The sequence below is a fragment of the Haemaphysalis longicornis genome, unplaced genomic scaffold, assembly GCF_048455015.1.
Source record: "Haemaphysalis longicornis isolate Haplotype H1 unplaced genomic scaffold, Haemaphysalis longicornis Haplotype H1 scaffold_1, whole genome shotgun sequence".
Lineage (NCBI taxonomy): Eukaryota > Metazoa > Arthropoda > Arachnida > Ixodida > Ixodidae > Haemaphysalis > Haemaphysalis longicornis.
Window position 1 is genome coordinate 347,967,570 of NW_027526203.1, and position 144,179 is coordinate 348,111,748.

General features: G+C 45.6%; 1 protein-coding gene across 1 annotated transcript; it reads right to left on the bottom strand.

Annotated features, from left to right (window-relative positions):
* Positions 1–5,381: 5,381 nt before the first annotated feature.
* On the bottom strand, positions 5,382–114,720 carry Bchs (WD repeat and FYVE domain containing 3 bchs). The gene is made up of 69 exons (XM_077685557.1): positions 114,429–114,720; positions 111,029–111,257; positions 108,989–109,112; positions 107,197–107,471; positions 103,009–103,201; positions 102,448–102,634; positions 100,870–101,036; positions 97,979–98,034; positions 96,914–97,060; positions 96,722–96,819; positions 96,206–96,381; positions 92,199–92,291; positions 90,257–90,450; positions 86,552–86,690; positions 85,696–85,796; positions 85,458–85,600; positions 79,063–79,152; positions 78,440–78,674; positions 76,245–76,468; positions 72,207–72,574; positions 71,729–71,950; positions 71,460–71,632; positions 70,505–70,733; positions 69,368–69,504; positions 69,183–69,294; positions 67,658–67,848; positions 67,311–67,463; positions 66,230–66,303; positions 62,691–62,852; positions 62,476–62,570; positions 62,229–62,337; positions 61,560–61,777; positions 60,999–61,189; positions 60,234–60,362; positions 56,992–57,186; positions 56,278–56,433; positions 55,567–55,768; positions 53,559–53,630; positions 52,781–52,867; positions 52,555–52,693; positions 52,176–52,344; positions 49,799–49,993; positions 48,660–48,758; positions 48,019–48,096; positions 47,318–47,450; positions 44,935–45,026; positions 42,773–42,938; positions 41,516–41,691; positions 41,165–41,313; positions 40,983–41,039; positions 39,619–39,679; positions 39,337–39,506; positions 37,733–37,787; positions 35,609–35,728; positions 35,393–35,510; positions 35,163–35,269; positions 33,717–33,870; positions 33,512–33,603; positions 31,533–31,745; positions 31,139–31,289; positions 25,686–25,933; positions 24,983–25,210; positions 24,624–24,815; positions 21,212–21,497; positions 16,143–16,324; positions 12,963–13,173; positions 11,083–11,194; positions 10,334–10,531; positions 5,382–6,455 (listed from the first exon to the last, which is right to left on the bottom strand). Exons 2-69 carry the CDS (start codon positions 111,230–111,232, stop codon positions 6,353–6,355), a joined length of 10,575 nt encoding a protein of 3,524 aa, XP_077541683.1. The 5' UTR covers positions 111,233–111,257; positions 114,429–114,720; the 3' UTR covers positions 5,382–6,352.
* Between the last annotated feature and the right edge of the window lie 29,459 nt (positions 114,721–144,179).

Below are 144,179 nucleotides of genomic sequence, written 5' to 3' on the forward strand. Positions count from 1 at the left end.
ATTAAGGTCCAGTAAAACTTGTCAACCCACTGTGTTTTGTATTTTGTCAAGTGTAGAGTGACCAGACGTCCCATTTTGGCCGGGACAGTCCCATTTTTGAGGTTCGCTTCTGCCGTCCCGTCTTTTGGTCCCAATAAACAATCATGTGCAGTTTTTGCAGTACTGCATAGTTTCAAAATTGGCGCCAAGCAAGTTGATCAAACTAAAAGTGTGCCGACTCGCTGAAGTATATTTTACAAATTTGATCTCAAGCACTTTAAAATATTTATCAAGAGAGAAAAATTTAGATCTATTCTTATCGAGGAACGATTTGAAGTTTCTTACCAAAGACGACTTTGAAGAGGCAATATTTCACCAGTGGACCATTGTTAAGCAAAGCTTTGAAAAGAAACTAGAAGATTGAGGTACATATTTCGGCCTCTGAGAGATGGGTGCAAGTCTTGGGTGCAAAGATGGCAACCAGGGATGTACGCTGCGCTGAGATTCCTCCTGTTGCGGAACTGACCCTGTGCTTTTCTGGAACCACGGCTCTAGTGGAGAATGTTTTCTTCCATTGTGGACTCGACATGGACATCAACCTGTTGCCAACATTGCGTGCAGTGTTACTTGTGCGACTGAACTTTCTGTACAAGTGCGAAGAATTTTACAACTTAGTTTTGCGGGATAAAGTCCTGCTTAAAAAAGATAAAATCGTCGGCAAAATACACCAACTAAGGACCTGGAGCAGGACCTTCGAAATGAATGCACGTAATTGAACTGTGAGTGGGATTGTTCCCTCGGCCTGAGTGAGGGCTTAGTGCAAAATGTAACGTTTTGAGTAAGGGCAGTTGCTGCCTCATTTCCCCCCAGGCTCACACGGGTGTGGGGGGAAGTGAGGCAGCACATAGGGCCGCTCGAGAGCTCACCGCCCGAGCAGGCCCTAGCCTCGAACCCTTTCACGGAGCCCCATCAGCTCGGGACAGTCTCTTAACCTTCCAAGAAATTACGGCACATTTCTGCCTCTCACGCCGCCAGCTCCCTCCCGCACACCCGGATTTATCCAACAGGGAAGAACGGCTATGGCGACTGGTGCAAACCCATACCCTCCCCTGTCGCTACCACCTGCACCGTATTTATCCTTCCGTCTACCCCTCCCCCAACTGCCCGGCCTGCGGAGACCATCTCCTTTGGAATTGTCCCCACAACCCCTTTCCCCCCTTACCAGACGGTGGGCACTGGGCTGAGGCGCTGGGCAGCTCCGACCTGTCTACCCAACAGGTGGTCACGGCGAGGGCTGCTGCGGTCACGGGTACGCCGGTCGCCACGCCCCTCTAAGGGGCCTTTAAAGGCTCAATAAAATGTTTGTCCTCGTCCACCTCTAGCATTAAGATGTTTTCTCCGAACCTCAACGTTTTGTCTTTTGTTCGCTCCCTCCCCCCTTCCCCTGCTGGTGTGTCCCATTTTCTACTTCCAGGAACATGGTCACCCTAGCCAAGTGACCTAGCACGGTCACTGTTTGTTTATGACCTTAAAAAGGTCCCACCCATGGCAACAAGTTATGATATGATCTGTCTGTGTATTTCTACAACGCGGCAATGACATTGGCAACCATGAAGGAAGAAACTCCTCCGAAGGTGTTTGTGTGCACAGCGACTATGGCAGTTGGCCTTTTCCCAAGAAAGACGTCGAATGCATGCAATGTGCAGTGGACGCCCAGCTTCAGTGGAGCTGGTTCGAGGGCCTTTTTACCATGGCCTTTGTGCTCAGGGACAGTGCGAAGATAAGACCGGTTATCAAGGAATGGGGTGCATGGCCTTGAGTTCAACAAAGAAGCAAGGGAAGGGAAAAGAAATCCACGGTTTAAATCCAAGGCTTACTTTCAAGGGATCGTCAGCACCCCGAGGGAACCATAAGCCACTGAGGTTCAAGATGTAGAAGCAAGTTCACAAAGAAGAATTTCTTGCGTGGCCAGGTCCAGGCAGCTTGTGCTGCCAAGCACGAGGTCACGGGTTCCATCTTGGTCGCAGCAGCCATTTTTCTAGTGTAGAAAAAAAAGGGTGTGTGTCGATATATATAGGCACACATTAAAGATCCCAAGGTGGTCCGAATTCATCCGTAGCACCCACTATGGAGTGCCTCGCAGCCCAGGTGCAGTGCAGGTGCAGTAGTGTGATGATTTATTCTTTTGTGTCGCCACCAGTTAAAGGGGGCTGAAAAAATTTGGATCCAGCAGCGGAGAGAAGCGGCTAACAAGGCAGCGAGATAGTCAAACATGCTGCAGATATCGCAAGAAATACGTCCAGGAAGACAGGTGGTGATTACCTTCCCCCACATTATCAGGGGTGGCTTGAGAGTCCTTGAGCGCACAGGAGGATTGAAAAATACGGTACAAAATTTTTCAACAACGAACAAAAATTAAGGTGGACAACAAGGCTTACATCAGTCAAGCCTATGACCTGACCCCTTTGGCTAGCTGATGAACTGACTTAATGGCAATCAAAGTGGCCAGAGATGGTCATGAGATTCGAGCCTAGAATATTTTTTCCCTTTCATGTTCTTCACAATAATGTTTTCATGCAGTACCTAGCACTAAAAAAAGGAATGGTGCTAACATGCTAACAGACTGCTTACTGTTTTTAGTACCACACCAATATCACTACTGTCAACATAATACTATTGTGGAAAATTTGAATGTTTGTCAATATTTGTGATTTTTTTCTAGCAAAAACAACATCCCTCTGCACCAAAATAAAGTTGAGTGAGTTATCAAAAGCTTACTCTTTCAAGTAATACAAGAACCTATGTTGTTTGAATGGTCCTTTTAATGACGGTCATAAGCTTGAATCAGCCTTTTGTATCGTAAGTGACACCTACATTCTGTGGGGGCCTCCTAGGCAGCCATGCCTCGTTTGCACACGTGGTTGAACTTTACCGGTTGTGGGCCAGGCCATCTTGGCCTACGGCATGGTCACGTGCATGCTGGCCGTCCATGGCATGCCTTACCCGTGATGCCACGTGACTTGCGAATGAGGATGCCGCTGAAGGATGGACCTTCCATGATCTCCCACCAGCACCCTTTCCCATGCATGAACCCCCTTTCTCACCGAGCCATGTTGGGACATGCACACCGTGTTCACTCGGAGATAGTCTGAGTTAGTCGTCGGGGTTCCATTCCCACCGCGCCACGATGACAGATATCGGAGTCTGGGTCCCTTGCGGCTTTAGCAAGCGAACAGAGCCTCTGTCTTTGCTGTGAGTGACAGTCGTGTTGACTGGTATGTCACCGGTGTTTACAAAGCAATAAAGCCTCAACTCTTTAGCCAAAGCCTTAGTCAGGGGTGCAACCGCTACAAGTAAATTTGGAGCAAGCAAATCTTGGTTTTGGAGCAGGAAAATCCAAATTTGGAGCAGGCTACGGCCCAAGTATAACTTTATTTTGGAGCACCAAATTCCGAATTGAGAGCAGTTTAATATAAACGATGTACAAACAATTTAAAATCGCTTCAGACATGCTGTAGCTTTAGCGGAAAAGGTCCTGCAAATGTGAACAACGAATTCTCCAGAAAGTCGCAAGGCGTGGTATATTTGTGCCAATCTGCAGATCAGGTTTATGAAAATCAAGCGGCGAAAGAACACAAAACAAGAGAGAATGGTATAAAAGCTACCAACGATACTTTCATTTGTACTCTAAAGTGCGTGCCCTTGTAAATGACCAGCTCTAATTAATTGCATAACAAATAGCTCTTCCACCAACAGCACCTGGCAACACAAGTAAGAAAAAACTGCTTTTCTTTTCAGTACATCACCAGTGATATAGGTATTGAAAAGAAAAAAAAAAAAACAGTAGACACTTGACTAGTGCCAACGTCATTGGCATGACGTCAATGCTTTCCTTTGGATATTTTCTAGTACACAAAGCTATTGAAGAGTCTGCTAAATCGCTTGCCGACTTTGTGCAGCGAGTCGTCTACATATCACCGCCGAGGTGCTTGCTGTATGAACCGTACCAGTGCGTTTGCCGCGTGAGAATTATATTCGCAGCTGCTCCGCTCGCGACCATGTGCACAGATACGTGCGGCGAATTGCTTTCGTTACTGCAAGTGACACGCACTCCATGCCTCTGGTGCACTTGACAGTCATGCCCAAGGAGGCGGCAGTGAACTCAACGTTTCGGTTGTCGCCTATTATCCGCCTGCAGTACATTTACAGCAGCACCAACAGTGCTATGCCACACGCGCTTCCGAGCAGATAGCTGAAGATGCTTATCAAAATTAGGAATTCGGCGATAAGCTGCATTGCTGCATTCGTTGGTACCCACTATCGCGCCTCTGCCCTTTTCCCGTGCATAACACTACAAGGGTACCTATGCCGAAACTAAAGTCGCCCCACTCTTTAGAGCGAGTTTAGTTTCGCAATTGGTACAGTGTACTAGAAGAGGCATAGCCGGCATATGCTATGAACTGTGCATGAAGGCATAAGCTGTCTGGCTGTCTGAGCAACTGGATTCGACTGGATGACGTACAAACCTAAGGCTGCCAATGCATTCTTTATTCTTCGCTAAAGTTAGCGAAACTGGGAAATTTTGCACCTAGTCGGGCGTTTTGGCGCAGTGTGGTGCAATTTAAACGAATTTCATGGGTTTGGCGCAGCATGGTTCGAAAATATGAAATTGTATCAAAATGGCGCAATTGGCGCAGCTGTTGCACCCCTGCTTAGTCTGTCTACTGCCCGTGAATACTCGAACCCATACGCGAGTCTCCAGATTCTGCTACGTGGCTAGTGGTACGGCTTGGTAATGCTTACTTTGGTGGCGCTAGTCGGAGTCCCGTGTTATTCCGTATGCTAGCCCACAATCCCCGTAGCCCAAATTGCTGTCTTCAAGGGCAGATGTAGAAGGAAAGAAACAGATACATTTGCAGTGTAGCTGCTTCCACGGGAGTGGTCCACATGTATCTCTGTGCTTGCTATTGCATCTGCATGTTTACAGTATCACCATAAATCTAGCTGCACACAATATATTTTGTGTGCTACCATGAACACTGCTTAGGTACCACATTTGGTTGTTCCCACGAGGTGGTGGCCACATTGGTGTCATGTTTTCTTCCAAAGAATTGAAAGTGAAAGGCGACGAGTGCAGGTGCCATGTGGTCTCGTGAAAAAAGGTGGACTGACACGTACGTATTGACCACACCTATTTGGCTGCCCTAACATTATGATCTCACTGCTCTTACGTCGTACAGGAAGTGCTGTCACGGTAAATAAGTGATAATAGTAATAACAGAAAAAGCCAACAGTGGATTGCTGTTCACAGGGCATAGAGCCCTGTGTACCTTAGACCATAGTCTACTGCTGGCCTGAAATGACAACACTGAGAAATGTAAAGCTTTGAATAAAACAGTCCATAATGTTTTAAAACATAGCTGCATTTTATTAACAATCAACTTGCCCATCCATGGCCTACAGGCACGTACATAAGAACTCAATCACAGGGTCAACCTGTTACACCATGCACTCTTTCCTTCCATTTAGAGAACAGGGTTAATAAAAACAACTCTCGTGTGCTAAGGGCTGTATTATGACTAACACCTGACAATCAGTCAGAAAAAACAAAACAACAAAAAAAGATGCATCCTAGAGGCCGGCATGCTGGTGATTAACGCCTGTCCCACACACCACCTGCCAAGCAAGGTACGAATGGCATGCGCACAGGGTTACAAGATATACTAACACAATGCTTGCCCTCCATATCGCAGTTCTCACATGTGTACGTCCATATACAAGACTGCCTGTTTCCTGCAAGCAAGCTTCAACAAACGCAGAGTTGCTGGCCCCTCGTTTCGTGACCTCTTTTTCGCAGTCGAAGGGCGCCTTGCTCCGCAAAGGTTCAGCAATGGAAGGAAACATTGCACGTGGAACTTGAGAAGTGCAAGCACAGAGAGTAGGCACTATTTCAGGGCCTAGCACGAAGACAACCACACACAGTAGCCTGCTAACTAATAAAATACAACCTGGGCATCTAAAGGTCAAGAAATAGCCGTTAAATGTATTGCTCAGCTCATAGAGTACTCTGGGATTTCATATATATATATATATATATATATATATAATATATACTTTGGTGGTACACAACCTGCTATAACACATGGTAGTGACAAGAAGCCTAGTAACATAGTCGTCGTGCTCTTCCCCTGGGGGGAACCGCTGTGCTACACACGGTGGGCCACCACTAGCACTGGCACTCAACACGGGACAATATTTACAAGCACACTATGTACAGCACACCAGTGGAGGCGGCGGAGAAGAAGGGCTCTTCCTTGCAGCGGCTGCGGAATGTCCAGGGATATGTGTGACTAGAGGAGGCTGCCACCCAGCCCTAGGTCTCCCCAGGGGGCTTCAGCGAGTTGAAGCACGTTTGGCAGACGCGCACGGGCTTCAGTATCCTCAGGCGGCTGATCTCGGACTCGAAGCGACTGCACCTGCGTTCCGCACGGGACGGGGGAGGGGGGGCATTGCGTCAAACAAATCTGCTCCTTGGTGAGAAGACTGACACCAGTGTGTTTTTGGGTACACAAACGTATATCCGAGTGGATTGTGCAATAAGATTTAGGAAGCTGAAGCTTGCGACCAACCACGACAGCTTTGAAACGATCGTGTTTAAAACAAACAAAGCCCGGCCAAAATGTCATTTGAAGATCACATTAATTTGCAACGAACATGATATTTTACTTTACATTATCTTCAGCTAGTATGGCCTTACGATAATGTTTATTATAACACTGCACAAGATGATTAGAAAAATTCAGATTCTCGTTTAATATTTCAAAAGAGATGTAATACATGCAGTTTATTACTTACGATTTTCTTCAACCTGTGCAACATAACGAACATCACACATGAACTCTGTACCCACTAATTGCTGACAGCATTTGTAGTTACGATGCTGATTAAGCGTAGTATTGTTGTTAACAGTGTACCATGAAAGAAAAAAGATCAAGAAGAAGAAACTTGGTTTCTACATGAACCATTTGATGGCTATGCCAAGTTAACTAACAAAGCATGAACTTCAATCAGAATGCCAGACATGTTGAAACATGTAGCCAGAGAAAGAGAATGGAGACCCGTTGGCACATATTTATAAGGTGAAAAGCACAATAGGTATACACAGCAGCCCAGTCACACTCAAGTTCATATAGCACACGCAACAGATCTTGTTGACTTCATTTCTTTTCTTTCGTCCAGGTAACACAGAACTATCTCTAACACTGATATTCGTTCAGCACCGAAACACACACACAAAAAAATACTGGCACAAAATGTAGCTGCTTCACAACTAGACCTTAATGAAGTTACTTTCAGTCTCAACCACAAACCTATCTAGTGGGAACCATGGTACATTTTTATACTGCACACATCACACTTGTATGCACCACATTGGTGTGCAAGGCCGGTGCGTCCAATTTTACCAGCACCTATGGTAAACAAGTCTTGTGCGCTTTGTGCCCTGTTACCCTTGATCATTTTTTTGTTGCCCATTACATACAGTTTGAATGGCCTAGCCACCAATCTAGCAACAAAGCTGAACCTAATTTAAACACTTTCACAAGTTCCTCTTTTAACCGTTCCCCACCGTGTACTATCCTGGAAGTAGGTAAGCTGCCACTTGGCTAAGTTTTGACGCCAACACAAGTAGGTTGTTTCCTGGCCACGCTCTGTGTTTGCCATTGCCAACTCAGGGCTCCTGAATCCACTATGTGGGTACATCTATTTCAGTTGCAAACCCTGCAGTAAACATTTTAACTCTTTTGGGACCGCCGGAAAAAGTGATGAAAAAGGGAGGTCTCGGTACAGATTTTTTTTTTTTACATAAAGCAAAGGCACCATCATGCCTTAGCATATACCAAAATGCAGCTAATTATATGTTCTTTGACATACAATACCAGGTTTTACTTCAACACTGACGATAGAACCATGAAAAAATCTGAAACTAAGAACTTCGTAAAAAAACTACAGAAAAAGATCGAAAAAAGCGTAAATATAGAAATATTAAAAAAGAATAAAATTATTTCAGGATATACAAAATCTAACACAATGCTTTGTTTCTTCATTGAAAAAGTTTGATGCAGCTAGGTGTAACTGGTTTTTTGTTGTGTGTGTGATCTCTTTGGCACTAGGGCCATGGCTACGTCGTCGCCCAGGTACACGCCGGGCTCTTGTCTCGGCGAAAACTTGATCCGTTTCTGCGCTGGTGGCAGGAGATCACCACCATAGGTAGTTAACACCCTAGCGAATAAATATAAACCAGCCAGAACATAGTTCGAGCGCACATACCTACTCCAGAGCCAATTGAAACCGAAACCAACACCCACCTTTGAGCGCGATTTGATGTTCCAGGCTTATCGACACCCGAATCCTCACTCGAGCTGAAATCCGATCTCTAAAGCCACATTTCGACTCTTCACTGCCACTCTCATCATGAAAATCCACAGTTGAAGGCGAAGATATGCGAGCCGAGACGAGGCGGATTTCTTATCGCACTCGCACGAGTATAACGCCATGTTTGTTTACATTCGAAACCACTGCCTGTCAGAATCAAATATCTGACGCGTTGCCGCCTGGCGATAAAAAAAGAAACTTCACAAAAGAGAAAACTCCAGTTTTCAAACTCTCCTAGATGTCGCTAGGTGTTCCATCGAGCGAAAATTTGTATTCTGCAGGCTCGCGAAACCATCGATCATATGTGATCGATGGCCTATGGAGCGGTCCCGAAAGAGTTAAGCAAGCATGTTTTCCATTTTGCCGTCCTTGCTTTGTAATTTATGACCTGGCCCCGAGAGGTATTCAGTTCGCCTTCACTGTGCTACTGAATATAAAGAACTGTTTTGAACATATTTATGCACAGCACAGGTGCTTGCCATAGGCCCTGCAGTAATATGTTTGCCACTCAGTAATGCGAACACTGTAATACTATGTGCTCGCCATGAACTCTACTTGCCATGAACTCTTGCCAAGAAAGCTGAAAAAAATTAAACAAAATTGTTTTCGATGTTCTTTCCTGTTAAGTTTATTAATGAGTTATGAAGAACTCAACTTCTCATTAGCTTAGCTCTTTTTACTATACAAATAGCTGTGTATACAGGGTGTTATGACCAAGGACTAAAATTAGAGGTGTTGAACTTTTCATCTGCAAAACAGATAATAATCCTTCAGGGTAGCGTAGACCATCTCACCTTATTTCTGCATTTTGGTTAGTCAAAAAATTTGTTAACATAAACTTTTGATGAGAGAGCCCAGCCAGAAATTTTTAATTTCAAAGTTGAAGAGCACCAAAAACAACACTAAATGCAGTAGCTTCTGCGGAAATTTAGTTAGTGTATAGGTGATATTCATTGAAAAGTTTAGCTGTCAATTTCTTCGCTTGCCAACACTGAAATGGCCACGGACATGGCGCGGCTTATGCCACTGTGGCCGCACGCCAAAGGAAAAAAATAACACCGGCGTGCGTCGTCTGCTCCGTTTCAACCCGATTCTCAACGGTGGTGTCAACAGAGTTGTCGTTAATCGCACTCACAATGGAGTTCAGGCATTACTTTGCATTCGGCGGGCTAGAGCTTGGAATGTCCAACCCATATCACGCACTTAGCACGGACAAATATTATTTACCGCCGTCCCGCGGAGCCCGACGTAACCAGTGACGGCGCGTTCACATGGTTGCCTGCATGCGTGCCTCGCTATTGAGTACAGGCTATAGGATTTTTCAACTCTTTAAAGATAATGCCTGAAATCCAAATAATCCACTGGTGGAGCACATCTTCCAAGTCTCGCACTGAATATTGTCATGTGACCTCATGCACACACAGCTGCCATTGTTACCAGTGGGGAACATGCATGTGAAATTTTACGCTGCAGCCGGATTTTTTGATATTTCATTTCAGAGGCATAAATTCTCTCAGAAATTCTTGCAGAAATTTTGGTATGTAAATTTGTAAATTTATTTTTGAATTCCTTGCTACTTCGTAACTGAAAATATTCAGTTTTAATTCACTCATTTAAAAGTTAATTTTATTTTGAACTTTTCGAGGGAGATAGTAATATATGTATGCCACCTTGAATGATTGTCAATTACTTTGGTGCTGGAAAATTTAACACGAAATTTTATTCTTCCGCACGAGTTATGTGAAACACCCTGAATATTCCACATGGGTCACACCAACATTCACTACCCTAATGCTGTTTTCACTATTTGAACTAATTTTCTTTTTAAAAGTTTAGAATAAAAACCAACAAAAAAGAAACTTGTTTGACCCAATATTTTGAACGTGACATGTTGAGCCGAGCCCAGCAGCAATGTGCCCACCTGGAGCAGAAGAGCTGGCCGCAGTTGCGGCAGTGGTGCCGGCGTTCTGCAAAGGAGAAGCGGACGCCACAGGAGAGGCAGCTGTCGCCGCCTTCATCACGCACCCAGTGGTCCGCCATGGCCCGCCCGGGGTGCTCCGTGACGCTCCACGTGAACACTCGCCCCCTTGCATCACCCACGTACACGGTCTTGTGATCCCTGCCAGGGGAGCGGTCAAGTACGTGAGGGCCCCCCTTCGTGGAAAGCAGAGTCCTCATGGCCGAACAAACAGGGCACTCGTGGCAGGGCTCCACCGACTGGTCGTGCTTTAGTTTAGGATAGCTGAGCCGTACGGCGAAAGTTCCCAAGATGAGGACACAGCACACCAGCACTGCACCCATCCACACTCAATAGCTGTGACGCATTTGGGGATGAAAAAACGAACTGCTGTCTGCCTCTGGCACACATTAGCAGACCTGAGTACTAGGAATCCTTTTTTCACAAAGCCTCGATTAGTTGGAATTCCAAGAATACTGCGCTGTTGGTAGGCAAGCATAAGTGCAGCAAAAATTCGAAAAAACACATCATCATTATCACACACACACACACAAGCTTAAAGAACTTTAAACTTTTTACGAAAAAAATTGCTCCTCTGATGCTTCCACCCCCTCCCCAAACAAAATGAGAGAACGAGAACAACGAGACGCACTTGCAATCCATTCAGTTCTGTACAGTTCACCGGTGCACTGGTTAGCAGAACAGCTGCTTACTTGGATACGGCCAGAGCAGTGACGGCTGCAGGCTCATTGTTGTCTTTTCTGTCAAATGCAGTGTGCATAGTCAGCTTGCTTCGGAACACCAGCTGGCATGACCACTTGAATCCTGAAGCATGCAGAAAAAGGAAAACATGCCCAATTTACCTAGCAAAAGAACACCACAATGCTGCGTTGGTAATAATTTGGGGCATTATGTAGTTCCCAGAAAATATGTAGTTACGAGAAAATTTGCGAGCAAAGAATGGACTCGGGCACTGCAAGACAGAAGCAGCTGGAAGTCAGTGGGGGAGGCCTTTATCCTGTAATGGGCATAAATAGGCTGACAATGAAAACAACGATGTAGTTTCCCATTCTGTGAATAGGTGTGAATTTGTTTTTGTGCAAAACAGGTATATTAGGATTTACTGAAATTTTTAGATTCAATTTTATTACAGCCCTTATAAAATAATGCCTGCAGGTATGCAGTTGAACATGGTATCAGTGAACTGCAGACAAGTCAAAGATCGAGATGAGACTATCATCATAATCCTGTTTATATATAGAGCAGAAGTCATGACCATTTGAATTTAAGGCTTGAAAAGTGGAAACAAGGAAAGTCACCTTTGTCTTTCAGTGGCACTTGCACAGGCTGTTTTATTTTTAAACGGCACAGAAATGTCATGTCAAAAGTTCGTAGAGTGATGTTATGAAAGAGTGTGATTATAGATGCAAAGCAGTTGTTCTCCTCCTACAATTGGGTAAGGAATAATGAAACCTATTTTAAGAGCAATCATGTTATTTCTTAAACAGCAGCTGTCTTTCTTTCCCTTTAAAGGGCTACTGAAGTGCTTTTAAAACAGGGAAAAAACCTACTTTTTACAATTATTACATTAGTTAATTTATGCCTAGGGAGTGAAGCGAAAATTTCTAGGGAGCGAAGCGAATAAAGCTATGCTTGTACCAGAGCCATGCAGCACACGTTGTGGACGGTTCTGCCTACTGAGGAGGAACAATGGCTAGGGGCAGTGAGCCATGATATGGGTGAAGCTTGTGGGGACCAGGTGGGTCCCCATGCCGGCCGTGCAGCTCAAGGCTAAGTGCCCGGTGCCGCTGACAATGCGCACCGCTGCGCAGCCTCTAGGGCTAGCTGCTTGGTGCTACTTACACGGGAAGCCATGCGAGCGTGTGTGCCCTCGCGCATGCGCAGCGCGCGCTTCCCCTCGGCAATTTCAGCGCACGGAGTGCTGGCCTCCTAGTGGCCGGCTTCCCCACCGGCACTCTCCTCCCCTCTGGAGACCCGTCTCTCCCAACCGAGATTACGTCGTAAAGCGGGATTGCTCTGCTTAGGGCTTTTCTGCTACAGTCTGGAACTACAGGGGTCGGACAAAGGAGCTGATGTTCCTCGACCGCGAGATGAGGCGAGTCTTCCCTCATGAGACGGACCGAGTCGGCGGCCACGGACGGCTTAGCAAGCTCGTGGGAGAACAAGAGCAAGCTCGTCCTCCGTCCAAGCTTGGGACAGCTTGTCCAGTGCATGTTCCATATTATGACCAAGTTTATTGGTCGTAGCATGTTCCAACCGCATTTCCATTGGCCACCAGTGAGAGCATGAAATGCTGATGAATTTCAGGATACTGACTGTGAAAACCACATTTTCAACACCTAGCAAAGAAACCTGCATAACCGGCCCTCTATGCACTCAATTTTTTTTAAAGCTTGGAAATGCAGTTTAGGCCATATCATTATGGTACATGCAGCACCAGAACTTCATGATAGCACAAGCCATTTGATTGGTATTAGCAATTACCAAAATACAAAAACCTGCAGCTTTACGCCAGTGGGCAGAAGGCTGGAGAGCTAATTTAAGAGGCTACTGTCTAATAAGACTCACTCACCTTCCCTCAGTATGTTCCTTCTCCGTCTCAGCTTGCGAACATCAATGCCCTTATCAGCATCAAGCATGTCTGCTTCATTTATCATAACGAAGCTGTCAATCAGCGAGTTCTCTGACTTGCTGATGCGAAGAGCAGCACCCTTGGCATCTTCAACTGCACTGGCACCAGCACTCCTGGTGTCTTCAGGAATGGTCAGTGTGGATTTGGTCACCTGCACAATTCGCCATAGCATCGGGTCAGCCTTATTTCACTCCTGTCACTTAACAATAATATCTGACTACACTCAAAAAAGAGCAACTGGCTAGGATGCTATGCGTTGTGCACTTTGTTTGGCCATTTTAGCAGACCGTGCTTCATCTTGGGGAGGGGGGATATGGGGACCACGTGTGCCCATGCCACTTGCACTTGATAGTGCAAGCGCTGTGCACAGCATACATCTCCCTCGTGAGCTGGTGCGGTGTATCCAACAGCGCTCGCACTCCCTGTTGGCCTGTTCCCATCAGCCTACCCCTTGGCGAGACCCTTCTCCCAACTGAGGTTATGCGTGCCATTTAAAGGGACACTGAAGTGATATGTAAACATTGCGGGATTACTAGCGCAAATTGTAGTCCGGAGTCCCCAGGCCATGTTTCGACCACTCTAGGCACGTTTACGCGATTTTATTTAGTAGAAAAACTAATTCGAAAACGCTGTCCTCCTCTCTTTACGCTCGCCCATTTTCTGTGGCGTTTTCGTGTGACGTCAGGAGGGGATGAGCTGGCAATTGGCTGCGCCACGGCTGCGCTACTGCACGGCTCCCCGGCCGACAGAGCCAGTCGGCCCAGCGTTTCGTCCGCTGGCCGCCGGCGGGTCGTCGCAATCAAGGAGGTTAAAAAAAATTGCTTGGTCGCAATTCGTTCGCTTAGTTGAAACGAAGCCAGGACACGTTTGTGAATGGAAGAATGTGCCTTTCTTTACTTGGTTTGTTTGTACACTGTATCTAGCTCCAAGTCAAGGTCGCTTCACACAAGCGCTGCACATGCGACGCTTCGCTGTCTGGTACGCCAGTAGGAAAATATAAGGCCTCTTGAAGGCGGGACAAGAGTCAGCGAAGTCAATATAGGTACTAAGCAAATAAAATCAACTGATATTTTTACCGTACAGCGTAAAACTAGGGCGCGGGAAGCACGTTTTTGCGCTGGGCGAACAAGCACAGCGGTCAGCAGCACGACTACGCATCTGCGAACGCTTTTCCGTCTACGAAATGCAATTGCTAGACGTGAGCTACTGTGGAAACTCGGGCGACGCTTACTGCACGATTGCAGTACAACAAATAGTCACCTAAGCGGCTTGAAATGCCAAAACTAAATAAAAGTGTAAACCGGTTGTACAATATATACCCTATATTAGCAAGGCATTTGCGTCCCGCTTCGTGGCCTAGCGGTCTGAGGCGCTAGGAATACGAGGCGAATGTTTTGCGAGTGACGATTTCGAATCCCCGCGGGTACGTGCTTTTTTTTTTTTTTTTTTTAAGTTAACTTTTTTGTTTTCCGCCGATGTTTTCTATATTGAGTTCACCTTGTTTGGGGCCGCAACGTTCATGGCTACATGAACTAGTTCACAAAACGCGCGCAGGCTGGCACCGGCGCGCTAGCGAGTTCTCGTTGGCGTGCTGTTGCCATAAGCACCGACTGCTTGCAGGCAGTGGGCACAGGCCAGAATGAACAGACCCTTGGCCTGGTGCGAACACGCTTTTTACGATACAGGCATGAGGGAGGCAAGCTCCAAATATGGGGGGAAAAGCGCATGACATTTCGGCGTCTGCGGGTACGCGGAGGGCGTTCATGCACTGCGTAGGTCTCGGCTAGTGAATGCTACGACTACAAGCCGTCCTGGGAGGCTTATCTTGTGCATTTTACAGCCGACAACATGGCAGAAGCGCGGTACGATGATTACTGAGATATTGAGAATGCCCATCCAACAAAGCCATTGGTTATGTTTTACAGAACCGAAACCGAAACCGAAACTTGTGTGATTGCTAACCTTGGGCATCATCCAATCACGGCGCCCCTCCTCTCAACGTCACAGCCTTAGTTGGTGCGGCCGCCGCAAACCGCGCATGGTAGTTTTTCTTCTTTCGCGCTTTGTAAAATAATTACCGATTTGTCAACCGGATAAACGATGAAAAGTGTGCTAATTTGAGCCAGTCTACGCAGTGCAAGCAAAAACGGGAGCTTGACAAATTCACTTCAGTGTCCCTTTAAGGGGCCTTTAGTAGGGAACTGTAGGTTGGATAACCCATGCCGTGCCAATCGTTGGAGAATAAACCGCCCCGAGATCAGCCATTAAGGCGAGACCCTTTTGTCTGTCCTTATTTTGGGACCTGTCTTTGCCCTGTAGGTGTCCACGTGACACCATTGAGCTCTTGGTGGATATTGGGAGCATTTGCTTATTGTAGCTAGCTAGGTGGGATCTCTCTCTCTCTCTCTCTCTCTCTCTCTCTCTCTCTCTCTCTCTCTCTCTCTCTCTCTCTCTCTCTCTCTCTCTCTCTCTCTCTCTCTCTCTCTCTCTCTCTCTCTCTCTCTCTCTCCGTGTGTGTGTGTGTGTGTGTGTGTGTGTGTGTGTGTGTGTGTGTGTGTGTGTGCGCGCGCGTGCGTGCGTGCGGCTGTCTGTGTGTGCGTGCACATGTGTGTGTGCGTGTGCGCCCCTGTCCCTGTCCCTCAAGGCTGAGTATCATACAAAGTTGCAGTAGGGCAGTGCCACCGCTTGCTAGCTTCAGTCGTGACAGCAGCCAACCGAAAGGTCCACAGGCGTGCGAGCCTTCACGTGAGTGCTCATTATCAGAGATCAATAACAAGCTCTGCAAGTCCACTTTCAAGATGTGTCACAAATCACATACCACAAGAATGAACTGCAGTGGTGCCACCTGCCTTCCCATTCATTCTCTACCTTACAAAGGTGCCACTGAGTTTAATGAAGTATTGGCAAACTAGGTACATTACTGAAATGGGGCACGCAAACTTATTTTCTGAACTTGGTGTCCCTTTAGCTCATACGACTGAGGCGAATTTTCACTTTCTGCAATCATTGTGCGAAGAACGTTGCTTCAGCAAGAGCATACACACTCTGCCTCCCCTCGTCGGCTCCCAGCAGCACACAAACAGAGAGGCTGTGCAGTGCGCCCGACAGTGGGTGGCTCACCTGCGACTCGGCCACAGCGGCTGCCTTGGGCTGCGGTTGGGTGCTGAGCAGCCCCACTACCGTCTTGGAATGCTGCAACAGGGAGGGCCTGCGATCCTGGGAGGCTCGCCTCCAGCCACTCTCGCCATTGCTACCTCCGGAGAGTGGGGAGGTGGCCCCCCGGCCGTAGCTCTTGACAGAGTCTGCACAAGCACAGCACATGACCCTTAGAGGAAGGAACTCGGCTAACAACCCGATCGCTGCTTGTCAGTCAACATTTAATCGTCTACGTGGCGGCAGTGCAGGTAATCCTCATGTAAGCAGAGCTTACATGAGGATTACCACTATGTAAGCACGTAGCAGCGCAAGGCAAGATTTATGGTTACAAAGTTGAAGTGAATACAAACTGTGCATTTTACTATTTTACTATTTTACTGATTTTACTGTTTACTATTTTACTTAGTGCTTTCACTAGTTGGCACCATCCGTCCTGCTGAGACCCGTGCTGATAAAACAGGAGCATTATATGCACATAACAACCTACTTGCGCTCGCATTATGCAACCAGTATACCTTGTGACAAGCAAGGTCCACACATAAATGTGGCAGTGCACGATACGAATAAAAACAAAAGATTTCACCCAAAATCACTTTTGCCACTAATGCCCAGGACACATGAAGACAGTAGCTGAGAGCAGTAGGAATTTGCAACACCAACCCCAGGTCAGCTGAAAACATGCACTACTGTTTACCTGCTTGTACATGTTTCAGAGTTACAGATTAAGGGGGCACACTGGTCTTAAACCAAAAATGTTTATTTTTGCAGTTACGATAAAATTCGAGGACATATGTAGCTTTTCATTCTAATTGTAGATATAGAATCTGTTTTTGTGTATAAAACGACTACATTCAAATTTATTTAGATTTTTAAGTTTGGTTTTTTGACAACTTTTGCAAAAAAAAAAAAAAAAAAAAAAAAAAAAAACCAGCTGGAGTGATGCAGCTGAACAAGACACCAGTGAACTGCACACAAATCAAGGAGTGCAATAGGACTAACAGTATCATTATATTTGGTCTGTAGCAGAAGTTACGCCAGTTTGAAGTTTGGGCTTGAGAGGTAGGAAACAGAAAAACCGGTTTTGCCTTCCAAGCCCAAATTTCAAACGGTCGTAACTTATGCTACAGACCAGATAGAATGATACTGTTAGTCTTATTGCACTCCTTGATTTGTGCGCAGTTCACTGGTACCTTGTTCAGCTGCATCACTCCAGCTGTTTTCTTGCAAAAGCTGTCTAAAAATCAAATATAAAAATCCCAATAAATTTGCATGTACAGTGTAGACCGCTTATAACGTATGTCGCGGGAGCCGCAAAAATCCGCACTATAAGCAGTACCGCACTATAACCAAAACGTGCGCGAATTCAACCAAATCTCAAGTCTACGGTGGATCTCAAATCTACCTCTCAAGTCATCCTAAATTTTTTATCACCCAAACGCACAGCGCCTAAAAACGAAGGAAGGGTCTTTATTTCGTATTATTTTTAACATCAGCCGCTGCTGCCGGGTCTCACACATTGCAAAAGCGCGGTCTTACAAACGGCGAGTGCGGCTTTAACTTCCGTTGTGTTTGTGTTTTGAAAGACCATGGCTGCGTTTTTTGCGTCTATGAAGATGCCGCAGGACATGATAAGAAAGGCCAGCGGGATTTTTTTTTTTTTACCCCACCTTGCGTTCACGATGCCGAAGGCGGCTGCTTATCAGCGCAACGTACTGGTGGTGGAAATCTTCGCGCGGCTCGCTTGTTCAGGAAGAGCGGTGGCTTATCTGCACAACGTTCTAAAGCGTGAACCGCATGGAGCGATTTCTCGCGAAAACGTGCAGCGCACGCCGCAAGCGCGGCGACGCCGGCGCGTAAACTGACGTAATGTGTGCGGCGCGGTAAGAGGCGGCAACATGGCGTCGGCACTGGCCGTGAAGCGGTGCAGGCAGCTCCAGCGAGCACTTCTAACCGCTCGCTGAAATGCCGCACGAGGCGCAAGCGAAGATACTCATGCAAGAAAAGAGCTGCTAATGTGACCGCAAAGTGGAATATAGACTGCCATCCATGCTGCTTGTGAAAGCGCCCATCAAAAAATACCGCGGCGGTAAGCCTAAACTAAAGTCCCTTCATCTGATCGAGGGACTTTAGCCTTTAGCCTAAACACCTTTGGCGCGGCTAGCCGGCTCGGAGCGCTTCAAATCTCCCGCCATTAGGTGCGCGTCTTTCCATTGGTGCAAGTCGTCAGGCTCCTCCCACTGCCACGCGAAGAAGCCACCGCGAGCGCGGAATCGTAGACGCGAGCATGAAAAAAACGCACGCGCAACGCCGATGTGCGAAAACGGGCCATGCGGTTCACGATTAATAGAAATAACTTGCCACGCGCGGACGGGGAGCCGGTAGCTATCTTCCGAGGTGCATCAAGCAAGGACAGCTGTGGTTATCACGTACGCGCGAACTAAAGGGTGCCTATTTTTTGCTTCTGTGTCGAAGTTAGAGAGCAAGGGGTGCGCGCTGCGTCAGATGGCCGATTTCATCATTTCTTTTTTTCTTTTGCTACCCCAAAACGATGCCCCCTGCGCCGATCGATGAGCAGACCCGCCGAAAAACCGCACTATAAACGGTATGGTGCTTCGGCCAACCGCATCTCAAGCGGTATGCTTATGCATTGAGTTCTATGGGAGCCAAACCGGTGGTCACGAAAACCCGCGTTATATCCGGTCCCGCACTATAAGCGGTTACGTTATAAATGGTCTACACTGTAGATGCTTTACACAAAAACAAATTTTATATCTACAATCAGAATGAAATTCTACATATGTCCTCCAATTAGTATCATCATAACTGCAAAAATAAAGTTTTTGATCAAAGACCCATGTGCCCGATATTAATGTCCAAAAGGCTGATGATAAAAGTAACGCTATTTGTAAGAATCACTAAGACTACAATAAAGCTTCTTGAGATCAACCTACAAGGACAGCTTATACAGGAATCCCCTATTCCTCATTGTGATAAGAGGAACAACATGGAACTTTGTCAGGAGGAGTGGAACGGATGCTTCTGACATTTTGCGGCATGGTAACAAGCTAGAAAGAAGATTCATTCAGTGTACATTTGAAACACATTACCTACTACACGGCATCATGCATGTGTGCAGCACATCATTTGTCACTAATATGTTTAAAGAGGTCATGAAGAGATTTTGAAAAAGAATAGTGTTGTGTGGGCATTTAGAACTGTGAAACGTTGATAAACAAATGATGCATAGCCATTTCATTGCACAATATCGGCAAATACGTAAAAAAAAATGCAGGTATGATTTCACCGAGGCTTTCCTTCTCAAGTCGTGAAGTGACCTCATATTAAGAAGCCAATCATAGCTCCCCCTTGTCTGCACAACATGTCGGCGTAGAGCGGGCTCGCAAAGGGTCAGATACAGCATCAACGTATTGATGAAATTTACGTGCAAGTGAACGGGTGACGTCTGATCCCTGACATGACTGATCAACATGGCCGAACTCCCAGTAAACAATGCGGGCTAGTGGTGCAGACAGAAGTAACTGTGTTTAAAGTGACCTGGGTATTTGTAAACTGTTTACACTGTTTCGCACTGGTCTAAATTGTTGTTCTGCTAGCTGGTAATACCAGTATTCTGACTCAAACTTGCCAACGTGTGTCTGACATCGCCTGTAATGTGAGTTACGTGAATGGGAACTTCCTGACCTGACGAGATAAATGACCGAAAGCTTAAAATGGGAATTTACTACCTGAACCCATTTATCAAGCAAGAAGCAGTGATAAGCCCATCGCCGAGTCCCACCATCACACAGTTCAATTGCTTTCCTGCAATAAACAATGCTGTTAACGTTGTTTCGTCAATTGGATATGCTTCCCTATGGCTTACTGCAGAAGCGCTCAACAGTAAGTTGGCTGTTGAAGCTCTGGGTAGATTAGAATTTATGAAAACACACCGGAAAGCCGGAAAACAAAGAGGGAGAAACTTTCATGTCGCAGTTTTAAGCCACGCGCGCTCTTTGCATCTGTGGTCGAATGGTTAAAATGTCCGACATCAATGCAGACTGGTCTGGCGGCTGCAAGTTCAAATCACATGGCGGGCAACTTTTTCTTTTCTTTTTCTTTTTTTGCTTGAGTGGCTTTGTGAAGTTTGATATAAAAAAGAAAAGATTCCAAAGAGAATTCAGCGAAATAACGTGAAAATTCAACAGGGAAACTGAGTATAAATAGCCGTGGGTCTGAGCTTTGCTACAATGGTTGCCAGACAACTGAAGGCATTGAAGCGGTTGCACCGCCGGTCACGTGGATACAAAACTGTTTATGGCAACTAATAAAAGATGTATTATTTTTTAAAATATCAGGTTTACAGCTTTACAAAACAATATAAACAAAGAGCATTTGCGTTTAACTCTTGAATGTTCTTAACATGACGTCACTGCTGGTTGCGCTGCCGACTGATGATATTGCATGGGCGCTTGTGATGAGCCTCAAAATGAGCATTTCAAAGGCGTCCCCTAAATTGCAGAAGCAATGAATTGTGCAATTATTTCGGATTTATATACTTGAAAGGTTGTTCAAGCAGATAAAATTAAGCAAAGGCAAATGCATTTTTTCTTCCCGACCCCTTTAGAGTTTCAGGTCCGCCAGTTTACTTTTTTTCTTTGAATATTGAACTGAATATTTCAATTCTCAGAGCACTACTGCCCACAATTTATACATATCACCAATAAAAAGCAGCCACTGACATGCCTAATTTCTGCCTGGTATATTTCCCTACAACTCCCTTTTGAGCTGAAACCACCAAAAGGTGGCTCTACTGTGCTATACATTTCAGTACAGGTGAATGCTGCACACTATGACTAACCTAGTGGGCGAAATGTGCTGGCATCTTGGCACAAGTAAAAAAATCTGGCAGGTGTGTCTGTACAAGCATGCTAGCTTATTTTTATCGAGAACACCACCAAAAGGCAATCGCATTTTGAACATTTCACAAACTCAATTTTGCTCAGACATGGTGGCGATGGCCTGAAAGAGCTCACCGTCATCCTCCGAGAGTGAGCTGTCGGAGCCACATTTGATGAGCACGGAGGCAGAAGTGTGCTGGGTCCGAAAGCTGTCCACGTCGTCCGTGTCCACTGCACTGAGCTTGCGGACTATCCTCTCGGCCATGGTTTCCTGCTGCAGTGCTGTCTGTGGTGGTGGCGGTGGGGAGGGGCTGGTGGCGGCTGTGCTAGGCTCAGCAGCAATCACCGGGGTGGCAGCTGGGCTGCTCGGGTTCGGCTTTTTTCCCTCCACAGGGATTTGCACGTAGTCGGCTGACCACATCTGCGAGACGACACAAAACTCTGCAGTGAGGCCTTCTACATTTTCAGGTACTTTCTTTACTGTTTCCCTTTACTGCTGTATGCTTGGAGCAATCGACTGCTTGTGTACACACTATCCTGGCAGCAATGACATCCTCTTTATGTTGCCAACTGTGCAGTATCACAGTCGAGCATTTTGCTGCTCAAGTGCTTAATTTACCAACTGCAATAAACAAGTGATGCCGAAGAAAACATGCTGAAATTCCAAGACAAGTTTTGTGAAGGGATGATTACAGGGCCGATCTCTGGCAGGCAGCCCAAATGAAGCATGGAGCCATGTGCCTCGTTGTGTAGTAAAGGAGCACTGAGAGAGACCGTCCGCAGGGTAGCACATGCTTAATTGCACAAATATTTTTCCTGTTTAAAACAAAATTCACTCGATTAAACTTTCAGAATCAAGAGGCAACAGATTGACAACCGAACTTGCCGTCTATTGCAATTTACCTTTGACCATATCACAATGGAATTAACATGCCAAAATTAAATGTTTCGCTAATTTCACATTTTTTTTCTTTTGCAAACAAGATAGTTCTCCAGTATTGAAAGAATGAAAAATGATTACTTTAAAAAAATGGTAAAGTTTTTGTTATTTGTATAATTTCCTCCAACACTAGGAAAATATTTAAAATATTGTAATAGGCACAAAATTCTATTATAATTGGCATAGCAAAAGCCTTATCTTCTGTACGAAGACATGCATGAAGCATTGTGTAGCCAATTTGATTTTATAAAAATTCCTAAACAGCCCTATGTTTCATCCGTTTTCCTTTTCCAAAGTGAAATGCATGTGCATACCTCTAAACATTTTTTTGGTAAAAAATATTTTAACTCTTTTGTTACCACAGGAAATTGACAGATTTTTTAGGGGTCTAAGAGAACATTTTTTTTTCTGCTAAACATATTGGTTAAGCACTAACTGCAGCAACATGAAATGCAGATGATTTGATGACCTTTCCAACAACACCAGTTTTTAAAATGTTTTCATACACCATATTGGCGAGAAAAAAAAATCGAAATTTTTGTCAAGTTGTCGTAGAAAATGATAAAAAAGGAGTTGTGTATAACAAACCACCGATAGCAGAAAAAATTTTCCAAAATACATTGCGCAGAGAAACATTTCGAAAACAGGTGCTAGAAAAAATGTTGACTTGCGTGGAACAATTTATCATATATATAAAAAAGTGTTAGCCCGCATGGTGCCCACGCCATGCAGTGAAGCCCAACCTCCATTTCAAAATCTGCAATTTTGGGTGGTTTCCTGGAAGAAATTTGGCGGTTTGACATTATCAGAGGCACCAATTTGTCCCCACGTGACACAAAAAAAAATCTTGTCAATGACTAATTTTTCATTTATGGCCGGCTGAGTATTCGGGACAAGCAGGCGATGTGGAAAAATCTGCATGGAGTTGAAAATGAAACTCAGTGGTTGATGCTTGTTGACATTCGCTGTCAGTTATCTCTCAAAACAAACTTGCGGTTGGTTATCATCTCCTGACTCGCTATTTTAGCCCTGCTTGCAGGAATAAGGTGCGATGCTCTAGCACATGGTTTCTCAAAGTGGGTTACGCAGGACCTAGGGGTTCCGCAGGCTCCTCCTCAGGGTTCCGCGAGCCACTGATAAATTTTCCCTCGTTCCGCACTCGCCAAGTAACTTAGATGGCGAACCCGAGGTGCGATCGATCTAAGGAACCTCCATTACTCATGCCCGAGTGTCAGTAAGCACATCTCAGTGGATAACACAAAGACACGAGCTGCGCAATCAATCCTGCCACCAGCTTGTAGCCAGCCCCACTCCGAAAACGGGCCGCGTGGTTAAACTATTGCACTTGAATGTCGGCCTTATATTACCCCCATGCGCATTTCCCGTTTGGAGATTGGTGACGCTAGCGCACATGCTTGCATAAAGTCGACATCAATCCAATAAATTCAAAAGCTTCTTTTTGAATTTATTGCATGTGAATGTAGCGTGAATGGAATGAAAAATGGCGAGGGGGAGTTTCTTGGCACTTATTGGAGCTTAGCAGGGTTCCCTGGGACCAACATGCCTGAGAACCCCTACTCTAGCATCATGCCTTGCAAGCTTTCACCGAGTAGCTGTTGCGCGATGAAAGAGTTCAGCACTACGAGCCTCCTGCATTGCAGCGTCACCTAACAGTTTTGAAATGAAACAGTACAAAACTTATTGGAGACTCCGTCCGAATAGACAGTTCAACTAAGCAGCAACGCTAGACCCCCAGAGATACCCTCGTATGGAAACGAAACTGGCAGGCGAACAGCTGGCAGTGTGTAAGGCCGGTTTGGAGCGCTCTCCTCATCGGAACTGACATCTGGCGACTGGGTGTTATCTTTTTACTTGCATTGGAAGTCCTAATCGTAGAAATTAGGCAAACTGTTGTAAACTGCTTGCAAATGGTCCTGTGGTAAGTAGAACTACAACATGACCTGGAACAATGTCTGCAAAGCCAATAAAGCTGCCTAAAATCATAAAATAACTGCAAACAAGTACTGCTTGATATTTTCAGTCGATTTCAGGGATTACTACTGTCAGAGTGCAAACCTGATGATTGAAAATCATCTCCTGATTCACCATTCGTGCCCTGATAACAAAAACCAAATGCTGATGCAGAGCAATTACGAACGGCATGCTCTTTTCTGTGGCAGCAGTGACGTGCAATGACCGCACCCCTTTTCCACACCCAGGTGATGCAAAAGCGAGTAAAAAATCACACCTTTGGGGCAAAAATAAAAATAAAACTGATTTTGAAAGGGCATTTTCTGAGCTAACCCCAAATAGCTTTACTTGTTCTAAAAATGTCCCAAAAGCTATGAAAAGGGGCTCCCAAAGTATCGTTCAAATTGAACGATTTTGAATAGGCACAGTAATGAAAGAGTTAATTAAGGAAAGATGGCACACATTGCTATAAGGAGACATTTTTTTGCTTATGTCAGATGTTGTCAAGTGCAATGTCGTCTGCGACATGTGGCATGGAATGGTCCAAGAATGAAAAGTGCCTCAGCTTGTACCTGGAACTTAACTGAAAAAGCAAGAACCTTCTAAAGAGGAAAAAAGAGGCAGACACGAACGCACTCTGACAACCCCATCACTGGAGCCCGTCATGATGACATTCTGGTTGTCCCACTCGTTGAGCTGCGAAAAGCACACGCAGAGGATCTGCTGCAGGCGGTCACTCCGACCGGTGGCCGTGTTCACACTGGCCACCTCTTGCCCGTTGATGGTCCACAGGCTGATGTGAGTGCCAGCGCACGTCGCCAGGTCTCCCTGCAGGCATCAAAGTGCGTGCTGTGGGTTAGCGTCAACTTAATCGGCAAATGTGTAAAATTGTGCCATTGCATTACGCAGCTACTTGCTAAATATTTAAGTACGAATTTTACAATGGTAGTTTCATCTCGGGCCCCGCTCATTAGCGCACTACTGCCCAGTCTTACTGTGAGGTCATTGATGGCCACAGCAGCGATCGGGGCCGTGTGTCCCCGCAGTTGGCGCACGAAGACGAGGCGGCTGAGATCCCAGAGGATGCAGCTGTAGTCACGGGAGCCGCTCACAATCAGGTTGTACGGGCGCGACGCTGCCAGGCATGTCACCGCCTCAGTGTGGCCGTACAGGTTCTGTTTCAAGGTCATCCTCTTTTTCTCAAACTGCCACACAGTCACCACCTGAAAGAGGCAGACGGCAATACAATGGCACATGATCTGTGCAGTAGTCTTACAAAAGCTGACACGCTGTGCTAGAGGAAAAGAGCACAGACAGCAGCTTCAATGGGGCCAAGCCTTATAGCAACATCATGAAGACGTTAAAAAAGGTGCAGTCGAATGGAAGTCCAGGGCGTCCACAGCTCATAGAAAGAAAGAAAGCCCGCAGGGGCATTAGCGACCAACTGAAAACCAAGCTTTTATGAAACTCCGTACCGGAGAATCATGTTCCTGGTCTGACGCTGAAAATGAAAACCTTAATATTCCTGCGTGGCTGTTTCACTAATTAACTACAAAGCTAACAGACACTAGCACAAGACTCGTTTAAAAGGCAATTCAATGTAACAAAACGATGTGGAAGGAATGGGCAGCCAGAGCCATACAGCTCTGCCAGCACAGAAGGGAGTGCGCCTGAGCTCGACAAAGTGGGGCTGCTTACCGAGCTCGTGCCTGCAGTGATGATAATTTTGCTGTCTGGGCAGGCACAGCAGAGAATCTCGCCAGACGGGACGTCCTCCCAGACGAAGTTGCACCGTTCGCTCTCGTAGGGGCCCATCCGAATGCTGTAGTCGGCAAACCCCCAGGCCACGTAGCGGTTGTACAGAGGCCCGATAAGCACCTTGTTCTGCTCGACAGCAAGCACTGCCTTCTCGTGCTGTATTATTTGACCTACAGCACCTTTTAGTTCTGAAGAAGAAAAAAAAAAAAATCAAGAAAAACTCATGGGTATTGCACACTGTGACACCCTTTGTCTCTTGTTCCTTTTTGCATTCAAGAGAAATCAAGATAAGGCATAGTCTAACCTCAGTTAATAAAGCACAATGTCCTCCACTACCATCAAAATTTTATGTGAATTTCTTCGTACATATCACAAGATTAAAGTAGTTTCCCTATGAACCAATACCTGTGGTAATGCTACTAATAACCACAATGGTCAACACAAAAGAAATTGCAATGCACACCTGCAGATGGCTGACTAAAACATGGGTGTGAATATAACAACACAGACAATTTATCCTGAAAAATCTAAACCTGCTTCACTTCCAGTCACCACTAACACTTACAGCAATCAAATCCCAGCTATTGTTACTGATGCCATAAAATTCAAAAATAAGAATAAAAACACCTTTAGGATGTGACAAAAGTAAAATGACACTTAAAAAGGCCATGCAGACAAAACACAAGTTTGGTTCATTCAAAAGATTGCCTCGTCAGAATCATGCTGGATTTTTAACGTAAACTTTGCTCAAATAAGCTATATAATTAGGAAAAAAGGGAATGGCCATGCGACTCACTAGCTTATTTTCCACACCAGAACCTATGACGTGATATGCACAGCTTTGTGATTGGCTGAGGCCGGCTAAAGCGAACGCAAGTTAGGCAGGGCTTATAAAGCTTGCAGAATGGGCTATTTTCACTTAAATTTAATGCATATTCATCTTATAACAGTAAGAATGGTGGTGTAAACAGTGGAAGTTACGAACACACATGTAAACATAGAAGTACCAGTGCATACTGCTGTTGGTACTGCGCGCACTATGCTTGTTATAGCCGCACAGCAGTCCAGCGTTTTGGGGTTGTCTCACACGACACTGGCCGATTGGCATGAGCTTACGTGACCCTGTTTGCCGTGAATACCCCATGTTTCACGAAACGATTATTTCCAACCGTAACAAAATCAAGCCAGGTGCAAATACGGTCAGAAACAAAGCAAAGGCAGACAGGGGTCCTGAGCAGTGTGGTGGCGCCACCCAAGAGGGCTGACAGTAAACAAGGCGTTCCACAGTCTGCAGCAGACTAAGCAGCGCACCAACGTTCGCTTGAAGACCCGTCCTGGTTAAGTAATCGCAGACGTCACGAAACACACGATTTGGCAGGAGAATGAAAATTTTAACTTAAATTGGTTAATTTCTCAGTGACTAAAGCACCGTTTGCTGCCGGACAAGCACTGGGGCATTATAAAACACCAAATCTTTCGAATAAAACAAAACTTGTATTTTGTTTGCATGGCCCCTTTAAATTAAGGCAACAAAAAGAATGCTGTTAATACCATGTGCAATGGCCTGTTACAGCGCTGCCATGGAATGGCAATTACAGCCGAGCTCGTTTATAGTGATTATATTGAGCAGATGAAGAAGTGAAGTCATTGTGATACACTTTTAACTAGGTATTTATATCTGCTTATCGAGTTTTTGTCATTTCATCTCGTGTAGCTGATCAATACGATGCATGTAGTGCTGTAGCTGGTAAAACAAAATGGCTTCACAAAATAAAGCCTTTACAGACAACGCTTGAATCCATCTCTGAATGAGGTCTCAAACAACTGCATTTATTCCTGTGAGAGCCTCAGTTAAGGGGGCAGACGGGTCTTTGGGGCCAAAAAACAGTCAAAAAATCGTTTTCTGGAAAATGGCTTTGCGGTATCCATCCACGGCCATTTTTCTATCAGTCTGCAAATTTCCTCATCATAAGGCACCATATTTTATAGCAAACAGCATTTTAAAGTGCACTCTCTAGCTCAGTTTGCGCAGAATTTGATTGTGTAACGGCACTTTTCTAGCAATGCTAAGCTAGCATTTCGCCCTCGGATATCTCGGCACCCAGAGCAGGTACAACTGTAATTTTTTTTGCTGTTGATATCTAAATGTGTGGAGAATACAATGTTCAAAACAAATTTTTTGAATGGAGGCTCTGGAAAATTATTATTGTGTTCAACTGGCACCACTGAGCCATTTCTGGCAGAGTGCGGGAGGAGTGAAGTTCAGTGTGTTGTAAAATGACCAAAAATAGCTAAATCAAAAATTTTTGCAACGTTGTATTTTTTAGTCATTTGTCTGCCTGGCCACAGGGGAGTCACCATTCTGTATGAAGTGGTTATTTTGTAATTGTGACCCAAAATAATGACAATTATTCATTAACTAGCTCAAAAAATAATCAAATTGCAAAATCTAACTGCAGATTTGAAATCAGCACAAAAACTCCATAATGCTGTGCAGTTTCATTAAAATTGGTTAGTAAACAAAAAAAAAATAGCTCTATGACCAGTCTGCCCCCTTAAACCGAGTAGGAGAGAACAAATGCGGCATTTAGCATAACACGCAGGGTACACCTAAACCGATAAAAATGGGTAATGTGAAGTCTTGATTGTGACTGTTTCTGAATTGTTAGAAATAAAATGATTTTATAACAGCTTTGTGTATAAATCCCGGTTGTTTACTAAGTTATCAATATGTTACAACTAGTTGCACTTATATTAGAACGAACGCGTACTTCAAATTATTCAAAGGTTATAAATTGTCATGTGAGACTCAATCCAAAAACTCGAGGCATGAATTAAAATGCACAAAATAGAACAATCAATCTGATTTTGCTTCGAAAGGAAGACATAAGCAAGTAGAACTATACATAAATCTGGTAAAACTATATAGTACAAGACACCTGCCCACTAGTGTCTCCAGACGGCCCCTCATGATGTCGTGCCAAGTTAATCACTCTTGACAAGTACCCAGACCCCGAAAATTCAAATGGTAGTTCGTCCCTTTCCATGCTGACAGCGGTCTGATGAGTGCCTCAAAACAATGATTGCCACAACCATTGTTTTGCTTTGTGCAAGCTGATAGTTTCACCTCTGTTTCAGAGAATGCAAAATGACAGGAACAGGGTGGTGAGTGAACACAGTACTGCACTGCGCCTTCGCTCTGTAATTTTTTCATATTCTGAAATGGAGTACAGAAACACTGCAGTGCTGTGTCGTGTCCTTGCTTTGTTCCTGTTTTGCACTGCAGGCTCTGAAGACATGGATCATGAACTAGAATAAGCTTCCGTACTTGGCCGCATCTCAGCTCTGACTGAATAACTGCCAAGAGTCTCCATCAGGCCTTCAACACTATGCAGGCAATGCACCAGCTAGTGTCACTGTCAGCTGATTTTTTTCACACACATGGTACCCTCTCTTTGATAAGAGAGAATGAGCCCAGTTGGATGAGCCCAGCATAATAGAGAGGCTCCAACACTTCGGCAACAATGGTGTTTAATTGCCAAAGAGATGCACATAATTCAGTGGAACCTTGATTTAGCGAAATTACCCCACCTCACAAATGACCTATTTTATTGAATCGGAACATTGTAAAATTGAGGAAGCATTAACTCTTTCGGGACCGCCGGAAAAGGTGACGAAAAAGGGATGTCGCGGTACAAATTTTTTATTACATAAAGCAAACGCACCATCCTGCCTTAGCATATACCAAAATGCAGCTAATTATATGTTCTTTGACATACAATACCAAGTTTTACTTCAACACTGACCATAGAACAATAAAAAAATCTGAAAGTAAGAACTTCGTAAAAAAACTACAGAAAAAGATGGAAAAAAGTGTAAATATAAAAATATTAAAAAATATTAAAATAATTTCAGGATATACAAAATCTAACACAATGCTTTGTTGCTTCATCGCAAAAGTTTGATGCGGCTAGGTGTAACTGGTTTTTTGTTTTGTGTGTGATCTCTTTGGCACTAAGGCCATGGCTACGTCGTCGCCCAGGTACACGCCGGGCTCTCGTTTCGGCGAAAACTTCATCCGTTTCTGCACTGGTGGCAGGAGATCAACACCATAGGTAGTTAACACCCTAGCGAACAAATATAAACCAGCCAGAACATATTTTGAGCGCACATATTTACTCCAGAGCCAATTGAAACCGAAACCAACACCCACCTTTGAGCGCGATTTGATTGTTCCAGGCTGATCGACACCCGAATCCTCACTCGAGCTGAAATCCGATCTCTAAAGCCACATTCCGACTCTTCACTGCCTCTCTCATCGTTAAAATCTACATTAGAAGGCGAAGATATGCGAGACGAGACGAGGCGGATTTCTTATCGCGCTCGCGCGAGTATGACGCAATGTTTGTTTACATTTCAAACCACTGCCCGTCAGAATAAAAAATCTGATACGTTGCCGCCTGGCGATAAAAAAAAGAAACTTCACAAAAAAGAAAACTCCAGTTTTCAAACTATCTCCCAGATGTCGCTAGGTGTTCCATCGAGCGAAAATTTGTATTCTGCAGGCTCGTGAAACCATCGATCATATGGGATCGATGGCCTATGGAGCGGTCCCGAAAGAGTTAAGCCTACGGGCAGCTGTGGGGGAATCCTAATTTGTTCGTTATTTATGGAAATTCATAAAATCGAGTTTCGTAAAACTGGTTTAACTGTATATGTACAAACGTATGAAAGTTTCTCTCAGTAGAAACGGAATGCTCCTTGAGACTGTAAGTCATGCACAAATCATGCACACACTCGGTAATTTTACTACCGTGGCTGTAGGGTGGTCTCTATTGCCCCTGTGACCAACAGGTATTTCTGCACATTCCTGCACTCCACTCGATGTGCACATATGAACTTCACTCGATGAAAATTCCGCCATGAAAGGGGGGACCAATGAGGGGCTGCCTTGTGGCATCCACGCATCACGCAGAAATTAGGTGTGCCATATGTGGGCCCCATGAGACCTAGCAACCACCTGTGATAGTGCTACTGGCTGAAATGGCATCCCCTACCAACTGCACGACCACCACATGTGCAAAATAGGTCCCCACAAATGTTGCAGCAGGCAAAATTTGGGAAAAACAGCTGGCACTGACAAAAAAAAGTCCAACTGTGTTCCCTTTGATGAACTCACATCTCCAAGCTGAAGGTTTCATATTAAAATACTGCTGATGCAGCAAGACGTACTGCCCACTTAATGACAATACACAAAACGTAGGTACCGTTTAATTTCTGATGACGAGTGAAACCTGCAATGAAGTATGAAAGTTCTAACGCAACGGGCATTGCTCCATAACATGCAGCAAGCCTGGATCACGACAAGCTCAGAAACAGCTTAGCATGCTTACCTTTGAGTGGGTGCAGTGATGGCTTGAGGTTGTCCAAATTGTGAAAGAACAACTTGTCCTGGCAGTAGCTCAGACCTGGCATTATTGGTCCTGGATCCACCACACTTGTCCTGTTGGTGAGCTTCTTGCAAGGATGTGGCTTCTTGAAGAGCTGTGTAGCACAACGACCAAAAACATGCATGTACAGCAGAGACAGAGTACAGTCAGTTTTTCCAAAAATATTCCCTGCATTAGGTACACCAAAGGCAATGAAGTTGTTTCGATTCATGCTAATGTTTCTCCACCCTAAGCAACAATGTTAAGCGACGTATGCACATAGCATTTACTGCTCCCTCATCAGTGCTCCTTTTCCCTTCTTTCCCTAGGAATGAGCCCCTTCTTTACTGCAGCTCACCTGCTTGGGGATCTGGCCAAAGTTGTTGATGAAGCCAATGGTGGCGTTCTTCTTGAGCGGGTCATCGATGCTGTAGATGTCAACATTGCCCTCGTAGAAAAGGTGATGGAAGACGTTGACGGCCTCCACGGCTGGCTGGCCCTGCTGCTTGTGGCCAAAGATGAGGTCGATCCACTCGTGCAGGTGACCGCTCACGTAGTCGCTTTCCAGCGCCTGCACCGGCCAGGCAGAGTTGTTACCCGTTGTAATTCGATCACAACCAAGTGCTTTGGTACTGCATGAATTCAAATACAGGCCGAGTTTTTCCCTATAAAAAAGCGCGCAAAGTCACTCCACATCTTTTATTAGTGGTCATCAGTAGAGTGTCAATGTTAGCCCAGCAGCCATGAGGGTGCAAGCTCCCACTACTGCTAATGCTCGCACCTGCACAGCAGGGCTATCTTCTGCACATTGATTCCCGTGTTCTTTTTCATTCATTCTAAACATTAGCTTGTGAATTCACTTCTTGTTTTGTGTTTTGTACTGGGATGAGTACTGGAATCTGGACAAGTTCACTGCTGCGACCAAGATGTAAGTGATAAAAGTCCACCAAAGCGAAGAATTGTGGACCAGTGCCACTTTAGCATGTTCGAGAAAAGTAGTTGATACTGGTGGAACTAGAAGTCAAAGTTGTCACTGTGTCACCCTTGGAAGAAATCATTTCATGAACATCACGAGGTGCACCCCTAGTTAGAAAATAGAATGGTGGACTTCATTCTAGAGTCTCACGCGAGATCCCAACTGGTCACAGTGGAGGCCAGCCGCTGCAAATGCCCTACTTTATGCACCACATACGAGCTATAGGTATCATGAATTTTGTTACATGTGGGAAAATTTACGTCAGTCAATTGGGGTGATACTTCGACAACAAGGCCACAGAGCACAACCTGTCCATAAAATAACAAGCCAGGAAGGTGTTGATTGACCACTGCCACACTAGCAACTGCAAATCATCCCTGGGCAAGAAACTGGTATACAAAATTGTGGATGCAAATTTTATACTAAAAAGAAAGGTTCGAAAATCTGCATCGTGTGTCTTTAACTGTGTTGCAAGATCTTCTGTGGCTTCGGCAGGCCCACAAATGTACCTTGTATATTGCAATAAACATATGTTATTATTATTATTATTATTATTGTAAATAAAACTACAGTAGAATCTCAACAATACTTGTAGCTGACGCAAATTTTGGGACGATATTACTGCGAGAAATTCTCAGTCAATGTGCACTGGGTGAAATTTCAGGTGTTATGAATGCATTCTTGCATAACAATAGATAATAAGAATCAGTGAGGACTTCTACAGGGATAATATGGTAGTAGAATAATAGGCAGTAACCCCCCATTTTTTTTGCTTAGCTGCGCCATTATGTGAGAAGGCCACCCCTACCTCCCTCTCAAAAAACATGCGTCATGCTGTGAAGTTCATAATATATCGCCACTTGTGGCAAAGCCAATTTTTATTCTGTAAATCTGTAACCTTCAAATATTCAAAAAAGAAGAGAATAGACTTCGGCACACACTAAAGATCCCCAGGTAACCAAAATTAATTCGGAGCCCTCCACTACGGCGCGCCCCATTGCCTGTGTAGTGTCGGCGTGCTAAACCCAACAATCAATCAATCAATCAATCAATCAAATCAACCAAAAAAGAGCAGTATACCAGGAATGGTAAAAGAGTGTGGCAATCAAATGCAATTGAAAATGCTATATGGGAACTATATAAGTTCTGAATATCCTCACACATCTAGTTTTAAACTGTCCATTAAGTAAATGGAATAGCATTTTGGAACGAAACCCTGCATCCATCCACTTCATAAGCATTACGGCTGTGACTGTAGATTGAATGTAGATTAATCTACCGAGATGACTATACGGCATTTGGGGGAGAATAGGCTTGTGTAAGCAGCTCCGCTGAACGGCAAACGCGTGTCCTGCACATACCATTCGGTGCACTCGTATGAACTCTCGAGGGTCTCCCTTAGCCCACGGTGGAAGCACAACATTGTCAAGCTGCACACCGTTCTGCTTGCAGCCTATGGAACATCAAGAAAACAAAGAACAGCACACAGGTGATGTCAGTACAGTGTGCAACAGCGTGAAAGATTTAAGTGAAGGAAAGATAGAGAAAAAGAAGCTGCTACTGCACCTAGGTCAAAACGATTGCTGTTCAGAAGGAACTCGGGCAAATAGAAGAACTCAGGAATGAGCTCCTTGACATCAGCCATGTTGTGCTTAGAAGCAGAAAGCCAGGCATCCTTCACGCTGTGAAACATGCGGTCTGCCAAGTCAAAGTGACCTCCCTGGAAAACACACAAAAAGGAAGAAGCTTGAGCCACACATAATGGGACACACTAAAAACATGTACACTTGCAGAATATGAAAATTTGGATATTGCTTACTGAATTACGGTATGGTTTAACAAAAGCAATTCAAACAAAACCTAATGCTCCAGAAGAAGTTTCAGGCGTAATGTCTGTAGGATAATGTCTGGAGCATAATGTCTGTAATGTCTTAATACCCAACACTTACAAGAAATCTCTACTATAATGTTCAATGCTAGATAGCACCTAATTAAAATCTACTATCAGAACGGGCAGGTCTATTAGTGCTTTATAAAAAAAAGGTTTAAGCATAGGGGGGAGAAAAAACTGGATTCTGCAGTTTGAAAGTGCATGGCACCTTTAAACGATCAAATACAATAAAACTTTGAGTTGCTGTGGCTTTCAACCCACGAAATTTCCATTTCAGAGCTACTTAATGGGCACGTTTATTTGTCCTTCATTTTGGCTAGCTGTTATAATGCTTTGAGATGCAAAGTAGAGAATGCTGCAGCCCAACAAAGAACATTCTCCACAAAAGCTGCACAAAACTTACTGAGTGAAGAATGAAGACATTTACAGGCAAGGAGAACAACAACAAAACTTTTCCAGACATATTTTAATATATAGTAGTTTATGATTAGATAGGGCACGCGGATAGGTGCAAGGTAAGGTGAATCAGGAAAATTCATTTTACAGAAACAGTAAGCAATGAACACTCAATAGGCAGGTTTAAATTTGGGATTTAGTCTTTTCATTATGGTGCCTATTATATCGATCACAGGTAATGAATGGCTTCAAGCACTTATTTCAGCACACTGAACATTTCAAATTCAGTAACAACTGTTTTTATTGAAATTATGCACTCAGCAAGGGCCACTTAATTTGAAGACAATAAACAACATGCCAAACAACAACTCATATAAACGACAAAGATTTAAATGGAACCAAAGCCAACAGAGATTGCAGTGCCAAAGTTTTGTTGTGAAAAAAAAAAATAATAAAGCATCACAAAAAATGCTAACGTGTAGTTTTTGTGCCACACAGCCATAGTGCCCGTCTCGTCCTTTTCACCGTCTGTGTCTTTCGTTGCGCTAAATATTATTTCAGCCATAAAACATTTGATCCCCATATGGTTCAATTGAAGTGACACCGAATTACCTATTAAACCCCATTCTTCATCAGTAGCACACTGCTGAACTGCACTGCACGGCGGGCATTCTCCTTGTTCAGAAATTCAGAAACAAGTTCCAACAGTAGAGAACATTTCTCACCTGTAGTCTTAGAAAGTGTTGAGTGAAGGGTTCCATCCGAACCAGGTAGGAGGCCACAATCATAGCAGATGAATAGAAAGTACCGTAATGGTACGGAGGTGTCTCTCCTAGGGAAAAGGAAGAAAAACACGATGGATCCAGGAAGACAAAAATTAGTCTCCTACGCAAAAATGTTGCCAGAAAGAAGGGTATATGGGAGACACCCCAGCAAATAATAAACACAGCCTGACCATGAGGGTCATCCCATTCTCGGTAACGTTTCTTGAACTGATCCAGACGATCACATGTCTGAGCGCCCATTGGCTTGCTAAAGTCGCGGAAAGTTGCTCCATCATTCAGATCTAGCTCCTGGAAAACATGCACAACAATGAAAGAACTTTGTTAGTGCGAGCTTCTTGTGAGACAAGCATGCAGTGAGGTGCTGGGGAAGAGCCTCTTCTTCTTGCCTCTGAGTCGTAGTCAGCAAGAACCCATGGGAAGACTGGGTATTGCATCAGGTCGTTGTACGACCTGCCTGCCAATGTGTTCAAATGCATCAGGTACTGGAAGTTGCTGATCTCGCCTCTCTGTAAAATAGCATTGGAAAGTCCTTAGAGCACTGGACTCAAAAAACAGGGAACATTCTGTCAAAGATAAGCAACAGTAATAGAGTACAATTCATTAATTTGAGCTTCAGATTTACTCAAACTGCCCATATGGTTCCTGGAAACTCTTCGCATTAATTGTTCATTTACTAATTTGAACTCCATTCAATTTGCACAATTTTTCCCCTTTGAGCCGGCATTAACAAGGTTGTAGTGTATAACCAGAAAGATGTGCCATTTTGGGTTTTGCCAACGCTCTTGCTTTCTTTCTTTTTGTAAATTGCAGGCTCTGAAATCGTATGTCTGCAAAATCAGAGTGAATGGTTATCAGTTATGCAAAATGAGCGTACAATTTGAATGTATGCAAAATCACGTGAATGGTTACAGTGTACGGATATACCTGGTTATGGTAGAATTATGTCGGCGCAAAACAAGATTTTGGAATAAGTTACAATAAGGTACAAACGAAACAGATGTAGGGAATCAGAGGTGGTTTTAATGCAACGATTTTTGCTTTAAAAGCGAATATTAGGCAAATAATGGTTTTGATTGAACAGATTTGAATTGAAGAAAATATTTAGTGATCACTCATAGAAACTAAAACTTAAAATTTCATAGGAAAAGTCAGTAACTGGTACAAAAAATAAAATAAAATAAAACAACAAAAATAGAAGAAAGCATCTAAAAGCCAGAGCAAAAAAATTTCCTATGGCATAAAACAAATAAAGAAACCAAACTGCTAGTACGGTCAAGCTCACTTATAATGAACCTGAGTATCACGCTGAATGGATTTCTTATATCTGCAAACTGTAATAACTTCTGCATGAATTTTCTTGGTTGAGAAAATGCAGTGCACACAGAAGGCACACTAATGCAGCCATAAACACTATTTCCACAGCGTGGCCAGTGGCGACATTGCGCCGACTGAAGTCGTGAAGCAACATAGGTAGCTCTGGGTGTAGCCCCATTGCTGCTGGTCAGAATGGAAATCCTGGCGAAAAATCGGTACTTGGTAAAGTGGGTAAAAATTGTGCTATGAATCTTCATTTGCACCGCTAGTGCAAGCAGCCACCCAATAAAGAGGATGTGATGGCAAGCCTAAACCTGTCTGTGAGAAGCCTTGGGAGAAAAAAGCCTGGCTGCTCCGAACACATTGAAACCCTTGCCATTGGCATGCCCTCCCTACTGGCACAAGCAGTCAGGCCAGGCGGCGTACACTGATTGAGCCGCTCACAATGCACACGAGTCATGCTTACTTCTCTATCAAAGACGGAAGCTGCTGCCAGGATGAAGTCGTCATAGTTAAAGCAGCAAAAGAGCTTTTATGCTTCACTCAGTCAACAAGAGGAATGGTTAACTTCCTCTGACAACTTGAAAAATGGTGCAGTGATGTCCGAACGGTACGATTAACAACACCGTGTCATAGATGTGTGGAATCTGACACGGCTTCAAGCCGCTTGTTTCCGATTGCTTTTGGAGTTTTTCACTATCCTAACCTCTCCTTTGCCAGATAAACTGAAGAAGAGACATGCGAGTGGACATGAATGAAAAATGCCAGTACCACACTTCTGCCGCAACCCATCCACCCATGGCCAAGCTAGAGGGCATAAAAGTACCAAACTCTAGAGGGGACAGATGCATGCTTTGCAAATGCATGCACTCTTTATCTGTCTCTTTCTCGCACGCGCCTGTAATCTATCGAAACTCGTTCCCTGTGTCTCGTGGCGGAAGATGTCAGGGGGGGGGGGGGAGAGAGGGACCTCGAACCCATGATGTGATGAGTTTTTTTTTATCTACATTCTCTTCTACACCCCTTAAAATTCGAAGGATAAAGCCTTTCTGAAACAAAACCTCCGTTTTACCTCAATCAGAAATACAGCTGTTGCAACATGAAACAGAGCGGGTCTTGGTCACTATGCAATGCTGGAGGGGATGTTGGTAACGGCAAAGCAGCACATTGTATAGTATTTATGAGATTTCACTCACCAGCCATCGTTGCGTTACCGATGTCTCTCCAATAAGGTTGCTTAGCAAGCTTGCCCTAAGGACGCAGGAGAGCAGTATTATTGAACTATAGCACAACTACATAGTTGTTATTTATAAAAGTTGCAAAAAAAAAAAACAACAACAAGGATCCATGTGAAGTGCATACCTGCCAAGCATTAAAGGTCAAAACATAAAAGGAGGGGGAGGGGAGAGAGAGAGAGAGATGAGGGAGAGAGAGAGAGATGAGTGAGGGAGGGAGGGAGGGAGGGAGGGAGAGATGAGGGAGGGAGGGAGGGGGTTGTTAAGGTGGTTGAACAGTTTGGTAAACAATTTTCTGCCATGATAGAACCACTGTCAGACACAGGAAAGCGCAATTCTCCACCATGAACCACACGTCAACCTGCCAGTAAATCAGTCATTCTACTCACCAATTTTGTGCTTATCATTACAGAGTAATATGCATGCTACACACAAGGTTTTTATGGCGGCACATTAGATTGCAGGCCAAGATATGAGGCTAGCCTTTCTAAAAGCTGCCTTTTAAAGTTGCATAAGTAACAAATAAAAATTTTTCCTAGTACTTAAAGGGACCGTGCAACATACGCTGAGCAGTGCAACTAAACCTGCACAAGGTTTAGATTACACTGCCAGGAATAACTGAGCCAAATATCACATGTGCACGTGAAGTGGTAAGCACGCAAATCGCTGTGAAAGACGCGGAAAAAACCAATTGCGCTCTCTTCAATTCTCTCATTATGCACCACTGGCACTGCTGTAATTACACCATTTCAGCGGTTGCTGTCCTATTGGCTGTTGTTGGTCAACTTTTGCCATCGTCGGCACTGTGCACCAACCTCTTCTATGCCTGAACCTGTATGAACGGTTTTGGCGTTTCTTTTGTGTTTTGAGTGCGCGTCGAGTTTCAGTGACGAACTCAATACTTCCCCTTCAACCAGACCACTCGACAACAAACATTTATTGCTTCAAAAACGCCCTACCAGCCTAAGCACACGCTTGCGAGCAGGCAGCCGTGCCTGCTCGTTGCGGAAAAAAAGAGAAAACTCCCCGGCCTATCGTATGTCAAAGGCTGCCAAAGAAAACGCCACGAGCCCGGAGAGAGCGTGCAGCTTTCGTCGCGTAGTCCACGGTCGAGTTGAGATTGAGAGGGAACGATTATGCACGATTGCTCATCGCGCGCAGCTTCGGTGATAGTAAATGGATTTCCATAATTCTTGCAGGAAGAGATTACTGGGACAAAGACTTTTAATACATTACGAGTACGTGCTGCAGGGCCTATTTTTAAAGAATTTTGTGTCTTCAACATGGTTGAACCCAGATATATCAAACTCAGAAGGAGTAATAAAACAGTTTGATGCAATCTATAATTTAAAATACGAAATGCACAATTTACATGAAAAGTTCCCCTGGGAATGTTCCCACTTTTAAATATAAGTAAAAGTATTATGAAATATCTCAAGTTGTCGATACTGTACACTGCTCTAGGCACTTGCACCCAACCCATGCTGCCCTGTGCATTGCTCCATGGCCTGAGAATGTGGTGAAGAAAAAAGCAGGCACCCCCCTCGCAGTTAAAGAACACCCACCCCGACTCCACGTTGGCACCTCTGCGCTGTCCTGCCAGAGACTCCTGGGCACTATCAGTTATTGCAGTGGCTGCTGACAAGAACCGAGTGTAGACCTTGTTGCGGACTTTGCGTGGAAAGACCAGCAGGTAGTTTCGCCCATCAGCTGAGAATACTTCCAGGGCAATGGGCTAAAAGAAAAAAAGGAACGAGCCAATTATGATTTGTGAAAAGCACAGCGGTGGCACACTGAGAAATGCGCATGTTTTCACTACTACATAGTATAAATGCGTATGGCTTTACCTGCAGCAGATAGCGTCGCTTGTGGACTTCACGTATGTCATCATAAGAAAATTTGCTGCACCTGGAATGAAATGATTGAGAGCAGCATGTTATTTCTTTGTGATAAAATGTGATGGCTTTCCTGAGTGGCATGCATGACAACAGCTGCAGTGGACTACTCTATAGTTGTCCACCATGCAGGTTATTTGGTGCTTTCATTATTACTGCTTTGTTTTGGTCATTTTGCCAATATATATCAACGTAAGATTGGGACACACAAACTGGAACACAGGTCTTGTATGCCTCCCTTAAAGGGGCCATGAAGACAAAAGACAAGTTTGGTTCATTCGAAAGATCGCCTCATTAGAATCATACTTGTGGTGTTTAGCGGAGCTCAAGTTTCCCATGGTCGCAACCTTGCCTCCGCTAAACACCACAATACTGACACCACTTTTAACAAACACTTCGCTCAAATAAGCTGCCATGCGACCCACTAGCTCACTTCCCGCCACAGAACCAATGATGTCATACCAGCCAGCTCTGCGATTGGCAGAGGCTGGCAAAAGCAAACGCAAATTAGGTAGAGCTTATAAGCTTGCCGAACGAGCTATTTGCGCTTAAATTTAGGATGCATTCTTTTTACAGCAGTAAGAATGGTGGGGTAAACAGTGGAAGTTACGAAATGTACCGATACCGATAGATGTACCGATGTACCGATGCATACTATTGTTGGTACTGCACGCACTATGCTTGTTTTAGCCGCACAGCGGTCTGCCGCTTTCGAGTTGTCTTACACGCACTGGCCGATTGGCGTAAGCGACGTTGTCTTAAGTGACCCTGTTTGTCGAGGATATTCCATGTCTCACGGAACAATTACTTTCTGCAGTAACAAAAACAAGCCAGGTGCAAATACACTCAAAAAACAAAGCAACGGCCGACAACGGTCCATGCATGAGTATGGTAGCGCCATCTGGCAAGACTGACGGCAAGCAGTGCTGCAGCCGAATCACGCAGTGCAAGTTCGTTTGTATACGTGCGCTTATGACTTCTTTGCTGATGTCCTGAAAACACACGATTTGGCGGGAGAATCAAAATTTTAACCTAAACTGATTAATTTCTCAGTGAATACGGCATCGTTCGCTGCCAGACAAGCGCTAGGAGCTCTATAAAAACCGAAATCTTTCAAATAAAACAAACTTGTATTTTGTCCTCGTGGCCCCTTTGAGGCACAAATTAGCAAGACTTGCATAGGCATGAATTAAAGGAGGTAGACACAGTTCCATTCATAAATGACAGGCAGCGTTTCTGCAAGCAGTCCTTTTCCTGCATGTGAAAACTTGCTACACAACACCCGAAACACACATTTCCCGCAGGTTTATACTCACATTCTCTTCTGGTGCTTGCTTCTTGGGGAAGAGTTTGGAATAATGGGGTCGTGCATGCTAATGAAAGAAGAGAAGACAGATCAGAACATTGACTCCAGTTTAAAACCGATCTGGGAGAGCAGTCACGGACGGCACACCCGCAGCACAAGAAACATTTGTTTGGGATTGACACAGGCCCTTACTTGGCTGGCAGTGAGTCAATGTCTCGAATTTCCCTCGTCTTCAGCAGTGTGAAACCATCAACAACATAAAAGTGCTCTTTCCCAAAGAGCAGTAGGCCTTCACATGTGTCAAGGCCTTGCACCCGTGCACACCGAAACATGTGAGTGATCTGGAACAGAGGGAGACGACGGCCCCAGTCAGAGGCTAGCCATTCAACAGCCAATGCCACTCAGGACAGTGCAGCAGCAGCTTTTTCTTTCCCCTTCCCCTGTGGCTGTCAGCCCAAAGCCAAAGTTTGCAATCTATTCCCACATTACTCCGCCCACTAATGTTAGAGCCCGGATCTGCGGAAGTGCTCCGTCCCTGCCCACCTTCTCGCCTTCTTCCAAAAGTCGAAGCACACTCTGGTTGTCCGGTGACTCGTCCTTCCGAGCAGCGCCTTCTGGCTCCGAGGCGTCCAATGAAGGGTCCAGGCTTTCGCTGTCCTCGTCCTGGTCGCCACTCACGCTGCGATTGGCTTGCAGCCTCGTGCGCAGACCTTGAAAGCCTGGGCACGCGAGGGGAACAGTACACTTTCTCGCTTGCTCCTCAACATAATCAAAACAGTTTTGGACAATTAGCGTTTCTTCGCCACCTTTTAGAGGCATCATTTTTTATTTTGGTCCAGTTCTTGGGATGCCGAAGATGCCCAAGTTCTGTTGCCACACTAACATTCAACGGGAAAGCACCTTCAAGCGTGCCAAGGCACTGCACCGAGTGGGCTTTGTTTCGCTGGGTTGTGTTTGCTGTTCTGTATTTGTGAACTGGCCACGATGAAAGAGGTGAGCAAAAACAGAAAAATGGAGGCTTGGGTGTCAGTATTTTTACGTGATCACAAATTGTTTCCCTACCATCTTGACGAACGTAATTCCCTAAAAGTGTTTAGAAAGGAATAACACGTAGCTACAATTGTGCTTTTACAGGACACCCATTATAGCAAACGTGTGAGGTCCATGTTCACCTGAACAGCAGTTTTACTTTATGTGGATGACCTGCAATTCATATGCAAAAAGATTTCTTTTTATGTAGGTTACATCTGCCCCTGACAAATAGAGTTGGCGTAAATAAAATTCTAGTGCAGCTGGTTCTCACCGCTTCCACTCTCACCACTTAAAGTTCAGACATGATTGCAACATGACAATGGTCACGGTAAAGAACGAGTGGAGCACTGGACCAACTTTACAGACAGAGGACACAATACTCTTGGAGCAGAGAACCAGGTCTTTTTGTTATCTAGCAGCTCTATGTAAAACATACAACAGCGGTTGAAGTGAGCTTGCATATTTTGAGCAGCTCAGGGAGCTGTGCTCTGCTAAGTTTGGTGGCACATTTTGCAGTGGGGCTTTGGGGCAGTTCTGGCAGAATAATGCATTTTGGAGCAGGATTGTGGAGGAAAGGCAGAGGGCACAGGATGGTGCAAGGGGCACAGTGCTCATGCCCACGTATGATAGTATAGCACAGCACCACGTTTTCAGCTAGTTTTTACCCAAAGTTCTTGCGAGAAGTGTTAATCATGTAGGTGGCAAGACTACATTCATTAGGAGAGTGTTTGTTATGGGAGCATGAGACAACCAGAAGAGGGTACGCACCAATTTCTCGTTCCTCAGCACTGTCCCCTTCCTGAGGCCATTCTTCAGCGGTGATCGAAATGACGTCAGGGGAGAAGGTGTCATGCTCCACAAGGCTGTCTGGCCGGCAGTGCTTATAGTACTCCTTGCTGTCAAAGCTCGTGGCAACCTTGTACTTCAGGGCACGCTGCATGCACGAGGGGAGGAGAGAGCACATTCAGCAGAGTGAAAGCCAGAGAAAGATCATTGCAGGTGACCACATTGTACGTGCGACAAAATATTTCACGCAAGCACTATCCACCCACATTGTGCAAGCTGCAGCGAGCGAGAGCAAAGCAACGATAAAGCAGCGCTTGTGTGCCTTGTCTTCCCTTTGTCCTTGTTCGTTGCGCTGTGAATTCAAGGATGTGGAAAACCAACTTGCCCAAACATCAATGTTGAAGAGCACTACCACCAATAGCTCCACTAAGTTAATGTTTTTTTTATTTTATGTCCCCCCACTTTTTTTGTAAAGGGTATATGAAAAACAATAAATTTGGCTAGCTTTGTACTCCTAGACACTGAGATGAAGCTCTCTTGGCAAGAAGTGTTTTGACATTGTGACACTATCAGCCATGCACGTTTATGATCACGCACTTGCACCAATTCTGGTCTCAACTCTAGTATTTATACGTTTCTATTAGGCATGAAAAGCTCTTTGCATGGACAGACATTCATGGCACAACCATTTTAACACTTGTGGTTGAGGTCACCACATTAGATGAAAGTTGCCCCATATAAAATATACAATCAATAAAGCAAAAAGTAGCAGGATATCTTCTTTCTTTCTTCCGTTTTATGCCATTGAGAAATTTGCAAACCCTTTTTTCGACAGGCCACTGAAGCATGCTTGGGAAATTTTAAATTTCAATTTTCTTATAGGAAATTGCTAAATATTTGCTTCGATTCAAAAATATTCACTTTGATTCGAAACTATTTAAGCACCATTACAATTTACTCTGTATTTACTTCAAAATCAACAATCATTATTCGCACAGCCCCAATAGGCAGTTGAGAGCAAAACACACACGCGTGCACAATAATAAACTTACACGGGTGGGAAAACCACCTTTTCCAGTGGGCAGTGTCAACTACGTTTTGCTAAGAAAGCTTAATTGTGGTTTCTAGGAGCAAGAAGCTCAACAAAACAACCCACTTCCAATGTCCTATACAAAAAAAGGAACACTACGGGCAAAAAAAGAGAAAAGATTAAACTTGGCCCATCACTGGCCCAATACCCAGCTGGGCTTTCTTCTCTAGAGAGGCTCCAGGGGTCTAGAGGTCTACCAGGGGAGATTAAGGGGACAACATTACAGGATGCGAAAAGAGAAGCACGAGGGTGGAGTTGGCCCAATGCCCAGGAGATAAGAGGAGCTCCCCCAAAGCACCTCCCTTGTGCCAGATTGCCGGTGCACTGCGGAAAAGCCCGTCGCTGCTAGCGGAGGAAGCCGGTGCACGTTTGCAGCGGTCAATTGTAAGCGCTCAAATCCAATACATCCAGTGCCCAACCAGTTCTCAGTGGCCCAAACAATATATCTGCCATGCTTTTTTAGGGGGCATTTCTTGTTTTTAACAAGGCGTAATTTCATGTGTCCGAGTTTATCGAAACAACTGCCCATTTGCATTTTCGAACTCTGTAAAAATTTGAAAATGCTCAAATTTTTTAAATAGTGCTTCAATATTAAGACGTTTTGAATAGTTGCCCACACCTGGTATTTAGATAGATAAGAGACTGGTTTGCTGCATCAAAGCTTGAATTTACAGTACCAAGCGCTGCACTAACATAATTTTTTCATTATGTGAAGCTTATGCACCAGCTGTTTGTAAAGTAAAAAGCACAAGCACAAAGTACCCACTCTCAAAATAAAAACCATATTTAAACTCAAGAAAGCTGTAAAGCATCTTATTCTAATAGGCTGCTAATTTTTGCCATAACACATATTAACTGCAGATAAGCTGAAACGAGTAAGTTGACACAGTTCACAAAAATTTAAGATTTTAACCTAACTAGATATCAATTTAGTAAGCTTTATCAACTTATGATACTTGTTGAGTAGGTGCAGTCTCATGGGGCAAAAGAATCACGAATGCCGCTTCTTGAACGGTTGTCTTGCCAACCATTCAAGTATGAGAATAGGACTTACATTCTCCCCTCCTTCGACGTCTGGCCGATATGGGTAGTGCAGGTAGAAGAGCTCGTTCTTCACCATCTTTTTGCGCATACGGCAGGGGCCCGCTAGAAGATAACAAAGCGTTCCCCCCAGGGGCTGTGAGATATGCCTCTCAGGAGACCCAAGTGAATCAAACTTCGATGAGCCCTCCAAATAATGAGCTCCTGCAATGCCCCCATCCCCCTATGATTGATACGAAGTGAGAACTGAAAGTTTCGCAAGCTGGAGAAAGTATATTTTTAAAAACAGCCCTAAACAAGACAACAAACGAAGAAATGTTGACAGGGACCTTGTTTTTTTGTTAAGTTTTTTCGCGTGTGCGTGCGTGCGTGCATGCGTGCGCGCGGGTGTGTGTGTCCTCTCAATGCCAAAACATTACAGAGAGGAGCAGGTATACATCGGGTGGCAAACAAGAAATGCACCAGACAAAAAAATATATGCATAAAATGGCAGTCTGAAAACCATAAAAAAAAAGACTTTGTCAAAAGAAACAGAGACAGGGCAGTTCAACAACAATATTCAACAAGGTTGCGCCCTTGAATAACATGCACACACAAAATAAACAAACAACGGAAAACACAGCGTAATTAAAATGGCAAATTTATGCAAAATGGTTACAAACAGTGTTTTTAAACAATGTGACGTCCCTGATAGCAACGACAGAGGCTGGAAGGTGGTTCCATTGATTTGCGGTTTTCGGAACGAATGATTCGAAGTACAAATTGGTGCAGGCACTGGGAACGCTCACTTTAAACTGATGTTTGTTGTGAGATGATACGTATAATGGGCGCTGCAAGAGAATGTTGCTAAGGGAGGGCATACAATGAAAAATCCTATGGATCAGACAAAAGTTAGAAATTTTACGGCGCAGTGAAAGAGTGGGTAATTAAAGATCAGCTTTCATCGAGGTAACGCTGGCCACACGAAATAAGTGACAAAATGAAACAGGCCGAGTGATTCTGTACCGCCTCGATGCTGTCAACAAGGCAGCTAGTATCAGGATCCCAGACTGATGACGCGTACTCAAGTTTAGGTCTGACTAATGCTTGATAAAGGAAAAGTTTAAGGTTAGTTGGAGCCAAAGAAAAGTTTCCGCATAAGTAACCTAAAGTACGATTTGCGTTATTTGTGGTGTAGTCGACATGTGTGTTCCAAGAGAGATTGTTAGAAATGTATACGCCAAGGCACTTGTAGGATGAAATATGACAGATAGCTTTGGTTAAGTGTGTAGTCACATGGTCCATTATGAGTACCGCACCATGTATTTTCACCCTCAGTGGAACGAAGTCCCATTTGCCGAAATTTAAATGTAACGAAGTTTCATGGACATCGAGGCACGAAATTTTGGTTGTAGAAGTAGATTCTGGGAGATGCAAGCACTGAAACGAGGCCTTGATAAAATGCCAACAGCGTCACGGGCTGCCCAATGCGCGGATGCAGCGAGCCACGGAGTACGTGAGCGAGCTCCTTGCCTACAAGCTCCTTGCATTCAAACTGCGTATGGCACCGCTGCTGCCGCATGACGCCGCTTTGTCTTTCATTCGAGTTCGCTCATGCTTGTTCCATTCGAGTTCGCTCAGGTTTCCATCACTCCAGCAAGTGCGCAGCAAAGCATTTGTGGGCCTTTATGAGCCTTGCACATGCGTTTTTTTTCACGGCCATGTCCCCGATTGCACGCAGGCGGTGGCTTGTGCCTCGGCCAAAAAGCGACTCGCTCCGCGTGCGGCAGTAGGAGGAGCCTGACGACCTTCGCTAATGAGGATGTGTGCACCCTATGCCGGGTGCTTCGAAGCACGCCGGGATGCCGCCTGGCCCCACCAGAGACGATTAGGCTTATCACCGTGGAGGATAATTGATGGGCGCTTTCCTAAGCGGCGCGGATGACGTTTTACAGTGTAAATTTCGCCCACATCATCAGCTTCTTGCCCGCATGATATTTCAGTGAGTGGTTAGAAGCGGTCACTGGAGCTACCCGAAACGCGCAGGAGGTCTCCTCTGCGGCTGCGTGAGCATGCCTGTGTCTTGCGAGGCACGTTTTTGTGTGCAGAAAACGCTCCATGCGATTCATGCTTATGCCCACGTAGACGGGTAAGCTCCAACAGAAACAGAAACAGTGCGCCAGCCATGTATGCGCGCTACGTTTTTGCTTGCAGGAACTGCTTCACACAGTTAACACTTCATTTTAACCGCAAATCTCCATGTAGCGAAATTTCAATGTAACAAAGTAAATTGCGAATTTTACCGACTTCGTTACATCGAGGTTTGACTGTATAACTGAAAATCAAATGCAACCTACAAAACAATGAAATCGAGTGTCAGAATACCAAAAGCAATGTCACACTTAGTGCAGCCATACCTTCTGTCATATCAAGCATCCACTTGTCTAAAATAGACCCCTCAAGTGGGCCCCAGAGACCTCGTTCTTGGGTTAGTTCGGACTCTGTCTGCAGCCAGTCTTCAAAGACATCTTTTTGCAGATGCTGTTGACTCTGCAGAGTAATATAGAACATGGAACACATTCACTTTTTGAGGCTGACTCAAATGCTCACTGCAGCAGTTCCACAACATCCAAGTTTTGGCCAACCCAGTATGCTGTATCTTAGTATAAGGTGGCTCCACCAATAAGGTAAGGTGGTCCCCACACACTCCTAGCACACAGTCAGTTAAGCAAAACAAGCGCTACAGCTAGGTGCGATCGAACCTCTTGTTGAGCTGGACCTGTTAAAACAGCTACGAACTCTGCCAACACCCTCATCAAATAGAATGAGAAACAGAACACACACACAAAAAAAAGCATCTGACCATGAACTAGAAGAAAGGAACTTAGCGTGCTCTACCCATGTGCTCCAATAACATCTCTTGGATGTGATAAGCTGCCTGGCTTTGTTTTCCGCTCCAGAGATACGTAGTATTAAAAAAGACTGGGTAGCTCAGAAATCCAACTGCACTGCACAGTGAAGAAAAACATACAGCATACCGGCACAGTTGCCTGTTTTCAACAAAGTTTACACAAACTTGCTTGCCAGCTTCCTGAACGAGAAGGGGCGTCATGCTTACCTGCTGGTGACGCTTCAGTTGCATGTCAACGAGCTCTTGAACGATGGAAACATGCACCTGTGTCCACATTTCCACCTCCTAAAAAACAGTGACAAGGTCATGAAGTCAGGCAGCACAAAACAAAAATTACTTAATGGTGCAATTCACAAGTTTTTGTCCCATCAACTATTCTGCAAAATGCAGTGACCCCGTAAAGAATAAAAAACAAAGGCAAGTGTTTCCAAACTGTTGGCCTACCGCAAAGTTCCGAGCGAATGCCCACCCCCAAAACATCGCCCACCCCCCTTTAGGGGTGAAATGTTCAATTTACTGAAACACCCCGAAGATCGCCCATACCCTAAAACCGATGGGTTTAGCGCTAATGAGTGAACAAAATAAACGCGAATCACCTATTCATGTGTTGATGCGGTCACTTATTCGTCCTTTCCGCACTTGAACCGAAAGTTCGCACATCGAGTATTTTTTCTTGATATCTCTGAAGTTTTGGTTGGTGGTGTGACCACTTTTTGTAGTTTTTCGCACCTGACCTGAAAGATCGCCCATCCCGTATTTTTCACTTGATAGCTCTGTACTTTGGGTGAGCATCCTTTTGGAACTTTACGGTAAACCCGTGCTCTGGGTAAAAAAAAATCAAAACTTACGTGGCTTGTCATGGTGCTTAGAGGCACTTTAGGTGCTGGCTCCCTTTTGATCTTGCGGCTTGCGAGCCTCGACAGGCCACCAGTTACTTTTTGAAGTTTCTGGATGCAGAAGATAATGAGGGAAAAAAAAAAAGTGTAACTGGATTTAGATGGCCTAAGTGATGAACAGTACTGATGTCTTCCCATTAGTTGATCAGTAAAGTAAGCTAGCGGCGCGGGGCACTATGGGTCTGTTCGGTTCAGCTTGAACTTGGTGAGTTAGCAGCAGTTCAGTGCAGTGCTGACACCATAAGATAAACCAACTCGGCATTTTTTCTTCTGTACCTACACCTTCGCTGTTGGGAGTGCAGGCAAATCTGTGAACCCCTGTGTTCCTACTGCCAGTGAATGGGATGACAAAATCCAGGCATCGCAAGCTGTGCTACCCACATGAATGGCGGAATAAAGGCTGCTACAGACGCAGCAATATGAACCGGAGATTTATTCCAACTGACTGACGGTTGTCCCATTTTACAAAAGATAGTCGATAACACAGTGGTAAACTTACGCATCCCACTAGAGTAGTATTTGAAAACTTTATCTTCATGACTAACTCAAACAAGGTGATGCTCCTTTATACTCTATAGGCAGTGTTGAACGATTTGCCTCTGCACTGCTGGATGCATTCAATACAGTTCTGGGGTGAAAAAGAATGACGCACTTTGGTGCAACAGACAGGGGTGTTTCATCCCACCGCTTGGCAACATGGAGAGAGGGGCAATGTGCGGGGTAACGATCTTGCTGATCCCTAATATGAGAAGTGGCATATGAAGTTGAATCGTCACTGGCATGAAGGGTGAAATTCGAACATTAGAAATCGGAAGTATGACACATGAATCACAATCTATTGGGGCTTGACCTGTCAAAACTACATCATAGTTCAGACCCCTGGCATTCTTTAACACGCACCAAAATCTCACACGCAAGTGTGCATCCCCGAGATCTGCAGCTCCCACAGTCAGAAATCAAACCTTGAAAAACCTTGGGTGCCGCAGCAGAGCGTATCGGCCACTACACCACTGGCAGCGAAGGGGAGGGAGAACTAAGCAAGCAGTGGGCGCACCAGGTAGACAGGCAACAGCCAAGCCAGCCATTCCCACCTGGCTGACGGTCTGCATCTGAGTCTGCATGACCTCGCGGGTGTAGCCGCTCTTGCGCTCCAAGTCCAGGAAGCTGGTCCAGGCGCGGCAGGACGGCTCGTGCAGCACCTCCCACAGGCTCTGCAGGTCTGGGATCTGGCCCCCCGAGCTGCCCTCGGCCACGGGCAGGGACACCTTGCACAGCTCCTCCAGGGCCTGGGGAGGGGGAAACAGCCAAGTCATATCGTAGACTGTGGAAGGGTAATAATGGCAATTACATTTGCTGCCCAGCGTGCCCCACTCCCTGGGAACAGCATTAGCAGTGTGCAACATCAGTGCACCACTTACACTCGTCACGTGCCCAGATTACACCTTTGCTGTGCTGTACTGACATGGTGGCTAAAATAAGGTCGCATAAGCTTCCCTGCTTGCTGCAGCCACACAGGTATCTTCATGTGCTGCTTGTGTTCATTAGAGAGCATTAAAAGTGCCAAGTGCGACTGTTCTGAGTGCTCTTTGTTCATGTTCATGCCCTTCTGGTGACGTGCACGAATATCGTCTCTACACAAGCAGAAAACGATTTTTAAAGCCAACCCCCTCCCTCAAAAGAAAGCTTTCATTCAAATTTTGGGGTTCTTACACACCGAAGCTGCCCCTGGGCTATGGGGTGCGCCGCATTGGAAAACTACAAATTAATTCCAACTACCTGGGGAACATGCACATAGGCATTTTTGTTTTCACCTCAATAAATAAAAAAAAAAATGGCCACTGCATACGGGATTAAACCCACATCTTTGGGCTCATCAGCACAACACCTTAGCCACTGAGCCTCACAGCAGCTTTTCCTCCTTATTTACAAACATGCTATTCATCTATAAGGACTTTAGAAGACTGTGGTAAAACAAAGTAGCTCGTTGCCAAATCACGTGACACATACCAGGTAATTATCCTAAAAGAGTGTGAAAGGACACTTGCACAATGGATGCTACCCCAAATATCAATCGTAAAGAGCGCTCGTTATGCCAATAAGCGAAGCAGCCACATCACTACCAATACTAAGACCCAAAAGTTTAGTTTCAAAAGGACACTAAAGGCCATACATAACTTTTTGTTTCAACTGAAAGATCGCACCTTGCATCACTTTTTCAACTGTTGTTCGGCAGGAAATAGCATTTGTTCATACACAAATAAAGCTGGAATTTCTCCTTCCTGTTTCCTTTCAATTGTTTTCACAAAGTAAAGGAGCCCCCGAAATAGTGTGCCATTTTTCCTCCAGAAAGCCGCTACCTGAAGAACGTGTAGAAAAAAACTGGGCAGCGGAAAAGTTAATAGCCAGTTTGGTCCAATAGCTGACCGCACAAAATCTTTTGACTTTTGAACACACACACACACACACACACACACACACACGCACACGCACACGCACACGCGCACGCACGCACGCACGCACACGCGCACACACACACACACACACACACACACACACACACACACACACACACACACACACACACACACACACGCGCGCGCACGCACACAGTATAGCCCACTTATAGTGAACCTGGTTTTAACGAAATCCCGGCTACAAAGAACATATCTTCGTTTCCCACTACCATTCGTATACATATATTTTATGTTCAGATATAGTGAAAAACGAATATAACAAACTGATTTCTGTTTCCCAATGTGTTCATTATAAGCGGGCTGGACTGTATACAATATATGGGCACTAAGAAGGGACTACACCTCTTGTATTCACCCACATTAATCGTATGACCATGCTTGTGCACTAAGGCAAAACATGGTTGAAATAGAAATGAAGCACTGTTTACCATTTGTGGTATGTAGTAAGGCACCCCGTTTGGTTATGTTTACTAGGTGCAATTCAGTACTGTAATAATGTGCGTTCATCGGAGGTTGCCAGATATGCTCATTTCACATTCACATGTCCCCTACCTCACTGTTACTTTTGTAGAAATGTCTAAACGAACTCTGCCAACCCTCTTTCACCATTCACGATTTGTGACGTTACAAATCATAAAGTGGAAAAGTGCGTATGGGGCAACAATATCCATTTTCATGCTTTTGACACTTCCTGCCTACTAAAAAGCAGTTGCCGCTGTGAATGGTCTATCTGTATTTATGCCACTGTATTCTCCTGATACAGACCAACTTGTTTTTAGACTTTAGCGTCCTTTTAAACAACCAGAAGTACGTAGCATGAAATCACAGGCACATTGACACGTGGGTGTCGTGGCTCAACTTTTATACGGGCCAGAATACGTGTACCATACTGTAGCAGCGATGTTCTACTCACTTCCAACCGTATTCTTCTCCATCTTTATTTACTTTCACCCCCCCCCTTGAGACTCAGTGCATGTTCAGACTGCTCTCTCACCTGTCTCTTGGAGAGATAGACGATCTCCCAAACTTTGCAGGCTGCTGATGCAACCAACAGATGTCCCTCTTCGGAAGAGCTCAAGTTCTTGTTGTCAGCACTGTTCCGAGTGCGGTCCGAGAAAGAAGCGGGGTTGATGTGCCAAGTGGTCCGGCGCACTGTCTCCATGCTAGAAACAAGATGCCAGAAAAATTAACCCACAAGACAGTGTTGGGGTGGTGTTAAAACAGGCCTAGCCACCAAGACGACTAAAGCAGGGCACAGCTACGTTGAAGCTTAATAAAGGACTGTGCAAGCCCACTCACTCCCTACCAAGCAGGCTTATCCATCAGGCGCTCATTTATTCTGCTGCTTGGATTCGGCTACTCCCCATGCTTACCTAATTTGGGCATCAGCCGTCAGTTGTAGAAGACAGTAACACAAACAAGGAATGAATTCCGCCTCTGAGTTGGCCGCAACCAGCATGAGTGTCCTGTGTATTATCATCTTCTGGAGGCACTCCAGTTTGGTCATCTGGTCTGGATAATGCAAAGCAGCAGCAAAGGCATTTCAGTCGTGAGGCAATAGTTGGGGAGTGGCAATGAGTTCCCACCGGCGATACTAACCTGCAACACATTCGGTAGGCCTTGAAAGAATGAACAACAATGTTCGGTTCAGGCTCCTATAGACATTGTCTGTCTGCACGTGCATTCCTGCAAGAAAGAGTAAAGAAAAAAACAGTCAGACAGGAACTTGGTTCTTTATATCCCAGCATTAACAACAAGCATAAAGCAACAACATTAACAACACAAAGAAAAATGACCTTTTCCCAGTTACATTTACAGATTACCTGTAGCAGCACTTCAAAGTTTGCAACAATGTGAGGCCAGTATGATATCATCAACACATTTTATTAAATTCCTGACATAAAGCTTTACCCTACAGAAAATAACCTACACATATGACCAATTAGGTAGTTCCTGTACACCATGTACCCAAGAACTTTAATTTTTTCAGTAAAGCAGGACCGAAGCAAGTGTTTCAAATAAAAGCAGGATACCAAAATAATTATATTTGCAGTCTTATTCAGCCTGTATTACAATGACAGCAGTGACTGCCAACAGACACTTCTAGGTAGGTTTAAGAGAGGCTTCTTTTTTAAACCAATGCACAAGTTTTACAAGTGTGGTCACTGCTATTACAACACGACCAACACAATGTATGTATATATGTTCGTATGTACGTATGTATGCATATGTATGTTCGGCGCATGCGCTAATTTGTCTTATATTTGGGTATGTAAGCCCTTGAATAAATAAGTTGTTAGTTGCACTCGTCCTGCTGTCTACTCTATTTGTGTCGTCCTTCCGTGCAATCCTCATGGCTTTTCAACCAACACAATACCTTTCCGTTTCACTTGGCCAAGAAGCTTAATGATGAAATCCAGAATTTCATGGGGATCTCTGGAGTAAACACCTGAAATGCAACCGCACACACAATCATCACACATTGTTGGGCCAGTAAAAATATGGCAGTTTCAAGGTTGAGTTCAGCTGATAATAAGGAAGCACAGTTCCCTAAATATGTGTTCTACAGAAATGCACAAGAGAAGAATAACCCACAAGAAAGTGTTGCTAGCACCATACAGTACTCGTTCACTCTAACCCTAACCACTTAATTAATTGACCAAACTACAAAAATACAGTAGAACCTCGTTACAAGGTATACTGTCACAAGAGACACTTGGTTATAAGAGACATTTTAATGAAAACGGTTCAGTTGGTTCCTCTATGTTCGCCATGTTAGCAACATCGCATACAAGAGACCTTGGTTACAAGAGACGTTTCCCAGGCCCCTTGAGTGTCTCTTGTAATGAGGTTTTGCGGTAGTGTGAGGCAGTACACACCACAGTAAATTATTACTCATTTGTCAGTTGGTGGAAAATTTAATATACGGAGAAAGATATTAGTTATTAATAAATACATTATTATTATTCAATATTAATTTTGATCTTTTGTCTAAGTTACATCAATATTAATTTTAATCTTTCGTCTAAGTTATATAAAAAAAACAAATATTTTTTGCCAAGAAGCAAGCCAAGTGCGATGTGCGGAACGTTAGGCATTTTTTAATGATGGCCTGAACTCTGTTGCGGCTGAACAATTCACTTATTGCTGTTTTAGTTCAAGGTTAGGTCATAACTTCTTCTTGCCGTGTTTTTTTAAACGCGGAGCGTTTCTTAGTCGCACGATGTTCCTCGAACGTCGGCGGCGGCGTCCACACGCTCACTGCGCATGCGCGTCGCGGCGAGGCGCAGGTGCGCGTCTCTCCCCCGTACCCTCCTCGCTCTCAACAACAGGTGCAGCGTTGTTGTCCGTCCGCACCCCTCCCCCTACACTAAAAAAAAAAAAAAAAAAAGTAGTCGGCGCCTGGTTTCGATTCCACGACCCTGTGGGCGGAACGCGAGGTACATGGTGCTCTTCCCACTGCGCCACAAAACCGACACAGAATCAAAGGCTACGAACGCGCCTTATATCCTTGACTCATTCAAACTACGTCAAGAAGCTGCTGATACACGGCAGCAGTTGCATCGATCTCGTCTTCACCAGTTGCTGCAACAGTACACTTTAGCGACCACAAAGCCGTCGTTCTCAGCGTCCAATACAACGACAACCGCAAAATAAATAAATAACGACTTACAACAACCTACTCCTTGCCTTCACTTCTTGCGTCACAAAAAAAAAAAGAAAAATTGGGCCCATCTCTCCACGAGGGGGGACTCGAGTCGCAAAATCACGAAAGTAATAATTAATATATGAAAGAAATAATAATAATTAATAGTAATAAGCAATAATAGTTAACACATTCACTACCACCCCACCACCACCCTCCGAACACTAACGTTAACGCAATACACCCACCCCCTACGCGACGCATTTACTCGAGTCCCCCCTCGTGGGGAGATGGGCCCAATTTTTTTTCCTTACAAGCATCCAAAGCATTTCTCACAGTAAATAATCTGTTCCTATTCTCACTGAAAATTCCACCTACCTACTTCACCTACTGATCTTTGGGAATGAATGCAAAACTATTGCTGAAATATTTTAATTCGCTATTACATACATTCTTTCTGTAAAAGGGGAGCGTCAACTGATATGCAAGTATTACACAACTGATTCCCAAAAGACTGCTGTCAAGTAAATCGATAATACTAACAGAGTAGACTAGAAACAACACTGGAGTACACGATGCAACACTGAAAGAACTCGAATTACACCCCATTGCTATTTCAGCTGCAGACAGCGTTAGGCTTTGTTAGGTTACATAGCACTTACGCATTCTTTCAACTGCTCTTGCATGACAAAAAACGGGGATACTAATATTGAAACGATGCGTTCATGTGTTCACTCACCTTGCCACAGCTTATCAACAAAGCAGGACGTCAGGTAAAAAATGTTTGGCGGAATATTTGAGTATTTTCCTCCAGCTGTGATGGGCAAAGCAGCCTGTTCACCAAACAGAACATCAGCTGCCAAGAGGTGCTCTCTGAGTGAAGACAAGATTTCTGTCACAAATTCCTTCTGTTGGCCAAGAGTTGCATGGTTCGGGAAGGCCTGGAACAGAAAATGACAGCTGCAAACAACCTCAACCAAATACTGAGGCTGCAGCTGTACATGTAGCAAGTCTCTCCAGGATTTTATATGACCATTGGTAAAAACAAGAACACATTCTCTCGCCTATTTTGTACCATTGTCCATGCTCAATCTACCCTTGTTGGGACGCACCCACTTTTTCTTCCACAGTGAGAGGTGCTATTTCAAATGAGCTGCTGGGTCCCAAAGGAGGCTTAATAAGACATATACTGGCCACTGGGAATGGAGTTGATGGAATGTTAAGCCTTGGATGTCGATACAACCAATTGCCCCACCTTGCAGAATGCTGGAACAGATTTAACCCTCTCAGAGTCTAGTTCTTCAGGAGGTGGTGCATGCTTAGTGACGTGCCCACGATAAACCACAAGGGTGCGTCAGTGGCATGGCCGTGAGAACGGAGCGGTACAGTGGCACTGACAGAGTCAAGGGAGACCCGAATCACACATTAAAGATTCTCACGAGGCACTCACTTCCAAAACAAGGTCAATGACAGGTGCTTGCTTGGTTGGAAAAGCCAGAGAAAGGCTGTCCACTACAATGACTCTCAGGAAGTCCATCACATATTTGCGTGCCGTGTGCTTTGACAGGCCTGCGCTAGACTCCTGGCATTTGGGGTTGGAGATTATCTGAAATAAAGCAGAGACCATTAGATGAGGAAGCAAATGAAGCAGCTGAAGCTATAGGTCACCACAGCTACAATGAATCAGCGATATCACAAACACAGCAGAGCCCCACAAATGCGTCTCTCACTGACGTTTTCCTGGCAGCACTGTGGTGAAAGCTTAGTCCTGTTTATGTATGCTCAATATACAGGGTGTTCCGTGTAACTTGGGCCGATTAAAATCAGGAATATGGATTTCTCATGCAGCAAGTAAATAATTATTCGAGGCGATGAATTAAATATTAGGTAAGATAAAATAAATAACGTTTTAATGAGTGGATTCAGCCAAAAATTTGAACTCCCAGTTTTGATTTTCCACCCCCCCCCAAAACTGAAAGCTTTCCCCCCAACTGTATGGTTTTCAAACATGTATGTCAACAGGATTTTACTATGCCAATAAGAAATAAACAAAAAATTAAAGCAAAAGTGAACTTTAATGCTTCAGTCTTAAATCAGTCACTCAAAAAGCAATGGCTCTTCAGCCGCCAGGAATGTACAAATAAGAAGTGAAAAATTGTTTCACCTGAAAATCTTCTGCCGGAGATGCGACCTCACTCAGATCATTTGCGAATGGAAACAGTGTACTTGACAGGGCACAAAGAATGTCTGAGCTCATGCACATGTTCATGAAGTCTTGTCGGTTGTTGTAGAGGTACATGAGGAACTGGATGAGAGTCACAGGATGCTCCTCCACACCAGCCATACTTTCTGCTCGTGGCTGCAAAGTGAGACAAAAAGAAATAATTATAAAAACTACTATAAATTGATTAACAATTGTGCCACTACTACAGTAACTGCCTGCGATGTGCAGCAGACCAAGGAATCCGGACATATAATGTAAAATGCCCACTCTTTACTAGCAAACAAAAGTGCACTTTGCTCACGCTCTAAATGTGTATGCCTGCTGTATTTCTGCGACAACACACAAACAAAGCAGGACCATGCATCACACCTCAACAATACATGCTGATCTCGACTGCATGGCTAATAATGATGAATTGATGACAGAGCAGTTTGTGGCACCTCCTGTAGCAGGAAAAATGTTTTCATAGCAGTCGCTCCCCCAAGAGACTGTTGCAAGTTGGGTGGGTTTGTGCAGGGCCCATGAGATGGCTAAGTCATGCCGCTAAGCCGTAAGAGTGCCACTAACAGCCACACCAGCATCCAGGGATGGGAGGAGCAGAGCCCGGCCGCTGCTCACTACAGCTGTGCACAGGCCTTATGGGATGGTTTTCACAGGACCAACAACGTACAATTACTTTAGGGACACGGCTGAAAACAAGAGCACCAAGGGCATGCCCACTTCTGTTGTCTATGAGGCATGCACAAATGTATTGTACAGCTGCGCACTCGCTAAGCAAATGTGAAGAAGCAGTTGTTTGCTGTAACAATCCAGGTCTGCAACCGTTAATTTTTACTGGGAACCACTACACGCTTGTAAACTACCTATAATAAAGATTAGCACCCCTATCAATGTGAGCGGCCAGTCCGATCTCGAAAAATTGCAGACGAAAGAGCATGCATTTGTTCTATAAAAGCAAGCTTTGAGAATTGAGCTAATATGGTGCTCTCCCAGGAAGATAATTTACTACTCCAATTTTGTCAGTATCCCCACCCTTATGTATTTTGACAAGCTGGTAAATTTAAAAGATTGTTTGTTAAAGCCTTTGCAGTTCCCTGTGGGGCCATAAATATATTCACTGGTCATGGTTGACCATGTGTAATAATCCTATGCACCATTCCGGATATTTTCATGTGTGAACAAGTACAAAAGGGAGTACACGAATTACTGTATTCACCCATTTATAATTCAACCCTTTTTTTCAAGATCAGGAAATACAAGGTGGATAGCTAACCTGCACGCGGGTCAAGTTAAGGCTAAGTATATTTTCATCTTTCATCTCAACGCAAAGTGCAGAGCTGGGCTAGTTGCAACATACTCATAACTGTGGCGCAAAACACAATGGACCCCAGGCATGGGAATGGACAACACAAGCGTTATTTCAAACATTCTCTTTAAAAAAAAATGTTGCCTTTACAGGTATCCAAAAATGCGTAATCATGAGCAACCACTGGCAACAATGATGAGGCCTCCACTTGGGACGACAAATAAACCCCTTGTCTTGAAATTTCATTTCTCTGTTTGCATTTCAGCGACAAGTCAAACTACACGATTCGAACAGGGTTAAGGGAAATGCAGCTTTTTTAACTATAGTCGTGGCAGATCTGCTCATTGTCTCACTGCTGGCCAACCATTTAACATTGGTGCTACCGAACGACGCACACCCCAAAAAATGTGTAGAACGTAAGATGTTTGTTTCTTGCCACATTTTGTGCACCTGGTCTAGATGAGGTGGTCAGTGATGTAAACTTTTTGTACACTGTAGACCGCTTATAATGCATCTCGAGGGAGCTGTGAAAATCCGCACTATAAGCGGTACCACACTATAAACAAAACATGCGTGAATCTGACCATATTGCAAGCTACCATTCAATCATTCTTTGTTTATCATCACTCAAATGAATGCCACTTAATTAAAAACAGAGGTTCGGTCTTTATTTCGTCTTTTTTTTCCCATCAGATGCTGCTGCACGAGCGCAGCTTTAACCTATACTTTGTGTTTATGCTTTGAGGGATCTGCATTTCTTAGCGTCTAGAAGAAGTGATGCTGCAGAGGGAAGCAGCCCTGCTTATGCCGGCGAGACAGTGTGATAAGAACGCAAGTCAGATTTTTTTTTTTTTTTCCATCAGCGTCTTGCGTTTGGGATGCCAAAGGCGGTTGCTTATCAGCATAATGTAGAGGTAGTGGAAACCTCAGGTGTCGTGGCTCAGCTAGCTATCCCCATATGTTCGAAAGGGAAAAGGGTGGTTGCTTATCTGCATAAGGTTCTAATCGCATCAACTTATCATCCCCTTAGGAAACAGAGGGGCTTGCTATCTTCAGAGGAGTGCCGAGAACAAGGGCAGGTGTGGTTATCACTCGAGTGTAAACGGAACACGTTAACTAAAGGGTGCCTATTTGTACATTTTCTGTGTCTAAGTTGTAGGGGAGAAGGAAGCACGGGCTGCGTCAGATGGCTGAACCATGTTTTTTCTATGGTTTTTGCAACGCTAAAATGGTGCTCCAGCTACACCAGTCAGTCAGCAGACCCGCCAAAAAACTACACTATAAATGGTATTGTGCTTCGGGCAACCGCTTTATAAGCAGTACGCTTAAGCATTGAGTTCTATCGGAGGCCTACCATTGGCCAGGAAAACCCACATTATATCCGGTCCCGCACTACAAGCGGTTTTAGGTTACAAATGGTCGACACTGTAGTAATGTTAAATTGAATTTTCTGGGGCATGCAGTTCAAAGAAACACCTCAGAAAACAATTTGTAAGCGTGCAGGGAACGAATAACATTTGTTTTAAATTGGGTACTCATAGCAGGGAGTTCTCCATGTGAAATGCTGCTTGTACAATCAGATTCTGAGCATGAAAATGCCATGCTGAGTGCCAGCTCGCTGAATGAAACCTGTTCCAAACTCAAGGTGCCTCGATAACGAGTTACATATGTGCCACTCACAGCTCCAGATACCACAGCAGCCTTGGCACTGATGGGAATATCTTGTCCAAATAGAACACCTGACCTGCCCTCAAATTACACAGTACCATATTAGTTAGTAGAGGCTCCTTTGGTGCAGGCATTCCTCAAAAAAGCGGCCCTTTGTTGCGGCCAAACACCCCCCGGCCGTGCGTGGCACAAACGTGGACCGACTCACCTGGCTCAGAATGCAGCGCACCATGGCCAGCAGCACCACAACAAGCTCAAAGTTGATGTCCCCTTGAGCCATGACTGACTGACCGGGGGGCACACCAAACAAGAAGCTCCATATATTGTCCAGGGAAAACTGCGAGGAGAAAGTCATCGCACATTTATTGCTCTTTTACAGGATTGCAGGGATGCAGCAGAAGCTCTAAAGTTCTAGGATACTGTGCCACCTGCTAGATTACTCCTCAGGCAAGAAAAGTGCTATGTAAGTTCAACAATGGTGCACTCAAAATAAGCTAGTTTTAATCGCGCATTACTTTATAATTTATGCAAAACAAAAAGGAAGACGTTATAAACTGCTACATAGTAAGTTAAGCTTGCCCAGCATCTAGCAGCTATGCCAGCCTGCAGGAAAGGCCTATTTTTGGGTATAACAAGAGTGAGACAGTAGGCAGTTTTAGCATATCGTTACCGTGTTTGCGTTACCGTTTCCCGTGTTACCGGAAGCGCTGGCGACGGTGAAGCCTGTGCCGGTAAGTTACCGTTCCCGGTAACTCTCGCGCTGCGCAGTCTACCCCCGCAAACACGTTAAACGGTAACGTAAACACGGTAACGATATGCTAAAACTGCCTAGTATCGCATGTGAACACGGTCTTTGGTGCTACCACTATAAGCACCCCAGAAAGCCACCCTGAAGGCTTCAGCAGCTGGCATGCAGCTGCTAGCCTCAAAGCCAAGGGGCCAAGAGGAGCCCAAATGGGGCCAGTTCCCGTACCTGCAGTCCGCACGGGATTCGGCTAACAGGGCGCCCCATCAGCATGGCCAGCAGGAGGAAATTGACGTCTGGAACTGTGACATGCTGGCACATGAGCCACTGCAGCTGCTGGAAGCCCGGAACCTGGTACGCCTCCATCCTGATGGACTGGCTGCCGGCACCCTTGTTGTTTGCAGTAGACACGTTGAAACCTGGGCAGAGGAACCAGTCAGCGTGCACCTGCACTCGCCCCATATGTACCACACCCGCAACCCCCACTTGCAGCTCCCTAAAACACCTTAAAGTAGCGCAGTAGCGCAACTTAGACATGGACACAAGAGCAGTGTAGACAGACCACAGCACTGTGGCCCGCCTACATCCCTCTTCTTGTGTCCGTGTCAAGCTTGTGCTACTTCAAGGTGTTCCAAGAACCACTAACAGCTCACCCAATCGTCGATCCTTCTACGGCACATTGCTTCACCAAGGCGAGGCCCTTGGACAGAGCTGACTAAGGGTACATACAGCCCCCTCTTCAAACCCACTTGTCTCCTAATAGGTGAACAGTCAGCCAAATCCGCTCACCAAGGAGGACAGTGGTCCTGTTTTGGAGCACCAGGTCCGTCTCGGTCAGCCAGCCACCGTTGTGGGAGGCCTCGCGAAAACGCTGTAGCAGGCTCGGGCAGCTGAGCAGCACTGTGAGACACTGCAAGGCTAACACCACTGTGGTTGGATGCAGGTGGCTCTGCATGAATAGCAGCAGCCAGTCAAGGCCCAGCACTCTGGCCACCTCCTCACAGAACCTGAAACCGAAAACAGGGCACATGCATCACGGGGTATCCCAGGCCACCTTGCTTACAATCCCCATGCTTAGGCTCAATACGCTCAAACACCGAATACAATCAGAAATTGTTTGTGTAATAATATGACGTGTTCAACCCAATTAAACAGCTAAGCTGGGGTCAAGTTTATGGTGTGTTCTTTTCATATTTTAACTAGCCCGAAACTTCTTGATGTGTTATGTCTAATGTGTCACTGAGTGCCTAGGACAGCAACTGGCTGGAGTTAACCCCCTAGGCTTTCCTTTCAACTCCAAGAGACAAAATGGCAAATTTCTCTCATGTTACAGCTTTACACAAGCATACAAAATGCCATTAGCCAACACCCAGAAGGGATTGCAGATTTGCCTCCTTAGCCTTCCTGGAATTGTGGGAGTGCTCCAGTGAGAGCACAGCCAATGAAAACTTCACTCACGGGATGTTCACATTTTTTGAGCCCTGGTACGTCATCAGATGCAAGATATGCAGGCAGCGGTTTCGCAGGCACACATGATGTATCAGGAGTGCCGTCTCGTCCATTGACACTGCACAAGCAGACAAACAGATGGTGAAATAAACAGAGCCAAAAAAGCACTGCTTACACAACAGAAAAGTTAACAGTGTTGTCGTTCCACCGAAGGCGGGCCATTCAACTTCAGAAGCACAGATTGTCAACAACGTACCTGCACTTTCTGTTGCCTCAGAATCTCTCTTTAGGTTCAGTGGTCTCTCAGAAGTCATGGAGTTGGGAAGAGTTGATATCATGAACTGGCCAAACCTTTACGAAGTGGAATAAGCATGAAATCAACAAGCCATACTCAAACTGACGGCGCAGTTTAGGAACACGCATGTTCAAGTTCACAAACACACACTGATAATGCCCGGCTAGGGAGGGTACCTGAGGATGTCCCCGCTGCGGTTGGTGTTCTGAAGCAGTGTCTTGAGGAGGTTGCACAGCAGCCGAATTGTAGAAGGGCTGAGGTATGGGTCGCGGAGCATCATCAGCACCCTCGTCACCATCTCCAGGTCACGCAGAATGCGCAGGTTGGCCTTCTGCTCACTGGAAACAGAGCGCACGCCGCATTAACCCACTGGAAACGAAGCCACCCGTAGGGGCAGCACAACGCATTCATCCTCTTCAACGATGCCAAAACCTTCCTACAAAGCAACGAGACCAACATGCAATGAACTGCAGCACCAGAAGCACATTCCTGTTTTAAACACAGGGTTTTGAAACACCTTCATCTATATTGTGTCCACCATTACTGACTGGCCAAGCATCACCTACAGGCACTAATGGCTGTGCCTGTAGGGTCGTGCGAACTTCAGATGCATGAAAATATTGTCCTGCAAATTTTAAAGCATTACGATTTGGCATCTGGAAATTTTATTTGTACACCATAACCAAAATAATAATAAATGCCAAGAAGTCACATTGCAAAGCTAGCAATTTCAAATCAAAAACTGTGCACAGTGGCTGGCCTCCCCAAAACCCTAGAAGCACATGTCTGATGTTCCTGATACAGAGCTCTTTGCATATTATGCACATTTGTTTGAAGGGAATATTCCATAGGCCCCGGATTCACCCAGAACCTAATCACCCCAATTTTTTCCTTAGTGGGAACCATCACCCGGTAACGCCGATGCCATATTTTCATGTAATCGGGCATTTAGGGCTTTCACATTAACGAACTGTACTGTGGGCCACTTCTGCGTCTTGTGTGTCCCTGCCTGTTTTCTATCACAGCACCAGTCAGCATTGTGGCCCAAGCCTGAGAATCAGGCTAGGTTGCTGTGAGAACCTTACCTACAAACTTCATTGAGTCTACTAAGAGAGGAGAGGAGAGGAGAGAGAGAGATAGAGGGGGGAGAGGGAGAGAGAGAGAGAGAGAGAGAGAGAGAGAGAGAGAGAGAGAGAGAGAGAGAGAGAGAGAGAGAGAGAGAGAGAGAGAGAGAGAGAGAGAGAGAGAGAGAGAGAGAGAGAGAGAGGGGGGGGGGGGGGGGGGGGGGGGTTAAGGTACGCATATCCGCCGACAAATGCAAGCATTATACAAACCAGCTGTGCTACATTTTGCTGTATGAGCTTTGCGCATCGGGGTAGTGTGAAGACGAGGTAGCCACCACTAACTACGGTCTTCATTTACCTTCACAACCAGGGTAAAACAAAGTGCTGCTTGGTTGCACTTTAAGCATCGAAACCCTAGAAACAGTGCAGAAATGAAAGCTCTGATGCATACCATAATTTTAAAGCACGATGCCCAGCAGCTTTAATGGATCTGGGCCTGCTCGAAGGGCCGCTGACTAAAGTTAGCTGACAGGAAAATAAGTGCTCCTGGTTTTAAGTTCGACCACAGTTTTCAACTAGCACCACCTCAACTTGCCATTAATGGCTGTACAAGAAAGAAGTTTCCACACTCTAGAAAAAGCCTGCCACTACTATTGGATAATTTCACCAAGAAAGGGCTAGAAGCAGAAAATGTGTACTCTCTTGGTTTCCCACTACTGGGCCATGTTTCTTGGTATAGTTGTTAGGTGCATCTGTGAAACATAATTAACCAACCCACTAACCTTAATCAAGCAATTACAAAAATATATGAAGGTTAAAAAATTTGTCATGTAATTTTCGAAGGCACATTTTTAGCAAAATTCACACACCGTATTTTCTCGATTCTAAGCACACGTTTTTTTTCACGATCGCGATGCAAAGTGAGGGGTGCCCCACTGCCACTTTTTTTCACGGCCGTATCTCGACGAGACGGGCGCAAGGAATAATGTTTTATTTGCCAAACACTCAAAAGAAAAATAGGTACAGACAGTGAACCCAGCACTTACATTTGATACTAAGTTACCCTCACTACCATTCGAGCCCGTTGCGCAGCTTTGGCTGCCGCTCTCAGTATCCCCCACCAGGTCGTCTTCTGCTCCACTGAAGTGGCTTGTAATTAATTAAGAACTACGTAAATTACTTGGCCACAATGTCATCTAGGGTCCGGTTCAACGCGTCTGAAATCCACCTTGCGATGGTTGTTTAGAAAAGGGGTGCTTAGATTCGCATGCAAACTTTTTTTACAATTTTGTTTCCCCAAAAATACAGGAGGGTGCTTAGAATCGCAAAAATACGGTATTTGAGCACAGCTTAGTGACTGACACACAGTTAAGGTACACGGACAATGTTTAGCACACTGTGGGGTCCCTGGTTCCCCTAAGCCTCGTCTTTGGTGAGCTGGGAGCAGCCATTTTGGCAGCTGGCACGTCCTGAGTCGTGGCCTCTTCATGACCTCTTGTGGCGAGCCGAGCCGGCCTGCCGTGAGCGTATGTGCGTTGGCACGGGGGAAGGAGGACCTGCTTGTCGCCTTCCACCATGCTGCCCTCTCCCATACCACCGGGGAAACCTCCTTTCCCCCCGAGCAGACAAGCGGGACATGTGAGCGTTCCACCGAGAGTCGGCTGTGCGATTCGGTCGTGTCGGTTGGTTCGGGAGTGCCTACTCTCAATGCCACGATGACTGAGAACCCAGTGGGCTTCAGGGGACTCTACTCCGAGATTCCGTCTTGACCAGTCCCAAAGGAAGCCCCTCTTCCGCGGCTGCGATGACAGATATCGGAGTCCGAGTCCCTGTGGCTTGAGAGAGCAAACGGAACCTTTGTCTCCCCGTGAGCGACAGTCGTGTTGTCTGGCATGTACCCTGTATTTGCCAGGCAATAAAGCCTTACTGGGATTCCTGCCTACCGCATGTAAGCACCTGAACCTGTGCGCAAATCTTCAGATTCTGCTGGCGGAAGTGGATGGCTGGTAGTACTTTCTCTAGCGAAGCTAGCCAGTGTCCTCTGTTATCCCATATGTTAGCCCACAACACATATGATAAAATGTTGCTCAATAGGCTGAGATGGTTTTAAGGTGCTGGCATTTTTCATGTGAAACGAGGTCTTGAACAATGTAAGCTGCACAAAGAACCGTGCTTGCAATATTTTATAAGTACAGTTCCTTCCTTATTATCTAGCTTATTTGTTTAAGTTCTTGTTAAAACTTAAAAAAGAAAAGCATCCTGCATGCTACCATAACTCAAGTGCAGTTTGACTAAAAAAAAATTTGGTTTAAGAGAAGCAACAAGTTTTGTTTAAGCAGGGCTCAGAATGTTCATTTGTGCTCAAAACGTCAATTCTCATAACATGTCAATGACTAGACTAGGAACTACTTCTTTTCCTGAAAAAGAAACCTTATTGCTATGAGCATTTTCTCATTTTTGTTAATCTGTGCATTTATTTAGTAAAGCGAAATAGCTTTTAATAATTTTTTGTCCAAACACTATGGATATACCATAACTGAAGATGCCCAAAGGTCCTTTGTGGGTGCGCACACAGTAATTTGTGAAAATAGATTTTGATAGAAACATTCGACCACTGCAAGAAAAAAAAAAAAAGTGTGATCAATAATTACCTTGACTCTGTAATGAGTTCATAAAAATGCTCGTACAAAGACTTGTGCAGATCTGCTGGTGCATCCCGCCACACCTGGAAACAAAAACACAGACAAAAGAAAAGATTCACACCATGTCCAGCTGCGATAACAATGCACTTTGCTCAGAACAAGCAGTAAAAGAGTTTCAAAAGAATGCAGGTCAAGGCTAGCAGTGCGACTGTAATGTACACAAAGCTGTTACTGAACATGCTGCATATCCAAATGGCAGACCACTGAGTGAGAATAACCTTCACTGACAAAAACATCACAAAACTGCCTTTAAACCTGATAGCATTAATAGCATTAATAGCACCAGCAATAAGGAACCATGACGACAACATGCATCCTTGCTTTATTTTAAAGGACTCCCACTCAACTCCCCTCAGGCCTCGAACAATGTTGTTTTCACCCCCCAATCTGTCCCAAAAAGATTACAAATACTGGCAAACTTTCACATTTCCCACCACATAATTACAGCTTCACATTGCACAAAGCGGTGTGATCAAATGGAACTAGAGGCACTACTACTAGAGGAGCTAGAGGAACTAGAGGCGCTAGAGGCTGAGAATGGCAAAAACTAGTCCCTATGATGTCACGTACAAGCATAGTGCTGGTGAGTCACCCCTCTCCTTTCCTTTACTTATTATACGTATTTGTTTGAAGTTTGTTAAAACTGGCATGGAAATGGCATGGTCGTGGAAATGCTTCTAATGAACCAAACTTTGCATTCGTCTTCATGGTAACTTTAGCTTAGTGCAAGAATGTTGTAGTCTGGTGCTATGTCCCCACTTGATAGAGTGAAGGAGGGACGGGGGCTCACCACATCCCATTCTCTCATCTCCTCCCTCCCTAATCCCAACCTGCTTCCTCCTCAACTTTTGCTGGACCACCATGGGAAGGCTCTCCAGACAACTCATACTCATGCCAGCATGCTACTTACTTTGCTTGAATGGCACTGAAATTAGGAGCCACCAGCCGATAACCAAACACTACAGGCAATTCTTTTTTGTTGTTGTTGTTTCTGCTACAGTGCAGCATATAGTGCCCCAAGCAGACTTACTTCGAGGTTGCAGAGGAGGTCTTCAAAGGCGGTCATGTTAGGAATGACCGTGGTCTCCCGGCCGCTGTCAACGGTGCCTACCAGCGAGAAGGCCAGGTGGAGGATGTGGCTGTTCAGCAGTGCACTCTTCTTCTTCAGCAACATTGCCAGGGTCTTCGTGGAGGCAAACGAAAATGCACCACTCATCACAATGGCAAGTCGAAGGAACAGCTTAGGTGTTAACATTCTGCCATCACAACTACAGTCACAGACTAAGCTCCGTTCCTTGTGCACAGTGAGGCCTATCAAACTGAGCGTTATTAGCCCTTTGGGCTAACAGTAAATGCAGTCGTGATGCGCAACATTACCTGGTAGCCCCTGACACGGTCCATCTCCTGCTGTGCTGCCCTGTTGCTACGCACCACGCACACCAGGGCCTTGACGGTGGCGTACAGCCCCTCAACATCCTGGGCCATTGCAACCAGGCCCAGGAGGACGGCCACACCGCCAATGTTCTCGATGGTCAGGGCAACAGGCCGTGGAATGAACGTCCGCGCCCCTGAAATGTACACACACAGGAGCCCATTTGGCGTCGCCCTCTGTTGAGTACAAATGCAGCTGTAAGGTCACCTCACTCTGTTCTACTGCCCAAGCTAGCTTGCCACCCCAGCACTGGCCAGCATATGGCTTTGTGCAAGCTCACGGCATAGCAAAGGTGAGCAGTTTGCCTGCAAAGCAGCTAGCTATGTTTACTGATGAACAGCCAACTGCACTGAAATAGATGAAGTCTCGTAGATCACCTTTCAAGTACAGTCTAATCCCCCTGCAACCATATTCATGAGGAAAATTTGCTGCTGGGAAAAGGGGAAGAAAGTGGGGAGGGAGGCAACTGGAGCTCTACACTGATGTACCTATGTTCCCAAATCAACACGAAGCCCAATGCAAATTCTGTATGCAATCAGGGACACTTAGGCACATTATCCTTGAATGCATCCAGAACCCTGATTTGCCACCTGTACCTTGGTGAGAAGTCGGACATCCCCGTCAGGCACGACATTCCCGAGAACACCTTGTGCAAGAAGGTTCTGGGCAGATGTTACCAAAGAAACCGCCCGAAATTGCTTCAAATGTGCCGTCTTGTGCATGCCGGTGATGACTGAAAATCATGAGGAGGGCAACGAAGCCACCGCCGGTGTTCCCGAAGTGTGGAGCGGGCTGTCGGAATTTCAAGACGCCGTTGCTGGATCAACGGTCGGCGAATTTGTGAGTGTGGATCATGGTGTCGCTACCCCCAGAGGACTACATTGCCAACATCATACTGAGCGCAAGTGAAAGCGGGCACAATGAGGAAAGCAACAACGATCCTTTGCCCACAACCTCCGAAGTGATTGGTGTACTCACACTAGCCGGGCGCTTCTTAGTGAATTTGAAAGGTTGCGGCCTCAGCTGCTGCGGCTCTTTACACAATGTGGTTGTTCAGCGAGGTTGTTCAAGCAGAAGATACAGGACTATTTCGTGCAAAAGTAAGGCAGTTTCACCAGTAAAGTGTGTTTATAAATGGTATGTGCTTTTATGACGTCCAGTTCCTTAGCTTGCTTATATCGAATTATCCCCAATATCAAACTGATAGGTGTTTTTTTTTTTTAGTTTGATATAACCGGGTTTGACTGTACCTTTCACACAGACATGATAAGCAGCTGGAGGTCCCAATTCCGGTTCTAACCTTAAAACCTCCTACTGAATTTTTACACTGACATCTATCGCATACTTATTTCGGAAATAAAATCTGATGAAACACAGGCATAGGGCAACAGGAGTGTCATACTTAGGCCCCAAGACGAAGAGTGCTTACTCAAGCATAAGGGCACATATGGCAAATGAAATGGCACTTACCAAGATACCCAATGAGAACTCCGCCTAAGCAGCGTGCTGGGCCACCCAAGTGAGCTGCTGAGTTGTGCAAAATGCGGATCGGGGTGGCGTTTTCGTGCGATGACATGCCCAGCTGGGAGACAGAGAAGTACATTTAGCCCCGACCTGGACACTGCCTTGGCTGCTCTTATACAAGCCACACCTACCATTTTGGCAATTGACTTGCAGTCAGTTTTGCTGTACACCCTTCTTATCTTGGCCAAGGTCATGACAGACACGGCAGTAGCATTCAAACCGAACACAACCTTTTCTTCACTGAGGAAAGGCGGAAGAGGCTCGGTGCCTGCAAGAACAAAGAGGTCCGTGAAAGGCCATAAGGATGACCTGATGGTACGTCAAAAGCACAATATCTGTAAGTTTCAAGGGGATACTTGGACTCTTTGGTAAAAGCATAATTCAAAATACCCAAGCTCGACAAAAATGTGTGACAGCACACCAAAAAGTTGGGGTGAACTACTTATATTCACATGTGATTATCAAGCCCCTTAAGTGGAACATTCTGCCTTTGCTGCGAGTAACAATCATTATCTGTACATCCTGTGTGTTACCTGTGTAGTCCTGTACGCAACCTGTTCCTCTACGGGAATAAAGCACCTTTTGTTGAAAAGGCACAGGAGCCTTTCTACAGTGCCCAAGTACCAAAGTGTTAAATGGGGTACACGGAGTTAGAAAGGGCCCACAGAACCCCCAAATCCTTACCTAGCTATCAACTATCCAAACTTGTGGCTGTGTTTCCAAACAGCGCTACACAGTCAGTACTGCTCCATAGTTCCTCATTGTTACGCAACTAGTCTAGGTGGTATTCTGGAGATGCCATAACGTCAACGTGTGACACCCTGTGAAGCTAGGTAATTCCTTTTTTCTTTTGTGACAGAAAATGTGTCATATTTGTTTCACAAATGCTTTTGCAGTTAGGGTTTTACACGCAACTTCGTCATTATGCAAAAAAGCCCACTTAATAAATGTTTTATGATGATGATGGTTGGTGTTGAATGGCACAAGGCCAACTAGGGCAAAAAGCGCCTAAAATAAATGTGTTATGTGAAGTCAAAATGATACGATTAGCAGCAACACCAACGTTTGCATTGGGGAAGATGTTTCACAAAATAAGAAGGACGCGAAAAAGCTTTTTATCTTTTTTTTCTTTCTCTTCTTTTTTTGGCACAGTTGCATCTTCAGGGGCCTTTTGCACACAGCAATTCGAGATATTCTGCATGGGAAGGTGCTGCAAGTAGATCTCCATAGTTCCCTAGTCCCGCTATAATGTCTGGTGCGTGCCTCACCGATCATGACGGGAGCCTGCAGGCTGCCCACGTAGCTGGGTCCCAGCAGGTAGATCTGGTGAATGAGCTGGGGTGAGAGCACTTCCTCCACCATGTGGCAGGGTCCCTGCTTCCAAATGAGCCGCGATGGATGCCGAAACTGAGGTGGAGTCCCGATGAAGCCGTACACAGAGGAGGCCACTGTCAGGTTCGCAGCCCCTCCGCCCGGGTTTTGCGAGATGTACGGAATCTGGGGAGCACCACGGTTAGGCTCAGTAAAATACTGCCAGCATGGTAATATGTTGCATAGTAAATTGACAGGTCCAAGAATGGGCAACATCAGCCCTGGCCATTCCACCAGGACTCTACATGACCGGCACCAAACAACATGACATGGGGACGTCACAATTGCCTGTCTGATGGGCCTGCTCACAAGGCCGCTACAGCTCCAGCGCCTAACGTCCAGCTACACGACAAGCTAGCACTGTACTACTGACCTAAGCGCTTGTTCCTTTTCCCGTGAGCAGTTTCCTTTCTCTTACGAGAACTGCTAGCCTATGACTGCTTGACTACAAATGCTTCCAGTGACTTCCCTTTTCCAGTTGGGTGGTTTTGACCATTCCTTTTATAATTTCTTTTTCTCGAGACTCATGCCACGTCTATCTTATGATGCTAGGTGCGAATCTTGTTTTTAACAATCTGGGGTACCATCACAACTCTTTTACAGCTTTGAAAATTGCGTGCAAACAAAGCCAGAGGCAGCAAAGCTCTAAACGGTAACATATCAGTCCAGTTATAGAGCACTGCCTTTCTCCCTTGCACCATGTCTGGGTATTTTTGCCTGGGCATCAATATTAGACTTCCTCACTGTAAAATCCCTGACCTGCCGTCCAGTTCCAACCTTGGTTTTCAAACACTTGCATAGCTGTATCCTTCTAGCAGCGTATGCAACAGCCATCTACCCAGCCGCCCCCACCTTTTGTGTTGACATGTGCTGGCCATCGATGTAGATGGAGACGGAGCTGTTCTTCAGCACTGCCCTGTTCAGCACCACAACCACGTGGTGCCACTGGCCCTCCTGGAGTAGTTCGGGGCTCCAAAAGCGGATGCAGCCTTCCTCCTTCACTTCGGGCTCCCAGTCGGCCCCAGCTGCAAGAGCCCCGAGACAATGCGTCTCATGCGCGAGAGGACGACAGCGGGCCAGGGGCCCAAGGGAACAGGCACAGAGAACGCGCTCGTCCTCACTCAGGTTGGGTAGGGGAATCTCCTGCGTGGACACCAGCAGCGCCTTGTCCCGAGAGGACAGCTGCAGAACAAGGCACACGAGGTGGTCGTCCCGGCCGTGCAAGTTGCGCACCAGGGTCAGGAGCCGCACCGCATGGGGATCCACGTGAGGGTCGCTGAACCGCTCCACGCTCAGCCACGTCGAGAAGGACAGCCCTGGTTGCGGAGGGAACACGCGGTCCCCTGCGGGCGCACCACAGTCAGTTGGCCAGTGAAACAGGCAAATGAGCTGCACACTAAAAACACACCATCCTATACTACTATGCACTAAGCTGGCCTGCTATGACACCTGCGTGGCCGTCTTCCCGGCGAAGTGAGCTGAATGCCCACACTGGGGGTAGGCTCTGACCCCATTCCCACGGGGATGAATTGCTCATGCTCAAGACTCCATTCACCCAGTGCATCTAGTGTTGTGTGATGGGCGGTGGTTTGCGCTCACCCGTGCCGATGCCCCCGATGACGCCTTCGGGAGCACCGCCCACCATAGAGACGCCCACCATGGGTGGGCCACCGGAGGCGCTCTGAGGTGCCACACTGCTCAGGTAGAGGCAGCTGAAGCCCTCGGGGCTCATCTCAAATTCGACGAAAGGAGGTGTGAGCAGCGTGCCGTGCAGGCGGCAGTCGCGGGGTGTGGTCATGGACACCAAGGTCTTGATGCGGGTCAGGGGCACGGGCCCGCCGTCCTTCTGGTTCGCCAGCCGAGACTGGGCCCGTGACAGGCAGACGCTACCCCCGGCCTGCCGCTTGTACTCGCTGCCCACGTCAAAGAGGTCGCAGCACAGCGGGGAGCCCAGGCGCAGGAACGAGCTGTTGGAAACGGGGCACACAGCGGCACCGGGATGAGAATCAAGGGGCTTCGTCGTGAGCACACCATAGTCTTGTTAAACTGCACGTGCCACAACCATTACATGAAATAACAGCAATAGGACTAACCTCCACAGCTTATTGATGTCTGTTTGATGTTTGCCCACTTGTTCATCCATCCGTAACAAAATATAGTCAAATCTGTTTACACGAACCCTCACGCAATGAATTATACCTTATATCAAGCATAAGAGCTCTGTCAAAACTACGTGCTAAATATTTCCTTCACAACAGCTTACCCACCTGACATATGGCACTTGTGAACGCCATGACCACGCCACATTCCAAATGTGCTGCCTTTCTTTGATTACAACAATAGGCTTCCCAAAATGCACCTTTGGTGAAAGCAAACCTCAGTGCCAGTTCTCCCGTCGCTCGCACACAAGACAGAAGCACTTTTCAAATGCGTTCAACCCTTGGTTTCAGACTCGCACCAACTGTGTGACCTTCCCCAAGACATTTTCACAAGTCGACCCCTCGTCGCAACTTTTTTTCATTTTACCGCTTGTACGCAAAGAGTTTTTCGGGAAAAAATTGGAGCCCCCCCCCCCCCCCCCCCCCCCCCAAAAAAAACACATTAAAATAGATGGTGAAATATTGTTTTGTTTGTGGCTATATGAGAAGGTATTCATGCTGAAATATCCCAACAAAACTTTTAGCTGTGAGTCAGTGCCGTCACTTGAGCCCTCTTTCATGCAGTCTCATCTGTGCACTGTTTCTAAAATAATCATGTGAAAATGAAACCTTCCAACGGTAAAAACAACCATGTCCTTCATGATGCAGAATACTTTTTTCTCCATCACCCCTTCGAAATGGCATTTCTTTTTCATTTTTCCCAAGGGTTATCTATAATAAAATGTAGGGGTAAGAGAATGCCGAATAGTAGTAGCTTTCGAATTGAATACCGAATCGTATTAGGAAAAGAGAGCAGAGTATCAAACTGAATATCGAATATAATTTTTTTTTTGTTACTTGTTTCAATTTTCCACAGGTTTTTGTGCAAAAATAGAAGCTGCTTTGCAAGTTCAGGAGTCCCGAAGTTCTTTTTACGACCCAAAGAATGCCCTTTTTAACTCTCATTCACAGCAGTCCACAGTTGCTAAACCACTATGAGGCGGTATTTTGGAAATCCGGATCGAGTACAATACACGCTGAAGAACGTCTCGTGCTAGAGTTGCTGTACTGCAACCACACGCAACGACTAGACAACGCCTAGTAACTCCAAAGTGAGCACTCTGTGAGCATGAACAATATGACATGAAAACACAGCAGAACCACAATCACTGACCACGATGAGGCAGTGGCGAGTGTGAACAATATGTTCGGAAGGAAGGCTTGCGCTACAAGTAACCGTACACAAGCCAATGCTACACAATGCCAGGGCAGCTCACTGTGGTACCACACTCAGGGAACACAATGAGGCACTCCTTATGAAGCCCATGGCAAACATCAAGGATAAGCAACAGAGGGATGGCCTGCAATGACCACTCATTGGTTTAACAAAGGGGTAGGAAAGGCTAGTGGTGCCCTCTAGCAAAAGCCATGTTGTAGTGTACACTGTAGTCATGTAAAGGTGAACTATCACGCCAATCCATCCCCCGTGGTCTAGAATGTAAAAAAAAAAAAAAGCATACACCAACTGCCAGCAAAAAAGTCAGCACCTCTTGTTTTTGTATTAACAGAGGTGTGTCAAAAACACCACAAAAGCAGGGGGAATGTTGGTACAGCTGATTGCTTGACCGAAAACTGTACTAACATGTAAACATCCGGTCGCAGAAGTCAAAATGGTAGCCAGAGTTAACTGTGACCTCACTGACACAATCGCGAATTACTCCGTGCTCCGAGATGAAATTCATGGCCTCTACAGGTGTGCATGTCGAAAGCACGATTAGGATGAAGCTGGCCGAGTAGGCGAAAAATGAGCAGAAAAGCCAGCAGCAGTGCGTAAGCATGCACTGACATCCATCGCTTTCGCAGAGCTGGACACATTAGGCAAATCTACTAGACTATTCAAATACTCGAATAGTAGATATTCAAGTGAATCGGACCACTATTCACGGGGGTACTACACATTCGAGTTGTATTCAAATATTGAGGTATTCACACACCCCTACTAAAAAGGTATAGCGTGGCTTGAGGTGACCCTTGCTCCTTTCCACTGCACTCTCGGCTCTGAATACACAGGGGGGTGGGGGAGACCCCATGCTGGAGCCCAGTTGCCATAGCTTAACCTCCTGTGGGTGCTTGCTGTCCGCAACCAGACTGTTTCTCTTTATTAGGGGTGTTCATTTTTACATTTCGAGCATCCTGCTCTTGCAGTAACACCCCTTTTTCTTTGTGGGGAGGCAATTCCGGCAAAGAGAACCAATATGGCTCGTGCAAACTAGCCACCCCCTCAACTAAACGTAGAGTGGACATCATGCTAGCTTTCTAACACTTGTGCTGCATTGTGCCAGACAATTTCTTTCTTGCTTTTGCAAAGATCAATAAAACGGTGGCAGGCCCGAAAGACAAAGAAGTTCACAGTGTTGTTACCTTGACCCCGCTAGTGACAGCAACCCGCGGGGAACATGTTATAACAAAGCAGAACTAGACTGCAAATAAGTCTGTCTTATCGTGCTTTGAGCAAGCGGGCCCTGATGTCACTGCAGATTATAAAATTCCAAAATAACTCCCAGCACAGTCTTGGAAAACAAGGTGGAAAACAGGGCAGAGATGAGCATTAAAGCGGACAAGAGGCTTGGTGTTGGTGGTGCTCAACGTGTACACACGGCCGTGTTTGAAGATGTCGAGTATGCCGTGTACAAGTGGTTTGTGAGCATTTGGTCGCATAAAAAGTCGTTTGTGGGCATTTGTTCACTCCCATATCTGGCCTCGCGGTAGAGCAAAAGGTCAAGGACCTAGCCTTCATCCATGGCAGAAAGGATTTCCAAGGTGGCTCCGGTTAGCTTCAATGATTCGAAATATGGACTCGAAATTGCTTCCAAAACTGCTTCCATCATGCTGGTTTCCATGTTCCTTGTGACGACAGTGAAAACTTTTCCCAACTAGTGCAATGAAACAGTCTCCAGTTTTGACGAAGTTTACAGCAAGCTGTCAGAATTTACAGATGCCGCTGACAGGTCAACAGTCGACAACTCTGTGTCTACGGAGGAAGGTGTTGTGACCATAAAAAAGCTTGAGAATGAGGAGTTTGTTATGACATCGGAAATATGGACACAAGTGAAGGGAACTGCGAGGACAACAACTCACATCTAGCTCCCACCTGCTCAGCGGTGATAAAGTGCACTCGCCTAGTTCCAGCACTTCTGTATGCACATGGAAGGCCCACTACATCAGAGTTGTAACACGAAATACAGCATGATTTAATTTTCAGCGCGATTGGAGCATTTCGCAGGTCAATCACGATAGTAGCTGCCACGTTTGTAAACGAGGAAGATATTTATTGCATAGTAACGTTGCGGTGCTACCAGCCAGTGCACAGGGAACAAGAATACTGAGCCACTTAGCTCAGAACAGTGCAGAAAGCACATCCATGGCAGGTTTCCCAAAGGAGGATTCAAAGGGCTACAGGAAGGAAAGCCAGTGGTCCCTAGAGTGGACCTGCCCCTACCGGAGGTCCCTGGGCTCGAGGGCCTGTGCGGCCAGCCGCTCGAGCATGTACTGCAGGGGCAGGTGCAGCGGGTGGGCCTCGTCCTCCAGGGCGGGCCGGCAGCGCACCAGCAGCTCGCCTGGCAGGCCCGCCTCGCACATCACCTGCTGGTTGCGCTCGGAGCGCACCAGCGACCGCAGCACCTCGGCCAGGTACAGCTGCAGCGTCAGCTCCACCTGCACCCACTGGCAGCAGTGACAAGGGCACCATTAAGCACACCTCGGCATGGCTTGACAGGCTCCCCTAGCAGGAAGTATCGATAAACTACAGTGTGGTGAATAAAAATACGGTGCAACCCCAATTATGTGAAATCCTGCTTCTTATGATGTACTGCCATGACTCTGGCAAACTCTCCTTAGAAACAGCGCGCGCCCCGATTGTGCGATGCAAGAATGCATGCAGTCTGCTTTATACACGTGAACCCATGGTGGCTGAGAGGGAAATCTGTGATGCTTTCTTTCCCCTCTGTCCTGCTGCATTGCTGCTTCTTCCAAACACCGATTCCTTCTACACCTTTCACACACTGCTCTTTCTGCCCGTGGGGACCTTTTGGCCCCCCTGCCTTGTTTACACACGCGGTTGTGCCTAGCTTGGTTTGTGGTTCAACTCTTCCAACCATTTTGGAAGAGTTGAAGCTTGAGCTGGTTGGTACATAACTTTAAGAGTAGCGGCAGCGCAATGAACGGGACGAAGCAAAGATGAGACAAACACAAGCGCTTTAAGCGCTTATGTTTGGTCTCATCTTCGCTTCGTCCCATTCGCTTCGCTTTGTCTTCGCACTGCCCCTACTCACAACCATTTTGGACAGCAGATTGATCACGTATGTGCCAGCTCCCGTGTGCAGTATCCCCATCTTATGACTTTAGACCAAGGATGTTGGAGAGTAGCCTCTCACTGGTCTCTTACCAGCACTCTCTCTCATGGAGAAAGGGTGTTGGTGAGCGCTGTTTGAACGTACACACTGTTTTTGTGGCGACTCTGCTTGGAGAGCCTCTGTCTTGGGTACTGGGGATAGTTTGTCCCCACTTACACAATGACAAGATACCGAAGTCTGAGCCAAAGTACAATTTAGCGATTTAGTGGAGTATTCTGTCACTGCTGCTGATGACAGTCGTTTGTATATTACTTGTACGTCTTTGGCAATAAAGTCACATCTTGCTGCAGAAGCACTGCAGTTATAAGTTACAGTGCATAAGTCTTTAAACAGGGCTACATGGCTAGTACAGCTCAATAGTTCTTGACGTCTGGGTTGTTTTTCTGAGACCCTCAAAGCTAGCCCACATGCCCTCATTCTTCACCACAACATCCCACCCTTGAAACCCTTTATTGCCTTCCCACTGCTTTCTATGCCATGCCATCCCATCGTCCGCTTAACTTCCCTTCCACTGTCTGATGGGTTCCCCTTCATTTTCGTTGCCTCCCCCCCCCCCCCCCTTTTTTTTATACCTCGTGGACTTCCCTCTTTGTGCGTCTTTTTCTTTTTTGTCTCCCCCCCCTATCACTATCAAATAGCACTGCACAGAGTTGCAAGTTTTTCTATGCTATGCAACTTGTTGAGAACTTCTGCATGATGTTGTGAAAACGAAAGCCACTAAAGGTCGAAGTCCTTGTGACCCATTGGGGCCTGCAATGACTAGCTAGCAGGTGGTCAGCAATGAACTTTACCAGTGCGATTGTTGTGCCCTTTTCAACTATGCAAGTAATTACTTGGTGGGTGTGGAGGATAATGCGAATTTCTAATTTCCGTTAGTAATGATGATGACAGAGGCGGCCACAATGAAATGGCACATTCATGGGTCTGGCAATCCGGGCAGGCATGTGCTTGAGATTGTAATGTTGGCGCCCTGGCTTCACTGCACATGGCTTAGCGTTGCTCTTCACGGGCGCAAATAAACGCTGAAGATTGGTTTTCCCCCTCTGTATCAACATATATTAGAGATGACTGTCTACCAAAAATTAAAAACTCTTTAATGCATTTATGTTAGGAAAATGGAGGCAAGTGACAACCAAAACTAGCCCAGCCTTTTTGAGCTCTGTGCTGTAATTAGCGATAAAAAACTGAGAAAGCCCCGTGTTTTATTGTAATCCCAGGGTGTCCATAAATCTACCACACCTGGCCTTTCCAAGCCCCTGCACTGGACAGCGCAAAACAGCACCTGAGAGCCGCAGCCGTCGGCGATGGAAGGGACGAGGTGCAGCATGGCCACAACCACGCCCGGGTGCACGATGAGCGGGTCGGGGCTGGGGGCAGACAGGTTGAGCGTGGTCAGCATGGGCTTCTTGCCCTGGGGGCTGCCCTTGCCCCCCTCTGGGGGGCCAGTCCTCCGGGGCACCTCCACCGTGCAGTGCTGGGTAGGGGCGCACGTCACCAGCTTGGTCACCGCCATGGGCCTGGGCAGGGGGGACACGCACACACCACTCAGCCGTGCCACTGCAGGTGCTGGAGCAGCAGGTACATTTTTGGGACTAATCAATGCCATTCGCATGCACAAGAGCTATTTTCCCTTAAAGGAGGCCCGCAACGTTTCTTTGGTCAGCTCCTTTCTGAGCATTTAGGGAGCCCCTTGAGCACTGGATCCACCTAACGAAACCAGGACAAACAATGCATCCACAAGTATTGGCACTCCTTAGAAACAATACTTTGTGCCTTTAAACACACGAACAATGAGCAATACCTTCATGCAATGACCAATGCACCAAGAGGCATGCCCCAATAAGAAGTACAGTGCTGCACATGCAAATATGGGGGAACATTTAATTCTCAAGGAAGGCAACCTACTTGTCGAAAGAATCAAGGGCCATGTCATACAACAGCCGGATAACCACCAGTGCCGAGACGAGAGAGGTTGGTACCTTGGTCAAATCAATGCTGTATCAAAGAGAGAGGGAAAGAGAGGTTAAAGGAGCCATGAAGAGAAAACACAAGTTTGGTTCATTCAAAAGATTGTCTCGTTAGAATCATACTGACACCACTTTTAACGTAAACTTCGCTCAAATAAGCTACATAATTAGGAAAAACGGGAATAGTCATGCGACCCACCAGCTCATTTCCCGCAACAGAACCTATGATGTCACATGAGCTAAGCTCTGCGATTGGCGGAGGCTGGCAGAAGCAGACGCAAATTAGGTAGAGCTTACAAACTAGACGAACGAGCGATTTGCACTTAAATTTAGGGCACATTCTTTACAAAGCAATAAGAATGTTGGGACAAACAGTGGAAGTTACAAAAGCACATGTAAACATAGAAGTACTGATGCGTTCTGCTGTTCGTACTGCGCACAGCATGCTTGGTATAGCTGCACAGCACTACGGGGCTTGGGGTTGTCTCAGACAACACTGGCTGATTGACGCAAGCAACGGTGTCTTACGTGACCCCATTTGTCGAGCGAGCACTGTTTCAGGGAACGAATATTTTCTCCCAGAACAAAAACAAGCCAGGTTTAAATGCGGGCAAAAACAAACCAAACGCTTGCCACGGTATGGTGGCGCCATCTAGGTTACGGAACGTAAAGAAACGCGGGAACAAACCAACACCACTGTACAGGGTGGAGACAACCTTTGAACGGTCCCGTGCCGCCGCAATTGGGCCAACGGGCTCAACGCGTTATTCTTTTCGTTTCCCATGAGACCTAGCAACGCAAAACAGACAATATGATTCAAACTTCTTCAGTAAACCGCGTTGCGGCGATAATTTTAGCGCGGTTTTGACACAATGACTTGCTTCGGTGGCGAGCGAGCAGCCGAAAATGGCGGCGTCAGCGTATACGTGTCTCTACCCTGTACGGCGGATGCGTGAATGAAGGTACTCTAGGCTGCAGAGCGGTCGGTTCCTGTGATGTCATTTGGGACCACGAAAACGCACGATTGAGCGGGAAAATCAAAATTTTAACCTAAATTGTTTAATTTCTCAGTGAATAAAGCACCGTTTGTATCTGGACAAGCGCTGGGGGCACTATAAAACACGAAATCTTTCGAATAAAACCAACTTGCATTTTCTCTTCATGGCTCCTTTAAATGCAGCATACAAAATATGTTAACAGTACATACAAACTATGGCTGCATGCCTATAGAATGTATTCTAGCTTCAAATTCAAATGAAAAAACTGTCCGAATAATTTGATTTAAAGTCTGAATCCCTACTGTTTGAATTCGATAAATACAAATAATTGAAAATGTCATAAACTTGAAGTCTTTTCCCAAACAAATTCTGAGAGTTTTGCTACTTTTCTATGCCACTGCTGCAAGCCCACAACAAGCCTAATCCACCTACTTTTATAGAACACTGTCGAAACTCCGAAGCCCATACCACATGGTGCGTTTTTTTCTATGCGAATCCAGTGCTGCAACTATCCACACTTGCCAAGTTCAAGTGTCTTGTACGTGGACTGTTTGTGAACAGCAGCTGCCACATTATCTAAATGCGTTATTTCAAACATTCTGTCCACGGTGCGGGGATGGCGGTCACAATGTTTGGAACAGGCAAAATTTTCCCACAGCAGAAAAATTTAGCAAGTTAGAAGCATTTGGCAACTGCTACAGTTGCGAAAGTAGACCGCCCTGCCGCATGAGCGGCAATGCATCTCTGAACTTGCAGCAAAATTCCCACCATGTGAAGCGAGCTTAACGTGCTTCCCTTTTTTTAACCTTGTGAGAACATGTAATAGTACTTGGTTCCACTACATCAGCCAACGCAACCTCGTTAAGCTCTCTTTTACCTGCAAGCAAAGGCACCTCCATGCTTACAAGCGTGCTGCACTGCGGAAGCAAGCCAGCCGTGTCCCCGACAGCTTCCGTGTCAAGTCACGGCTTGTTACTCCAACAAATTTTACTCCCTTTGATTGGCAGAAAGATTGTGAATCCGGCTTTTGTACGGAACCCACATCATAAGAGCACCTGTAGGTGGATAAGCCAGCCAGGCTTAGCCTGCTCAGAGGGAAGTGGGTGAGCAGATGCAAGTGCTGCCTTCAACCTGCACGGAAAAACCATAAACTTCCACGCATCTCTTTTTTTTCTTTCCTTTCGGTCTTTGAATTGAGATGTGCAGGCTATCTTTGAAAGAGGGCCACAACTACAACAATGAAAGGTCTGGACATAAAGTTTGGCGATGGTTGGGTGAAACCCCGATAATACAACTTTCAAGGGACCAAGCGAAAGCATCGTATGACAGGGGGTGTCTTAGATCGGGGCACGGGTAAATGCTGCCCTAGTAGATGGCCTCACGCGAGAGGTGGGCTAAGAACTTATTTAGCACTTTCCTGCCCACGCCTACTCAAATCGATAGTAGTTTATAGATGCTTTCAAGTTCAAATTTTGAATTTTTTCCATTCAAATTTGGTGCTTTCCGAGTGCGCTCTAAGAGCTGGTGCCATCTACCAAGTAGCAGAGGCACTTACATCCTCTTTGCTTTTGTTTTTTTTGCACAGCACCGATTTTTCAAAGCGCCGTCAGAGTCATGTGACGGGCACTCTGAAAATACGGCTATGTCGTCGACGTTGCACATGACCGTGCCGCGGAAACGCCACATTTCTAGCAATCTGGACGAGCCTATACGTGAATTTTTGGTTAATATTAGCAGCATTGACTACGAGGTCAACTTTTATTCATTGGATTTCAGTATGGAAAGCGAAAATGCATAAGACCAGCCAGGAGCCTGATACCCCTGTTCACCACAAGCCCCAGGAAATTCAAAAGTATTAAAACTGCATATTGTGCTATGAACAAAGAAGAGTGCAGCAGAAGCCCAATGTTTTCTGCAATGCATGAGTGGCCAACCTATGTTTCACAAGTTCGAGGAACTGCTTTCCCCAGTGGCATGAGACCAACCAGGGCTAACTGTTTTTTTGTAAGTAAAAAAATCTTACAGTTAGGCATTTCTTATTTGCAGTTCTGCACTCCTGCAAAACTCCCAAGTACAAAATGAGTACAAAATGTCTACAGAAATTTTTCTGTACAACTTTTTTTCATTTTTCTTCCACATAAATATTTTTGTTTGAAACAATTACCATTGCAAAGAAAATTTATCCTTCTACATTTCGATACCATACACTTTTATATGTTACACATTTCTTGCGACTGGGCACAAAATATGCAAGTAACTTCTTTTGTCTTTTTCGAAATTTTGCATTCAGGTCAGGGATTCGCAATTGATAAAGAGATGTGTAATAAGGCTGCATTTACCCCACTTCTACCATTTGATGCTTTCATGCAGTCCTAAGAGTGTAATATAACTGGTGTTTCACTATTTAAAGCTATTTATTCCAGTTTCGATTTGAGTTAAAATTCTATTAGTATTTCCCCACCTCTAATAAAAAAACCAATAATTTTCTAACAATGGCCTTCCCCATTAACTCTTTCTTCATCCTCGACAAGCTACTACACAAGGTTATGTACACAATTTACACTAAATTAACCTTATGAGGCACCCATCATTGTTTTCACGAACGTGAACTATGTAGGCACGATTTTCTGGCACTATGTTGGCACGAAAAACAAACACAAGTCTGTTTTTACTTGTTTTGGTAGCATAGCTGCATTTTTGCAAATGATTCCACCATAACAGCATTGAAGAAAGTACACATGTACCAGTTTACTTGACAATGCTGGCAAGCATTTAAGCAACATTTGTGAAGAATTGTTTGTGAGAAACAAAACATAACTGGGGGCAAAAGATGATACACAAATTTTATGCACAAAACAATGCTTTTTGAGTGAGTTTCAAATACGAGGGGTGTGAAAACAGGAAGGAGCGAAAGGAAGGACAGATGTGGCTTGACTGTGCTACCCCTGTCTCCCACCCACATTAACTGCCTTTTACTGCTTTCACCCTCGGCCTCCCCTTTTCCACCAAAACTTGCAATTCTGCCCAGCCCTTTTCACCTGAAAAGGCAGCAGAACCTCGCAGATATGTTTCCCGGGGGAGGGGGGGGGGGGGGGGGGAGGAGAATCATTATGCAGGAAAACGTACTAGCATTTGAACATACAATTGCAGAAGTTACAGTTTTAACCAAATTTCTCTTCAGCATAAATATAAAAAGGACAGTTCTGACAAGCAGGACAGTTATTACTCTCATTCCTTTCCCCCATTAAAGGAGCCATGCAGACAAAATACAAGTTTGTTTTATTTGAAAGATTTGGTGTTTTATAGTACCCCCAGCGCTTGTCCAGAAGCAAACGATGCTTTATTCACTGAGATATTAATCAATTTAGGTTAAAATTTTGATTCGCCCACCAAATGCATGTTTCGTGATGTCTTTGATGATATAACCAGGACAGGCCTTCAAACAAATGTTAAAGTGCTGCTTAGTCTGCAGCGCAGTGGGCAGCGCCTTGTTTACCGTCAGTCCTCCTAGATGGCGCCACCACACTGCGCAGGACCACTGAGTGCCCTCGCTTCGTTTCTGATTGTATTTGCACCTGGCTTGATTTTGTTATGGTTGGAAATAATTGTTTCGTGAAACACTGGGTATGCTCGACAAACAGAGTCACGTAAGGCAATGTTGCTTACGCCAATTGGCCAGTGTCGTGTGGGACAACCCCAAAGCGCCGCAATGATGTGCAGCTATAACAAGCATAGTGTGCGCAGTACCAACAGCAGTACGTACTGGTGCTTGCATGTTCACGTGTACTTTCATAGCTTCCATTGTTTATCCCACCATTATTAGTGCTATAAAATGAATATGCACTACGTTTAAGCGGAAATAGCTCGCTCTGCAAGCTTACAAGCTCTGCCCAACTTGCGTTTACTTTTGCCGGCCTCAGCCAATCGCACAGCTATACGTCATAGGTTCTAGTGCGAATAATGAGCTAGTGGGTCGCGTGGCCATTTTCTTTTTTTCCCAATTATGTAGCTTATTTGAGCGAAGTTTACGTTAGAAGTGGTGTTAGTAAGAGGCAATCTTTCACATGAATGAAATTTGAGTTTTGTCTGCATGGCCCCTTTAAATTGTACAGAAAGGACTAAAACAAGACAGGCACAAGAAATGCAATAAACACTTAGATGAACTTGGATGAGGAATATGGAGCTCCTCTTAGAGAAATACAGGAAATGCGCTTTGAATACAGAGGTGATCTCTGACATCTCTCTTCAGTCAGTGAAGCGACACTTGTTACGCGTGCTAGGGGTTTGAAACACCAGGTGCAACCTATGTCAAGCATGGCGAAAACTCATGCTGCTGCAGTTCACTTTACAGCCCACAGTTGTTTCAAATAAGTCGCTTTTCATTTAAGCTGGAGCATGAAGCACCGGGTACTTACTACTGATGACAAATAAGAGTGTCGAAATGTGGCACACAATTTATTTGAAAAAGAAAATCTGGACTGACAAGGCTAAAGGTATGTCGCCACTGTTATGTGGCTCAGATTTTTGGTGCGTCCTAAAAGATGAAAAGAAGAAAAAATTGATATTTCGAGCCACTTGTTTAATTCAATAAACACCACAGGGTTGATTTAGTTCAATTTTATTTTCACCTACACAGCAGCAAAATATCGTTCTCAATTTGTTGTTACTAAAATAGAAAAGGAAAGTCCACCAGCAGGCATAGTTTGTCTGGTGGACTTTCCTTTGGCTTTTCTGCACGGCTGCTGTGTAGCGCAGCGAAGCGACAGTAACGAAACGTGCCTGCAGTAATAAAGTTCAATAGATTTGTGACATGTGGCAAAGCCAACCCAAATTTGAATTATTATTTCTGAACAGGTAACTAAATAAATAAATAAAAGTAACTGTAAATTTATCCATGAATTAAATTGTATAGAAAGGCTATTCATGGAGTACTGAAAGTCCATACTATTTGCAATTGACAAATTTATACCCAAGAACAGTACGTTCAAAACAATTGAAAAAAGCAGCCCAACCTCTGTACACATGTTGGTTCAAAAGCAGGATTGTTAAGGGGCGAATTTCCTTCTGCTAATTTTACACCAGCAGCACACTACCGCTGCTTCACTACCACTAAACACAAAAGGGGAAATGTGCCTGGTATTTTCCCATTGGATAAAATACGACAAAAAATATGAACAAGCCAAAGCTTCACAAAAGCAAAGTAACTGAATTTAGTGAAAAAAAAAAAAATAGACAGTTCACTTTTAAAGTTTCAAAGTCCTTATTGCATACATTATTACTCATGAAACTCAAGTCACAAAGTTCAGCCCAAGCTTTAAATTCAGCAAGCGCTTACTTGGAGTCATTGTGGCCCGTAAACACAGCGTGGAACAAGTTTTCCTCGGTAGGCACAAAGCTAACGTCGACAGGACAAATGTCGGTGATGTTTGTGAAACAACCAAGAAGCCTCACAGTGTCCGCAAGGCTTGTTTGGCAAATCTGAAAGCATAGGGAAAGGGGCAGAGAGACAGGACAAACATAAGCAGCCCATCAGAGCAAAAGGAGGCCTGCACAACCAAGAAGCTCCCCCATACCTCTGTGGCAAAGAACTTGGCATTGGCTGGCTCATATCGCATGGCAACTGTCATGGTGCTGAAAACGGTCCTTAGGAGGGAAATTATCTGCTTTTTTTCCACTGAAAAGAAAAAAGTAAAGTTCGAAACAAGGTGTAACAACTGAAACACTTTCTCAATGTGTACAATACTGCAAACACGAGCAAATGCCACCATCAAATGTTCAGTTGATTAAAGTTTCCAACAAGCATCTCCATCAGTCCCACCCTTCAAACTACCCTAATCATTCGCACAATGAACGCACACCCTACATTAGCATAAAATCTTTGAATTTTCTCAACCCTTCTGTAACAAACGCACCCCCATTTTCAATCAAAAATGCATGCGAAAGCAGAGGTTTATAAAATGCTACCACTGCCTCGATCACAGAAACACCGCTGCAATCTTGTACTCATCTCTCCCATGGCAGGCATGTTGCCTGCTATCTGATCCCTTTCGGCGCTGCAACAGCAAGTGTTTGGCCTTGAGTGCTGATAGCATGGTAAACTCACGGCAGGCGATTGTAGATAACTCCGCATTTAGGGAGCCCCCAGTTATATAATTCAACAATTCTGTTCTTCGTGTCCGAGTTGCTCTTAGTGCATGGTAGAAACTGGTTTGACATGTTAATGCTATCTTTAGAGGTGACTTTTGCAACTGAACTAAGGCATACTGCATTAAAATATTTCCCCATTTGTAGAGATGAAGCAGATATACGTATGGTTGTTGGACACACAAAACATAGGGGGAAAATTGGATAAAGGACAAGTACACATCAACAAGTTGCAGCCAGTGCGATGTCACTCTGCTAAAGAGTTTCTGCCCAAAATTCTCTCACCTGTGTTCCATGGCTCCCTGGGAGGATCCGCCAAGCAGCCTTCCATAGAGACGAGGACAGACATGACATAGACAAAGCCACCCACTTTCCGGAAAACAGTTCGGGTTCGGTGGCTCTCTCGAAGTACAAACAGCAGCGACTGCATCAGAAGGTGCCAAGGAAGACATTAGAGGACTCAGCGAGACCAGCAACTGGTTACTTTACAGCGACCATAAAAACTTGATTAACTAACATTTACAGACAACATAAATTAGCCATCTATGAGCAGTTCTTTCAAATGATAACATGAAAGTATGTGGAAGTTGTGGCTCTACAAACATACCGACAAAAAAAAAAGTGTGTGGCTGACGTAGTTGTTGAAAATCGAGAACTGATTACGGGACGGGGACAGCCATTTAATATCTTGGAATCACTATGCCCCTTGCAGCTCTAGTTGAAAAAAATTACTGCCTGTTGAACTTTCATATTGCTCTCGCTGGGCCACTGGCGCAGCTTCAACCATGGCCACTTCCTCCCGATGGTGGTTACAACAAACAGCGTTTTGAGCTGCTCTAGCCTCTTCCGCCATGGCGTACTTTCTCAGTTTTCCTGCTCCCAATTAGGGCCTGGTGCGTCGTCACCCATAGCGATGTGGAACGAAGCTTTGAGCCCACATGGCAACATATACAAGGACACATTCTAATCGTTCTATGGTCCATCGCCCTTTCTCAGAACCCTCCTCTGGCGCTGCCAGTTACCTCTCCCGGTGCACACCCTTTGGTTCGCGCTCGTATTTTCTGTACCACTGATTTTCTGTACAGAATTCTGAACCTCACAATGCCCCATGAAACTAAAATATCTAAGGCTTTCGCATTAAAAAGCCAGACAATTTTCTAGGTAGTGCACTCTCATCTAAGCAACAAATAGAACCCATCTCTACACCAATGGACTGCTGCAGTCCTTGGCCTGCAAGGATATGATAAAACCAGGGGTGAGACAGCTGAATCAGATTTGGGAGCAGTTTTTGGAGCAGCGAAATCTCGATTTTGGAGCAGAAGAACCTTGATTTGGAGCAGAATGATGACATTTATTATGTCACCTTAGGAGCCTAAAAATCAAATTTTTGGCAACTCGGGCGAAGGGGGTGGGGGGGAGTGCACTTTTTAATGGGTTTTGAACGTATATACACTGAAACAGCCTTTCAATAAAGTTTTTTCTACTAAGGAGCGAACTGCACTACCTTTTTACAAGCCATTTATAAATTCTTAGGCTCTATGCATAGATAGCATGGAGTGCCATTGAAAACATCGAATCGAAAAACTAAGCAATCGTAAGGCATTTTCATTGTCATGTGAATCCTGAAATTATTATATTTGTAATCCCAGACTCTGCTTTACACACAATTGTAGAGGCATGGCAAAAGTTGCGCAAAGCGAGATGACAATCTTCGCACCCCACCAGCCCATTTCAATCCCCAAGGTGCGTATTCACTTCGGTCGCAATTTGAATAACGCTGGTATAGTTTAGCCACCTCCCTCTTGGCATTAAATTTCACTTCAGATAGATAAACCATTATTATTAGCCACTATCGGCAGTGGCCATTATCGGCCACTGCTAGAACATTTTGCGGCGATGTAGCCTGCGCCGCCACTTCTGCAGTGTCGATCGTCCCATTTCCGCCACTCGCAAGCTCGCTGTCAAAGGCAGCAATAACTCAGCGTTTTATTATAACACCGCAATGAGTCCGAAATTTCACTTCAAGCACGCACCGCGCCTCTCACTCGAGGCTGAAACACGGCGAATTCGAGAGCCCCATGTTGCTTTTGATGAACGCGACCCCGTTCTTCGAGTCACGCAACTTCCCTCAACAGATCAAACGACTAAATGAAAACCCAGCCACCCACATAACCAAAACCACAATAGAAATCGGCGAAGAGCACTCTGCCTGAACCACGAGCAACGGCTTCGCCCGACGGCCATGTTTTCCAATATTCATCACACCAAGATGGCGGCGCCCAGTAATGTCGTTCCGGAGATACGGCGCTCCGAAAATTGCCGTCTTTTCATCAATTTTCACCAGTAGTTTGTCGCCTGAGTACGCATACGTATTTTTTTCTACAGGACCTTGCAGTTGTTTTTCATGGGAAACCATGTCGGGTTTTTTTAAACCCGACATGGTGACCTTCGAAAAAACTATCTTGGGGACAATTTTATGCTGGTTTTTTATTGAATGATCAATCAATTAAACCTTTACAAACAGGATCATCGTGGGGGTGCTGGAAAATTATGCCGTCAGTAAGCGTTTTCCCCCACTGAAACTGGCGGGAGCGTTAAAATCCTTGGCTCTCAGACTGTTTTGGAGCAGTTTGGCGCAATTTTTGCAATTTCCAAGCTTTTGAAGCAGCCTGGCGCAGGAAAGCAGATTTGTATCAAAAGTGCGCAATATGCGCAGCTGTCTCACCCCTGTAAAACCATGAATCCCTCAACCTTTGGCCTGTTAGATAAAAGCCTGCACACTGTTGACACCTGACAATTCGTAGAGAGGACAGTACGACACTCCTATCTATTGCATCAGCGCTTACACTTTTTTTGGAATAAGTATAGACTGGGCAAATAAAAGATGAACTCGTCCCTTCTTTGTGCTCAGCCAATGCTTACACAAAACACACCAACTCGCCGAACAAGTTTTGCTTAGTTGACAGCCTCAACTCAGGGTTCTGTAAGTAGACATGCAATGCACAGAAAAAAAGAACACTATGGCTTATTGCACAAGTCAAGACGCGGTGCATTACAGTACCTAAAAGTATCTTGGGGGAGATCTGAAGAGAAAACAAAATGAAAGGCAGAAGATTGCTAAAAGCAGCGGTGGCAGTGCAAATTTAGAATTTAGCTACATGTTCAACATCAAGTGGCAATGCGTTGAAGAGTTCACCTAAGGTGAGCCACAGTTGCTTTGCCCGTCAACTGGCAAGCATTGCCTGGTAATGAAAAATTATGCTTGTGGTCAATGGTTGGGCATGGCCTGACAAGGCCATGCCTGCAATTTCAGTTGTGAAAAGAATGCACATATAATTTGTTACTCGTGTGAATATTTGCTGCTAGTCCAGAATGTTCAGTCACTCGAATATTCGAGAACTTTCAAATATCCATTTCTCGAATCGAATATGCTTCAAATAAGAAAGATATTCTATATTCGTACTCAAAATTTCGGATAATTGCACACCTCTACTCTCTGCACACTGCATGCCCGCCATGTACAGTTTGTCCTTGGAAATTAATCCAACACTGTGCAAGCTGCTGACCGGCTTATGGGCTTCCACTCACACATGGTCATGCCTGGCAGAAAAGTTGCACACTGACACAGAAGTCCCGGGCACAATCCCCTCAAACGATGTTTCACCAACTGGACTGACACCAAGCTCTATTTAAATTGTACAAAGCCTTAAATTTACAATGCTTTTGTGTGGCCTCAAAAGTCTTAATAACTGGCTTACTACAATCCCCTCAAACGATGTTCCACCAATTGGACCAACATCAAGTTTTCCTTAAATGGTATGGCACACCTCGATTATACGATACTTTTGTATGAATCCGAGAAGTCCAAAATCGCGGTTACAGTTATCTCGCCACAGTATCCATTACTTTGCCCCTCCAGTTCGGTAAAGCAGCTAAAATTTCGGCCCCGACGAGGGGGGGGGGAAGGGGAAGAGTGGCGAGCTTGGGCACCTTGAGTATGTGGTTCTTGAGGTCGAGGGCCAGGGGTGGGGCGGTGTGCATGAGCCCCAGCAGGGTTCCCATGTCATCATCACCGCCGTTGCTCAACACCAGCTGCTGCACCACGGCCAGCGCCTGCTGCCGGCACAGCCGATACGGCACCAGGTTGTGTGCGCACCGGGCACCGCCGCACTCGCGGAACACACCTGCGCAGTGCACCAGTGGAACTTGAGGTATGGGCTGGCTTGCTCAGGCGCTTTGAAGGTGCTACAGGAGCAGGTTTTTACCACATCAAAGATAGACAATTTATTTTCTTCTCAGAAATGGGGGTCAGGGAAAAATGGCATAAACGGGCCCCAATACACTCTATCATGAAATTCCACAAACTGTCCCGTGTTCCTGTCCCGGGAACAGTGCTTGTCTTGTGTTCTATCTTAGCAGGGTGAACCATTGGGTGAGTTGGTAGTTCATATTAAAATAGCCAAAATATCTCTCTTAGCCTTTGTCTATCTTCGCAGTGTAATGTGTTGTGTTTCACAGCTCAGTACCAACTTGCCCAACAGCATAATCTTCTGCAGCAAATGCCAAAGACTGCCTGGTGGCTTGTAGCAGCAATGCACTGTTGCAAGAATTTTTTGTCCAATGTTTAGTATTCACTACACCACGAACAATTAAGAGTACCTCTACTCTGCTGCCCATCACTTTCCTTCTTCACTTTTCTTTTTTTTTTTTTCGAAATTGCTGGAAACTAGCCCTTCCCATCAGACCGCTCAGCTTCAACTTTATACCATTTGTGTACTTCTTTGTAGCTCTCCCATGTACCACTGCACTACTTGAGGCTGTGCTTGCCTCTCACAGTTCTATTGAAATCCTGCCTATTTTGTATATTTGTATTTACCTTGCATCGCCTTTCCTGGGATGCTATACCCACACCTTAAAGAACATCAGTTTAGAATGAGGCGCAGATGGGCCTTGCAACCCACACTGCCACACGACGACCCTTTACCATCAAACAGACATGGAGTGCACACTGCTAAACCAAAACTGCTGCTGTAGAAGGGGACAACAAAGTCCTGCAGTGTTTTTTTCTCAATACCATCACTGACACACTGTTGGATGAAAGGGGTTGGTTTATTTTCAATGCAGAGAGCTGACTGCCGCATCGCACAGTCCTGATCATCTGACCGCAAGGCTGTGCCACCACCTGATTTGTGGTGCCTTTCCTATACAGAAAGCATCGACGGAGCACGGTGAAGAAGCTGTCAGACATTCAAAGTAGGAAAGGGGCCTGAACAAGGTGCAGTGATCACTGCCCCTCAGAGCATCTGCCACAGAGCCAGCTCTGCCCACAGAGCCAGAGCATCTGCCACAGAGTCAGCTTTTGCACAAGCCTGCAATCAAGCTTACCAAGATGTCATTCTTGTCTCGAGACCCCCTCCAATGCATAGGTATGTTTCTTACATCAATGTCGAGTTGCCGCCTGGCCTGGAAGTTCAACGAGCTCTCAACCCCCACCACTACTTTTCAAGGCAGCACTATGACACCGCTGCCAACATAATGGCAACAAGCAGGCGAACTTCCACCCCCAGCCCAATAGGAAACACTGAACGAGCATGGTCAAAATGATGGCCAGTCGCTTATGCTTTCGTTGATGACAGCCGTGAAGGCTAGTGGCTACGAAACTTTTATTATTAAAGCCTCTGCATGGCTCTAATTGCGTGCCACTTCCTGCATTTTAACGAGAACTCCGCGCATTTTTAAAGTGCTCAAATCTAAGTTGACCCACAACTTTTGTATTTCGATTTGTTTTTAAGAAACAGTTTAGAATCGAGTAAATACAGAACATCTCTGCAGTCAGTAACACTGGGAAAAATCAGTGACACAAGGAAGTCTCAAGCCTGAGCCATCACACCTGTGAATACTGAATCACTAGTAGAAATAGAATAGTACTCACTTGCATTGTTTGAATTGCCATTGAGGAGAACAGTTAGTGTCTCCATAACAAGGGAGCCCATCTGCTGCTGTTCCTCGGGGATGGGAACCTTTGCTGAAACGAGCAACAATGCGCACTTTGTTTCAGAAAAGATGAAAAAGGGGGGAAAAAACAATACATGCGCAAGGAGGGTAGGCACAACGGGTAGTGTACAAAATACACACAAATTCACACAACATTGTACTTCTAAGTGCAAGTGCAACCAAAGTTTTACATTTTCCAATAGAAATAAACCATCTGATCATCACACTAAATTTTCTTTCTTTCTTTTTTTTTTAAGGGTTCAACCTGCCAAAGCTACACCTGCACTATGAAGTGTGTCACAGTGAGGGCTCAGGAGTGTGAATAGTAAAATTTCAGTTCGAATTAAACAGTTTCGAATTTTGGCCAAAAAAGTTTAACATTGAGCCGAATATCAAGTAGCAAAATTTTTATTTCGAATTCAAAGCATTCGTGCAGGAAAGAAATGGAAGGTTAAAAATCTGCTGTCCTATCTATGCCGAGGTTACCAAAATGCAGTATTCTCATTTATTGGAAACCTTCTTTTCATTACAATTTAATTGGGCTCCTACAGGTTGGGGCTAGTTCATCGGCGTGTATGATAGGTGGCCCTGTATTATCAGTACCTGAATGGAATAGCTGTTTATCGTCACAAAGTCGTATCTCTTGCCCCCTACACTTCCTCCCTCCCTCGCTCTCAAGCCCTTAAAGGGCCCATGCAGACATAATCAACTTTGTTCAGTTTAAAAGAACTAGCTTTTGGTAAAAAAAGCAAAAAATATTTTTAAAATTTCAAATTTTGTGCCACAGTGATGCAATATAGGCAGGAGTGGCGCAATAGGGGCCAGCATTAAAACATTTTGTGTGTGTGCTAACTGCCAACAGCATTCAAGTGATACGGTCAAATGCAACTTAACGCCCCACTAACATCGCCCTGTTCTCGACAGTTGCTTTGGTCGACGGCTGCCAATCACAGATACAAGATTCTGTGACGATTCTGTGGGGAATCGCCACTGCTTCATCTGTTTTCCTTAATATCTCCACTATTTGTTTGAAGTTTTCCATAAAATCAGTGCCATTGTTATTGGAACAAAGAAGGCTATTTAATGAACCAAATATATAATTTGTCCTCATGGCCCCTTTAAAGGGGCCATGCAGACAAAACACAAGTTTGGTTCATTCAAAAGAGTGCCTCGTTAGAATCATACTGACACCACTTTTAACGTAAACTTCGCTCAAATAAGCTACATAATTAGGAAAAACGGGAATGCTCATGCGACCCAGCAGCTCATTTCCCGCAACAGAACCTATGATGTCACATGAGCTAAGCTCTGCGATTGGCGGAGGCTGGCAGAAGCAGACGCAAATTAGGCCAGGCCAACAAGCTTGGTGAACGAGCTATTTGCGCTTAAATGTAGGGTACATTCTTTTTGTAGCAGTAAGATTTGTGGGATGAACAATTAAAGTTACGAACGAAAAACACCGGAACAATTAGTGCAGCACTTTGCCGGCTGACACTGCTAACACAGCCGTCAGACGCATTGGAATTGTCTGAAACAACACTGACCAACTGACACAAGTGGCATGGTCGCTTACGTGACCATGTTTGTCGAGTCATAGCCTAAGTTTTAGGAAAAAATTAGTATGAACCGTAATACAGATATGGCAAGTGTGGAAGTCTGGCCAGAAGCCAAATGCGAACGCTGGCACTTCAGCTGTTTGCAGCGGCATCTACGAAAGTGGGCGATAAAGAAGAAAATCAAACGGGTACCTGTGGGATAGTAGCAGCTGTGGTCAGCCGGCTATATTTAGTTTCAAGGCCCTGCTTTTAATGCGTCATTGTTGACGTCACAAAAACACACGATTTAGCGAGAGAATTGAAATTTTGACTGGAAATATTCAATTTCTCAGTGAATAAAGCATCGTTTGCAGCCGAACAAGCGCTTAAAGCCCTATAAAACACTAAATCTTTCAAAAAATAAAACAAACTTGTATTTCGTCTGCACGGCCCCTTTAAAGAGCAACCATGCTCCCCAACTCAAGCAAGAAAACTAAAAAGAAATATGCGAAAGGCAATTATTTTTTCGCATGCCAGAGGGAGGCAGCTGCATTCCCTCCCTCCCTTTCTCCCGGCTCCCATAGCTGGCTAGTCATTTGCTGTCTTCAGATGCTGCAACCCATAGAGTTTCATACAAATAACTAGAGGGGAAACTGGCGCTAGTGTCAACGCGAACATGGCAGCGGCACTTACGCTTCAATGGGAATAATGGGTAGTTCTGGAACCGGATTGCGTAGGATCGGAACGAGCTTATGGCTGTGCAAATGGTGTTTTTTGACAAAAAAACTCTTGTTGCCCGGTTCTCCGTTTGTAAATTACATGACGAACAAGAAAGTTAGTGACAAAAAACCTGTTTTGTACGAAATAAAACGGCGCGTTTAAATAAAAAGCAGACGCGGAGTCGAGGAGGTTCGTGGAGAAGGTTTGCTATTTGCCACCAACTACAGCAGGATGCAGACTTTAAAAATTATTTGTAAAAGTTTCGGCGCGGATGGTTTGTAATAGGAAGAGAAAAGTTTTGTGCTCATAAAAAAAAGGAATCGATTACCTTTGGAGAAGTTATTTTAGCCTGAATTAGTGACATTCATCAAGCTGCGTTCCTATCAGCCGCCGGTATTGCTGGTCTACGCGCCGGCGTTCGCACGGAAGGTGTGGCTTTTTTTTTTTTTTTTTTCTTTTTTTTCTCCATGGTTCCAAGCGATTCGCATCCGTCGTCAGCTTCGACAATACATTGCTCTGCCAAATGAGCAGCGCCGCAACTCCTGATTCGCACACAACTTCGCCGCACAGAGCGCTGTCATTTGTGTTTTCGTGCTCGCTGTGCCGGCAATGAATTAATAACCCACCCAATTCGCAACTCTGGTTATAAAACATTCCACTCATGGTGGCGTCAGTGCGCGCGCGGCATACAGTTCAAGGAGAAACGTATTTTTGATAGCTTCTTCCAACACCCCGCGTAGGCAAACGCGTTCATGTAAATCCAAAACAAAAACGATACTGCCTCCAATCCATAGTAACTTCCGCAAGCCATCAAGCGCCAATCCGAATCTAGAACTACCCATCATGCCCATTGAGGCGTACGATCACAGCGCCAGTTTCCCCTCTAGTTATATTGTAAGAAACTCTATGCTGCAACCCATGCAAAGGTCGCATGCTGAGTCACGTGTAGGCAACCTTAACGTCCATCAGTAGTCACGGCTAAACTCACGGATGGTAACAAGCAGCAGCTAGACGGTGCTTGTTATCTCTCTCCGGCATTCCCTATTTTAAACAGCTGGGCAGCAACCGCTCAGCACATAAAATACAGAGCTATTCTCAAGGCCCCAGTACAGAGAATTGCTTTGTATTTGTCGATAAAATCCACTGATCGTTGTGTGCCATGAAAATAAGTGGCCAGTTGAGTTTTCATTGCCGTGTTAATTTCTGCGGCTGATTGCTTTTCCAACTACTCAAATTATTCCTTTCAAAGTTATATGAAGCAATCCCTATTCTCTTTGAAGGCAAAACATCTCTACTACCTGTGAGAAGTACTAATAAAATAAACAAATAAAATAAACACTCAACACTACTTACATAAGTGCACACAAAAAGTTAGACTTACACTGCTTGCTTAAAAGTTTCAAAATATTGCTGAATTTTTGGGAAAATTCTCCCAATTTTCTCAATCATACACCAACCTGTTGATTGAGATCAACTTATCTGCTCTACTTGACACTTATTGGTTGGCTAACTAAACATTTTACTGGCCTTAAGTAAGAGAGCCCAGGATCCCGTTCTCATCCACAGCAGGGATCCAAGGGTAGAGATGAATTTTCATAAGCTTGCCAATCACACCCACAGTTTTTGTGTGTGTTATCGTAATTGTGCTCTTTGCTTCATTCACCGTTTAAGAATGTTGCGAAGGCCTCACCGATGGGCTCTGCTGCGCCGTCAGGAAAGGCTTCCTTGAGCACAGTTGCATAGCGATGCAGGCATGTGACGAGCACTTCGAGCAGTCCTACTTCCCGATAGACATCCTTGAACACAGCGTTGTGCTGCACTATGTTGGCCAGCGTGTGCAGGCAGATGATGGAACAGGACACTGAGCTGCAATGCCCCAGCAGAATGAACAGACCGAATTATAGACCATGCAGGATACAAAAAGAAAAAGCAGGCGAAGGCTGCATGCCTATTTTTAATGCCAAAAAATCTCAAACATGGGCTGAAATCACGACGTAATCTTTTCACCCAGTCTTTCTATGTTGAAATTTGAGCATTTGATTAAAACCTGAAAACCCGCTACTGCACTACCGTAACTACAATGCTTGACACTAAGTGTCAATGCCTGCTAAAGATCCAATATCAAAAACGTTAGTCTTCATTTACGTGATATTTTATCTTCACATGCATTTTGTAGACAATGCCAATGCAAAGCAGGCGGTCATACCTGTTGGTCTTCAGAAGAATGCTAAGGCTGATTAGTTCCTTGCATGGAACAAATTTCAAGTCCATGACAATAAACTCCAAAAGTTTAAAAAATTTCTCCTGAAAAGGGTGAAGAAAATAATGGCAGTTGAAATAGCACCCCTAATGCACCACAGAAAGATAGAAAGGGAGAGACAAGGTACAAGGAGCAAACCTGAATCTCGGGCGTTTTCAGGTGAATCTTCTCTGAAAAATGTGACAGTGGATGGCTGGACTCGAGAATGAAATAATTTGCTTTGTCTGAATGGTAAATGGTACTGATGGCATCAAGAAGCAGGGATGACAAATGAACTGTCTGGGCCTGCAAAACAAAAAGAATTGTGCGCCACGGTCAGAGGGCAGGCACCAGGGCTTGTTTGGGTCCAGCACATGTGCCCACTAAGTAGCAAAGCTGTAAGACTCGGTGGCTGGCTTTGAACACGATGGACCAAGCCCGATAGAGAACAAAAATACATGTTAACTGTAGGTATCAGACAGCATTTGGAGCAGTTTTTGGGACTAACTGCTAAAAGCGTACAGCTGCAAAATTACATTTGGAGTGACTCGGGGACAAAGAAATATCTTAGGCAGCTTGGGAGATGGCCAAAGCAAGGTTGGAATGAACTCTAGTGCCTTTTTGCAAACCATGCAAAATACTTCAACGAGGTCCTGAAAACTAGTTCCATGCAAACAGATTTGGCAGTGGCCTGAGGGTATGTATATAAAATATCACAATGCATTCACACTTCTTTTTTAAATGTAACAGCTAGCTCATGTGTTTTTATTTGGCTCAGTGGGGAAAGTCATCTTTAAGGGCATTCTTTTCTTTCCCCCAGGCATTCATTCTCAAGCACGATTTTGGTGCAACATGACCCAGAATTTCTGTACTGATGCAGTTCAGCACCATCGGCGAAGCACTCCTATCAACGATAGGTAAAATTAAGTGATTAAGTAAGTACTTATTGAGGAAATTAGAAAGGAAAATCCAGCAGGTGCAAGTCTGTCCCGCCTAGGGACAGACACCGGAATGCCTATGTTGTTCGACTTCAGTCCTTACAGGTCTTGAAAGCTGCGTGCAGCAATGTTAAATAACAAGAATAGTGTACTGCTGCCTTGAAAGTTCTTCCATTTAATCTTCCCCACTGTAATGCCCCTGGCGCTGTGGGTATTAGATAAATAAATAAATAACTATACATATTATAAACATTTTCTGAACCAAGCTCAGTGATATTTTACTCGCCTTCGGAAAAACTGTCTGAAGAACTTGGAATGCTTGAATGTTCCTCACACTTGTTCCTGGAATAAGGCAAGCCACACTGGTCAAGTGAACAATGCATGCATACATTTCACAAGCAAATGCACACTGCTCAACTAAAGAAGCTGGGACTGTGATCCCACAGCTGCCACTTGTAAATTTGACCCCAGAGAGACCCCACTCTCCACTTATCCCCGTCCTGTACTAACTGCGACCAATTTATCCCCGCAAACTTCTTGATCTCATCTGCCCACCTAACTTTCTTCCGCCCCCTGCCACGTGCTTACCTCCTCTAGGGATCCACTCTGCTAACCTAATGACCAGTGGTTATCTCGCCTTCGCATTACATACCCTCCTCACGCCCATTTCTTCTTTTTCTTAATTTCTACCTACTAATATGTCCTTAAAGGAGCCATGAAGAGAACATACAACTTCGTTTAATTTGAAAGAACTAGAATTCAGTATCTCACTGAGCTCCATTACAGCCACAAAAGATGTTTTTTAACGAAAAAAAAGCAAGAAGTATTTAAAAACTTTCAAATTTTGCGCCACAGTGACGTGTTATGAGCAAGAATGACGTCATACGGGCCAACAATAAAACGTAATTTTTAGCGTGTTAACTGCACGTTAGCATTCAAGTGATGCGGTCAAATGGAACTAGAGGCCCCATTACAGACGTCCAGTCATGTGTCATCGCGACTGCTCAGTTAGGCGGCCGCCAATCGCACAAACAAGGTTCCGTGACGTCATAGAAAAGTTGCGGGAAATTGGCTAGGGGGTCGCGACTGCTTCAACGTTTTCTTTCATATCTCCGTTATTTGTTCTAAGATTGCGATGATATCGGTATCATTGTTATCGGGACTAAGCAGTCTTTCTAATAAACCCAACTTGTATTTTGTCTTCATGGCTCCTTTAACAATGTTTGTTCCCTGACCCACTCCGCTCTTTTCTTGTCCCTTAACGTTACACCTATCATCTCCGTTACATTGCTCGCTGAATCGTCCTCAATTTAAAGTTGAACCCTCTTAGCGAGCCTCCATGTTTCTGCCCCCCAGGTGAGTATTGGTAAGATGCAGCAGTTACACACTTTCCCCTTCAGGGACAATCAAAGGCTGCCATTCATTATCTCAGAATGCCTGCCGAATGCACTCCAACCCATTCTTATCCTTCTAATTATCTCTGCCTCATGGTTGGGATCCGGGGTCACTACTTGGCCCAAAAAGATATATTCACTTATCCCTTCTACTGCCTCGTCACCTACCTCAAACCGCTGTGCTCTCCTGGGGCTATTGAGCATTACTTTAGTTTTCTGCATATTAATTTTCAGGCCCACTATTCTCCTTTGCTTGCCCAGTGCGGTAAGCATGCTTTGCAATTCGCCCCCTGAGTTACTCAGCAAGGCAATGTCATCAGTAAATCTGAGGTTACTGAGGTATTCTCCATTAACCCTTACTCCCACCTGTTCCCAATCCAATTTTCTGAATATACTACCTCTTGTAAACATGTAGTGAATAAGATTGGAGAGATTGTATCCTTGTCTGACGCCCTTCCTTATAGGTATTTTACTGCTCTCCTTGTGGAGGACTATGGTAGCTGTGGACCCATTGTAGATATCCTCTAGTATTCTTACGTAATGCTACACCCTGATTTCGTAATGCCTGCATGATTGCTGAGGTTTCAACGGAATCAAATGCTTTCTCATAATCTATGAAGGCTCTATATAGGGGTTGAGTACTATATACTCCGCACATTTCTCTATCACCTGATTGATCGTGTGAATATGGTCTATTGTTGAACAGCCTTTACGAAACCCTGCTTGTTCCTTAGGTTGACTGAGATCTAACGTGGCAGAAATTCTGTTAGCGATCACCTTGGTAAGTACCTTGTAGATGACTGACAGTATGTTACAATCGCTATATGTGCGCTAAATTAGACCTGACATTGTGTCCCAAGCTATGTTTCAAACAATATTGCGGGATAAGAAAAAAAAATGCCAGATTAATGTTGAGCATCAGCGTGACCACATCTCTTAGCCATGTTTCACAGGCACATAATTTGTATCGTAACAATTATTTTCATGGCAATTAACTTATACCTATTTTGCTCTTTCAGCGACGTGTCCCCCCCCCCAAAAAAAAAATTACAACCAAGAGAGCATGCACCCTTGAAAAGAACAAAAAAAAAGAGTATGCGAAAGTGTCAAACAGTTGATTAAAAAAACCGAAGTTGAATCAACGAGAGCCAATAAATACCATATAGTTGCTGCTAACAACAGACTGCATATTAATTTATTCAATTTTTTTAATGTAGTTTGTTTTTCTAAATGTTTTGACATTAACATTTGATTTAACCACCAGATTTGAATAACCTGAGCAATGTATGCAGTACTTTGTAGGAGGCCCCTTCTACGGTTTTTCACTACACGACCTCATGTACTATACCAATAACTAATGACAAACAAGCCATCATTAAAAGCATTAAATAATGGACAACTGCAAATAGTGATTTTTGCCTCTGAGGGGAACATGAAGTCAATAATGTATTAGTTGAAATAGTTTAGAATTCAACTAAATATTCTGCCACTGCCAATAAGAAAAATAAAATGCACAATTTCTCGCATTTTCTTTGTGTTTAATAAGGGCTAAATTTTTGATATTCGAGACTGCTAAAACAATGTTCCACTAAGGATGTGTACATCTCCTTATCTGCATTTTTAAACTTACAAAAATATTCAAAGTTACTGGGTAGTCCCATTCTATTGAACTAATATCGCACCACATATCTGCTTCGGCATTTGAAAGTTTTTTACCCTTGCACAACCATACAAACTGTTTGGCAACTGTTTTCTTCACACAGAGAAAAACAAGGACACAAACCTTTCCCAGATGGCTGCGGCAATGTAAAGCCAGGAATTTGAAAAAGTGAACCTGTGCTTGCTTGGCTAGGCTTTAGTTCAAAGTAGCCACATGTTGTGAGAGATGTCATTAGCACAGCGAGATTCCTCAGGGCTTCACAAGCTTCTTGAGAACTGTTTTGCTCCAGCCTGAAACACCACATTTTCCACTGTAACAACGCCTCCACCCCCTCCCCCCCTTTAAAAGATGTTTCACAACATTACCAGGCCTAAAATTTTCGAAACTGTGTCTACTTCGAGATGCTTTATGAAGACAGTCATTATGTATATTTATATATGACAAAAAAAAAAAAACTACTTTCATTCACGGTGGAACCCCGATGATATATCCCTTGGTCTTATGATGACCCGCTTCTTATGACGGGTCACTGTGGTCCCGGCAAACTCCCCATAGAAAGAATGCATTAAAAACCCTGATAATACAATGCTCGAGTGCACGCGGTCCGTTTCATACGACGGACCCTGGCTGGGATAAACTGGCATTTTTCCTACCTTATACCCTGCTTCGCCGCCTCGTCCTGATCTTTTTTTATTCTTAATCCCCATTTGATGCTGCGTGATGTGCAAAGGTTTGCAGGCGGGCCAGATCCCTTGCTGAACAGACGCAAGCAAGCGGGCAGGTACTGGCGGGTGGGATTTAACTTTCGACGGACCCATGCGGCAGCAGAACACCAACACACCAACTGCAGACCACGAATTAAAGCTTCCATCGAGCTGACGAATGTTAAAGCGCACACGATGCAACCCCACGGCGATGACCGAACACCCGCTTTCCTCGCCTGCTCGATCCAAGTTCCTTTCACAACGCGCTCGCTCCCCCTTTCTCTGCTCTCTACTTATCAGTGTCCTTCAAGGCTGCATTGTCGCTGCATTGTCGCTCCACTCCTTCCTTTCACACCCTTTTCCATCACCGTCTTGCACTATTGTTCGTTTTGCTAGGCCTTGGCAGTTTCATACTCTCGCCTTTCCCCTTCCATTTGCTCGGCCACGTCGGCCTTTGCAACCTGTCTCGCTCGCGCAATGCGCAGGGCTGGTGGGCTAGTGCTGGACGGCATGGCGGTCGTGTGGTGTGCGGCGCATGGCTGGCGGGCTAGCGCAGACGCTGTGGAGGGGAGGGGGCACAAAATAAGACGTTTCATTTTTTTTCTTTTTTTTTTAACTTGGGATTTTAGCTAAAGGTTCGCAAATTACACAAGACACGCTAAATGTAGTAGTTTAAATAAGTTCTTAGCCCATCTGTCGCGCGAGATCATCTACTAGGCCGGCATTTACCCATACTCCGATCATACAACACCCCGGTCATACGACGCTTTTGTGCGGTCTCTTGAAAGTCGTATTATCAGGGTTCCACTGTATTACAGATGTGAGCTGAAACCAAGTTGTTGCAAGGGGCTACTACCTTGCAACAACTTCACTTCATACAAGGAGGTAGCATTTAGCAGAATCAAGACATCTGAAAGAACTAAATTATAGCAAGTGTCACGCAGCACCTATTATTGCAAACAGTGCTCACTCAGGTGAACAAAACCGTTAGCCTTACCTAAGGAGAAATTCAGACAGGAACACATATCCTTGGCAGGAGCGAAAGTCATCAAGCAGAAGCTGCGACACTTCACTCGAATCCTTGAGAAAGCAGAAGATGGTGACGAACATCTCTACGACTTCCAGTGGGGAAAGTTCTTGCACTCTTTGCACATTCTCCACACATAATGCTACACAGCCTTTGCCTGCAATGAAAGGAGAAAACACACAGAACGTTTTATAAATTAGATTTGAAATGCCTCAAATCACAAGACGCGACCTGGCCAAATAACAAGCCCCAATATTCTATACGGATTCTGTGGGCCTATCTACAGCAGTGCACTCAATAGGATATCCCTAACTCTCACAAGCCCAGAAACACAGCAAAAAGGTTAAAATTGTGACTCATTATTTGAAGCAGCCTTGTTGTTACCACCTTAAATTTTTCACCCCCGAGACCAACCAGACGCACAAAATCAAAAACAATTCTTGGCCCCTTCACCAATACTGACCAATACCACACGTCCCCCACCCTACACAGCGTCTCCTGGTGAGGCCAGCAAGACAAGCGGCCACTCACTGTGGATGTAATTGACAACCGGAGCGGTGAGCCCATGTCGGGACAGCGTCATGAGCACTTCCGACGCACTCTTGCGCCACACGTTGTTGTACGGAGGACACCAGGTGGTGATGGCACTGAAGAGCAGCGTCAGGTCGTCCTTGCGGGCCAACTCCTCTGCGGGCGCAGGGTGGCTACACAGCCGCACAAGTACCTGCACAAGTCAGTGTGCACTTAGAGGTCAGGGTGCACTTAGAGGGCGACTTCCCTCGGAACCAAAGTTAAAGTGCACTTCACAAGAATACATTATGCTGTCCGGTGGAGGTACTTAATAAAAGGCCCCAGGACCTTCCCATTCTGATGCAAGAATGCTTACGTTGCTTCTGAAAAACTGCCTTTCCATCAAAGCAGCTGTGTGTGGTAGTGAAACCAACTTCAAGAGAGCCCTGCCACTCCTGAACCAACTAAGAGCTCTGCTCACAGCGCAACAGGGTGATTCCAGGTAAGATTGAACAAAGTGTGGCTGGTCGATCTCTTTAATTTGCTTGAAATTTTTTTGTATCATTTACTAATTATTCCAGTGTCGACATTGAGCAATATTTTTTCCGGGAAAAATTTTGCCTAACTGTAAAAAATTTTGTAACGCGACAAGGTGGACCCCCGCCGCTACATGCCCATGTGCCTCGGCCAACTTTAGCCACGTCTAGCTACGAAAATATTAATGAGGGGCAATTCGTAAATTTTATGCTCAATTTATGTCTGGTGTACTGTTACCTATAAATGTTTTTCTACTGCCAAGGATATAAATTTTTCACAGTAAAATGTCAAATTTGGCCCACAGAAAAATTTTGTTTCAATTTTTGAGCCTAAATATTACCAAAAGTACTTAAACTACAACCTTCAAATTTTACTCACATGTGCTCCTTACAGCTGAAAACAAACACAACGAAAATTATTATTGTATAATGTACGGTTAAGATGCAACGGGCATGTAAGTTCACAGAAAAAACTGAAAAACACAACTTCAGGAGCTAGTATATATAAAAAAAAAACACACATCTTCCATTTTTCTCAAATTTTTCCCAGATGTAGGCCTTTATGTGTACTTGCATAATCATGAAAAATTACTCCCACCTCCCCTCACGGGAACCCCTGTGTAGATGTGACGCATAGGGGGTTCCGTTGTTGTTTCCGTTAGGTTGATTCTCCCATCGCGTGAAACGTGCCGTGAACACCCTGCCGCGGCTATGACGCAACGTGGCGCGGCTATGACGCAACACAATCCAACACAATCCAATTTAATCCAATCCAATCCGATCCAAGCCAATCCAATCGAATCCAATCCAATGCCCCTCGTGAGAGAGTGTTCGCTATCGGAGAGGAGAGGGGGTGAGCGGCGAAGAGCGCAGCTCGCGCGGCGAGGAGAATTGGGGGAGGGGTGTGGACGGACGACGACAACGCCGTATGGAGGGCCAAGGCGAGTGAATGAGATGCCGTCGCATCTAAAACATGTTGCATCATTTTGTTCCTGGAGTGCGTACAGTGCCAAAAAGGGGCCCTATCTGCAACACGGATTGAAGGTGGGCCAGTTGGTACATAACTGAGTTATAAAACAGCGCGGGAAACGGGAATAAAAAAAGGGTACACAGACAGGGCGCTGTCTGTGGACAGCGCCCTGTCTGTGTGCCCTTACTGTAGTCCTGTTTCCCGCACTGTTTTATAACTCAGCCCTATCTGCCCGGCTCTCCACAACGTACTGTAGTGATAGTGACTTCCCTCAGATCTGTATAGATTATGTACGTTTTGTATTAAAAACAACTGATCCCTTTACGGATACAATATGAGAGAAGGCAACAGAAAATAATGGCATTTTCGATGTCCACGTTGGCACAATAACAACCAATCTGCATCCAATTTTGAAGTATATGGATTGGGGGAGAAAACAACAAAACTCTTCGGTTCAGCCCCGTATTAAAAAAAAAAAAAAAAACCATTCAATTTTTGTGAAACTCTTCCAACACGTTGACTGCTAAATTTATTTGGTTCAAAGAACAAACAGCTTGGATCATATCGATACTGGAGTGTGTACAGCGCGAGAATGGAGTCTGGTCAGCCATGCTCCTCGCGGGGTGCTCAGACAGTAAATAGTGATAGTAAATAGCATTGTAGCAGTAAATAGGGACAGTAAATAGCACTGTACGTGCTCCAGGAACAAAATGATGCAACATGTTGCTGATGATTATGCAAGTGTACATGTAAAGATAACACCAATTTATAGACACCGATTTATAGACACCGATCGGTGTCTATAACAACGATTTCAACTTCAACTGGTTACCTCTCAAAACTGTGGACTCAAACTTTTCACAAAAAATGTTGAGGTCAAAATATATGTTCAGGACTTCAGAATGACACAATAGTTTTCTTCAAATGCTTTTCGGCCGAGGCAGGCTAAGGCTATAAGTACGAAACCTGTGTGATAGACAAGGGTGTTGCCCTCTGTACATGTAAAGTACAAGTAATCTGCGGAGAATTTCAAGAAAATCGGAGATGTGTTTTTCTTTATTTTAGCTCCTGAAATTTGTGTTTCTCAGTTTTTTCTTCAAACTTGCGTGCCCGTCGCATCTTAACTGTACATTATACAATAATAATATTCGGTGCGTTTGTTCACAACTGTAAAGCACATGTGAGTAAAATTAGAATCTTGTTATTTAAGTACTTTTTGTAATATTTAGGCTCAAAGTTCAAACAAAACTGCGCTGTGAGCCAAATTTCTTTGCTCACGATTCTTTGTTCACGTTTGTTGCTTTGTTCTCGTTTTACTTTTATTATTCCATGCATGTGCATCTGTGCTTGTCACATGGCATCATGAGATCAATCACAGCAGATGAAAAGGCAGCTTGTTCACCTGCAGTGATCTCATGACGCCATGTCACAAGCACAGAAACGCATGCACAGAATAATAAAAGTAAAACGAGAACAAAGCAACAAACGTGAACAAAGAATTGTGAGCCTGATTTCGGAAAGTGGGGTAATCTTACACAGCAGACGACAGACAATCTGAAACCAGATGACTGGTATCGACAACGATGAACCGTGGAAGTAGTTTACTATGAATCGTAAGAGTTCCTATGTAACTATTTGTGGCCATCAAAAAATATCGACAAAAGAGATTTTCTGATCGTCTGCTACCTCATTTGGATCCTTCCAAGCGTGAATCACCATCGCGCGTTTCGTTCTGCCATCCTAGGTGGCGCCGTCATTCCAAGATCAGCTTGCACACCCAAATTTGCCGCTATTTTCCCATAGGCGAAAATATTTTTTAATTATTTTCAGAATAAGCAGGTAAATGCCGTGTTGTTCCCAGTGTCAAACAAAATAAGACCACAAAATGCGACCTTCGTGCAAAGTTTGAGTGTGAATGGAACAGCGGTTCACTCAGGTAAAAAATTTAGTGTTCTATTTATCGATGTAACACACTGTATATGCGCATGCGCGTATGCGCATTTTCTTTTTTCCCCTCCTGAATCTCCTTTCCCCTAACAGGCCAAAGAGCCATCCTACTATAAATAAGGACTTTTCTTTCATACATGAATTCCAAGCAGCCAGGATTTCCCTGTGTAGGGCCCACTTCAGTCGAATTGCAATGTCAGTGCTGTCTAGAAGACAAATATGAAAATTCCTCTCTGTAACAACTTTAGAAAACAATTTTTTGTGCAGGATGCCTGTGCCAACCTTGAACCAAGTTCACTATAAACAGGCTATTGTATTTGCATTGTGAGTTGAAGGCTGTATCCTCTTGGCAATATTTTCCATGTTGCCAAATAAGAGGTGTTTTTTGCCAAGAATTAGACTGGAGGAAAAGCAGGGAAAAGCTTCAGCTGTTGCTGCTGCTCAGAAGAGTGTACAACAAAAGGCAGGCTTTGAACACCGCCTACTACGTTGAAGATTAGTTACATACAAGAACGCAATAGCCTTAGAGCATAGCCCTAGTCACTCTCCAAGTCTGGCGCACGGACCAGCTTGCACGCTAACAAGCGAGTTGCAACTTCATAAAATTCCACTGCCTGTCCTTAATGCAATGTATCATGCCAAGTGCAAACAGCAGGATTGATTAGTGTGACATAAGGAGTAATGTGATCACCAACTGCCAGGAAGCTACGTAGACCAGCTGGAATGCACATGCACGCTACGTGCTTGCCCCCATACCTGGACGAAGACCTTCTGGAGCAGGATGCGTCGCTCGCGTGGCGTGAACTCGCAGTGTGGCTCGAGGCGGTCGGGGTCGCGCAGCTGGGGCAGGTCGAAGAAGAGGTAGAGGCACTTGACCAGCGTGGAGGGCAGTGCGCTCGAGGTCATCACCTCCACCAGCGGGGCCCCTCCGCTGGCCAGCAGGTTCATGCTGGCCAGCAGCATCCAGCCACGGCTCTGCTCCTCCGTGCTCTCAATCTCCAGGAACTGGGCTATGGCGCTGCTCGCACTCTCTGCACACACGGGGCGCTCATCTTGCAAGCTATTGCCAAGCAAGGGAAAACTTTTCCAATAGCTCTGTAACTAGCTTGGCCTGTCACTCTTCACCCAGTGGCCTGTCACTCTTCACCCAGTGTCCAGTGAAGCCAGCAAATTTTTAAAATTTTAGTGCTAATTTTACATGTTTATTTTATAGGTAGAAAACAAAAACACACTCTAGCAAAGGATAAGTGAAACGAGGAGCATGTTCTTCCACACTGTTTTTTTTTAATAGCACGAGGTCTATGGGAACATTTATCATCTGCAATTCTGACAGTCAAACCAATCATTACAAAAAACATTTAACTTTTAAAATACCCCACGAATACGCATTTCAATCCTTCCACCATTATTTGAAGAGAATAAAGTACAGTAGACTCTCAATAAACGGAACTACAAGGGACCGAAAAAATTAGGTCCATTAACAAGAGTTACGTTTACTGAGACAGATGTGTGAAAGTGCAAATTTATGTGCGTACACTCTTAATACCATTTCATGGGACTCTAAGCACTAGAAGGAAGATGTAGGTGATAGTTTTTCAGAAAGCAAGACAACTACGAGAGGTTTAGGCACAGCATTTACAAAGTTGGTTTGGCAACAATGAGTCGCTGTGCACTACAAAATGCATCAATTATTTTTGTTTGAGTCCTTGCAACTGCATCTTCACAGAGGCTAGAGGCCTCAACTTTGCGAGTGCTTACGAGCCACCAAATTTAGGAAACAGCAACACGGTAATGAAGCACGAATAGCACCACGATCGCCTGAATGAGGCAGGAGTGAAGCCCTGTAACCTCGGCGTCTTGAATCGAGACCGAACGACTGGAAAAAGAACTGCGATGGTGCATTCATTGCGCTAACACGGCTGACCACTAACAAGACGAGGCTTAGGAGGCCAATGAGGCTAAAAAAAACATGGAGGGGAAAACAAACAAAAAAAAAAACGAAGCAGCCGCAACAGTAAAAAACTGATTCTCATGCCAATGAGTTCCACAAGAAGTTCCATTTCTGGTTCCGTTTACATGGTGACATGGAAATTTTAGTTCCGATTACCGAGAGTTTTTTTTACGTTATCTGAATACAAAACCAACCAACTTACAGGCTACTGTTCCGTTTAAGCGATTTCCGTTTATCGAGATTCTATTGTATGAGAAAACATCTGCACCACAGTCAACCTATAACGAACCAATGTGCTGTTCATAATGGCCGGTGAACTGCATCAGCTTCACTTCGCCAGCAGGGAAGGGCAGGACAGGTTTGAACCAGCATAGAAGAGGTGGCAACCTCTACAGTACAATTGTAAGCGTGCTGTTCGCTGAAAAGCAATATTTAGATGCGATGCTAAAGTTGGTGTGCTTTATTCCTGTTAAGTCACAAGTACAACATTTTCCACTACAAGTGAGTAATATCCAGATTTGCAGCTTCAGTTGACAACTGCCATCACCCCCCTGCTTAGCACCGTGCACTGTCAACACAAAAGGTGCAAATACCAACCTGTACTTTGATTGGAAGCTCGCCTCCGAATCTCAGAAACCATGAGCTTGGACACCAGCTTGGAGAACGCTAGCACATCGCTGAACTTGTCAATTATATCCGCAGCAGGGCTGTTCTCGAAAACCTATAACCCACAAACCATGATGAGCATAACAGAATCAAACAATGCATACAACTGTCGAAGCAGTATTAAAAAAAAAACAGAAACATGCAAGCACTCAAGCAGTAGCAAAGAAAGTTATGCTCCCACCAACCAGACTTAGAAGCTGCTACGGGAGACTCCTAAATAATTTAATGAAAAGAAGGTTCGTGATTACACAGGTAAAAAAAATTCTCCCTTACACCCCATCATTAGTGCCCATCTCCCAAAGCTAGTAGAACGAAACATGGCTTATGCTGATCACCAAATGCTCTCAAAATGAACAATATAGCACAGCATCATGGAATACCACTATAGCTTTCTGAAAAAGACGGTGCTAGCACCTGCCCCCTCCCCCCATTTTTTAATAGCAGACAGACGACCAGTCAAGTCTTGTCATCTGTCTGGTGGCGTCCCGCAGGGGCAGGTTCCCGAACCCACCGCCAGAAAACGCCCCAGTCTCACCAGGATTAGAGCCACTAGATCAGGTTTCAGAGTATCGGCACTCTTTCCTCTCCTTGTTAGACGGCCATTGGTCAAACCACGGCACGGGACATTTGTTTACCCTGGAAGACCCATGGGCGCTGACATTTTGATGCCCCTGTGTTGTTGCGTGCGCGGGACTTTGCAGGGACTTCCCTAGTCTGTCATACAACCCGGGTTGTTGTAATACCTGAGGATTTATAACCGTGGTTCCATTGTACATAAAATCTGCAGGACAGGGACCATGATGCACACAACAAATCCCTGATAAGTCACCCCAAGTAGCTTCCAGCATTAAAACATGTTGCCAGCACATGCCTTGCCTTGTGCTCTGCTCTGTTGCAGGCAGCATCTGATGCTAGTGAACATACTTCAGTTCTAGCAAACAGCAGGTGTCAGACCATTGCTCATGCTCACAAGATGCTGCCTGGCTTCAGGAACTGGGCTCCAAGACGAGCCATGTGCCAAAGCAATGCTGAAGTCAAAGAAATGTTCTCGTCCTGTCATATGGCTGAGACATGCAAAGAACACAGAATAGCACTAACATGAAAGACTTGCTGTTCGTATAAGTCATCATGGAGTGTTCTGAAATCAGTCTTAATAACTAAAAGCAAGCTAATCAGAGAGCAAGTTTTACTGGGCCCACTGAACAAACCAGTCGAAAGCAAAGTGTCTAATGTTTTGTTTGCAAAAACACAGCACTGATATATAAGAAGAAATAAGACAGCCAGTAACACGACCTTGTGGCCCACTAAGTAATGCAAATTCAACAGGGGTGCACCATCATCAGCTGCTGCATAGGTGTAAACATGCAGTACAAACGTTTCCTACAAGTCATACTTGAAATGTTTTTGCAGCTGGAGTGACAAGCTACAATAGTGGAAATACTTAATTCAGGATTACATTAACCATGACCTACTGTAAATAGGGAAATTGAACAAAGCCAAAGGAATGCCCCTTGATATCAGTTCTAGTTTGTATGCGGTGTTCATGGAGGATCCATGAACACCGCATGAAACCATAAACCAGTCTTTTGAGCCATTTGCACTTATCAAAATTGTGCTTGAATTCCCCACCAACCAAAAGCAGGCCTCTCTCTCACAACAGGTGCAATTTTGGCCAACAAAATACTAGAGCAAACACTGTCATTAAGTATCAGCAACAGCTCGTGAACAGAAGGACATGAACATCACAAGAGCGTGGGAGATAACGGCGCGAGGGACGAGGGCAGGGCGACACATTCCCCCTGGGGAAGGAATATCCCTACCAGCCTTCCCGCTCCTTGCGAGTGATGCCACAAACAGCCACGCTACGCCCCCCCCCCCCCTTATGCCCCGACATCCAATCTCGACAACAATGGCCAAAGACGCCAGAAGCAGGAAAAGAGACCCCTTGCTGCTGCGTGTTGGTGCCCGCACCTTGCAGAAGAGTGGGAGCATGTTGTAGAGGCGCTGCTCCTGCTCCTGCTGTGTGAGCGGGTGGGCCGGGTGCGAGAGCTCGGCAAAGAGCTTGTGCAGGTGCATCAGGCCCAGGGCCGTGTGCTGCGAGCTCTGGGCTCCCTCCTCGCTGGTGCCCGCCCCACGGCCCTGGTGGCCCACCAGCAGCTTGCGCATTATGTTCATCCTGGCCAAGGGGTGTGGCAGCAGCCTGCAAGGGGATCCAGCCCATTCGCCCTGCCATGCAGCAACTCCATAGAAACTATGCCAGTTCAGATAGGAGTTCCATGCACCTGGGCTACCAGGTGCACTGTCGTGTTATAAAAGGTTGCATGATAATTTAGTCCCCCTAAGAACCTTCAATGTGCCTAGAAATCACAACACACAGGCATTATACTCTTTTTTCTCCATGAGAAAAACGACCACCGTAGCTGGGAATCAACCCTACAACCCCATGCTTAGCAGGGAAATGTTTTTAGTCACTGAGCCACCATGGCAGGTTGATAAAAAGTCCAGTGTGATTAATATTAAGTGCAGTGCAAAGAAGTGAAGTAGCGATCATTCTACCACCGACTTTTAAAATATGCTTTACTAAAGTATCCCAGAATTTGCCTTGAAAAAGCACACACCAGAGAAGTTTAACAGCAGTGATATAATCCAAATTTACTAAATTTATATGCAACCTTTACAAATTTAACTAATACTAAATCCAACCCTTCAAAGCGTACACAGCATTTAACCACAACAGTCCAACGCAAGTGCAAAAGTGAAAGCCAACATCTGCCAACAACATTTAATAGGCTGATGTATGCATTTTCACATACTGGTGCAGTCAAAGACCCTACTTCAGAGGGTGTTTTCTGACAAGCCAGTTGAGAAAGTTCCCTCCTTTTTTTTACAACAACATACACATAGAAGCATCTCAGCATTGAAGGGCAGGGGGATCGATTCAATTGTAGGGTTTAACTCGCCGACGCAACGCAGGTGATGAGGAGCGCCGTAGTGGAGGGCTCCGGATTAATTTTGACCACCTGGGGATCTTTAACGTGCGCCGAAATCTCGTACACACGGGCGTTTTTGCTCTTCGCCTCCATCAGAAAAGCGGCTGCCGCGTCCGGAAATCGAACCCACGTTTTGAAGGGTAGGGGAAATTTAACTACCACCTATTATGCTATTGGTAACATATACTCAATTCATTTAGTGAAGACTAATTCTAGACGTCACCTAATTTTAAACTACTGAAAAGACGCCCACAGGAAAATGTAAGCCACTGCAATAGCAAGGAAGCATGCCTACTCTACTGAATAAATGAAAGGTTAGACAGGTGAATACAAAAGTTCAGTGGCTAAGCACAAGCCTCTTTTGAAGTTTTTCTTGGTCACGTTTTTGTTTTCTCTTTATGCCAATACGGAGCAGTTTTCTGGCTGTATTGAACCACCGCTAAATCATGCCCAAATTGAACAACAACATTCCCACTTAAGAATGTCATAATCGTTGTGTTCAAATGCAGGAGATCGAGCAGTTCAGCGATGAAATAAAAGTTATTAGAGTCCCCCCTCCTTTTTTTTTTTTGTGCAGATGACAGAAGATTTATAAATACACCCAAAAATTTTCGCGTAGCTTTTTTTTTCAAAGTTCCTTTTGTGCGCACTGTTAGAGAGGTTACTGAAATGTAACTCTATATGCACTGTTGCTAGGAGCTGAACATCGAAAAAAGTGATTCTCGGCTTTTTTCCTTTGAAAGAAAGGTCAGTAAAGAATATAGGATAAGGTTAGGTGAGGTGTGAAGACACAGGAGCAATAACACAGACCATGCACTAGCAGACAAACTAACAATGCCTAGCAGCAGTTCTCACTCTCACTCCATATTTCTGGGAAGTGTACTGCAAACACACCATTGCTTTTTCTGTTCAGCCACACAAAAGTCGTTTCTTAGATTAATGACATAAATCTGTTACAGGGTCAGACTGATGTCATCAGTAAGTCACATGCAGACATTGCAAACAAGCAAAATGCAATTAATTGCAGCTCCATGCTGTTTCTTGGTAAGCGGCAAGTCAATGCACAATGAGGCCAACATGAGCAAGTTTTGCACCAGTTCAAGAAAGAGTGACGCGCAGAATGCAAGGACTAGAAGCAAGTCGCCACTGTGTCTGCTCACTTCTTTTGCGTCGTCTTTGCCAGCTGCTTTCAAATTCAGCATGAACTTTGAATGCCTGCTCAACGCTTTTGCACATAGAATATGTTTCTGCACGTTAATGCTGTGACCTGAACAGATTGATGTAACATACAAGCTCTAGCATAGCCATATTTCTCAGGCACCTTCCACAAGTGAAGTGTCAAAGTGCAGCACAAGACGAGGGACAGAAACACAGAAGACGTACAGAGCGCTCTGTGCGTCGTCTTCAGTGTTTCTGTCCCTTGTCTTGTGCTGCACCTCTACACTTTGCTATGTACCAACTCGCCCAAACCAATACTCTGTTTCCACAAGCGTTTTTGCACTCCCCACCACCGCTACCCCAAAAGCAAAACTTGTTTTTTAGCACGGCATCAGGCCAAGCTATTTTTAAAACAAAATCTTGAGAAAAATTGCCTTTCTCGTTGGAAAACTACAAAGCGCGAAATGGGGAAAGGAGCGCTCGCCTGTTATGCCATTTAAAGGCACGACAGTACCCGCATCTCCTGCGCGCGATCTCCTCCTACGCACTGAGAAACACTCAATTAAAACGACTGCGGCTTGTGACAAGCTAGTACCGGTCGGAATCAACTACAGTTCGAGCAAAACCGATCGCAGCTGGCGTTTGAAGACGGAACAATGCTGTTCGTCAGAAGACGCACGAGAAGTGGACAAGAAAACAGGTGTCCACGCATTGCGCAAGCAAACGCGCTTTCTAAGCCAGTTTTTTCACGCTCGGAGCTTCTAACAAAACAAAATAATTACGTTTACGTTATAGCGAGCTCGTTTTCACGCGTAGAAGTATCCACGTGTTGTCGGGCGCGCTAACAACATATCAGGTTTCATTCATTTTTGCACACGGAAGTGAACTCGCCCCCACGCACGGTGCCGATTTCCGAGTCCCGATCCTGACGCGACCATGCATGCAAGGCAGAAACTGAGACGGCACAGTACGCAGCGACCCACACCACCGAGGCACACGAGCAAAGAACCACTTTAGTACAAACTGAGCTGTTCGCTTGCTGCGCTCATAAAATGAACTGAGGAACCGCAACAAGAGCTCCGAAATCGGTTGCCGAGTAATAGCAACACCATTGATCGCAGGCAGCGCTCGCTCTCCCTGCCAGTGACAATTCCGCACACGCCAACTCATCGCCATCCCGCACATCGTGCACGAAGCAGTTGCCTAGAAGTATCGGTACTTACTAGAAACAGCTGTAGCTCGCCCAAACACCGTCTTGTAGGCCTACATTTCACTAACGATCATGCATACACCGATATTAGGCTGACACACACCTCTATGGGGTTTCGATTACACAGCTCCCTACAGCTACTAGTCGAAACTATGGAATTCATTTTTTCTCGATTCATCGTTCGCCTCATCCATAGCTAGTAAGGTATGAAACAGCACTGTCAAAATACGAATAAAGTCGCTAACTCTACATCCCACAAGTACTTTGCCGCAGCAGCTAGCAGGCAGCTACTAACTCGATGCGATGTCGATTGGATTGGCTAGCAGCTATTGATTGGCTTGGAACGCGTTTGAAGGCTGCCACCAGTAGCGCTGCGTTCTCTTGGGTACAGAAGGCGGGTCTTTCGATTCAAGCAAGATTTCAAACAAATAACTTATTTATTGCATTAAGTATGGCCACATAAAATACCAAAATGCTAAAAGGAGATTCAAGAGAAAATTTTGCTCATGTTTCTGCGCTAGAAACAACAGTAGTCCAACTTTTCATCTGAAAACTACGGTCCTCGACTCCATGTGCTCCCTCCATCCTCCATGCGGCTGAGTGGAGGCACCCACAATGAATGTTTAGTGAGGAAATAGCTGTCAACGATGTCCTCGACTGGAGGCTCGAGTGAAGGAAGGATTAAGAATACCAGGGTGTGTGTCCGTTCCGACCAGACACTGTTCCACTTAATTTGAACGAGTCAGTAACAAAGTGGCAAGTAAACCGTGCCTTGCGGAGAAACATGTCTTGAACATTTATTTTTTTCCAACCCTAATGGGTCTTTAGTAGATATACTTGGAGAGAGCGGGAAAGCGCTTGAAGCATACTCTTTAATGCAGACCAGAATATGTTCTGCATGTTTTGTTTATTATAGTTCTGCGGCCATTGCAGGCATCGATGCCTTGCTGGTTCCCCAGGGTGAAATAGGGTCTTTTGTGTATATGTATGGGCATCCACAGAATCTTCTTTTTTTTTTTTTAAATAAAAAGCTTGAGCTAGTAATTCTTACAGCTTCGACATAGTAAAAAGTGCGACAATAATTCTTACAAGGCTGTGTCTAGAGTTCCGTCCAGCCGGAACGATAACAAATGCTAGAGCTCCGTCCTAACTGAACAAGCGTTAAAGTGCCGTCCAGAGGGAATCGAAATGCAAGCTTTGCGTACCGTCCGGACAGAACGAAAGGCCCATAGGGCTGATTGAACGTCAACGTTTTCACTGTGCCTAACGCTTCCGATTCCGAACACAGCAGTCCTTGGCGCGTCGTTAAAGCATCATAAGTAGACAACAAAGCTCCGATGTCAACAATCAGTGCAATATAGAATGAACGATTTCCTTTGCGAATGCATAGTAATACTAGAAGCCCAAAATATTAACTAGCTCCTGATCTGTTAATTATTAACTAGCTCCTGAACTGTACATATATCTTCTAGTGGCTGCAGCCACTAGAAGATATGTATAGTTAGCAGCAACATATGCTCTTTAATGTTTTTCAACGTGCCCAATTTTATGAAAAAGCAACGAAAAGGGCGTGGGTTCATGGCTACTTATAGGTAATAATTGATTTCTCGTTGACCGAGCACAAGGTCGCGGGTTCGATTCCCGGCCGCGGCGGCCGCTATTCTGATGGAGGCGAAAAGCAAAAACGCCCGTTCGGCCCATGCTAAAGATCCCCAGGTGGTCAAAATTAATCCGTATCCCTCCACTACGGCGAGCCTCATCGCCCGCGTTGCGTCGGCACGTTAAACGCTACAATCAATCAATCAATCAATCAATCAATCAATCAATCAATCAATCAATCAATCAATCAATCAATCAATCAATCAATCAATCAATCAATCAATTTCTCGTTGAGCAAAATATACGGGTCAAGTGCAGATCCGGAGACTATGCCGGGATTATAATAGCCATGTTAAAAAAATGTGAGAAGCGAACGTACGGCAGCCCGGTTATAGCAGTCACGAACTTCACTCAGCAAGCCACGGGGCCCGAACGAACCGCGGCGCTTTGCGGGAGAACTTATCGTGCGGTCTGTACCATACGCTTCATTTCGATCCCGTCTGGACGGCCTTTTACCACGGATTCCATCTTAACCAAACACTAAAGAAAAGAAAGAAAACACTCCTATCTGTACTTGAACCAGGGACTGCTGCATTTTGAATCGGAGGCGTTAGGCATGGTGGAGACGTTGACATTCAATAAGCCCTTATATGGGCTATTCGTTCTGTCTGGACGGAACGCTAGGTTCTAATTGGGTTTCCGTCTGGACGGAAGGTTACCCGCAGCATTACGTTCCGTCTGGACGGAACTTTAGCATTTTTTATCGTTCCGTACGGGCGGAACTCTAGACCAACCCTTCAACTGTAAAGTGCTGCTCAACGAACATTTATTTAGCCTCCGCCCCATCTTTACAGTGAAACTCGAATACAAAAGGGGCAGTTGCAAGAAAACATGCAATCTTCCTGCACTTACTTGCAACCGAATTTCACCACCCATACATATCAACCCCTCTTCCCTCCCAGCGCCCCCTTTCATTACCGTGGATTATGCAAGAGCGATCCACAACGATATCAGGTCGGCAGTAGTCCCCATTAAGCCAAAGTTATTTGCAATGCCCAGGTTCAACTGTGGAGTTTAACTGCTGGTACTCTTACAAACAATATAGGACAATTTTACAATCACACGACGCATAGGGATTACAAAGGAATCAATATAACAAAGGCTTATGATAAGAAGACAAAATAGACAGTGACATGACACAATACACACAAAAAAATAAGAGTCGAAATAATGTACTGTGCAAAATAAGACGCACAAGGACACAAGTGTTTAGAAACAAGAAGTAAAAAAGAATGACAGAGCGAACGAGAAACAGTGGAGAGCATTGAAATTTTCACTGTATGTAAAGAAAAGAGCTTGTACACGTATACGAGGCATAGCAGAGTATGATTATGGGAACTGTGGGACAGCATATAACGATAGCCAAAAGAAAGCACTATTGAGTTCTGCACAAAACTAGGAGAGCGAACCATTAAAAACATCCAATCTGGCACAAACCTAGGCTATGCAGTCGGTGGGCAGGCGAATGGCGGCAATCAGCTACGAATGCATATCGTTACCGCGTGCACTTCAGGGGAACTCGGAGCACGAGCTGGGACAGTGTTTCAGGACAACAAATGGTTCCGGGAAGGAGCTTGAAGAGAAAGATCAGCTCGATCACGTCGGCAACTTAAAGGAAAAAGGGTTGGTAGCTGGGGTGGAGTTGTAGTTGAGGCAGGACTACGTCCTAGCCGGTATTTATATATTGATAAAAATTTTCCCTGTACCCTTTCAAGATGGACTTGCACGGACCGTTCCAAATAAAAGATGAATATTCCTATTGATGGCGGCAAATTGATTTATAGAGCTTTAGACAGGGGCCGGTACAACTAAAAAATAGTCACTTCCACGCCTATCAAATCTGCTGAAACAGCGGAGCTGACTTCGCACCACGCTGGCGGCCACCTAGCTCCCGCGAAGGCGGAGGTCGCTCACAACAACGCCACTCGCCGCTGTGCGTATATACAGGTAAAACAAGAAGTGAACGGAGCACGGATTCGTGAAATTAGAATAATTTATGTATTATGCGGCTGCCAGCATAGTATGTGTGGGCCGGATTTTATCTTGGAATGAAATTTCTTGAAAAGTCACTTCGAGGTTGCTGCTAGGTGCACGGCGGAGAAATCCCCTCAAAATCTCCAAACCGTGCTCCGTTTACTTTTTGTTTCACCTGTACGTACACTCAAAGTGACTCTCGGAGGTCTGGTTATAGTTTATGGGTACATATGTGTGGTAGTAGTGCACCGCGTTCCCATCCGCCGTAAGGGTTCGAAGGTGGCGGGCCGGCGGTGGGCGCGCAAGGCTGAAGGAGTGTACGGCCCCTCACGATCGTGTACGGCCAACTTTCGTTTGATTGCGGCAGTAGTATTGGGCGACTTCGGCACGCTGGCGGCCACCTCCCGTAGAGGTGGGGGTAGCTCACGACGCCACTGGTCGCGGTACGTATACGAACACGAAGTTCACCCACGGATGTCTGGTACTTTATCGGTGCATATATAGAGGGGTGGACGTGCGTCGCGTGCACCGGCGCACGAGCCGCGCACTGGACGCTCGTCGAGGCGGTGGTGCCATTTGTTGGCCGGGCAGCGGGGTACGGCCGCCTGCCCTGATGGGTATCAACGGACATTGCGAGTCCCTTAAACATCTTGCAACTGCTAAAATCCATGGAAAACCTGCACACGCCGCCCACATAGCGGAGTAACCACCCAACCATCTGTCCGATATGAGAAGTAAAGCTGAGCGTATACTGTCGAAAAGTACACCATGCAAGGTCCCCAGCCTTATTAACATTGGGAAGACAAGCATTATTAATTATGTATGAAAATTGAAATGGGTGTGCTTTCCCGGTGTAGGTGATGACTTCGGTTTTTGTGTGGTTTAGAATTAGGCCCTGTTCAGTGCACCAGCGTGAGAACGACGACATCCGTTGACGCTGGGCTTCAAATCGACTCAATATTTCTAGATTTTTCCAAAGCTTTCGACCGGGTACCTCACCACAGATTGCTAATCAAACTTACACAACTTAATATCCACCCTCTTGTAATTGCATTGGTTAAAGATTTTCTGTCTTCAAGGGTTCAATTCACATCTGCTAATAACGTTAATTCTTCTTTTGGTAAAGTACACTCTGGTGTTCCACAAGGCAGTGTCCTGGGCCCTTTACTTTTTCTAATTTTTATCAATGACTTACCAAATTGCGTTTCTTCTAGGATCAGGCTGTTTGCTGATGACTGTGTTATTTACCGTACAATAACCTGCTTTACTGACCAACTGGCCCTCCAAACTGACCTTGACTCTATATCTACTTGGTGTTCCACTTGGTTAATGTCATTGAATAATTCTAAAACTAAACTTATGTCCTTTACAAACCACGCATCGCGCATTCAAACTTCCTATTCCTTAAATAACACAACTGTTGAGCTAGCAGACACTTACAAGTACCTGGGACTTAACCTGCACTGTGACTTGACATGGAATCATCATATCAACATCATTCTTGCATCCGCCAACCGCTCATTGGGTTTTTTGAAGCACAGACTAAAACATGCTCCATCTAACCTCCGCAAACTTGCATACACAACTGTCATCAGACCTAAAATTGAGTACGCATCTGCCATTTGTGACCCTGACAAAGCATACTTAGTTGACAAAATTGAATCCCTTCAGAATCGTGCCGTTCTTTTCATCTTTTCAGATTATTCACGTCATACCAGCGTCACGGCTCTAAAACTTCGCGCATCTTTACCTATCTATCAGATCGGCGTAAACTATCACGTTTATCATTGTTCCATAAACTGTACCATCACTCTTCACTTCATCCTGATTTCTTTTCTTCGACACCGACCATCTTTCCCCGACGGGACCATGCCTTAAAAGTGACACGTGTGAAATGTCACACTTCCAAATATTCACAATCCTTCATACCTCGCACAATTGTGGATTGGAATGCCCTACCATCTCACATATAACAGATCCGACCAAATTCCAAGAACTTTTACACACTTACTTCGCATGTTAACTTTACTAAAAAGTGCTTTTAAATGTTTTAGGGTCCTTTCAAGATTTTTTGTTTGTTTTCCTTCTTTCTTGCTTTCTTTTTCGCCTCGCACCCGCTTGTACTTATTTGTTTGCCTATTAACGTGCTGTTAGTACTCTTTTTTTATTCGTTCTCAATGTACCCTGCCCCGTATGTAATACCCACCTAGTGAGGGCCTTTAGGGGATTTTTGAATAAATAAAAAATGAATAAATATCCCGTTAAAGGGCGAAGCAGTTCTGGACGGAATGAATTATCTTGAATACTTTTATACATCATCAGCATACAGAAGAAGTTCTGAAGAACACATGAGTTCTAAATAGCAGTGGACACGTCATTAATGAAATCGGTGAATAGAAGGGGACCCAACATGGGCCCTTGAGGCAGGTCACTGGCTGAACTATAATGGACAGATGTTTGACCATTCACGCTTACGTAACAGCTTCTATTAAGCAGACAGCTGCCCAGTAAGGCTACTAAAGGAGCATCAACGCCACAGAGCAATAGTTTTTTTGAGAAACAGGAGATTAACAACGACCTCGAAAGCCTTACTAAGATCGCAGTAAACTGCGTCAATCTGGGCTCTATGTGTAAATGCTTTAGAAGCCTGCATCATAAAACAAGCAAGATTAGCTGTCGTTGATTGCCCTTCCATGAAGCCATGCTGATTAGGAAATACCGCATTTTTCACGCACGAGGACAGGGCTGCGTGTATATAGTGCACGGACTAAACGAGTTTGGATGCAGCACAGATGTTTAAATCGGGTAGTTCGTTGGATCTGTTTTGTTGCCTGCCTTGAAGGGGCCATGCAGACATAATGCAAGTTTGGTTTATTCGAAACATTACCTAGCTAGAATAACACTGACACCACGTTCAACGCAAACTGCACTCAAATTAAGCTATATAATTGGGAAAAAAGAAAATGGCCATGCGACCTACTAGCTCATTTCCCGCACTAGAAATTTCTACGACGTATTCTGGACAGCTGTGCGATTGGCTGAGGCCAGCAAAAGCAAACGTTTGCTTTTGCCGGCCCAACTTGCGTACGCAAGTTGGGCAGGGCTTGTAAGCTTGCAGAACGAGCTATTTCCGCTTAAACGTAGTGCATATTCATTTTATAGCACTAATAATGGTGGGATAAACAATGCAAGCTACGAAAGTACACGTGAACATGCAAGCACCAGTGTGTACTGCTTTTGGTACTGCGCGCACTATGCTTGTTATAGCTGCACACCATTGCGGCGCTTTGGGGTTGTCTCACACGACACTGGCCGATTGGCGTAAGCAACATTGCCTTACGTGACTCTGTTTGTCGAGCATACCCAATGTTTCACGAAACGATTAATTCCAACTGTAACAAAAACAAGCCAGGTGCAAACACGGTCAGAAACAAAGCGAGGGCGCTCAGCGGTCCTGCGCAGTGTGGTGGCACCATCTAGGAGGACTTACGATAAACAAGGCGTTCCGCAGTCTGCTGCAGACTAAACAGCGCACTAACGTGAATACCTGTCCTGGTTGCGTCATCGCAGAAGTCACGAAACACACGATTTGGCGGGAGAATAAAATTTTTAACTTAAATTGTTTAATTTCTCAGCGAATAAAGCATCGTTTGCTGACAGACAAGCACTGGGGGCTCTATGAAACACAAAATCTTTTGAATAATACAAACTGTATTTTGGCTGCATGGCCCCTTAAAGATGGGATATATTCTGGAAATTTTCCATGAAGCAGGAAATGTGTTGATAGTTGAGCAGTTATTGAATATAAATGCCAGAACAGGAACTAGGATATATCTTTGAAAGCTTTAAGGCTCCAGGAATACCGCCTGGGCTAGACGAGAAAGAAGGTTTCATGCGCTTGAGGCTTTCGAATACAAGCTTCTCATCAAGAAGAGCTGTACTTGCCCCACGTACGCTGTTGATAAATCGATATGTCTCGTTGGCTCCGGGAAGCGCGAAAGTACTACCTAAGTGACCAGGGTTGGATTAAGGTGGGGGCTACGGGGGCTGCAGCCCCGGGCCCCCAGCTGTCAGGGGCCCCGCTCGATGATATGAAAAAAAAAATTGAGTGTGCTCGCTGCCCGCGTTGAAAGTCGAAGGTAGGAGCTTCAACCTCACCTTCACACCGAATCTGACTAAGTCGTGACAGGTGGGGAGGTGTGGGGGGCCCCTCGCGTTATGATTGACGACCTTCGAGTCCATTTCAATTTAATTTAGTTATTTGTACTCCTCTTCCTTGTTTTCCCCAGATTTATGAGAAGACGCCTTGGACCAAAAGTCGTGGATACACAGCTTGACCGGGCCTAGGAAGCCACATAAAAAGTCACCGAGCTCGGCTCCAGTCTTTTTCGGCACAGGCCTCGTTTCGGTAGTCTTTTTGGTACACGGACATCTGAGTGTGCAGACGTTTCGGCGCACGCCTGTTTCGGTATAAGAAAGGGTCAGGCATGAGAATAATGAAATACTGTCTGAAGAACATTGTAAATTGTTTAAGCCTGAGGGACGTTATATCTAATTATTGACAAGTTAAGCACTGCCCCACGGGCTCATACACAGGTTCTGCCAGAAATTCCAATGTGTAGCGCTTCACAAGGAAGTTCATTGCGATGACGACCGTTCAATAAAGCTAGTGGATTAGTTGAATCGCATAAGCGTGATTGATATCGACTCGATATTTCTCGCTGAATGGTCAGCGTATATATGGGTATTTAAATATTCAAAGGCTGTGTAGGCCACTCACGGAGTCGATCGGCTTCAGCCCACGCCTCTGGGCTGTAGCCTCTGCAGGCTGTCTGAGCAAGAAGCGTTGCGGAAGCTGCATGTCCGCACGACTCCATTCATAGCGTAATTTTCTAGGCGCCACTCTGCGTGGACGCAGAGGCCGCCGGGCCAGTGCGACCCCAGCGGCTCCCTTCGAAATGGGGAATCAGCAGGCCTAGGCGGTGTGAAGAGTTCAGGCGTGGACGCCAAACAAAATAACAACAACGTCCGTTTCCTTTCGGGATGACGAAAGCTGTCTCCACTTGTAAACGCATCCTGCGTGCGGCCCCTTCGATGCCGTCTTGAAAACAGACCTCGGCCGCTACTCGGGGACGGTAAGCTGCTTGTCCCTGTGGGCGCTTTTCGCTTTGGAATGAGTCGGCGGACGGTGCGGACCAAACGGTGGCCCGCCGATCTGGTCCCGCTTGGGTGCGGCGGCAGGAGGAGAGGAACCCCCAAAGAAGCGCGGGAAAAGCAGTGGAGGCGGCAGATGTGTTATGGGCTCGAAAACGAGAGGTCCATCCATATTCGCCTCCGTCGTTGACCCCGAATCTAGACGAAAAGCTTCAGCGTGTTTCCACTGCCAGTTACGACCAAACAACGACCCGGCCGATCGACAATGAACAACTGACTGCTGGAACTGTTATGCGGCACTGACGGCAGCAGCAGCGCAGGGGTGAGCAGGCATTCTATTCCCATTAAACTGTTGTCTGATGCCATCTCTCGCGCTCACCTTTCACTCTCCAACCTAAAGGGGACCCATTATAGTCTAACGGCTTGCCAACTAGCAAGACCATCGCCGCTGCGCAACAGGAGTTCATCCCCGCGGAAAGTTTGACGGCCATGCGCAAACCCATGCACGAAGCGGACCACTCCCCAGCCCAAAAAGCCACATTTTCCTGCTAATCGTGCTCCGATAGGAAGGTTACGTGGCGCGACACATGTAAGCCCCCCCGTTCCCCCCCCCCCCCCCCCGACCTCCGTCAAAAGCGGCGCGTGTTCTAACCGACGCGTGCTTTCTCGCCTGTGCGGGTAACCTACAGGATTTTGGCCCGTAAGCCGTGGCAGCCAACTGTTTGGCAGATGTGTGTGAGTGACAGCTGCCTGCGCGGACTTTGAGCCCTCCCTTAATGCAGGTTGAGAACTTTGCAATAAAAGTAAAACCTTAGAGGCCTAATAAATTATGCTTCTTGTAAAAAAATACTCTTCTGTACCACGGCGTGTGCAGGCCGACACGGCGCTTCGATTAATTGTGAATCTGTGATGAACCGGCGGCCAACCCATACTAACTTTTACGCCTTATAAAATCCGTTAGTTTCCGGAAAGCGTAAAATTATGTATAATTTATCACTAATCAGAGAGCATAACATGGGCTTCGAAAATCTTCGCAAATTAAAGCGGAATCCTTATCATCATCGTCATCATCATCATCATCATCAAGACCCCAAGAACGCAGTAGCCCCGGGCCCCAAAGTTTCCTAATCCGACACTGTAAGTGACGCACGAATTCTGGCTGCACCAGGTACCTCAATATTCCCAGGAGAGTTAACCAAACGAATACGATCGTCTGAGTCATTTGAGTGGGAAGGAATGTACTTCCTGAATTTTGAAGGCTCACACGTCGCACTAATCTCCACAGACTCAAGGTAGGAGCTATAGCCTCTTTTGTCGAGCTTTTTACCCGCGAAACGGTGAGCTTTTACATTCGAAACCGGTCCATACCATTCTTTACAATTTCAGTGAAGCAGTTGACTTGCGCGTCAACTTCAGAGTGGATCAAAACTGGACCAATTTGCAGAGGAAAGATATTTGTATAAACGCACGCAATCCCCCTGTCCATTATTCATACAGTTAAACCCGGTTGTAACGAACCTCTATGTAACGAATTCCCGGATTTAACGAAGTTTTTCAATTCCCCACTGCCAGCACCATTGAAACCCATGTGTTTGCGGCCTCTGTGTGACGAAGGCATTGCGACAGTTAACCTAGATGTAACGAACTCACTACGCTGATGAAGCATTGTTCATTGCACTTTTTCTGAAAAATCGGCTGAAAAAGTGCCCTAATAAAGCGAACTTCGCCCACACCACAAATTACGGTGCGTTTCCAGTGCCAGTGCAGTGTCGGTTTGGTGCTAGGCCTGTCTGTCGACGTGTAGTCGCAAGTCTCCACTGCTATCTGTGGTGTCGATTCGTCGGTGATGAGTTCTGCTGCCAGAAAACGAAAAGCTCTGTCTTTTCAAGACAAGCTCGTAATTTTAAATGCTGTCTCCGCCGGCGAGAAAGAAGAACGTCGCCGCCCGGTATACAGTACCCCAGCTAGTACCCTCTCGACAGTTATGAGTGCGAAAAAGAGCATCAAGTTCGCAAAAAAGCGCCCTTTCAGCATAAGTTTGGTCCTTGAAACGGGTTAAGGCACCGAAAAGTGGCAAAAGGCACAAGTGATACTTCAGTTACGTTTGTGAATACAGGGGCGAGTGACCTTGCTTCTTTGGGGTGCCGTGTAGTGACTAAGCTTGTGGGGAAGCAGCAGGCGCTGATTCCGCAGTTTTTCCCTGGGAAATAAATCCCTAAGAGTTCGTTCACCATCACTGATGCCTAGAATTTTGGTTTCGTTACTTTATTAAAGCGAGCCTTAACTCGAAACCTGCATGTAACAAATACCTGGATGAAACGAAAAATTGCGAATTTTTCTCAACTTCATTATATCCAGGTTTAACTGTAATAATAATAATAATAATAATAATAATAATAATAATAATAATAATAATAATAATAATAATAATAATAATAATAATAATAATAATAATAATAATAATAATAATAATAATAATCAATCAATCAATCAACCTTTATTTTTGGTGCCCAGGAACAACCCTAGGGTCTTGGTACTGGTACACCATATGCAAGCATTCATAAAAACAAACTAAAATCAAGACAACACAACACATAAAACCATATATATGAAAGAAACAATAAAGTAAAAATAGTTACAGAGATACCAGAAAGCAAAACAGCAAAAAAAAAAAAAAGGAAGCCTAGTGTTAGAAGCCATGACACCCGGCCAGCAAAACGTTGAGGGCACGTGAAAAATTGAAAATACACAAGCAAATACTCAATGAACATGACGGAGATAGATTATACACATAAAACAAAGGCTTTGTAACAAGATCTTAGGAAGTTTCAAAATGGAAAAACGAAGTTCAGCGTTACAAGCACTGACACTTAAACCGACAGAAATTCAAGCAACACAAAATCAGGAAAAGTGAAAAACAAACAAGCAAGATGATGATTTGCATAGAATAAATACGGAACAGAAATACGCCACATAAATGACATAAAGGCACTTAAGCTACAACAGTTTTCAATTCATTAGAGAACAAAGACAAAGAGCTCTGGAATATATCAAGACGATCGGAATATTCATTATATGCACATTGTATTCTGCAGATGCACGAGCGTCGTCTACTTAAAGCATCTGTTCTGAACGTTCGAAATCTTCGGAAAAGTTTGTTCGGCAAGTTGACATTGATAAGTGCAACCAAGTCATCACACAAAATATCACCATGAAGAAGTTTATAAAGAAAGATAATGTCAGCTCTCATTCGTCGACACCAAAGGGAAGGAATACTTTTGAGACAAGACATGCTGCCATTTGCGTCTTCTTGTACATGACGGAAACGGTGCCTAAAGATAGAAAGGAACTTATTTTGAACCCTTTCGATGCGGTCACTATTGGACTTGCAAGTTCCATTCCAAACAACAGAACCGTATTCGAGAAGAGGTAAGCAGAGAGCTGAATACAACTTTAAGAAAGGAAGAGGACTTTTAAACTCTCTAGAATACCTGCAAACAGCACCCAGACATCGAAGAGAGCGTCCGGTAATTTGTGTAACGTGGGAAGAGAAAGTCAGAGAAGAATCAAATAGTACTCCCAAGTCCCGAATTTCGGTCACCCTCGGCAGTGCAGTGCTTGCTATTTTATAGGAGTATTGCAGCTGTTGAGTTTTCCTACTATAGGAAACAACTTTAGTTTTTGAGGGGTTCAAAATTAAGTCATTTTTGGTGCACCAACGATGGAATGACACGATATCAGCCTGAAGAGAATTACAGTCCTGAACATTACACACTTCTCTGAAGATTTTCATATCATCAGCATACAACAAAAAAGATTAATTTTGAATGGCAGAAGCAACATCATTAATGAAAATGGAAAAAAGAAGGGGGCCCAGAACGGAGCCCTGGGGTACGCCACTTGTTGCTTTGTATCTAAATGATGTTTGACCGTTAACACTTACATAGCAATATCGCTCCTGGAGATAGCAACGTATAAGATCCACTAAAGAAGCGTGAACATCTAACAGAATGAGCTTGGCAAGCAATAACGAGTGGTTGACTACATCAAAGGCCTTGCTCATGTCACAGTAGACCGCATCAAGCTGGCTTCTACCAACGACTGCTGGGACAGCCTGCTCCATGAAGCATGCGAGGTTTGTGGAAGTTGAGCGACCACGCATGAAGCCATGTTGATTAGGAATGAGGACGTGTTTAAGTGAGAAAGACAAGATCGCATGAAGAGATAACTCGAATATTTTAGAGGCAGAACAAAGGAGCGACACTGGCCTATAGTTCATGGGGTCAGTTTTTGGGCCTGACTTGAAAACAGGGAATACACAAGAAATTTTCCATGAGCGAGGGTACGTGCCAGACCGGAGACAGTTATTAAATATTGAGGTGAACACAGGAACGAATATATTTGCATACGTTTTTAGAATTGCAGCAGGAATACCATCTGGCCCAGAAGACAGCGAGGGCTTTAGCCGCTTGATGCTGGTCCGCACGATGTTCTCATCCAATTGGAAACAAGCGGAGTTACCGTCCTGGTGACAAGAGACGCTGCCGTCATCACTACCACCGCTAAGCCCAAACAAATAATAATAATAATAATAATAATAATAATAATAATAATAATAATAATAATAATAATAATAATAATAATAATAATAATAATAATAATAATAACTGCTTGCACAACATAGCAGCTGTTATCTTCGACGACCGTGCAAGGCTGTGCAGAAAGCGGATACCCATACGCGATTGCGCGTGCAAGCCTTCATTCAAATACAAAAAATGAAGATGCACCTACAAACACGCCCATAAGAAAAGAGCATACACACACGATACTATAAAAAAAAGGATCAAGGCTCAGCAAAAGGGGGCGAATAAAGCACCGTTAAATCAGGGACGTGGGAGTCCATTTAGAAAGGAAAGGGTGTCCGAGTTGGGCACTGCAGCCAGTGAAGACACAGGAGCTGAGCAAAGGAGGGGCATGCACGACGCAACGGAGTCACATAGGTATTGAGACGTGGGTGCACGTACTCTGAGAAGGGGCGTTGAGGAGCTCCTCAATCACTGCCAAATTAGACGAAGAAATGTGGTACCAAGTCGGGGCTAGACCGGGTTGAGGGTGCCCGGACTGTTTTTTCATCATTAGAACGGAACTCAAGGTGAGCGCCTTTAAGTGAGCCGTCACGAAGACGACGGGTTAAACTCAATTCTAGCAATCCCCCTACGATAAGGGCTGCCACCTAACTCTTCAACCGGAAGTCGTACATGTAGGAATAAATTCCCATGGCAAGGTCTGTTAAACGTCCGACTACAAATATATTCAGTCCAATTGAGACCTCAGTATCGCTGTTATGCTCTATTCCAATTTGAACTGAAACAAGCGAACTCACCGGTTCCGTTGCTTCAGTCTGCCCCTGTTCGCAACATCCAGAGTTCAGAATTTAGGGCTACCAGTCAGCGCCCTCACTAGACTCCCGCTGCACCTCTTCTTCGCGTACTGAGCCAAACGACATCACCGCTCTCGACATAACCCCTCAGTCCAGGCTCAGGAAGAAATTGACGACCTCAGACGCCGAAAACTACATACTTGCAAGACAGAAAGCTACGCTGACTTTCGTGGCAACATTCCTATCTCTCTCCTTTTTACTAAAACATGCTGCAGTTATCATCATAATTGTTGTTGTTGTTCCTCTGTGATTGGAAAATACCTAATCAGGGGATCGGCCAAACATCAGTGTCGGAGGGAAAAAAAAGTACTAATCTAGTTTCAGTACTCCAGGAAAATAATTTAAAGGGATTTGAAAGTTCTTTTCGGTGTCTTAGTTGAGGAAGCAATAAAACATAATAATAATGATAAACGAATATGAAAGAAAAAAAAATTATGAATTGGAACAGTAACTGAATCAAATTTCATTGTAAATCTATTTAGATTTTTAATTATGCGGATGAGGTCAGAGCATAACTGTCTCCTTGCTGTTTTTGCTCTTCTTCGCCATTGTCACCTTTCAGAACCACCAGAATGGCTTATAATCCTACGAGCAATACTACGAGCAAGAGCGCACATGTGGCTGCCCTACCCATGCGTGTAAGAAAAAGCGCGGCAACTATACATTGCCTTTTGCAAGTGCACTTTCTTGTAACGACTGGGATTAGGGAGCTTCAGTTGTGCCACTAAACGGCGGGTTCGAGTTAAGTAGAAGTCAGCGCCTGTCGTCTGCCATTCCTTGTCCTTGTCTTTTGCGTGTCCATTCTTATCAAATAACACGAACCTTCGAATAACACTTTTGCCTCATTGTGACAAGCCCCATGAAACAAATGAAGAAAGCTTACACTAACACGTAAGACTTGAATGTATCGAAGCTGTGCGCAACCTTTTTTGCTGCCGCAATGACACTTACTCCGTCATTGTTGCTAAAAGTGTGAAATTCCTTCATTTTTTTGGAAGTGATAATGATTGGACATCACCTTGGACGGGCGTACGCTATGACCTGTTTTTCTCGTTTCCGAGCAAGTGTTGCTAGGATAACGGCGAACGCTGGAGTATTTTTTTTTTTTGCCAATCTTGTCCGATCGCACAAGTGGGTATGCTTGACTCGCAAACGTGTTTCTATGACGCTGGGCGGCCGCCGCGAGGCACGCACACACGAGCGCTCGCAAATTCTTGTTTTCTTTTTTTTTTAACTGCCGGGTGGTCGCCGCAATCTTGGTCAATCTCCCTAAGTAGGCATGCTTGGCTTAACAAACGTGCGCAATGGACGGTGGGCGGTCGTCGCGAGGCACGCACACACGAGCGCTAGGCATTTTCTTGGTTTTTTAAATGCGAATGCATTTCTTAGTCGGGGGTTGTCGTGCGTTGGCCGGCGTGCGCCTAGCAACAGCTGTGGTGCGCCTAGCAACCGGAGCCAGTTAGCTCGGGCGGGAGTAGCGGAGGGCAAGGGGAGAGGAGGAGCGCGCTCGGCGTGTGAGGGCGCTCGCATCACGGAGCTCGGGCGGAGTAGCGGAGGGTGAGTGGAGAGGAGGAGCGCGCTCGGGGGTGTGAGGGCGCTCGCATCGCGGAGCTCGGCGGAGAGAGCTCGCGCGCGGGGCGGGCGTGTTGCGCGATGCCGGCTCCGACACGTGCCCCACTACCATTCACGGGAGTTGCATTGATCTGGTATTTACGCGAAACTGTGCCGTGCGCATGCTTCTCAAAGACCCTTTGACCGTGCACTTCAGCGACCACAAGGCGGTGATTGTGGCCATCAGGTACAACGATAACACAAACAGGTGCTGATGAATGAATAAATGGTTACGTTCACACTCTCGTCTCTCTTCATTAAGTACGCCATTAATAATAATTACTCGCAGCGCACTCATCGGTGCACCCAATGCATTCGCATTTCCGCACGATCCCCTTCGGGAAGGTGGGGGGATTTTTTTTTTTTCACTGCCGGGCAGTCACCGCGAGGCCCGTGCTCATGTGCGCTCGCTCGCCAATTTCATGGTATTTTTAACTGCGGACACGGAAAATTACGATTTGCTAAAGAGCTTCGCTCTTGAAAAAATTCGAAGAGCACATTTTCCCGGTCCCTTCGAGTTCATATTAACGGGAGTTGCTTTATATGCCTTTACGTACGTGCACGTCCGCCTCGAAGTCTGCGTTCTGCGCTGTGTCCGCGCCTCTCTTCTGTGTGCTGTATACGTTGCGTGCACCATTGCCTAAAAAATGTCAAAGTACCAACTAGCCCATCAGTCTGAGCTCGTCACGAAGTCTATTCACAACGATCCCCGCCATTTCAACAAGAAGGAAGATAAGTGCTAAGTGTGGTGTATGGGTGTGGCGCCGTGTTGACCCACCGCCAACGACGGCGAAAGAGTATGCACGCATGCATGCATGCATGCATGCATGTATGTATGTATGTATGTATGTATGTATGTATGTATGTATGTATGTATGTATGTATGTATGTATGTATGTATGTATGTATGTATGTATGTATGTATGTATGTATGTATGTATGTATGTGTGTATGCATGTATGTATGTATGTATGTATGTATGTATGTATGTATGTATGTATGTATGTATGTATGTATGTATGTATGCATGTATGTATGTGTGTATGTATGCATGTATGTATGTGTGTATGCATGTATGTATGTGTGTATGTATGTATGTATGTATGTATGTATGTATGTATGTATGTATGTATGTATGTATGTATGTATGTATGTATGTATGTATGCATATATGTATGTATGTATGTATGTATGTAACTTTTATTTCAATTTTTGAAATGGAAGAAATTGGAGAAAAACACGCTCTCCGTGGGGTACCTGAACCCTAGACCTTTAATTACCTTCACATAAATACTCAAAAAAGTTCAGAGGAGCACAGCCTCCCCGGTAGCCTAGTTTGTATGGCATCAGTCCGCTATTCTGAAGGTTGTGGGTTTGGGTCCCACCTGGAGCATCTTTCATTTTAAAATTTAAAAGTGCTTCAAACAAAAAACGATGAATTCCTTCCCCTTTACGGAATTTTTTGGCATTCTTGACTGCTGGCCTTCATTTCTGTGTTAATTCAACAAGACCCTCATTTCCACTTCTGATTCTATATGTCTAACCGAAAAAATACCGATTCGCAAACCGGTTTGGCAAGTTCAGTTATCACTACGTGCGGAAAAAAAATCAAAAGGGCTGTGAACAAAGATTTCAAGTTTTGATCATCCGAAAGATGCCTTATCCCTAATGACTACGATGTCAATTTTAATGGCGAACTAAAAAAAATTAAACCCAATTCCACCCAGTGTGAAATCTGCTCAAAGAGTGGAGTTGTGGGTTTCTGTTTACAAAGATTTCGTTTAGCTTCGGATTCGTTCTTGTGCGTAATGCTAGAGTCATCTTAGCGGATAATTTTCATATAATGTCTTTCCGGATATTTTTGTAAAACAGCAGTTACAGCCGTTTTCTGTAACCATACTCCTTTCGTAGATAGCCATGTATTGATAGAAGACAGCAATACTGTAACGTTTGCAACTTCACTGTGAAATAACTAATCATGACAAGTAAATGAAACTCGGCATAATGGTAGAGTCGTTTTAGCGGCTAATTATCATACAATTTGTTTTGGAATACAATATATAACAGAGCCATTTTCTTTAATCTTACTCCTTGCGTAGATGGCAATGCTTCGCTGTCCAACAGGCAATGTAAGAAAGCCAGGTTATAAAGTCGAAAGTCGAAGCTTACGTAGATCTTAATGTCGGCTTCACGTCTAGCACAAATGTATTGCTAGGAATTCATTTGTTTAGGGGAAATATAAGCTGTCATTTTAGAAGGCGAAGGACTTTTTTATTTTTTTTTCTATAGTGGGAACCGGTTTTCGCGGTGTGGAGAAACCTGCTCCGGTGGAAACGTGACACGATACCAGGACAGACTGTCGTCAAGACCAGCCCTTTAACAGCCCCGCAATTAAAATTAGGCTAGATAATCCGGAAAATAGATGAGATTGTTGCCTTTCGTCAGCCGCTTTCTTGCCAATACCTTATGTCGTCACAGGGACATATGCGATTGGTGGCCGCCGGTTAAAGACACCGATAACAATCGCAACTTCGAGATGTAGTCGTGCCTCCAGTCCTGTTTGACCGCCATTACGGCCTCCATCCCATGTGGCCATTTTCTGAGTAGCTTTCTTCGTTCTTAACACGTGGGGAGCCCGTTTTTATTTTTGCATAAGCTTTAGTCTTTCGCGTCGAGACAAAAAAATAGCAGTGGCTTTAGCTCGGCTATGCCAGGATATACGTAGCGTGAGCTAAGGTTCCGCTGGGTATTCTTAGCTTTCCTGGTTGTCTAGGATTAGCTTGATTGTCATGCTTACTGCTGCTTCAATGACACACTCACGGTATACGCATTATGTGACACATGTATATAGTATATCAAGCGGCTCCGGTGCAGCGTCACCAATCGCCCCAGAGCTAAGCTGGTTCCCCAGGCGCACGCCAATGTTGCTGCGACGCACGAGCCATCGGTTCCACAACCGGCCACCTCTCGCATCTCACATGATCATCAAGTGGACCGGGCCGCCTCGTGCGGAACGGAGGTCGGCGAAGACGCTGGGCACGTGGGGTGTGTGAGAGACGCCGGGTAGCGAGCAGCGTTCTGTGCGCCGTGTGACATCACTGCTCCTCGCGCATGCACAGCCCGGCTCTCCAGGAGCCACGCGAAACTGCTCAACCTCGGCCAGTGTAGCTCACGCTACAAAAGGAGGTAGCGTGACACCCCCCCCCCCCCCCTCCCCTCCCGCCCCTTTTCCCTCACGGGGGTTTCTCGGTGCGACGGCAGGAAACGAGGGTGGTCGGGAACCAGTTGGAATGTGCGTCACGGCTGATGTTCCCGGCAGTCCCCGCGACAGTGATAAAGGGCAGCAAGCACGCCATCACGAGGGCAATCACTCTGGAATTCGAACCATGTGCAAATCGCTGGGATTACCATGGTTGAAATTCTTTAGCGGTAGTCGGATCGGTGGGTTCACGGTGGCCCGACCAGCTTCGTGGATGCGGAGTCTTCTCCGATGTGGGCTGGGCATGTATAATGCGGACAACTGACAACCGCTGGACCACCAGGGTAGCACAGAAGGTGCCGACAGACGGGCCTTGAAGCAGGGAAACACCATTAACTCAATGGAGGGATGGAATCAGAAAATTCGGGATAAAAGAATGGAGAATCGCAAAACAGAACTATTCGAAAAACATGGGAGAGGCCTTCGTCCTGCAGTGGTGGTAGCGGTGGCCCATAAAAAGTCATGCATACCCACTCAGGGGGACTAGCCAAGAAGAATTTGTTTAGTCATGGAAACCAATTAGATGAGACAGAAATAGAGGAGCAGGAAAATGGATTTATAATTGTGCTACACGGTTGTTTCAAAGGCCTTCCGAAGGACTTCAATACTATTGTCTATCGAGTGCACCATTGTAAATACATGGGGCATGTGGTGGTGGTGGTGGTGGTTGTTGTGGGATTAGGTGGCGTTAGCCTGGCTGGATATGCCGGCAATTTCTCCGCCCAAGCTCCTCCTAATTAGCCAATGGTTTACCACGAGTTTGCCAGCTCCGTCTCCTCAAGGAAGCTTAGGAGAAGGCGTGACACGTCTCTTCGCAGCATCCAATGTCCCCTTGGAAATACGATGTGGTCCAGAGTGCTGTGTGGGGCTGCCAGCTTTCGAATCGCTGAGAGCATTGCAGTCCGCTCGACATCATGCTCTGGGCAACACATTACGTAGTGATGTACATCCCCTATCACTGCACATGACGAACACAGAGGCGATCGCACGAGGCACACCTTGAACATGTGGTCTTCGCTGAGCCCGTTCGGATGCGGTACAGCAACGTTGCCTCCGATCTTGTAAGCCCCTTTGTGACGCAAGGCTGGTGATAGGGATTTCCCAGAGACTTGAAATGTTCAGCCACTGTTCGCCTGAAGTCGTTCCAGTGATTGGGGGAAACTTTAACTGTCGGCGCAAATTGCAGCGCACTCCGTGCCATCTGATCAGCGGTCTCATTGCCCTTGACGCCAACATGGGATGGAATCCATTGAAACTGCACATTAAAACCCTTGCTGCTGAGTTCTTGCACAAGCCGTAAGGAACGCTGTCAGTCCTTTTTCGTGGGGATCCCACGCTGCAAAAGTTGTAGTGCTGCTTTTGAGTCAGTCAGAATTACAACTTCCTGCGGCTTATACGACTTAAGTTTTCTCAAAGCAGCCACGATGGCAATGCACTCGGATTCGGTGGAGGACACCACATGATCCAGGCGTGCTGCCCAGGAAACCGGGGAATCAGGAATGATATACGTCGATGCTCTAACCCCTCTGTACGGATCGGCTGAGTCATCCGTAAAAATTTGAAGGTGATTGGAATAAGTGTTCTCCAAATGTTCAAGAACCAAAAATCTGGCTGCTTCCACTGGCGTGTTTCGCCTGACTCTCATGTGAGGAACATGTAGCTGACACTGAAGGCTCTCGTAAGACCATGGCGGCATTGAGATGGGAAGTTTCCCTGGCCACTGATGGCACAATATTCTCAAAGTGTTAAGAGCAGTGTGCGCATGAGAGGCCGTCCTTGATCGAAGCCTCCGTATTATTGCTCTTCCAGCACTGGTTTCCCCAAGACGCATTACCTGCGTCAGTAACCTCTGTGACGCCATCAAGCGGAGCGTAGCAGACTGGCTCTCCCGTACTACCTTCTCGTTTGCCGCTCCCTGAGGAACTCCAATTGCTATCCTCAGCTCTTTTCTATGCAACGCTTCGAGGCGCTCATACTGGGATTCTGAAGGGAAGATCAGAGGCAAGTGGTAAAGAATGCGACTCATAATCAGAGCTGAGTGCAGCTTAATCATCGACGCCGGGTGATTCCCCCACTTAGCTCCAGCAATTCTCCTCAAAATGTTCACACGGGGAAGCAGAGCCGAAACAGTCATGTCGACTGCCCGTCGCCAATACAGTCTGCTGTCGAGGGTGACACCAAGGAACCGCACGTGAGTGGCTTGACGCATAGACAGGCTGCACAATACTAAATTAACACGGGTGGACCGTCACCTGTTCCAAGGGAAAAGAACAAAACAGGACTTCTCGGCCGAGAGCGTCAGTCCGACGGAGGACAAATATTTCTGCATGGTGGGAACACTCCGTTGAGCCATCACTGCCAGTCGCTTACGTTGATATCCGGACAACCAGATGCAAACATCGCGCGCGTACACGGATACTTAAGCTCGTTGTCGAGCTTCTTTTAGTGCTGCAGGTAGCCCAGCCATAGCCACATTGAAAAGAATAGGGGACAAACCACTACCCTGGGGAACCCCCCTCGAGACGCTTCTTTTTTCGCTTAGCACACTCCCCAACAGTACTTGCATGTACCGGTCTGTGAGGAAGCCGTGAACAAAGCGAAGAAGGCTTCCTGACACCCCCATTGCATGTAGTCTGTCCAGTATTGCTTGTCTCAGAAGAAAGTCATACGCCTGCGAAACGTCAAAAAACAGAGCTATAGTTGAAAGTTCATGCACTCGGTTATGTTCGACATGGCCAATAAAGTCCAGAACACTATCCTGGGCGCTTAAGCGTCGTCGGAACCCAGTCATGCAGTATGGTAGTTTTTTATAACGATCTAGCCACCAGGTTAGTCTCGCACAAACCAGTTTCTCCATCAACTTCGCCACACAAGATGTGAGGGAAACAGGCCGGTATGAAGACACCACCGTTCGGTCCTTTCCAGGTTTAAGAACCGGCACCACTCAGGCGAGTTTCCACGAAGAAGGAATGGCACCAGTCTCCCAAATGTGGTTGAAGTACCGGAGGAGATCGTTTTTGCGTTCCGTAGGCAAATTAAGCAGCATTTGATTGGTGATTTCGTCAGGCCCTGGTGAACATCGCCTGCGTAAGGAACTTAGCGCGCTCTCGAACTCCCGAAGCGTGAATGGGGCATCCAACGCTGAGGAGGACATGGAGGCTAACGGGGAAAGGAGTCCCCCATACATGGTGTAAGTGTACGCGTCCGCAAATTCCTCAGCCAATTGGGAGATCGTCACATCCTTCCGTAATGCCAAGGCCGCAAACGGCCTTATCGAACGTGACTGTCCAGACAACGAGTTCACGATGCTCCAAATTAGAGGCACTGGTGTGAATACGGAAGAGCAAAACGCAGCCCATTGGGAGCGCCTTAATCTGAATGTATAGCGCCGGATAGCGGAGTTTAGTCTGTTGAAGGTGGTCTTCAGCGTTGGATCACCCTTCCTTCGCTTAAGCTGCCGGTCGGCTCTTCGCCTGGCGGCACACAGGTTCTTCAACTTCAAATCTGGCGCTGGGAAGTGGCAAACTTCTGAGCGAGCGTTCAACTGTCAATCGAAAGTGGCCGTGCAGCACAGGCGTCAGTCACGACGGTTAAGAGAAAGAAGAAGAAGAAGAAGAAGAAAAAAAGAGGCGAGGAGACGAGCGCGAATACAAAGTAAAAGGTCAACTTCATGTTAATTTAAGCGAAGCTTTCTATGTCTCACTGATGGCGTCCGAGCGCAGCACAAACGCACTGCAGGAAAGCCAACTTTTTTTGACGGCGGGGATGATCGTGTATCAAGCGCCTCAAGAAAACAATGCCTCCCGTGGTCGGAATCAAACCTGGGTCTCCCACGTTATGAAGCCGGCGTCTATCCGGTGCCATTGCGACACGGTCAAAGCAGTTTGGACTTGTAGAGGGGTGCATGGACTTGCAAAATTAGACAGAAAAACATGCACCCCTCCGTCTATAGCGACGGCGATGGTTGAGCGCGAAGTTTATTTCGTGCGAAATCAAATGGCGAAGGGTCAAAGTCAAAACCGGTGCGATCAAAAGTGTAAACTGCGTGCGAGTCAAAGTCAAAGCTCAACACGCCAAAGTCCAAACTCTGACGACAACCGAGGGATCCCTCGCGAGAAAGCTCCGCGTTCAACCATCGTCGTCGTTAGACGGAGAGGTGCATGATTATAGTTCTAGCACGGCAAACGAGCCTTCTCTCAAATAAATGAGTGGGCGACGTGAGATACATTTCTATAAGAGTGGCCCAGCTTTATTCCCTCGAAAGATGAATGCACAGGAAGAGACAATGGCAGTCCTAGGCGTCTCCAGCAGCCTTCTTCGAAGATTAGAGAACCAGTGGCAAAAAAGGAAGAAATGTTCCACAGATTCAATTTTTTGGCGAAAGTGGCACAAGGGAGAGTTCATCAAATCTTACCGACATAGGCATTGATTATAGGTGGGGGACATCACAAGAAAAAGAGGACAGCCCTACTTCGCACAAGCCAGTCTGGCAAGAACTTCTTTTCCAACGGAGCCTGAGGTGTTCAAGCTTAGGACACGTGTGCAGCCCGTAATCAGAGGCATCTTGGGCCAACAGGTATTGGCGATAACGGGTTCGCAACGAGCAAGCAAACGGGGGAATCGCCGCTATAACCGGTACAGCCAATGCCATTTTAGCCAACATATCTGCGGTTTCACTAAGGGGTAATCTACAGTGGACAGACAGCCAAACAAGACGAATTTCCCGCACAGGAGTGGGGACGCAGGAATAAGTTTTAAGCATGGGGTCAACAGCTTCCGTGGAGATAGCCAGCCTGACGACGACAATGACGAATATTTTGAACTAAGCTTGTTTAATACCCGTGAATTTATTTCCTGCTTTCTTTTTTTTTTCAATTCCGGCACTTTTCACTGCAAAAAACCCGTAATGCAACTCAGTGCAAAACATTTTTGTAGACGCCTAGATCGTGGAGTCTAACACCCCCTTTTAAATTTAGGTGGGTCTTGAAGTGGCCTAAACGAGAACAGAAAGCAAGCGGAATGCGTGGATGGAAGATCATCTAGTTCCCCGCAAGAAAAAGAAATGGAGTTCGACTTCACACTGCGATGCGTATGACCAGCCTACAACAGGCCGACCACACGAGTAACAGAATGCCTGTGTGCCCAAGGGCGGAATGAGGCGTAGGGGCAGAAGGCATGCATCCGGATGGAGGCATGAGAGCAGAAAATGCGGGAACACACAGTGGACTCGGCTGGCGAAGGATGGGAAGGGGTATAAAAGTGAGTGGGAGAGGCCTTCGCCCTGCACGAGACATCAACTGGATGGTAACGACAACAATAACGATTACGTTGATGGGCAACTCGCATGCAGATAATACTAGCCGCGTCCAGCCTGTTCGATCTATCCGTCCCGCACGCACATTCAGCTGCCTGTAAACTGAAAAGTCCATGCAGACAACGAGGAAGCTTCCACTCCAGCAACGCATGATAAAAATGACCCCTTGTCGCATTCTGGGTTGCTCCTGGTTAGTCAAGAATTCTGTTCCGAAAAAGACCCTTGTTGTCTCTTGCCGGTCGTGAACGGAGGAAGCTTGCATTGGCGTTGACGTAATACCTGAAGTTATTGGGTTATTAGGTCCGCACTGACAAGCATAACAGTGTAGGCTGCGAGCAGAACGCTCCTTTCTTTTTTTGCGCGCTGCCTGCTGCTCTGGATCTCGACGTTGTTAAACCAAGCAGGAAAGTAAGAGAGAAGGAACGAGGCATATGGGCGCAGCAGTTTCACGACACCGATCTAGACGGTAACAAGCGGCCGACGTCGCATCTCGGAAGTGCTCCCATTGTTCCTACCGCACGAAGCATCGAGGCAGCGGGGGTGTCTATTTCAGGACAAGTCATCGGGACAGCGCGCCGCACGCCGTCGGAACACGTGGTCGAATACGTGCGGGATGAGAGATTTTCCTCATTGTACTAACATAACTATCCGCGATCGCATGAGTCGCCTTTGTTTGTCCACGGGTACGGGGGGAATCACTTACGCAACGATAGCAGTGCGGCGTTTACCTTCGTAGGCTTGTGTGGGTCTATATTCGAGCACAGGGAAGCCGGTCGCCGCTGGGTCAGTACGTTCATTGCTGACACACTGTGCGCAACCAGAAGTACGCGTGCACGGTTAGGTTAAATTCACTCGCCTGAGGACCTCCTCTCTTCAGAAATTTTTGAGCTCCGAAACCGGGGGGAGGGAAGAGGGAAATAAAGTGTGCCTGTCATAAAGTGTGCCTATCGATATTGCTGTGTCGCAAGCTAGGCACCAGCTTTACGCGGCTCCCTGTCTGCTTTCACCATGACGACCAGCCATTTTACGATTTCCCTGAAGAACATAAAAAAAATGAACAAAGCAATCGCAAGGTCATGTAGAGTATGCCGAGGGCACAGCGAAGTTTTTGTATTTTTAGTTGCTTCTTTGTGAAGTCTTTATTGTTTTTTCTTGGTGTTTCTTTCATTATCTTTCCCTTTTTTCTTCATCTCGTGTGCGTGCATATGAGTACACTCTTCCCTTGCCCTCCCAATGTTGTTCTTACTAGGGACGTACGCATGGTTCTACTTCTGGGGGGCCCCTGAAAGAAGGAGAGATTGACAACCCGAAAGGAATGAAGTCGTCTTTGTGAATTAAATACGATTCAAATCCCTTGAACCCGACCGAATTAAGGCTTTGAAAGGCAAGTTGAATCTGCGGTATTGCCACCGGCCAGTGCACTACGCCATTTAGATGCAGCTTTCGCGCTCCTTAGTAAAATGCACCCCCACCCCAAACCACTCGCTTAAAAGCTTGCGCTTGTCTTTCTTGGGCTACCTAAACCCAAAAATTTTGGTCGGTCCGTCCGTCTGCCACTCGATTCAGTCGCACGAGCAAAATGAAAGAGTGCTTGAACCGGAAGTATATATGTGAGCAGGACCGTTTCGAACTACTAAAAGTGGTGCAATGGTTTATATACATGTCCACATTGTTCAACGCAAAGTAAATAAGAAGTATATTTGAGGCAAAGTGTAAGTAGAAATCAGAGAAAACCAACGTTCTTTAATTTTAGAATACACAGTGGATACCCGCCGCGGTGGCTCGATCAGTGGCTAAGGCGTTGTGCTGCTGAGTCCAAGAACGTGGATTCCATTCCCGGACGCGTCAGCCGCTTTTCAGATGGAGGCGAAAAGCGAAAACGCCGGTGTGTTCGAGAATTCGGCGCACGCTAAAGATCCCCATCTGGTAAAAATTAATCTGGAGCCCTCCACTACGGCGCACCTCATCGCCTGCGTAGCGTCGGTGCGTTAAACCTCATAATCAATCAAACCAATCACAGTGGATTGGATTATACGATATAAATGAAAAAAAGACAAGGCTTTAAAAAAAATTCTTTGGTTTGCCAATCCCACACTGCGAGTATATATGTGCTATTATGGAGGTACGTACCACTTTTCTCGAACACCCACAGAACTCTCGGGTGTATAGGCCTAACGTTTGGGTTTGGGGTGTACGGCTCGACTCGGTACCTGCTGCTTGGCATTCAGTGAGCAATGTTTTGAGTGGGTGCCGGTTTAAAGTGTTAAACTCCAAGATGTGACGTTATTCCTAACGTCCTAAACGTAAAATAGGAAGTTAGGCCTAACGTCTTGTGGATAACAGCCTTATGGCACGCAGAGCAACGCCATTCTCGTCCTACGTCGGCCTGTGGGCAACGGTTGTCGATATTCACCTCACAAAATGGCGTTAGGCCTATTTACGTCGCGCCGCGCTGTCGTACGCCTGCGTCACCTCTTCTCTCTGCTGCACATCAACCTTTGTGGAGGGGGCCTAACGGAGCTGTCGCCAAGATACGCTGCAAAGCGTTTCATTTTTTAAATGCAGAGCATTTTAGTAACTCACGATGTCACCCGCGTTGGCATCCGTAGTCCGCACGCTCACTGCGCATGCGCGTCGAGTCGAGGCGAAAGCGAACACATCTCTCGCGAGGGCCATTGGATTGGATTCGAACACTCTCTCGCGAGGGGCATTGGATTGGATTCGATTGGATTGGCTTGGATTGGCTTGGCTTGGCTTGGATTGGATTTGGATTGGATTGGATTGGATTAAAGTGGATTGTGTTGGATTGTGTTGCGTCATAGCCGCGGCACGTTGCGTCATAGCCGCGGCCGGCAGACGCGCTTGGGCCGGCGCATGTGCAGTACTCTCTCTTCCGCGGTTTCCTCTCCTTCGGGCGCGCTGCGCATATAACCAGTGTGCCGTTCTCAGGCCAAGCAACATCCGCGGTTGGCTCAAACACCTAGAGTCCACGCCGCTTTACAAGTACGCCAACGTCGTCGACTGGGACCGGCTTACGCAGTCCCCTCAACGTATATAAGCGGCGGAGCGCGCGTTCGGAATTCAATCAAGGGCGTCTTTGCATGGCTTACGCTTGACGTGACGCTTTGCTTGACTCGAGCAGATGCGTCGCATTTACTCGAGTTCCCCCCGTGGGAAGATGCGGGCGGCTTTTTTTTTTTACATTTTGTTTTTCTTCTGCTTGGGACAGCATGAGTTGACACCTTGAGGTGTTTGTTTTTATCCTGCCTACCTTGGAACCCATTGTAAAGCGAAGCTTCAGTGTTCTCACTGGTGGCGTCTGTAACGCGAATACGCCCTGCCGGAAAGCCAACTTTCTCTGACGATGGTGATGATTGTGAGCGAAGTGTAGAAAAAAAAAGCCGCCCGCATCTTCCCACGGGGGGAACTCGAGTAAATGCGACGCATCTACTCGAGTCAAGCAAAGCGTCACGTCAAGCGTAAGCCATGCAAAGACGCCCTTGACTGAATTCCGAACGCGCGCTCCGCCGCTTATATACGTTGAGGGGACTGCGTAAGCCGGTCCCAGTCGACGACGTTGGCGTACTTGTAAAGCGGCGTGGACTCTAGGTGTTTGAGCCAACCGCGGATGTTGCTTGGCCTGAGAACGGCACACTGGTTATATGCGCAGCGCGCCCGAAGGAGAGGAAACCACGGAAGAGAGAGTACTGCACATGCGCCGGCCCAAGCGCGTCTGCCGGCCGCGGCTATGACGCAACGTGCCGCGGCTATGACGCAACACAATCCAACACAATCCACTTTAATCCAATCCAATCCAATCCAAATCCAATCCAAGCCAAGCCAAGCCAATCCAATCCAAGCCAATCCAATCGAATCCAATCCAATGCCCCTCGCGAGAGAGTGTTCGAATCCAATCCAATGCCCCTCGCGAGAGATGTGTTCGCTTTCGCCTCGACTCGACGCGCATGCGCAGTGAGCGTGCGGACTACGGACGCCAACGCGGGTGACATCGTGAGTTACTGAAATGCTCTGCATTTAAAAAATGAAACGCTTTGCAGCGTAGCTTGGCGACAGCTCCGTTACGCCCCCTCCGCAAAGGTTGATGTGCAGCAGAGAGAAGAGGTGACGCAGGCGTACGACAGCGCGGCGCGACGTAAATAGGCCTAACGCCATTTTGTGAGGTGAATCGACAACCGTTGCCCACAGGCCGACGTAGGACGAGAATGGCGTTGCTCTGCGTGCCATAAGGCTGTTATCCACAAGACGTTAGGCCTAACTTTTTCTACACTTCGCTCACAATCATCACCATCGTCAGAGAAAGTTGGCTTTCCGGCAGGGCGTATTCGCGTTACAGACGCCACCAGTGAGAACACTGAAGCTTCGCTTTACAATGGGTTCCAAGGTAGGCAGGATAAAAACAAACACCTCAAGGTGTCAACTCATGCTGTCCCAAGCAGAAGAAAAACAAAATGTAAAAAAAAAAGCCGCCCGCATCTTCCCACGGGGGGAACTCGAGTAAATGCGACGCATCTACTCGAGTCAAGCAAAGCGTCACGTCAAGCGTAAGCCATGCAAAGACGCCCTTGACTGAATTCCGAACGCGCGCTCCGCCGCTTATATACGTTGAGGGGACTGCGTAAGCCGGTCCCAGTCGACGACGTTGGCGTACTTGTAAAGCGGCGTGGACTCTAGGTGTTTGAGCCAACCGCGGATGTTGCTTGGCCTGAGAACGGCACACTGGTTATATGGGCAGCGCGCCCGAAGGAGAGGAAACCGCGGAAGAGAGAGTACTGCACATGCGCCGGCCCAAGCGCGTCTGCCGGCCGCGGCTATGACGCAACGTGCCGCGGCTATGACGCAACACAATCCAACACAATCCACTTTAATCCAATCCAATCCAATCCAATCCAAATCCAATCCAAGCCAAGCCAAGCCAATCCAATCCAAGCCAATCCAATCGAATCCAATCCAATGCCCCTCGCGAGAGAGTGTTCGAATCCAATCCAATGCCCCTCGCGAGAGATGTGTTCGCTTTCGCCTCGACTCGACGCGCATGCGCAGTGAGCGTGCGGACTACGGACGCCAACGCGGGTGACATCGTGAGTTACTGAAATGCTCTGCATTTAAAAAAATGCGCTCATGCACTCCATACAGATTGTTAGCCAGTGAAGCTGTGACGTGCGGCCGCTGTTTTACGCATGACGCGTGGCCTCTCCTTTTCGAAGTAACGTACGGCCTAGTAAAGCACTGCACAGGCCAGATTTTAAGGTCCGGGCCCGGCCTGAGCCCGCTTTATAAACGCCAAGCCCGACCCGGGCCCGTAACACCTAGTTCGTGCCCGGCCCGGCCTGGG

Coding starts and splice junctions, on each gene's coding strand:
- Bchs (XM_077685557.1), bottom strand. CDS start 111,232: ATGAACATAATGCGCAAGCTGCTGGTGGGCCACCAGGGCCGTGGGGCG. Junction 86,691..90,256: donor TCAAGAACCACATACTCAAG/GTGCCCAAGCTC, acceptor CTTCTGATGCAG/TCGCTGCTGTTTGTACTTCG. Junction 67,849..69,182: donor AGTTCTCATTGGGTATCTTG/GTAAGTGCCATT, acceptor TGTACATTTCAG/GGGCGCGGACGTTCATTCCA.